This window comes from Chenopodium quinoa, unplaced genomic scaffold, assembly GCF_001683475.1.
Source record: "Chenopodium quinoa cultivar QQ74 unplaced genomic scaffold, ASM168347v1, whole genome shotgun sequence".
NCBI lineage: Eukaryota > Viridiplantae > Streptophyta > Magnoliopsida > Caryophyllales > Amaranthaceae > Chenopodium > Chenopodium quinoa.
The window spans coordinates 4,195,203-4,314,348 of NW_018745523.1; the positions used below are offsets into that span (position 1 = coordinate 4,195,203).

The 119,146-nt window shown below is 34.9% G+C and overlaps 7 protein-coding genes across 9 annotated transcripts; 1 reads left to right on the forward strand and 6 right to left on the reverse strand.

Annotated features, from left to right (window-relative positions):
• Positions 1 to 5,436: 5,436 nt before the first annotated feature.
• On the reverse strand, positions 5,437 to 6,636 carry LOC110715650 (serine/threonine-protein kinase BRI1-like 2). Its single transcript, XM_021894235.1, has 2 exons — positions 6,411 to 6,636; positions 5,437 to 6,314 (listed from the first exon to the last, which is right to left on the reverse strand). Exons 1-2 carry the CDS (start codon positions 6,634 to 6,636, stop codon positions 5,437 to 5,439), a joined length of 1,104 nt encoding a protein of 367 aa, XP_021749927.1.
• A 6,766-nt stretch (positions 6,637 to 13,402) lies between these two features.
• On the reverse strand, positions 13,403 to 15,195 carry LOC110715651. Its single transcript, XM_021894236.1, has 2 exons — positions 13,602 to 15,195; positions 13,403 to 13,514 (listed from the first exon to the last, which is right to left on the reverse strand). Exons 1-2 carry the CDS (start codon positions 14,111 to 14,113, stop codon positions 13,403 to 13,405), a joined length of 624 nt encoding a protein of 207 aa, XP_021749928.1. The 5' UTR covers positions 14,114 to 15,195.
• A 28,562-nt stretch (positions 15,196 to 43,757) lies between these two features.
• On the reverse strand, positions 43,758 to 53,464 carry LOC110715379. 2 transcript variants are annotated; one of them, XM_021893954.1, is made up of 4 exons: positions 52,831 to 53,464; positions 47,313 to 48,567; positions 46,970 to 47,167; positions 43,758 to 44,358 (listed from the first exon to the last, which is right to left on the reverse strand). In XM_021893954.1, exons 2-4 carry the CDS (start codon positions 47,469 to 47,471, stop codon positions 44,167 to 44,169), a joined length of 549 nt encoding a protein of 182 aa, XP_021749646.1. In that variant the 5' UTR covers positions 47,472 to 48,567; positions 52,831 to 53,464; the 3' UTR covers positions 43,758 to 44,166. The 2 variants fall into 2 exon arrangements, with proteins under 2 accessions (XP_021749646.1, XP_021749645.1); XM_021893953.1 differs by lacking the exon at positions 52,831 to 53,464 and having other exon boundaries at positions 47,313 to 50,666.
• An 8,155-nt stretch (positions 53,465 to 61,619) lies between these two features.
• On the reverse strand, positions 61,620 to 70,346 carry LOC110715495 (F-box/FBD/LRR-repeat protein At1g78750-like). 2 transcript variants are annotated; one of them, XM_021894076.1, is made up of 4 exons: positions 70,211 to 70,346; positions 64,343 to 65,599; positions 64,022 to 64,219; positions 61,620 to 62,199 (listed from the first exon to the last, which is right to left on the reverse strand). In XM_021894076.1, the coding sequence occupies exons 2-4, from the start codon at positions 65,585 to 65,587 to the stop codon at positions 62,008 to 62,010; spliced, it is 1,635 nt and encodes a 544-aa protein (XP_021749768.1). In that variant the 5' UTR covers positions 65,588 to 65,599; positions 70,211 to 70,346; the 3' UTR covers positions 61,620 to 62,007. The 2 variants fall into 2 exon arrangements, with proteins under 2 accessions (XP_021749768.1, XP_021749769.1); XM_021894077.1 differs by lacking the exon at positions 70,211 to 70,346 and adding an exon at positions 65,751 to 66,636.
• Positions 70,347 to 72,370: 2,024 nt separating this feature from the next.
• Positions 72,371 to 80,304, reverse strand: LOC110715494 (uncharacterized RNA methyltransferase CT0009-like). The gene is made up of 11 exons (XM_021894075.1): positions 79,605 to 80,304; positions 77,799 to 78,041; positions 77,091 to 77,252; positions 76,631 to 76,740; positions 75,821 to 75,929; positions 74,239 to 74,394; positions 73,959 to 74,074; positions 73,694 to 73,860; positions 73,005 to 73,135; positions 72,776 to 72,919; positions 72,371 to 72,640 (listed from the first exon to the last, which is right to left on the reverse strand). The coding sequence occupies exons 1-10, from the start codon at positions 79,995 to 79,997 to the stop codon at positions 72,809 to 72,811; spliced, it is 1,698 nt and encodes a 565-aa protein (XP_021749767.1). The 5' UTR covers positions 79,998 to 80,304; the 3' UTR covers positions 72,371 to 72,640; positions 72,776 to 72,808.
• A 1,437-nt stretch (positions 80,305 to 81,741) lies between these two features.
• LOC110715340 lies at positions 81,742 to 84,892 on the forward strand. Its single transcript, XM_021893904.1, has 2 exons — positions 81,742 to 82,960; positions 84,220 to 84,892. The coding sequence occupies exons 1-2, from the start codon at positions 82,442 to 82,444 to the stop codon at positions 84,856 to 84,858; spliced, it is 1,158 nt and encodes a 385-aa protein (XP_021749596.1). The 5' UTR covers positions 81,742 to 82,441; the 3' UTR covers positions 84,859 to 84,892.
• A 79-nt stretch (positions 84,893 to 84,971) lies between these two features.
• On the reverse strand, positions 84,972 to 90,821 carry LOC110715339 (IAA-amino acid hydrolase ILR1-like 4). Its single transcript, XM_021893903.1, is given in 6 exon segments — positions 84,972 to 85,673; positions 86,368 to 86,496; positions 87,129 to 87,211; positions 87,214 to 87,442; positions 88,283 to 88,408; positions 88,810 to 90,821. Coding segments are annotated over 6 exon segments (1,332 nt in total). The 5' UTR covers positions 89,170 to 90,821; the 3' UTR covers positions 84,972 to 85,268.
• Positions 90,822 to 119,146: the final 28,325 nt, after the last annotated feature.

Here is a 119,146-nt window from a genome sequence, read left to right on the forward strand (position 1 = left end):
CCAACCACTAGTAGACCCGTATAGCTGCTGCTCGGGCTAAAGCGGTGCAGAACGAGATGTCTGTCTCCTAACAGACGCATTCAAACGTCGTGATATTGCATGTCGAGCACCAGAACCCTCGATCTACATAAAATAAGAAAATAATCCGATTTTAGTAATAAATAATAATATTATTATTAATAATAATATTATTAATAATAATAATAATAATAATAATAATCATAATAACAACAATAACAACAACAACAACAACAATAACAACAACAACAACAACAACAACAACAACAACAACAACAAATACAAATTAACAACAACAAATAAACTTAACAACAACAACAATAACCATAATAACAATAATAACAACAACAACAACAAATACAAATTAACAACAACAACAATAACCATAATAACAATACTAATAACACTAATATCAACAATTATAATACTAATCATAATTAAAAATATTAATAATAGTACTACTAATAACAATAATAATAATAATAATAATAATAATAATAATAATAATAATACTAACCATAACGTACACTTCAAAATAACAACAAAAATAACAACAAAAATAACAAAATCCAAAAAATAAATAAATAAACAACAACAACAATAACCTTAATAACAATAATAATAAAAACCTAATATCAACAAAATAATAAAAGTTATCATATTTTTAAAAATAATAACATTACAAAATATACTAACCATAATAATAGCAACAACAACAATAATAATATCAACAATAATAATAACAACAATAATAATAATAACCATAACACTTCAAAATAACAAAAAAAATAACAAAATCCGAAAAAAAAAATTAAAATTAACAATTAAAAATAACAAAACCATATTCTTAACGGGCAAAAAAAAACAATAAAATTGGAATATCCGCCCAGAAAATCCGGATGTTCCATGGAGGATCCAGAAATTCCAGGCGGATCCTCCATGAAACTTCCGGATTTTTTGGGCGGAAGTTCCTGGATCCGTAATTAAAAAAAAAATTACCTCGTCGCCTATGTCGCCGCCACCTCCGCCGCTGCCACCACCGCCGCCGAAGCTCCTCCCTCCGAAGTTTAGCCTAATCCGCCTCGAATCACCCATTTTTTTGTGTTTTTGATGATTGTTGTTTTTTTTTTTTAAAAATGAAGACAAATTTTTGAAATATTTTTTTTTAAAATTTTTAGAGTGTTTTAGAGAGTTAGAGAGTAAGGGAGTTAGAGAGAGAAGTAAGAAAGTGAGAAATTTTGGTCGGGAAGGAAAAAACCGTATTTATATATTAGGGGTAAAATTGGAATTTCAAGACAAAAAGGGAGCGTTACCCGGTAAAATGGGAGCGACGAATAACACCACCCTAAAAATACCTTACATCCTCCAACAACATTCAAACAAAGCCATGATTCACATAATTCAACTCTTTTTTTTCAAGGAAAACACAATTTCATGATAAATATTGCCTTTCACTACTACAAAAAAAACCCTAATAAGTCGGACTTTTAGAGTCACATGTACATAAGGTGCGACTTATAAAACTATCGAGTCACCTCATATTTATTAGGCGACTTGTTAAGTTGGGGTTAAAATCAACAAAGCACCTAACGAGTCGCCTAATATATATGAAGTGACTTGATAAGTTAACAAGTCGCCCCATACATGCATAGGATTTTATAATCCGGCTTATTTGGTGGTTTAAATTAGATTTTCAAAGTCACCTGTACATAAGGTGCGACTCAAAAGCCTGTCGAGTCGCCTTATACATATTAGGCGACTCAATAGGTGAGTTTTCTTATCTATGACTCTCACCTAATGAGTCGCATGATATTCATAAGGCGACTCGCGATAGGTTAAAAAGTCGCACCTTATATACAGGTTACTTTAAAAATCTAATTTAAGCCACCTAATAAATCGGGTTATAGAGTCACATGCATATATGGTGCGACTTGTAAACCTATAAAGTCACCTCATGTATATTAGGCGACTCATTAGGTGCTTTGTTCTCAACATAAAAAGTCGCCTAATAAGTATGAGGCGACTCAATATGTTTACAGGTCGCACCCTATATATAGGTGACTCTAAAAGTCCGACTTGTTAGGTGCGTTATTATATAAACGAAACACTACCTAATAAGTCGCCTAATACGTAAGACGCGACTCGATAGGTTAATCCTGAAATTGTATATAAAATAGTTACAATATCATATATATATATATATATATATATATATATATATATATATATATATATATATATATATATATATATATATATATATATATATATATATATATATATATATATATATATATATATATAGGGGAAGGCTCTCGTGAGAAATTTTCTTATGTGAGAATTTTTCTTATGTGAGAACACTCTTTATGTTCTAAATTTTTACTCGCATGTTTCTAAATTTTAAATCAGATGTTCTAAACTTTTCCTTAGGTATTCTAAATTAAATCAAATGTTCTAATTTAGTACTCACATGTTCTAAACCATAAATTATTTAAGTTCAATGTCATAAATTTTAAATAACTTGTTCCAAAATTTTAACTTGTATGTTCTAAATTTTAAAACGTGTGTTTTAAGATTTTTAATTATATATTCCAGATTTTAAATTGTATGTTCTATTTTTTCACTCGTATGTTCTAAATTATTTACTCACACTTTCTATATTCTATATCAGTTTGTTCTAAATTTTTATTCACATGTTCATAATCTTAAATCATATGTCTAAATTTTACTCATATGTTTAAAATTTCATAAAGCAAATTTTATAAATTTTTAATCACTTGTTCTAATTCTTAAATCAGATGTTCTAAACATATTACTCACACAAATGTTCTAAATTATTACTCATATGTTCAAAATTTTAATTTGAGTCACATGTTCTAAGTTTTAACTCGCATGTTCTAAATTTTGAATTCACATGTTCTAAATTTTTACTCACATGTTCTAAATTTTAAATCAGTTCTCATATAAGTATGAATTCTCACATATGGACCTATTCTCACTGGATCCCTCCCCTATATATATATATATATATATATATATATATATATATATATATATATGAAAAGTAACTTTGGCATAATGGCAAGAAATTCAACCTTGCAAATTAAAGAACCAAAGATCAAGCATGCTCAGTGTCATAAACACTGACATTATATGAGCTAATAAAAATAGTTGGAAAAAATGTTGATTTTTTACGTGTCGCCTCTTTCAACACAAGCAACACAATAGATTTACCTAGGGAGTCGCCTCTTTCAACACAAGCGACACAATACCTTAACAAATAGAGTCGCCTAACAACTAATAGGCGACTTATATAAAAGCTATCAAGTCGCCTATGAGGCAACTCCTAAAATAGGGAGCTATTGTGTCGGTGGCTGTGGAGTGGCCTTTAAAGCGGCTCGTTAGGTCATTTACAGGTGACTCGATAGGGGTTTTTTGTAGTAGTGTTTCTTTTTTCATCACTTTTCTTACTCAAATTTCATGATTTTTCAATTTTTTTGAGGGGGACTTTTTGAAGAACTACCTTTTACAAGTCAATTTTTGTGAAAAACTACCTTATAAGAAAATGTTGTAAGAACCTATCTTTTAAACAATAGATGTTGTAAGAAACTACCTTATAAAACAATTAATGTTGTAAAAAGCTACCTCTTGGATCTTGCCAAATTATTGCATTAAATAAGTGAAAATTTTAAGGTGCAGGCGGCTGTACCTTGCTTGGTACAACCAAAAAATGCAAAAAGAACATGTAACTATTTTGTAAAGAGCATACAGTTATTTTGTAAAGAACATATAGTTGTTTTGTAACGAACATTCAATTTTATATATTTTTTTCATATCTAAAGAACATCTGCAATATTAATAAAGAACATGATAATATTATGTAATAAACTTTATCTATATATAACCACCCTAATTTGAAGACAAAATTTAATAAACATTTCACATTAAGCAATGATCTTTATGTTGCAAATAAAGTACATTACACTGACTGATCAATGAACATAAACATATGTTCTTTTTATGTATTTTTTTGGTGCAAATATGTTCTTTTCACTCTAGGTATATGTTCATTACATTTTAATAGTATGTTATTTTTACTTTAGGTATATGTTCATTACATTTTAATAGTATGTTCTTTTCACTATAACTATATATTCATAACTTTTATATATCATGTTCTTTCCTACAAAACGACTGTACGTTGCAACGTACAGGCGCCTGTAGGAACCAGTTATTGTTAAATAAGTGTTGAAGCTTAGAGTTTTGATGATGATGAACACTAAATAGAAAACTTCAACTAATGAGCCTTTTCCCGTGAATATTGACTTTGGAAGTGGAAGATTAGCCTGCCTATGAAGACTCAAGGAGGCTCCAAGTAAAGTTAAAGTAATAGAAGTATCTGAGTTCCCTAACAAGAACATGAAGGTTCCATGTGCATTTTTTATATAAATGGGGGTGTTTAATGGCTGATGCAGCCAGTGCATCTAAGAATTTTCCAACTATTTGACACCACTCTGACTTTTTTATGGTCCATTTTTGCAAAGTTTGATCCCTACAGTGATCACTACTTACTACCCCATACTAGAAACCAAATGTAATCTTAAATATCTACCTTACGATTTCTTAAGCTATAATTATGCTACTAGTGTGGCTGTGGCTGTTTTTTTTTTTTTTTTTTTTTTTGGGGGTGGGTTTATCTCCTACCCCAAAATACAGTCTTCAAACAAACATTATTAGGTTAGATAAGTTTTAATTTATAGAATGAAAATGGTGGGATTACTAGGCAATAAAAGATTTTGTACTCGCGATTATATACTTGCTTGTTACTGTTATACAATTACAAGAAATAGATAAACAAAGATTTAATACAAAAGGCGCCATGAGATTTGTAACCACCAAAGAAGATACCAATCGACAAAATCAAAGCAAGCTTGACGCCACTGAGGGTTGATATAAAGGATTGCAACCGTCGCTATAAAAATAGTTGCACACGACATTCCAAAGCTCCATAAGAAGTCTACCACAAAAGTTCTGTCGTCATCTCCATCTTTGATAAGATCAGTAGTACTAGGCAACAATGCTTGCGTTTGATTGTACAAGTCACTTCCCGGGAACCCAAATAATCCGGGATTACCAAGATAGTTTCTCTCATCAAAGCTACCAAACTGTCCAGTCACGGGTACTTTTCCACTCAAATTATTGTACGACACATTGAAGATCTCCAATGCGTTGAGCTCAACAAGTTAAGAAGGAATCCCGCCACTCAAATTATTGAAGGAAAGGTCTAGGCTTTCGACTTGCTGCAGGTTGGAAAAATGACAGGGGATGGAACCCGATAAGATGTTGTGTGACAGATTCAAGGAATGGATGTGTTGTAATTCACCAAGTTGTGGTGGTATGTCAACACTGAGCTCGTTGCTAGATAAATCCAAACCCGACATAAGAAAGGTATTGGTTCTTTGCTAGAAACTCTACTTCTTCAAGTACATTATACCTTTCAAGATAGTAACCATCATTACCATGATATACATAATAAGCATATTCAAAATCCATTAATGTCTTCATCCCAAAAGATATATTGTTGAAGCATTTGGGTATTTCTCCATAGAGGTTGTTACGCGACAGATCTAATATGTTTATAGACCTCAACTTGCACAATTGTTTGGGGATTGTACCGTGTATATTATTTCCACCCAACAAAAGCACTATAAGGCTCGAAAGCTTACCAATCCACAATGGAATACTACCCGAAATGTGATTGTCCCTCAAATCAAGTGTTTGTAACCTCGAGCAATTTGATAGAGAATCCGGTATCTCTCCTATGAGATTGTTGTGCAATTGCATGTAGAAGAATTGACAAGAGTTGGAGCATGAAGGTATAGTTCCACTGAAGTTATTACGCGAGAGGTCTAAATAATAATGACCTACTGCGCATATTTCCTTTGGAATTTGGCCATTCAATTTATTTTGTGACACAGACAAAGTATCCAAATAAAAGAAGTTGCCTATCCACCAAGGAAGTTGGCCAGTTACATTATTATTGGAAATATCCAAGTAAAATAATCTAAAGCTTTTTCGAAGGGCTTCGTTGATTGTCCCCCCAAAACGATTGTTGTTTAGCTTCATCCATCTCAACCTTGGAAGGTTCATATCCTCGGGTATTATATCCCCTTCTAAATTGTTGTTAGATAACACGAGTTTATCCAAGGACTTACAATCACTAATCAATTTTCTTGGCAATTCCCCGGAGAAGTTATTATTTGACAAATCAATATAGCCTAAATCTTTAATTTGACCTATTGAGTTTGGAATAAGTCCTTCAAAATGATTGCATGACATGTTTAAATGTGTGAGTCGAGGAAACACTAAACCAAAATTTTTAGGTAACTTACCATGGAAATTGTTGTTTGAAACATCCAAATTTTCTAATGATAGATTAGTAAAATGAGGAAATTGAAGGCTCCCTGAAAGAGAGTTGTTTAACAAGTACAAAAGCTTAAGCTTAGAATTGTTAATAAAAAGCCAAGTAGGGAAAACTCCAAATAAGTTATTACTAGAGAGGTCAAGGTTTGTCAAATTGGTTTGGTGTGACAAAAATTCACGAAAAGCACCACCCATTGCTTCGCCGCCTCTCCGACGACGTTCGTCGCGTCTCCGACGACCTTCGCCGCGTCTCCCCCTCCCCGTAAAACATTCCTCTCCTCACGCAAACACTAACTCAGCCCCTAGAAATCCCTCCCTCTCCCCGCAAAACTGCCGTCCAACCCTCCCCCACCCTCGAAACCCTAGCGCGGCTAGGGTTTCGAGGGTGGGGTAGGGTCGGACGGCGGTTTTGCGGGGAGAGGGAGGGATTTCTAGGGGCTAGGTTAGTTTCTAGGGTTTTTGGGGTTGATTCTCAGGGAAGAGAGTGCTGCGTGTGCGCGGCGAATGTGCGGCGGATGGCGGCGAAGGTGCGGCTGGTGGTTTGGTGGACGGATGGTGGCTACAAAAGGTGGAAAGTGAATGAATTAGGTGGTTGTGTGGTGGTTGTGGGGTGGTTGTGTGGTGGTGGGTTGATGGGATTATTTCCCTTTGTTTCTAAAACAAACAACATGAGAATATTGGGGTTTTCATTCCATTCACTTCCATTCCCTTTGTTCATTCCATTCCCTTTACCCCGGGTGAACCAAACGGCCCCTTATTTTATTCGTTTTAATGAATTGTTTATTAATATTTAACTATTATATTTACACTAATGACCCACTAACAATATTTATTTATAGTCAAAATTTTACATTGACAAACGTGCACAGTCAAAATGGAAAAAACATTTGGGGACTAAGAGAGTATTATTTACCTTTTTTGGGGTTTTTTGTTGAAAACTACCTAATACAACCTAAAATTTGTGAAAAGCTACCTAATAAAAATAATGTTGTAAGAAACTACCTTATAAAAGGTAAAATGTTGTAAGGTACTACCTTTGGCTGAATTTCCACCGTTGATCTATTTTTAAGGCGTTGAGCTACCTCAAAACACCCCCGAAACCACCACAGAGGTTGTTTTCAAGGTGGTAAGGTTATTTTTGGGATGGTAAGAAGATATTCCGACTTGGTGAGGGTAGTTTAATTTCGTGATTCGAGATGTTGATTTTTGGGGTTAGAGGTGGTGGTTTTGGGATTGGAGGGTACTTTCGGCTTGGTGAAGGCAATTTCAAATAGGTTGTGTTGGTTTTTAAGTGAAAGCGGTGATTTTGGGGGTGTTTTGGGTAGTATTTTACAACAAATAATATTTTATTAGGTAGTTTCTTACAACATTTTACCTTTTATTAGGTAGTTTTTTACAACATTTTTTATTAGGTAGTTTCTCACAAAATCTGGGCTTTGTATATATATTTTTCACTTACTCAATACCTAGATTAGTACTTGTGCGATGCACGATTTAATAATTTAACAGATATTATTATTATTATTATTATTATTATTATTATTATATTATTATTATTATTAATTAATTAATGATTTCGCAACCAATCATATGAAAGAGGTTATTAATGCGTTTTTAGTAATTAATACTCAGACTTTTATTTATTTTTTAAAAAAAAACTTCCTAATAATTAAATTTATTTGTTGGAAAGATAAAAAATTGAAAAAATATATGATTGAAAAAAAAAAGTGATGTCATAATCATCTTTAGGGGGAAATTTTTTAATTGAAAAATGACATGTATACAAAGATGATGTCAACATTTTAAATTTAGTAATAGTTATAGACATAATTGTTCAACATTAACCCTTTTTATTAATTTTGATAAAATTTATAGAGGCGATGCCAATAACTAGTCTATATTAGTTTCTCAACATGCCCTTAAATATTTAAAATACTGAGTTATACATTTATATGTATAACCATTGTTATATCTATTATACAACACATCATGAGGTTATAGAAAAGGAGAGCTTTTTGTCAAAAACTACCTGATAAAATCCATATTTTGCGAGAAACTACCTAATAAAAAAAATATGTTGCAATTTAATAAGCTACTTAATAAAGATAAAATGTTGTATTAAACTACTTAAGAAAAGGTAAATGTTGTAAAATATTACCTACCTATACCAGATTTCTACCGTTGATTGACCTCAAAACAATCCCAAAACCACCTTTCATTCCCAAAACTAACACAACTTGCTTGAAATCGTCTCCACCATCTATACCACCTTTCAACCCTAAAACCACCACCTCTAACCCTAAAAACCACCATCCCGAAGCACTAATCTACCCTCACCAACTCAGAATATCCTCTAACCACCCCGAAATAACCTTATCCCTTTGAAAACCAACCCTAACAGTGGTTTTGGGGGTGTTCTAAGGTGGATCAGCATCCTAAAATTATGTCAACGGTGGAATTTCGGTCAAAAATAGTATATTACATAGGGGACGTGGACAAAGGTTAGCAGACATGTATTCTGCCAAAAGACAAGTTCTGTCTAACTCTTTCAATGCAACTAGAACACACAATGATGTTTTGAAGTCTCTTCAAGGTCAAAAGAATCACTCTAGAGGTATTCCTGATAAGGATAAATCTAATGTAAATGATAGAACTTCCTTCAATCCATTATCTTCTCCCCCACATCAATTATCAAGAAATGATGTGGAAGATTATAATTCATCATCTGAGTCAATGCAAGAGGACAATGATGATAATGAAATCTATTCCTCCCCTGAAGACGAGGATATGCATATTCCACATGATAATGAGGATTTAAGTGATCATGATTTTGAGGAAAATGAAAATATGATTGATCATCATAATGACAATGACAATGAGAGGGAGATATGTACTGATATTCAAGAAATTGCAAATGGTAATATTTTTAGCAATTAACAATATATTTGATTTATCATGTATCTATTTTTTTTGTTGCATATGTATCTATTAATTTGATACTTCTAACTATTTTTTTTTTTAATAGATGGGGCTGCATCTTCTACCACTAAGAAAGCTATGATTGGAAAAAAGAGGGGAAGAAACAAATGTAAAGAAATAGCTAAGCTTAAGCCTAATGAGAAATTAGAGATTGAATTCTATAATAATAGAGCTGTGGGAAAAAATCACAAGGTATTTGCAAGGCATCTTGGGATAATAGTTCGAGACTCAAATATCTGCCCAGTTAGAGTCCGCAAATGGAGTGATATTGGAGATAGAGAAAAAGAACACATGTGGACTGCTGTTACAGTAAGTATTTAGTCTAGTTGCTAACCTATTGATTCATATACTATTATTTATAAAAATAAGTGGAGTATATCAAATATACTACTTCAAACCCATTTCATAAATGTAGAATTTAAGATGTATTATGAAACTTTTGCGTATTCTCTCATTACTTTGTCAATTGTCCTAATCCTAAAGTCATGAAATTGTTAGCTCAAATTGTAATGCATATGATAGAGCTGCACTTCATACTAGTCTTTTACAGGTAAGCAGACATGTATTCTGCCAAAAGACAAAGGTTAGCAGACATGTATTCTGCCAAAATTCTTATTAGTGGTCTGAAATCTCTTTACTAGTCTTTTCATTAGTTGAAGGACAATTCCTAATTTGATTAGGAACTGAAAACTTACTACTGTCTTATTGAGCTGGTTGTGATCTTAAAGGGACATTTCCTAATTATGTTTTAATTTTTTTGTATTGATTAAATTGATAAATCATATCTAGTAGTGCTAGAATTAATTATATCTTATGTTCCAACATTAATTGATAATCTATTTTATGTTAGGATGTCTTTACTAATGAAAGCATTGACGCTTACAAGGAGCATGTTCTTAACCATATGAGAGCTATGGACAAATTGGAGGTCTAATTTATTAAGGTATAATGTCACCAAGAAGAAAATTACCTTAGCAGCTGCATACAAAGGTAAGCCACCAAACGGAGTTGAAGAGAATGATTGGAAGTGGCCAATCAAGGAGGTTTATTTAGATGATGATTTTCAGGTAAATCCACAAAACAAGAATTTTTTGCTATTATTTTTATATGATATAATGATACATATTGTTAATAATCTACAGAAAAGAAGCACTAGGAACTCTGAGAATAGAGCTCATTATCCTAAAGAGCTATTGCATCGAACAGGAAGCAAGCCTACTAGACAAGTCATTTGGGATGAATTGGTATGTTGATAATAATAAAATTTTGCTTTCATGTCTTAAAGTATTGTATGTGATTTACAATAATTTGACTATAAGTGAATAATTATTGTGTTATGGAAGGGAGCAAATAAGGGAAATAAACCAAGTTTAGTTGATGTGTTCCATGCGACTCGTAAGAAAGGCACCAACTTTCCAAATGCAGAGACGAAACAAAAATATGTATGTTCATTGAATGCTTGATTTAGTTCGAACTTTAATTTTTTTATTTATGAATATTTATTTTAATTTGGACATCATGATTATATTATTTATGTTGTAGGATGAAATTCGAAAAATAATAGAAAATGAACCATCACTTTCTCATGCACAGGTATATATATATTATTTTTTGTCATATATTCCATAATTTGTTATATGTAATGTTAAGATGTGCAAAAATTAATGTATATGAAAAACATGTAGGTTGCACAAAAGGTTTTTAAGTCAAAGTCTCGTGATCGGGTTGTGTGTTTTGGAGGAGGTATAACACTTACAGAAATAACAGGACCACAACCTAGTAGAGTGGAACTTCAAACTGAGTTGACAACGGCAAAAAAACAAAATCAAGATCTAATTAATCGCGTTGACACGGTACAAGAAGAGAATGATGAGCTCAAGGGACAAATGGGTGCATTTGAAGCTGAATTAAAAGCATTCAAGGATTTTATGATGCAACAGCAACAATAAGTGGCTGCTACTTATTGTTGAAATAAGACATTTCTTATGTTTTTAGGCTTAAGGACAACATTTTATAATTAGTAAACCTATTGTGTTTCAATATCTAAGTAAAAGGCTTAACTCTCACGACTAAGTGTATGTGATTATTGGTTTCATCAATTTTTAAGGTCAAACCTTTTGTGATAAATAAATTTGTCATTGGCTATGTTTTTTTTTAATGTCATTAATTTGATTTGATTTTTTTTTTGTGCCAATTAATTTGATTTGATAATGTATGTAGTTACCTTTTCAAATTACGACAGATTAGAAATGCCTCTTGTTATTTGCATTTGTAGTTAACAACGAAAAATTTGGTCGTTATAGATTCAAATTCAAATTTTATATAACCATTAAACAACGGAGATAATTGGTCGTTATTGTATAAAAGTTTGTTGTTGAAAGATTAGATATTAACGACAGTTACTTTGTTTATCGTTAATGTTTAACGACGAAGTAATAAGTTATCGTTAACAAGTAACGATGAACATCGTCGTTAAAACCAATAACGACGGAGCCTGTTACAACGAACAAACGACGAAAATATTTCGTCGTTAAATGTTTTAACAACGGTTCAAAGGCCATATAACGACGAAAATACGTTAAAGACCCTTTTTAAGCAATTGGGGTGGTACATAATTTCTCTTCGATCCTACCAAAGAAGGTTTATGTGCAACTTCATTTGAATGAGCCACTTTTGCACTTGGTCGAATACTTTTCTCATTTAGACGAACTCCTTTCTCGCTTGGCCGAACCATTTAACCTGCAATAAATTAAGAAAATTTGTAACTCGTTATAAATATTTATATGAGATAAAGGTATGCTATTCAAAAAAAATAATATGAGATAAAGGTATAACAACATATTCCAAACAAATTAAAAATTAAGTGAGAAATACCTGTACAAAATATTCAACTCTTGAATCATTTGTGTACAAAGAGCAGGAATATATGCCTCTAATTCTGAATAATACTGGACTATATAATATTGATTAGTGTACCAGCCCCATATTTTTACTACACCCTTTTAGATTTTCATTTGCATATTTATAGAGCTCTGAAGATCCTGCATACATATTTTCTGTTTCAAATAATCTATTTGTAGCAATAACAATCATCCCATGAAACAAAAGCACAAGGGCAAGTAAAAAAACAATATGTAGAAAGTCATAAACAAGATCCAACGTAAAAATTAATCAAATAAGATGATTCAAGTCAATTCATGAAAAAATAAAATAAAAAACAGAATTAAAAATAAGATTATTTATTCTTCTCTTCGCCTCTTTAAAGGTCCTTGTTCTCCACTTTTGGTGCTCTTCTCTGTCACAAAGATTGGATCAATGCCATCCCTGCTCTTACAAATTTCAGAACATGCCATTGTTGAAGAGGATGTCGCATATGTAGGTTTGAATAATTCACCATGTTGATATGCATCACCTTCTTCGTTATCATCACTTTCATCATAGTTGCGCGGTTGAGTCTTTGACACAAGCTTCCAACTTATATTTAGATTGTCGATGGCGTAAAAAGCTTGTCTAGCTTGACTAGCTAATATATATGGTTCATTAGTTTTTAATTGCCTATTGCAATTAACACTAACAACTCCATATTCATCGGTTTTGACTCCTCTAACATTATCATATACGTCCCACCAATTACAACGAAATAGTACTACTCGATTTTGCCCAAGATATTGGATCTCTATTATATCAGTCACTATTCCATAATAATCAATGTTCTCCTCTTCATTCCCTGTGTTTCCAATCACAACCACCCCACTATTTTGTGTTCTCAAGGTTTTATCACGACTTTCTACGCGAAACCTATATCCATTAACAATATAAACAGTGAACAATGTAACATATTGTGTTGGCCCTCGTGAAAGTGAAAGCAAATTTTCCATTTTTGTGCTCTTATCAGTCTCATATAATTGGGCAACCTACCATGAAAACAAATAAAACATAACTTTTATAATTTAACAGAATGTCAAATCATATACCTCAAAACTTAATCAAAAGAATATTTTCTTACTTTATTCTTGAACCAAATTTTAAAATTTTCACACCATTCCTCTTTTGTGATTCTATGATCCGTTGATTCATGAACTTCAGCATACTCTCTGTAAAATAATCATACAAATACACTTCTTAATATTGATAAGTTAATATAGAAAAAGAATGAAGTTAGATAGGTCTTAGGTTCTTACTGAAGAAAAGGTTGGACCTCATCACAATTCTTCAAAATATAAATGTGAGCTTCATCAAGCTCACTCTTCTCTAGATCTCTAACAGTAGCAGCTCCTAAAGCTCGACCAGGATGACTAAAAATAGGCAGAGCATCAACATGACCTTCGACATTTTCATAATTTTGATCAAGACGATTAAATCTTGTCTCTACATTATGCATATACCTTGAACAAAGATTCATACACTCCTTTGCTAAATATCCTTCTGCGATAGAAGCCTCTGGATGGGCCCTATTCCGTATATAAGAATTCAGCTTATACATATATTGCTCAATAGGATACATCCATCTAAACTGAACCGGCCCTCCAATCTTTGCTTCATTGGCTAAATGTATAGGTAAATGCATCATCACATCAAAGAAGGAGGGAGGAAAAACCTTCTCTAATTTACAGAGAGTGATAGGAATTTGAGACTCTAGTTGCTCTAATTCATCAACTTGAAGTGTTTTAGCACATAATAATGTAAAATACATGGACAACTCAATTAGTGCTTCACGTACCAGTGGTGTGAGAAGACCACGTATTGCTACAGGAAGCAAATGCTCGAGTATTACATGACAGTCATGACTCTTTAATCCCGAAATTTTTTATTCCTTTGAATTCACACAATAAGAAATATTTGATGAAAAACCATCAGGAACTTTTAGCTCTATCAAAAAATTGCAAAAATGTTTATTTCAGATGGGGAAAAAGTATATGGAGCAGGAGGAATTTTCCATTTGTCCCCTTCTTTTATTGGGTGCAACGTAGACCTCAACCCCATATCTTCCAAGTCAAGACGTGATTTCAAATTGTCTTTGGTCTTCCCTTTGATATTCATAATTGTCCCAAGAATACTATCACATATGTTCTTCTCGATATGCATCACATCTAAATTGTGTCGTAATAGATGTGTCCTCCAATATGGAAGCTCAAAGAAAATACTTTTCTTATTCCAATTGTCCCCCCTAAGGTCATGAGATATTTTTGTCTTCACGCTTGGATCATTAGACAAAATAATTTTCTCCAAGTCCTCAAGTTGATAAAGAATATCATTAATTGAATATGGCTCTGGAGGTAGACTATGATCAACTTTTCCATCGAATGAATCTTTATCCTTTCGCCATTTATGATTCTTTGGCAAATAGCATCGATGGCCCATATAACATTCTTTACCCCCGTAAGATAGCCTCTCTGATCGAGTACCTTTTAAACAACAAGGACAAGCCAAATACCCTTTAGTACTCCATCCTGAAAGCATTGCATATGCTGGAAAATCATTAATAGTCCACATCAAACATGCACAGAGCTGGAAATGATGTTGTGATGCTGCATCATAAGTCTCAACACCAATTTCCCATAGCTCCTTCAGCTCCTCAATAAGAGGCTGCAAATACACGTCAATTGCATCACCGGGACCTTTTGGACCTAGAATTAGCATTGAAAGAATCATATTATGCTGCTTCATACAAAGCTCAGGCGGCAAATTATAAGGAATTAGGATCACTGGCCATATACTATAAGGTTTTTTCGCATTTTGTAGGCGTCGTTCGAAGTGCGCCTACGTTAAAGCATGTGTGAATATGCTTGGCACTCATAGGAAGTGGGAAGTGACATTACTATTAGGGACAACGATTAGGGACAAATAAAGTAGGGAGCCGCCAACAGGTTTTTAAGGAACTTGTAAACCGTTCACGGATCATAAAAGGCAACCACGAGTAAGGGAGAACGATAGGAAACAACGATGGACCCGTGTAGGTTACACCCCATTCATAATCCATGAGATTACTAACTCCATATGGTTCGGAACCAGGAAAGGAATATCGGGGATGATGGTACGAAGTGAGTCATGGAGTCACATTCGCCCGTATTGGCCTCTACTCGATTCTTATATTGAAAAGCATTCCCGTGATCTCAAAGGCATACAAACAAAATATTCAATTCGCTCCAAACTATTATTTAACTAAATTGGTTGAATATTAATGCACACATTATTCTAAAATATTGGTGATCACTTCAATTAATAACAAGATTAAAAAGGATCCTAAACCGGTTGTCCAAATTATCTTATTAGGCGTGATTTTCAATTACATATTTCCTTTAAACATGCAATATGGTGATCATAAAAAATATAATAGAATAAACATTAATATTGGAAACAATTTAATCACAATTCCAACAACATAAAATCGTTAGAAAAATAATAGAAATAAAAGGAACATGATTCTTACTTTGATTCTGTTTGTTTGCAACTACAAAATAATAAACGAGTTAGTAACTTCAAGGAAATAATAAAACAATAATTAAATTAAATCAAATAAAGTAGAGTTGATTTGGGGCCAAACCCTCAAACAGTTCTACCTTTCACGCCTTGGCTTAAGGATGGAACCACGAGTAAAGTATGGACTCCTTTGAGCACTTGAAGAAGGAATTTTGAAATAAGAAGGGTAGGTTAGTGTTTTAGGCTAAAGCATAGAAGAGAAAAATAAATCAGTGAGTTAATTCGTTCCTCCCTCGTACATCAGAAATGAGGGGGTATTTATAGGGAAAATGTGCTGAGGGAGCACACGGAACCCTAAAATGATAAAAACCCTAAAAAAGTATCATGTGACACGACAAACTGTACTGTGACACGAGACGTCCCACCTCAAAGGGCACACTTTCCCGTGTCACGGTACATTTTTAGTGTGACGCGGGAAATTTTCGGAAAACGGGATAGAAAACGCGTTAAGGGTTTACGCGGAAAAGACACGGAATATCCCGTGTCACGGCAGACTTCTCGTGTTACGGTAAATCCCACCGTCAGACGAGAAGGATTCCCGTGACACGGTGGGTACTTGCCGTGGCGCGGGAATTTCAAGCCTGTTTTTCCGTCTAAATACATTTTTAACCCTAATTTCATTCGGCATTTTAAGTGCCGATTGATAATTTCGGGCCTATTCTGACTTATTATTATTTGGGATAAAATAAGAAAATAATTAAATATAAATAAATAACAGGTTTGGGCCAAAAATAAATAATAAAACAATAAAATAAAAAAGGTTTGGGCTAAAATTAAATAATAAGTTTGGGCTGAAATTAAAACTATGCTTTTACCAAACATCAAGACTAATCCATGGACTGTTCAAATACGATTTTTTAAGCACTCTCGGGATTAAATACTGAACCCGACCAATAGTGGCCGTGAAAGGTTGTTCATCATCGGGTTTGGTTTTGGGGAGACATTTTTAGGTGTCTACAGAAGCCCCCACTTTGACTGAGTTTGTAGAAACGTCAGTTTCGAAAACGATAGTCAAAGTAGCCGATAGGGACGGAGAATGATTTAAGACGTTCTGCGATCCTAAATCACTCTATATACGCCGATACCTGCAGAAAAATTTTAGTTCTACAGATAAAAGGGATAGAATGCGTATCTGGCACCAGTGTATCGGTGACAAACGAATTTGGCAGCTTCCTAAGCTCGAAGGAATCCACCGAGTGACATTGGTTGAAACGCTTTCCATGCTTGAGGAAAGCCGACTGAAGAGTTTGGTAGTTTTCTAATCCTGAAGAAACCTACCGGATGACACTTTCCATGCTTGAGGAAAGTCGACGTATGAATTTGGTGTCATTCTATGCTTGAAGAATTCCACCGATAATGCCTTCCATGCTTGAGGAATGCCGACAAAGGAATTTGGCGGTTTTCTATACTTGAAGAAAAATCCACCGATAACGCTTTCCATTCTTGAGGAAAGCCGACTTGGCGGTTTTCTATACTTGAAGAAAAATCCACCGATAACGCTTTCTAAGCCTGAGGAAATCCGACTTGGCGGTTTTCTATACTTGAAGAAAAATCCTCCGATAACGCTTTCCAAGCCTAAGGAAAGCCGCCTGATGAATATGGTGTCATTCTATGCTTGAAGAATTTCACCGATAATGCCTTCCATGCTTGAGGAAAGCCGATTTGGCGGTTTTCTATACTTGAAGAAAAATCCACCGGATAATACTTTCCATGCTTGAGGAAAGCCGACGATTGCTTAAATTTGCAAGTGTGTGATGGTTCGATTATCCCCGAACGTGGGCCGCAGATGATTCACACCTTTAAGTCGATTATCCGACCATATTAGGTGCTTAAAATGCCGAAAAATAGACTTTGATGCTTGCTAGGGGTAAAATGGTAATTTTAGTCCCCTTTAAGTATCAATTACAATTTTCCGCGTAATTCCAGCGAAAAATAACTGCCCGATTTATGCAAAAAATCGTGCAACCTTAGTCAAAATGTCAGGAATATTCGCAAATAACTGTACAAAGCCACCGTGTCACAAAAAAATATTCCCATGACACGATACGGATCCCCGTCACGCGGAGCTGCTTCCCGTGACGCGGCAAGGGGGTCCCGCGGTGCGGGAATCTAGTTGCTGAAAAAAAACGGTCAAATGGCATCTTTGACCAGTCAAAGCTTGTGCACCACACAAAATCTGACCGTTACATGGGAACGGGGTCCGTTGCACGGGATTTTTTGGTTTTAAATATCACACATTTTCCTCATTTTGCTCATCTTTCTCGTCCGATTTTCACCCAAAAGCTCGAAATTTTTTTTTGTTTGCTCGGTTTGCCGTGTCTTGGCTGCTTCTCATCGACGCTCGGTGTTTTTTTCCTTCGGCCGGCGTCCATCACCGTGTCACGGTGGTCTTGCTTCCTCTCTCTCCTTCTTATTTTTGTTTTGGTTTTTGCTGAAACTTGTTGTTGCTGTCGTTCGTTGCTGCTTACTGCTGTTGATGTCGCCTTAAGTTGTCGTCGGTGCCGCCGGAGCTCCGTCGGTTCTGAGGCTTACCGTGACACGGGAAACACTCACCGTGTCACGGCATTAGCCGACCGTGTCGCGGCAGTCTGCTGGATTGCCGGAGCTTTTTCGAGCTTTTGTTGTTCGATTTTTCACCAAATTCACTCCAAATTTTTTCCATACTCCTCATATTCGAACCTCTACAAGGATCTATGTAAGTTCCTCTTAATTTTTGTCTCAAATTTTCTTCAAATGAGTAATTTCATGAAAAACCCTTAAAAATCAATTTGGGGATTTTTGATTTTGAGGTTTTATGTTGAAATTCTTGCCATGATTTTACTTGTATATGTATGTATGTGTGTTTGTGTGAAATTTGAGACAAAAATTGCATGATTTGATGGAGAATTGAGCAAATCACCGTTTTTGGGTACTACTTTTGTGAAATGATGTTCACGTTACTTCTTTGCACTTGAAACGGTGAAAAAATGGTGGTAGACCTTGTGAAATATTTCATGATGTGTTGATTCATTGTTTTTGTGCAACTTCGAAACATATTTTGCGTATGCACTATATTGTCATGGAGAACATAGTATCATGCGGCTAGGAGAACTGTAGTATTAGTTTTTCATGGAGAAGTTAAATACCATAATTTTGCCAATTTTTAGCCTGGAGGTAAAAATTTAGCGTATAATTCGATAAATAGCTAAATAACTTAGGAAATGATGCTAAGTATTTAGATCTTTATTTTTATAAAAATGCAACTTGAATTAAATGTTTTAGGAAATGATGCTAAGCATTTAGATCTTTATAATAGCATGCCTAGGCGACGGGATCACGATCTTTCTACTAGGGTCGACGTCAGGCTTTTCGGGAGGACACTCCCACTATTCCTGAGGGTATGGACGACGATGCCTTAGAGTCCGAGCCTCAGGCTTCTACGAGTAGAGGTAGGTGGGTTCCACCTCTGTGGACTCCAGATCAGTTGGTTTTCTGCCGTGAAAACCATGTTTCTCATCGCCCACTTTCCGGCATAGTCGACGGCACGCTTCGCCACCATGGTTCTGGAGCCGGCGATTTGATTCCTCGACTTCACCAGATCATTACGAGGGATCCTGCTACGAACGCCCTATGGGAATCGACTGGTTTAGTAGATTTCTATACGGCGGTTGTAGGGTTTCGCAGCCCCCGGGGTTGCGGTGCGACGGTCGTTCGCGCATTGTTGGAGTATTTCTGGGATACTACCAACACTTTTCATTTTTCTTGGGGGGAGATAACAGTGATCCCTCTGGACTTCAGTATGATTAGCGGGCTGCGCTTTACCGACCGGCCCGTAGCTCAGGTGTCTGATCTGTCTTGGGGATCGGCTGAGGCAACTGATTTGTTAGGTCCGATAGCATATTAGGACCCGACCAGTGTCTCGAGGTGGTCCTAAGAGCGGGCGATCGGAGCTGGCTTCAGTTTTAGCTCGTGGCTTTGACATGGAGGATACATCGGCTGAGCAGCGAGTGTGGATTTTCATCCTGATTTTGATCTCCATGACCCTTTCTCCTGATAGGAGTTCACGCATACTCCTTTGTTACCTCCCCTCTTTGGTCAGGATCCATGAGATAGGATCCTATAGCTGGGCCAGCCTCGGATACGCCGACCTTCTCTTATCGCTACGTCATGGGTGTCGGCAGCTGAACGACGAGTCTCCCATCACTGTCTATGGTCTGTGGAGAGTCGTAGAGGTGATGATCTTTTCCTCTTTTGTTTCACTTTAACTTGATTGACTCATGTGCTAAAGATTACTTTTCATTGCAGCTATGGTTCTACGAGTATTTCCCAGGCTTGGCTCCTTGCCGGCGTCGTGGAGCGGTCCATGATTTCCCTGTCGGGGCCAGCTGGCGTGATCGAGGAGAGCCGCGGATGGAGTCTGTCCCTACGCTGCGTGGGCTGCTACGCCGAGGCACCTCTTTTGTTGGCGTAAGAATTAGTTTTGTTGCATGTTATTTTCCCTCTGACGTTGTTTCCGTTGTTTCACTCCAACTTTTTTATGGTTTTCAGGTTTCCATTGATGTCCAGTATCGTCCAGTATTGTCTGGTATTTGGGGGAGCGTGTCGTTCGTCAGCATAGCGGCGATCGCTTTGTGGTGCCCTCATCTCCACCAGAGTCTATGCTGGACTCTTACTTGATTAGGGAGTTGATAAACAGAGGAGAGCGCTATACTTTTCCATGGCAGGAGCTTGTGCACACGGAGAGTGATTATGCGCAGGACTTGCTTTCCTCTCTAGCTCCTCCACCCCGTCTTCCTGAGGTATGATTTCTTTTGAGGATCTTGGTTCCTAGTCTCTGTTTTAAATAGTCGAATAACTTGATTATTCGATAATTTTTTTTAGACGACTATTCGCCCTGTGGGGAGGATCGAGATTCCGCCTCATTCTGTCCGCTATCCAGGGCCGATTGGTATCACCGAGGACCATATTGCTGACGCGCCAGAGGGTTACAGACAGGCGCTGGAGTCTTTGCCCGAGGTCTTTGAGCCGGTAAGTTTTTTGATGCATTATTCATCCTTTTAACACTGCTTGTTAGTGACTTTTCTTTTTTTTATCCTCAGCCTAACTGCCCGGAGATGATGGGACTCATGAAGCTGGTTGACGCCCTAAAGTATTGCATCATCAAGCTTCGGCGTGGTGCGAGTTGTCGGAGCTCTAGCGACGTTCTTGAGGTATCATTCATTTTTTTTTATTTCTACCATTTGTTTTATTTTGCATTGTTGACACCTTTTGATTTTGTATCCTTCAGGAGCAACGGAGGTCCCGCTCGCGCTCGAGGCATAGAGGCTCGGACGAGGAGGAGCTTGGTCGTGGTAGACGATCTTCTGAGATTCACCGGCGTTCTCATTCTCAGCGAGAGCCTCAGACTACTCAGCCGTTTCAGGAGGCTCAGTGGCAGTAGCCTCAGTCTTCCCAGCGCTTTTCGGGCCAGAGTCAGGGGCAGCGGCAATCGTTTTCACAGCCTTCACAGCCTGAGCTTGGGTCTGTTTTGACTCCCTTGGATCTTGGTTCATTTTCAGCTCCATTGTCCGGGATTCCTCCACCGGTGTCGGGCTTGTTCTCAGTTCCGATGTATGGGACGATGCCTTCACCGACGATTCCCGCGTCTTTGAGTCAGTCTACACTGTTTGCTGGTTGGACGGGTCCTGCCTTGAGTTTGACTACTGCTGGGGTCACAGGGACTAGTAGGGACACTACTCCCCATACTCGGATGATGGGGGGACTCTTTGGCTCACCGTTCCCATATTCACAGGGTAGAGATGATACTGATTCTGGCTCTAGAGTCTTTTGACCGAGGGTTTTTATTTGTACATGCTATGATGACACTTGACATGTTTATTTATTATGACTCTTTTGTACATTATTCACAGTTTATGTATTTATTATTGTGTGTTAGTGTGTGCTTGAGACTCATTGTGTGTGATCGTGTATTTATTAATGACGCGACAAAAATGTAAGTGGAGTAATGGAGGGTACCGACCTTCCCCAAAAGAAAAGAAATAAAAAGACAAGTAAAAATAAATAGAATAAGTAAATAAAATGATAAAAAAAAAATTAAAGTGATGAATAAATAAATAAAATAAAGATAATAAAAAAAAAATAAAAAAAAGTTGAGAATTTTATTAGAAATAAAACTCTCAGAAAATTGAAAAAATAAACGGTGAAGATAAAATACTAAAAAAATCCGGATAGATACGGGAAAAGATGAAAAAAGAAAGCGCCTGAGGTGCCGTGACACGGCACTATACACCGTGTCACGGAAAAAATTGCCGTGTCGCGGCAAAAGTTCCCGTGACACGGTGGGACTTCCCGTGTCACGGTACGCGTATTCCTCAGCGGTGTGTTTTACGCGTATGAAAAGATAATTTCTGGGCAGTTTCGAGCGCTTTTGCTATAAAATAAGACCACTATATTCATGATATTCATAATTACGAAACACAAAATAATTTAGGATTTCATATTTCAATAATCATGTCTCAGAATTTTGATAATACATTGCGCGACTAGTCTTATTCTTTGACCAATGCTGAAAAAAGAGAGTTAGAATTATTTCATGTCAGGAGTTTTCTAGCCCTGCGACATGTAGCTATTGAACATGATTTTCTTAGGGCAGCATTAGATTATTGGAGTCCAGAAACACACTGTTTTAAATTTGATTATGATGAAATCTGACCCCTGCCGGAGGAATTCGGTGCAATCTTTGGATTTCCTGCTAGAAATCTTATTGTCATGCCTACCCTACGTGAATATTATTACCAAGATTTTGAACGCCATCTGAATCTAACAAATCCAGATTTAAATAGAATTGTGTGTGGTAATGAGGTAGACTTAGAAAAACTTGCAAATTTATATTTTAATCGCCCTATCTCTAAGTCTTATCATGTATATCGTAGAAGGGCATATATTTTTTACATGTTTAGCAAGCTTTTATTTGCAAACGGTAGGATAGGACATTCTTGTCTAGCGTCTGTGCTTGAACATGTCGAATCTGGAAGATCTCCTATGCCGACGTGCCTTGGAGAAACATTTTGTGGCCTTGACGAAGCAAAAGCTGACCGAAAAGCCATCAGGAAGGGCTCTCTAGTACTGATGTAGGTAAAAATACGCTCTGAGTAGCCCCCGTGACACAAAACAGGCACCGTGTCACAGTGGATGTCTGCCGTGACACGGTGAAACCTGCCGTGTCACGAGAATCTGCAATATTTTTTTTTCGACTGATTTTTTTCATTTTTGCAGATTTGGTTGATGGAGCGTTTAGAATTATTTGAAACCCCCGACGATGTTGAAAAATATGGCCCTAACGACCTAGTTCGCAGGAAAAAGAATTACTCTGCGAACATGTCGTATGAAGATTGGAAAAATTTCTTTGCAAAGAGGGAATTTTCCATTCGTTGGGTGGTGCCTTGGTGGAGGCTTACTAGGATGGTTGGCACGAATGATACTCCATATTTTCGTGTTCCTAGTATCTCAAAACTGACCTTTTATTGCCCTTCTCGACTGATGCGGCAGTATGGACTTGAACAAGTAGTTCCACGCTATAACGATAGTCCTCGTGAAGTATCGTTGCATGAAAGTAATGTTCATAAGTACGAGACTTATTGGGTTGGAAGACCTTCGTGGACCATTTCTGCAAGTGACCAAGCACCTCCTCCTTTATCTAGTGCATACAAGGCATGGTTGAACCCTAGAAGTAGGAGGGAACGATTCGGATCACGCAAGTCTGACGTGAAGAGTCGTCTTGGAAATAAGAAAGTCCCTCCTAAAGATCGTCTAGGTCCGAGAACACAAGGGATTGAGTTTAAGACTCCTATAATGCCAAGAAAGAAGAATTATGTGAAAGGGAAGGGTAAAGAAAAGATGGTGTATAGGGAGAAACAACCGAAAAAAATCAAGAAAGGTGAAAGGGGTGAAAGTTCGACTAGGGGTGTGACGGTTCGGGCTACGAAAGACACATTAATGGTGAAGGCCGACCTAATTGACCAAGAGAAGGATGTTCCTAAAGTGAAGAGAGATTATATCAATAGTGCTTTGCTTTTTATGATTTATAATTTTTATTTAAAATAAGGCATATGATGCCAATAATTGTAGTCGCATTTATTTCAATAATAACAGCATATTTATTTCAGCCTTAAAAATAAAAAATTACAATGACTTTTATTTATTATTTATTTATCCGAGTCAAGGAGTCGGACGCAATGGAAGGACGAAAATAAAAAAAACCTCGAACGAACAATGAATTCGCAGTTGCACAAAAAACGGAAAAACCTGAAATTCCACCGTGTCACGGTGAAAAATCCCGTGACACGTTACAAATTCCCGCGTCACGGCAATTCCATTTTATTTATTTTTTTGCACTCAAGTCCACTGCGACACGGTGAACTATACCTTGACACGGTGGAATGTCCCGTGTCACGGCAAAACCCCCTTTTTTTTGTCGTGACGCAATGCTGAACTGACGGCATATTTGATCAACAGAGGGAGGATTTTTTATTTTTTTAAAGTAGTCGGGCCCCCTTGAGGGGTTGCCTACGTATCCTAAAAAGGAATCAGGCCAAATGTAGCTCTATTGGGTCATGAACCCATGCGACTAGGCATAGAATTTCTTGAGTTGATCCAAGTTGATTAAATTGTGGAAACCGTTACCATCCATGTCTACCAATTGTGCCGCTCCGCCAGACAAGATGGCTTTAACAATGTAAGGGCCTGACCAATTCGGTCTGAATTTTCCTCTTGGATCTAACACATTTTTACGAAGTGCCTTAAGCACTAGATCACCCTCTTTGATGTTCCTGGTCTTGACTTTTTTATTAAAATGTCGCGCCATACACTGTTGGTAGGTTTGGACATGATGCAAAGCTGCCAAGCGTTTTTCATCAAGTAAGACCAGTTCATCGTATCTTGCTCTAATCCAGTCGACTTCATCTAGTTGGCTTTCCAATGCGATTCGAAGAGAAGGGATTTCGAGTTCGATTGGTTGTACAGCTTCAACTCCATTGACCAAAGAGAAAGGGGTAGCCCCCGTTGATGTACGAACAGAGGTTTGATGACCCTAAAGGGCGAAATGTAGCTTATTTGGCCAATCCTTGTAATTTTCTGTCATCTTTTCGATGATAGTTTTCACATTTTTGTTGGCTGATTCGACTGCACCATTTGTTTGTGGTCTGTAAGGTGATGATCTGTGATGCTTGATATGATATTTTTGTAATAATTCCGCGCATTCGGCTTGGAAATGTGTTCCATTATCACTAATCATCTCATGTGGTACCCCATAGCGGCATATGATATTTTTCTCAATGAATTGAGCTACATGTTTCGCCGTCAGCTTAGCATATGAGGCAGCTTCGACCCATTTGGTGAAATAGTCGATTGCTACGAGAATGAATTCATGCCCCCCTTGTCCTGGTGGTGTTATTTTTCCAATGATGTCGATGCCCCAAGTGGAGAAAGGCCATGGAGAAGTATATGTGTAGAGAAGCGAAGGTGGAACATGCTGTAAATTTGCGTAGACTTGGCACTTCATACATTTCTTGACGTATTCGTGACAATCTCTCTCCATAGTAGTCCAATAGTAACCTTGTCGTTGAATCTTTTGGACTAACATCTTTGCATTCATGTGTGTTCCACATATACCGGCATGCAGGTTTTCCATGGTTTTATGTGCTTCTTTCTTGGCTATGCATAAGAGATTTCATCCTATTGCAGTTCTCTTGTGGAGTTCTCCCCTGATGAGCACGTACTGTGAGGCCAGGAACCTCAAAGCACGGCGTGCCCTTTTATCAGTATTAGGAGGGTATTCTCCTCTTGTCACATAATTAAGGATATCTGTATACCATGGCTCTTCATCTTTTTCTTGTGGTTCTTCTTCATCGTCAAGTGCATGAACATAAGCCGGCTCATATCTTCTTTCTATGGTCAATGGCATTCTGATTGTATCAGTTGGAATTCGCACCATTGATGCTAATTTAGCTAGTGCGTCGGCGAATTGGTTTTCTTCTCTTGGCAAATACGTATATTCCACTTCATCTAGTTGCTCCGTGAGAGTTTCTAAATGAGCTTGATACGTAGCGAGACTTTCACTTCTCACTTTCCATCTTTTGGAGATTTGGTTAATGATTAGTGAAGAATCACCGTAGATTCTGAGTTTCTTAATTCCCAAGGCGACAGCTGTTTCTAACCCCAAAATGCATGCTTCATATTCAGCGGCATTGTTGGTGACATCAAAGTCGAGCTTCATGGAAATTGGGATGTGCTCTTCATTGGATGATAGAAGCAAGACTCCTACACCACATCCTTTTTGGTTTGAAGCTCCATCGAAATAGAGTGTCCAGCTATCATCTTTAGTCATGAGTAAATCTTCGTCAGGGAAATCGTACTCATCTTCTTCTTTTTCAGCTTCTTCTAGCGGAAAATCCGCTAAGAAGTCAAAAACCGCAGAACCTTTGATGGCTTTTTGTGGCACAAATATCAAGTCAAACTAAGCAAGATTGACTATCCACCTTGATAATCTGTCATTGAGTGTTGCTTTTTCGAACAAGTATTTGAGAGGATCTATCTTGGACACGACATGCACTGTATGAGTGAGCATGTAATGTCTTAGTTTCTGTGCGGCCCATACAAGTGCGAGACACAACTTCTCAAATGGTGTGTATCGCGTCTCATATCCTTGAAGTTTCTTACTCAAGTAATAGATTGCATTCTCTTTACTTTCGATCTCTTGCGCTAACATTGCCCCCATCGTTTCTCTTGTGACCGTAAGGTAGAGTCGAAGAGGAAAGTCAGGTATTGCTGGCGCTAGCACGGGTGGGTTTGCCAAGTACTCTTTGATTTTGTCGAAAGCTTTTTGGCAATCGTCATCCCATGAGACTGGGACATTTTTCTTGAGCTTCTTGAATATAGGTTCACATATCGCTGTGAGCTTTGATATGAACCTACTTATATACTGCAACCTTTCAATGAAACCTCGAATCTCCTTCTCATTTTTGGGTGGTGGCATGGCCATGATCGCCTTTACTTTTGTAGGATCTATTTCAATCCCTCGAGAACTGATCACGTATCCAAGTAATTTGCTTGACGTGACTCCGAATGCACATTTTGCTGGATTTAATCTCATGTTGTACTTGCAGAGTCTTTCAAAGAACTTGCGAAGTGCAATAATATGGCCTGGGCGATCTTTAGACTTAACGATCATATCATCGACATAGACCTCCACCTCTTTGTGCATCATGTCATGTAACAATGCTGTAGCTGCTCTTTGGTAGGTGGCACCCGCGTTTTTCAACCCGAATGGCATTACCGTATAGCAATATGTACCCTATTGCGTGATGAATGTGGTTTTCTCCATGTCTTCTTCGGCCATCAATACTTGATTATATCCGGCGTAACCATCCATGAATGACAAGAGTGCATGGTTTGTTGTATTATCGACCAGAATGTCAATGTGAGGTAGAGGGAACCCATCTTTTGGGCTTGCTTTATTGAGATCCCTGTAATCAACACACATTCTGACCCTTTCATCCTTCTTTGGAACTGGAACCACATTTTCTATCCATTCTGGATATTTGGATACTCTGATGAAACATGCGGCCAACTGCTTCCTGATTTCTTCCTTGATTTTGAGAGCCACATCGGGTTTCATACGGCGCAGCTTTTGTTTGACAGGCTTCATACTTGGAATGAGTGGTATCGTATGATGAGCTATATCCCTGTCAATTCCTGGAAGATCTTGGTATGACCAAGCAAATACATCAACAAATTCACTAAGCAAGTTAATTAGCTCTTTGCGTTCATCTTGACTTAGTGTTAATCCAATTTTTACTTATTTAACAGTCGTATCATTGGAAATGTTAACTGTTTCTGTATCTTCGATAACTGTTGTTTTATTTTCGTGTTCTTCCATTGCTTTTATTATTACTTTGTCATTTTTATCATTAGCAAAGCAATATTGATCAGGGTTAGGGGAATGACACGCATCGTAAGCAAAGGTACTCATTTTATTGAATTCATTGGCTAATACATCAAGAGGAGCAAGGTCGGCTGCGACCTCACCGGAATTATTAGGACTAGAAAGAGGGGACTCAACAAGAGACTCAGGATTGAACTCTATAGCAGAAAGAGGGTCGACCTCAAACTCTAAGGACTCGTCTACAGACTTAGACTCAGACTCATCAAACATAGGACCTTCGCCAGCGGTTATTTCCAACTTCTCTCCACTTGGCGTAGTGATCCTCAATGTCTTGCGCCATCCCCTTGAAATGTTGTCAGCTTGGACGATTAACTCGGAGGGGTCAAAATCCTTGTTTGCTATGACAGCTTGAACGAGCTCGGAGTTATCATTGCGGACCGGCTTAGACTCATTCTTCTCCATTCCAAAAAGCGAGTTGATTCCTAGATTATCAGAGTTCGGGCTAGTTGGCTTCTCGGTTGTGAAGAGCTCTTCGTCTTCATCAACAAAGTCACAATCGAGGAACATCTCGAATCCTAATTCACGGATCCCATCATGGATGAATGGTTCAGGGAATTCATAGCATGGGAAGTCTTCCCCTTCTTTGATGTACTGGCCATTGAGGGTGAACAGATATGGATCCATGGCCATTTCCGTCTTTGTGATTCGAGCATTATTGCGAGCCTTCATCTTCAATAAAGCTTGTTTCACATCTTCTTTTGTTGGCTTGAATCCCAAGCCAAAAGTATCCTTCTTGAGTGCACTAGGATGGCCCCAAGATTCAGCCATTTTCTTCTTGAGTCCAAGGGTCATTCTAGGGAAATGACCTTGCTTCTTCAGAATGGCATTGATATTGGTGTTTGAATAGGGATCGAAGTCGAGATGGCACTTTTCCTCCTCTTCAATCACGAGAACATCATCAAGTGAAAACCCCCAAAGATCTTCATCTTCTTCGTCATGTTCAACATGGACGATAGGAGTATCAATAACTTGAATGCGCATAGGAGAAGCATCAATAGTAATCGGAACCCCTCCAACTATGGCTTTCACTTTCTGGTGCAGCGATGATGGAATCGCCTTTAGCTCATGAAGCCAAGGGCGTCCTAACAACAGATTGAAAGAGGCTTTAATGTCCACCACCTGAAATTTGGTGCGACGTTCAATGGCCCCAGTAGTTATATTCAGTATGATAGTACCCACGGCTTGACGACGAGTATTATCATAAGTGCAAATCCCTTGAGTGGAGGGAGTCAGTTCTTCATTCTTTATGCCCAACTTCTTTGCAGTACGGAGTGGGCACACATTGATTGCAGAGCCATTATCAACCAGGCTCATAGGAACATTCATCTGCCTACACACCACAATGAGGTGTAAGGCCTTATTATGTTGGTCCCCTTCCGGGGGCAGATCCTTGTCAGAAGACGAAATCAGATTGCTAGTACTTGGCAATTCAGTAGTGAGAAAATTGACCAGTCCTTGAGGAGTCATGTCATCATCAACTCCTATTTTCACCAGAGCATTCATCACAACCTTTCGATGCTCGTGGGAAGTGGCCAAAAGTTTCCATACATTCATCTCCACCTTGGTCTTTTGCAATTGTTTGACCATATCGTTGTTCACAGGGTCGATGGGATCCACTATCGGATGTGATTGTGGTGGAGGTGGAGGTGGATTAGGTTGTTGCAACCGTCCACTTCTGGTGAGAACCTTGACCTCAAAGTCCCCCCAAACATCTTCACTTGTGCCAAGAGATGAACAGGCTATATCCTTGAGATAGATGTCTTCATCGTCGCTATCCCAAATTCCATTCACTTCTTCAGAACTCGAGACAAATACAACTTCTGGCAGAGGTTCATTCACAGGTTGAATGAGTATTGACGGATCAAAGGAGACTTCATCTCCCGTGATAGCCAAAGCATCAGAAAGAGGACCTGTTTGAATGTTAGGCTTCTTGCCCCTGGAGGGACAGGAAGTTGATTAGCATCGATCATATCTTGGATTGCATCCTTCAGCCTCCAACACTTCTCAGTGTTATGACCATCCCTTGATGAAACTTGCAATAAGAATTAGGGTCATAGCTAGCGGTCCTATTCTCTGGCCGAGGTTCTAGAAATGGTCCGATTGGCATAATCAGTCCTTGACCATGCAAACGGTCATAAGCAGCATCATAAGTCATTCCCAAAGGCGTGTAAACCCTCCTTTTCCTTTGGAATTTTTGAGGAGGAGCATTAAGGGCCAGCACATCATTGATATTGATATTGTTGGTAGCATTATTGGGCTTAGAAGACGAAGAAGAAGGAGTGTCGTTCTTCTTGTTTTTCCAAGTGTTGTTATTATTGTTGCTACCAACAGACTTCATTAGTTCGTCCTCGATATTGATTCCAATATCGTATACAGCTTCGAAGGTACTCAGAGGCAGAAACTTCAAGTGTTTCTTGTACTTATGAGTCAGATTGGCAATGAACAAGCGAACCATTTCTTTCTCCTTGGGGGGATCCACCAGGAGCGCAGCTGTTTCCCTCCACCTGCTTAAGTAAGTGGTGAAGCCTTCATTCTCTTTCTGTTTGAGAATGGAGAGTTCACGTTCAGAAGTCTTGGCCTGAATGTTACATTTGTAACGATTCATAAAGCTTTCAGCAACATCCTCCCAGGTCGCGACATGTTTGGATTCCAAAGAATAGAACCACTGTTGACAGGCATGCTCTAAGGAAAGAGGAAACACCGTAGGGAAGAGTGTCACATCTACTCCCTTAAGAGCCATGGTTGCAGAAAAAGCCTTCAAATGGAAAAGCGGATTATCAATAGGCTTGAATTTGGGAATGTCAGTAGTGGAAAATTTCTCAAGAAGCTTGTCTCTTTGGTACAAGAGGTTGTTGAGGTATGGACTAGAACCGTAACAATCTACCCCTGCTTTTTGACCAAGTGTTGTGACACCGAAACAAACACACCTTAAATGACCAAACTTAACCTTAACCCATCCGGAATAAAAAAAAATAAAAAAAAGAATTTTTTTTATTAAAAATCTGAAATTCTACATGTTTAAAAAAAATGGGAGGATACCATCCGACTTACTCCGAAAAAAAACGACACAAAAACAAGACTACTCTAAAAATACGGTAAAAAAATAGTGTACGACTCAAAGAAAAAAAAGTGTATGAACACGATATGTGAGTGATTAAGTGAAGTATGGACGCGGTTCTGACCGTACAGCTAGACATGACACCAAACTGGACACAACAACCACATACGTACGAACAAAATCGAAAAAAGGACTGACAGGACACTTTTCCTGGGCACCGCGTCACGGTGAAGATTGTCGTGACACGGTGCATTCTACCGTCATACGGTAGAGAGCCCCGTGTCACGGCACTGTTCACCATGGCGCGGCAGAACATGCCGTGACACGGTGCGCAGTTACAGGTCAGTTTTGTGATTTTTCCAGATTTTAACCGATTTTAAGTCCGTACTAATTACTATGTGAGAATAAAAACCCTCGGTCATGGTTTAAACAAAAGAGTAAACACATGAAGGTTAGCATCAAACAACCACATAGCATTTAGGCACGATGATGTAAAAAAAGTTCGCAACCTAGAGTCAAGATCTATGTTCAACTATTGGTCAAGCTTTGGGTGTCAAAAGGGTACCATGGTTAAGAGTTTGGACGCGTTAGCAAGGCAGCCTCCCTTGAGGGTGTATGCCAACGGGCGGCTCCGCGAGTTCGTGATGAAATCGAACTCAACTCCATGGTTTGGGTGGATTTAATAACTCGGATGAATCCTTATTGCCATGAGCGTTTTTGGGTCGATAGAGCTTAAATCCCCCGGGGCTAAGATGCATGTAGAACACATACGTTTTTTCAAAAAAATCGAAGGAAGTTGACTGCGAGAAGAGAAAATAAGCCACTGGACTGATTTTAGGACTGCCGTGACACGGCAGATTTTGCCGTGGCACGGCAGTTAGAAGATCTGATTGGTGCCCTGTTTTCCTTCGTGCGCAACAAAGTTATCCAATTTTTCCTACGGGACAGACCTGAATACGATGTTAAAACATTTATGCAGATGCAAAAATGCCAAATTAATCACAGGAATATTTTTTCAAGAATCTTTCAAGTCTCATCCACTCATCTTAATTAAATATAGATCACTCAAATCGATAAATAATCAAGAATCCTCCCCAGTGGAGTCGCCAAATTGTAGGCGTCGTTCGAAGTGCGCCTACGTTAAAGCATGTGTGAATATGCTTGGCACTCATAGGAAGTGGGAATTGACATTACGATTAGGGACAACGACTAGGGACAAATAAAGTAGGGAGCCGCCAACAGGTTTTTAAGGAACTTGTAAACCGTTCACGTATCATAAAAGGCAACCACGAGTAAGGGAGAACGATAGGAAACAACGATTAACCCGTGTAGGTTACACCCCATTCATAATCCATGAGATTACTAACTCCATATGGTTCGGAACCACGAAAGAAGGATCGGGGATAATAGTACGAAGTGAGTCATGGAGTCACATTCGCCCATATTGGCCTCTACTCGATTCTTATATTGAAAAGCATTCATGTGATCTCAAAGGCATACAAACAAAATATTCAATTCGCTCCAAACTATTATTTAACTAAATTGGTTGAATATTAATGCACACATTATTCTAAAATATTGGTGATCACTTCAATTAATAACAAGATTAAAAAGGATCCTAAACTGGTTGTCCAAATTATCTTATTAGGCGTGATTTTTAATTACATATTTCCTTTAAACAGGCAATATGGTGCTCATAAAAAATATAATAGAATAAACATTAATATTGGAAACAATTTAATCACAATTCCAACAACATAAAATCGTTAGAAAAATAATAGAAATAAAAGGAACGTGATTCTTACTTTGATTCTGTTTGTTTGCAACTACAAAATAATAAACGAGTTAGTAACTTCAAGGAAATAATAAAACAATAATTAAATTAAATCAAATAAAGTAGAGTTGATTTGGGGCCAAACCCTCAAACGGTTCTACCTTTCACGCCTTGGCTTAAGGATGGAACCACGAGTAAAGTATGGACTCCTTTGAGCACTTGAAGAAGGAATTTTGAAATAAGAAGGGTAGGCTAGTGTTTTAGGCTAAAGCATAGAAGAGAAAAATAAATCAGAGAGTTAATTCGTTCCTCCCTCGTACATCAGAAATGAGGGGATATTTATAGGGGAAATGTGCTGAGGGAGCACACGGAACCCTAAAATGATAAAAACCCTAAAAAAGTATCCCGTGACACGGCAAACTGTACCGTGACACAGGACGTCCCACCGTCAGATGGCACACTTTCCCGTGTCACGGTACATTTTTAGTGTGACGCGGGAAATTTTCAGAAAACGGGATAGAAAACGCGTTAAGGGTTTACGCGGAAAAGACACGGAATATCCCGTGTCACGGAAAACTTCTCGTGTCACGGGAAATCCCACCGTCAGACGGGAAGGATTCCCGTGACACGGTGGGTACCTGCCGTGGCGCGGGAATTTCCTGCCTGTTTTTCCGTCTAAATACATTTTTAACCCTAATTTCATTCGGCATTTTAAGTGCCGATTGATAATTTCAGGCCTATTCTGACTTATTATTATTTGGGCTAAAATAAGAAAATAATTAAATAAAAATAAATACGAAGTTTGGGCCAAAAATAAATAATAAAACAATAAAATAAAAAAGGTTTGGGCTAAAATTAAATAATAAGTTTGGGCTGAAATTAAAACTATGCTTTTACCAAACATCAAGACTAATCCATGGACTGTTCAAATACGATTTTTTAAGCACTCTCGGGATTAAATACTGAACCCGACCAATAGTGGCGGTGAAAGGTTGTTCATCATCGAGTTTGGTTTTGGGGAGACATTTTTAGGTGTCTACACATTTGTGAAGGGTTGAAAACCATCACTAGCAAGCCCAAGTCTAACATTACGAGGGTCAGATGCAAAAGTAGGGTACTCTTTGTCGAATGATTCCCAACCAGATCCGTTAACAGGGTGTCTCATTGTACCATCAGTTTTCTTCTTACCATGATGCCACCTCATAAGCGATGCGGTCTTTGAGCACATAAATAATCGTTGTAGCCGTGGTTTTAGTGGGAAGTATCTTAGTGTCTTTTGAGGTATTCTTTTACCATTTTCTTTACAATTATCTTCCCCACTATGCTTATTGATTTTCCATCTTGATGCACCGCATATATTGCACATTTCTAGCATCTCATTTTCCTTCCAATATAAAATGCAATCATTAACACATGCATCAATCTTCTGATATGATAGGCCAAGGTCTTTCATTACCTTCTTAGACTCATAATAAGAATCCGGCAAATTTGATCCCTTGGGAAGAAGTTCATTTTTCAAGAATTCTAGAAGCATAGTAAAGGACTCATTACTCCAACGACCAAGAGTTTTTATATGAAGAAGTTTTAAGAGGGCAGACATTCTAGAAGTCTTGCAACCTTCATATACCGGATCTTGGGAATCTTTCATTAATTTATAAAAACTTTTAGTATCAGCGTTTGGCTCCTCAACGTCATTGACATCGACATTGTTGTACTCGGGAAATAAATCCCTTAAAATATCATGCACTTCATGAGGGTTTTCATTTTCTACTACATCATCCCCAGTTGACACGAGCTTTAACCCCTCACCATGATGGTACCAAAAGGTGTACCTTTTTACTATTCCATAAACTGGTAGGTGTTCTCTAACTTTCTCACGATCACCGGATTCTCCATTAATACATTTATAACAAGGACAACGAATTGTATGGGTTTTCACATTTTGAAAAGCATAGTCTAAGAAATTGTCAACTCCCTCCTCATATGATGGGTCATTAACATAATCCTCAATTGCCATCCAATCCTTACTAGGAGCCATTTTCACGAAGTAAAATAAAATTATAGAATAAAAACCAAAAAAATCTGCAAAGGAAACCGCAAACAATCCAAAAGGCATGAATTTAGTATACATTATCAAATCCTTGTCTTACATTTTCAGATTATGGGTTTCAGTTGTTGTTATCCTTTTACGCAATCAAAATATCATAGTGTAATTGAAACAACATATATATCCAATTTTTCAAGAAATCAAGAAAGAAATATTATTACTTTAATGGAAGTGCATTGAGCAGCCTTTAAATAATCAAATCTAAAGTAAGTGCCCAGCAATTATCTTGTTTAATAAAAGTTTAAGGTTCACTTTTCCCTTTAATTATTCCTAATTTATATATTATTGTAGTCTCCCAATATACTCTAGCACACATGATGTAATTAACATCATCTTACATACACACCAAAAATAGCCTGACAAAACTAATATCAGACCAATAACCCACGAAAATATAATGATGAAACAAAATTTATATGCTATTTATATCATTAGAACAACTATGGATGTCATAATTTCAGATCAGATGTGTATGTCGTGATTGATATATATATATATATATAACATCATAAATTTTCTCAAATTAATTCACATAAACCACCGATTATCTATAGCAACATATATATGCTAATTTACACAGCTAATATTCCAGCCAACAAATTATATAATTAAAAGTATTGAAAAAAATTAACATCCTGTATGCGTAGATAACAGAGTATAAGAGACAAATTAAAGGAAATAATTTAGAGATACATGCAAATAGTTAAACAAATTAGAAAAAAGAATCAGATTTTTAACTCAAGGTATCAATAAAACATCAACCTTGAGTAATTTGACTAAAAATCAAATGAAACTACAATAGAAAAGGGGGAAAATTGATGAACCAGATTGATGTATCAGGCATAAAATTAAAATTAAACAAAGGAAAAACTTCAGATTTTAACAAATTAACAAGTCCTTCAATATATTAAATTGAAGCTAAAACTTAAACTACAATTTTGTAATTCAAAAGAGATATAATAACATACCGAATATTGAATATATCCTTCGTTGGTTTCTAAGTTTGAGAAAGAATAGACCTTGATCAACAAGATTTAGGAATACAGCTTCCGATTATCGTCGAATTGGGAATTTTAGAGTGAATAGGTTTTGATTGGGAAAACAAGGGTTTCTTTTTAGAGTTCAATGCAGCGGGAGGTAAGAGTGAAAAATAGAAATTTAGCGGTTCTAAATTTTAATCCCGCCGCGTCATATATTATTAACGACGATTTGGTTTTTTTTTTTCACTAGAACAAAATAAAGCAAAGGTAACAATAGAAAACCATTGCTTAATATAAAAAAAGTGTTGCCTTGTAGCTAAGGCAACACATATGAGGCGTAATTTATGCCCCCGTTGTCTATTTATAAGGCAACACATTTTTATTCAAAGGCAACAATTTTGAAAGCCAAGGTAAAATGATACATAAGGCAACACTTTTACAAAGACAACAAATAAAAAATGTTGCCATCTAAGGAGATAATTAAAAAATGTTTCTAAATGTTGTCACTCCCAAACATTTAGTAGTTGGTAGGGCTCGAACTTGTGACCTCAAATATATACGTAGAACTTGTGACCTCAAATATATATATATATATATATGGCAACATAGATATTAATGTTACATTTTCAAACAGTAGTTTTGTTATTATATCTTTTCATGTAATAATTATTATATTTGTTGTCTTAGACAAGAAAAATGTAACACTTTAAGCAACTGTTGCCTTATATAGTCTAGAGTACCACTTTTTTTTCCGTTACTTTAGTTCAAGGTAACAAATAAATATTGTTGCGTTAGATTATTAAGAGTAACAGTTCTGTAAGTGTTGCAATCTTAAGTGTTGCCTATTCTCATTTTTTTGTAGTGTTTTATATTATTTTTTTCTATTTCTAGATTATTAACGACAGACATTTAACATTATTTTGTCATTGTGCAGACAACAGTCTAAAACTCACGAGAAACATTTTTAGTCCTCGTTATAAGTATGCTTTTAACAATGAAATTTTTATGTCGTCGTTATTGAGTCGTTGTTAATTACTTAAATTCTAGTAGTGTTCTATTACAACATTTTATCTTTTGTTAAGTAGTTTCTTACAACATTTTTTTATTAGGTAGTTTCTAACAAAATTTAGACTTTATTAACTAGTTTCTCACAAAATATCCTAGAAAGAATTGCTCTAATTGCAAATACAGACGAGGGCAGTATTGGTGCATTAGTGCTGTCAAAACTTTTGCTGACTTTCCTGTCACCTCTTAAGGTATGCATTCCATGAACGATAATTTCTTCAATTCTTTATTATTACTTGTTGTCTTGTTGATTTTAGTATGGAAAATTTAATTTTTATTAAATTCGAAAGTGAACTGAACTCTCCTTATAGGGTTGGTTATCTTGGCCCATTTTATATTTTCGAAAATTTTTAAAAATGCCAATTTATGGAGACAAGTTTGTTCTTAAGGTAAAGGTGTCAAACTACTCGGCTGCTAGAATAAATTGACAAATTATGAGGTTTAATTTCTACTTGGCCTTTAAGAATACGTGTTTTAAAATTTAAATTCCTTAATTAGTGTGTGGCCCGGGCTTTGCCCCAGGTGGTACTTTGAATAATTTCGTTTTTTATATTAGACGCTTTAAAAGTCGTATTTCATAATTTTTTTACGTGGTAAATTTGAAAACAATGACAACAATAACTCATTTTGGATATTTTTTTTGTTTTATATTACATTATAATACTTGTACTATATGTATTTATACATAAATGCGGAAACATAGATTATAATTTAATTCTAGCTAAGATGGTAATGCATGTGGTTTTTATATTATAGGTTGTTGAATGATGATGTGACGTAACACGGGCGTAAGAAGGGCTACACGTGGCACATACATAATTTTATAAACGCTTTTTAATATGTAGTATAGATAGTTGTTATTGTTATTTTAGGTTGCTACTTAATTAACAACTTCCACAATCAGTTTATGTATAATAGTCGATCCTTAAAGCGAAATCAGTTGGTTTTTTTTAACTAAGTTTACCGTCCGGTTCGTTTGCGAGTTAATACTACAACCGAGTACGTACTAAACTTTGCAAAAGTTTCAAAGAGAGTACTCAACTTTCATTTGTAGCAAATAAAGTAATGAGCCGATGATCAGAGGTAATATTTCCAGCCATTACCTATTATAACCGGTTATTTGTAATTTTCAATAAAAACTTTTTGGGAAATTATTTATGGTAACACCAAAGTTTTTAATTTTCTCAGTGATGAATTACAAAAAAAAACTTAATATCATTGGTAAACTCGTATTATTGTCTACCAAACATAATTACAATTTTGATTAAAATCTTTAACCATAATCGTTAGTTTATGTATTTTTAACAATTAAATATATTATTTTAGAAAGAATTTTCATAAAAAAAAAAAAAAAAAACCCAACCCCTTCCCCACCAAGCCTTCCACCACCGGCCTCCCCTCCCCCTCCCTGACCAGCGCCCAACCCCTTTGGCCGGCACACTACCCCCTCCCCTGCCGCCGACTCCATCCCATTCCCCTTTTCCCTACCGGACACCCCCAGCCCCCACCCACTCCTTTCCCGAAATGATGAACCCCGACCCAAACCCTAAATCCCCAAACGTCAAATTAATTCCAATAACCTGTAATTCACATAATCATTGATTCAATTATGAGGAATTAGGGTTATAATTACCTGAAATTCGCAAATTTAGTTCGATTTTTTTTTTTTTTTTTGTGATTTTCGATGGTGGTGAGGTGCGAAAAAGGAGTCTAAGGAGAGACAGCGGGGAAGGGTTTTCGCAGGATGCTGGGAGACTGAATGTTCGACGGGGAAGGGGTTGGGCGTCGGCTAGGGATGGGTGGCTGTTAATTGGTAGGGAGGAAATGAGTGGAAGATAGAGGATAGGAGTCGGTGGGAGCGTCGCCGGCTGGGGGTGGGGGTGCTTAGTGCCGCAGGGGGAGGAGTGGGGCTGGTGGTTGGGCTGGGAGGGAGAAGTCAGAAGGTTTGGTTTTTTTTTTTTAAATAATATTTTTTAAAATTATTTAATTATTAAAAAACTAACTCAACACCTCTAACTATAGTTAAAATTTAATCATTAGGGTCTGTTCTGTTCACCTTATTTTCACTTATTTCAGGTTTAATAAGTTCAGATAAGGGTTAATAAGTTCATATAAGTTCAGGGTTAATAAGTTCTAAATTAACGTTCTCCTCACCTTATTTCCACTTATTATATTTATATAGAGTTATTACTAATCAAGATTGTTTTTCACTATTTTTTTTTGTAAAATTTTATGTGTTTTATTATCATGATTTCATATAAGAATAAAGTCACATTTGAATAAAAAATAAAATTAAAGTAACGTTATACTCATAAGTTATGGTAAGACTAGATAAAGTTTGCTTATATAAAAGTTAAGCAAATCAACAAGTTTATTATTTTAGTGAAAAAAACAAAGGGAAATTAATGAGAATGAAAGTCAGATCAACAACAAAACCAAAGGAGAATTTTTACTATTTCTAAACTATAAAATAGTAGTGTTGTTAACCGTTAAGTTTTTACTATTCCTAAGCTATAGAATAGTAATTAATTGCATGTTGTTAAAACTCAAGTACACATTATTTTTAAGTTATAAAATAGTGGTTTTAGTTCTTCATGCATGCGTTTAATTACCATTAATATATATATATATATATATATATATATATATATATATATATATATATATATATATATATATATATATATATATATATATATATATATAGCATGCACATGCTTTTTCTTATTCAACAACTAATTAGGTGTATCTTCACAAAACACCAAAAAGGTACGAGAGCTTGTTTATGAGTATTTTAGATAACTTCATTATTTTGATACTAATACACTATTTTCTACTATATTTTTCAGGTTTTGTGGAGGTAGTTTCAATAAAAAGTATACTTGATCGACAACCAAGCTACATACGTAAGTCTATATTAACTACTAAGTTTGAAATATGTTATACTATCTTACATTATGTTGACAATATTTTATTTCATATACAAGGACATGATTTGCTAACTTATATGAATTTCGGAATTGAGTAGTACGTGTACCTTGGTTTTTAAACTATAGCTTTAGAGTGTTTGTTGTTTTGTGTATTTTTTATCTTAGCACCTATATTTGTAAGTCCTAACATCACCCATATTAGTATCTTATTGACTTCATATAGTTAATAATGCTTTGAAAATTTTATTTATTAGCAAAACTACAATGGCTTTTAAGGAAAGGACATCATGGAACAATGAGGATATTGAGATATTTTTTGATTTAATAAAATAAAACAAAAAGTCAAGAGGTGGCAGGTATAATTGGGACACAATTGTATTACGTTTGAATGCACAAACAAGGAAAGAATTCGAAAAGAAACAATTGGAAAACTTTTATAGTGACATTAGAGGAAAATTTAAAGCTTGGAACGAACTTAAAAGTTGGACAGGAATTGGTTGGAATGAGGAAACGGGTTGCCCTGTGATTAATCCAAAAGATGAGAAATGGAAGGCATTTATAAAGGTATTTAGGTTATGAATTTTTCTTTTTGTACTTATATTTTTGTTATTATTACTTGGAATAATATCAATATTTTTTTTTTCTATTGTATTGCCTTATAGAAACATAAGAACTCTTCAAGCTTTCTAAAGAAACCCTTGATGTTTGAGGATAAGTTGTATGATATATTTGTTGGGACGTATGCAACAAGTAACAAATCTTGGTCTCCCGCCGTTGGAGGACCGACCATACAAACCAAACACAAACAACCCATGATTCTTGTTCAAGATGATTCTAAGGAAGGAGCTGGGGATTCTGATGAAGAACTTAGAACCAAAGATGATGATATGGAAGATACTGAAAGGTCAGCTTATGAAAGCAGGTCCCCTCCCAAGAGCATATCTTCTAGCAAACGTAAGAGTTCAGATTGCGGTGCTACCTCTAGAAAGAGTGTGAAGGATGACATTGAAACTTGCATGGATTATTTAAGAAGAAACATGCAACTAGGTTCCTCTAAGACACAACCTAGACCATCTCCATCAAAATATGAAAAAATGATTTCAATATTGGAAGGGATGTCGGCAGTTAGCAATTACGGAAAGTCTTTCATTCTTCAAGTGTTGGAGTTCTTACGTGATTTTTTTTGTCTCTTCCGGATAATGAGTTTAGAATCTTGTATTTGAAGACAAAAATCCCATTCCCAGATGATTTCTATAGGCCTAGCTTCGATGATAACTTGGATGATGATTATTAAACTATCATAAGTCGTCTAAGATGCTTAGCACTTGTTATTTTAAATTTTGGGTGTGTAAGTTTCATTTTTCCAATATGAAACAAGTTAAATTTTGGTAACTAATGTGTTTTTATTGTGATATGTGAAACTTTATTTTATTACGTTTCAATGACAAGTAAGAAAAGTCACATATTATTAATTACGTATTTGTTGATTTTTTTTTTTTTGAGAAATTAAATTTTATTTTGATTTGTAGAATGGACGAAACATTGCACCAAAATTGTATGATGTATATTGTCTTGCACGAATTGAAGAGATTACTTACTCAAATAGAACGAATGCCTCTTCATGTAGGGGGTGAACCTGGAAGTGAGTGGATACATAGGTTATTGACTGGACATCCTAATTTGTGCAAAGAGCAACTAAGGGTTGATAAAGATATCTTCATAAAGTTTGTTGATGTATTAAGAGGGAAAGAACTATTATCTGATGGTCGATTTATACACGTGGAAGAGCAAGCCGGCATATGTCTATTCATGATGGCTAAAGCTGATTCATATCGTGATGCTGCGGAGAGACTTCAACATTCGATATCAACCATTTCTATCTACTTCAGAGCAGTGTTGAAAGCTTTGGCTTCATTATCTTGTGATATTATTCGACCATATAAGAGTTTCAATGAATCACCACCAGAAATTAAAAACAATTCATTAAATTGGCCATTTTTCAAGGTTACAATTCTAATGTATTTAGTTAGTAAAAAATTTTATCCTAACATGCTACATTTTTTCATTCTAATATTATTTTTAAAAAAATCATTCTTAGAATTGTGTCGGAGCTTTAGATGGTACCCATATAGAAGCAGTTGTTGATGATGTTGGTGGTAAGCCATATAGAGGACGTAAAGGAAACAAAACATGGAATGTCATGGTTGCGTGTTCGTTTAACATGTTATTTACTTTTCTTAATGTGGGCTTCGAAGGAAGTGCACATGACACGACAGTTTGGACACATTGTTTAGGTGATATAACCAAGAAATTCCCCCATCCACCTTCAGGTAATATTTAAAGTTTAAATTTGTTGTTACTTAGATAAATATGCTACCTTATTTTTAGTGTATACTAATATTTTCTTCTGAATGAATAGGAAAATACTTTTTAGTTGACTCAGCATATCCAAATACTCTTGGATATCTAAGCCCGCAAATGGGCAAAGACTTGAGGTATCATTTGCCAGATTTTGAAGAAAGGGGTCCACCTATTGGAAACTTAGAGCATTATAATTATCGACATTCCTCTTTACGTTCAACAATTGAAAGATGTTTCGGCGTATTAAAGAAAAAATGGAAAATCTTAAAGATGATGCCACCGATGGATGAAGCATTTCAATTGTCTATCATTGTTGCAACATTTACGCTTCACAATTTTATCCGTCTATACGAATTAGGGATACCAATATTTCAAGAGGTTGAAGAAATGGAGACTAGAGCAGATTATAATTTGTATGATATACAAAGGAAAAAAGCTATGAACCGTATTCGGGATAAAATAACAAAAGATATATGGAAGTCGGTTGGAGGTGTCGTAGAGGATGATACAGAAGAAGGAGATGATGAGAATGATGATGATGAAGCATTAGAAGATTAAAATTTTATTTGGTGTTATTGCAACATACACTTTTGCTTGTTATAGTGTTTGTTTTTTTGATATTTGAAATTATCAAAATGCTAATATTTTCATATTTTATTTCTTTTATTTTAATATATTGTTATATATATACTCATATTACCAATATGTTACACAATATGTTTCAAGAATGACAAATAATGTCTAATAAAGTCTTATAAGTGTTAGTAAGGTTTAATAAAGTCAAATAAGTGAAAATAAGTGTTAATAAGGTGTAATAAGTTCAGATAAGGGTTGATAAGTTCAGATAAGTTCAATTAAGTTCAAATAAGTAAAAATCAGATGAATAGAACACACCCTAATAATTTTTTATTTTTTATTTTTATTTTTTTTTTTTTTTTTTTTTTTTTTTGCAATTCAGGTGTTACTAAAGAGAATTTCCTTTAATCTTTCTCTTTCCTTCTTTTTCTTTCTATGGTTGGAAGACCTTTTTCAACACTTCCATGACCTCTAAGTTATTAATTCAACCACAATGAAAATGATGAAGCTAACTAACGTGTGAATACTACTTAGTCAAAGATATTAAGATATTTTGTAACATCCTGTATTTTCAAACCACTTTTTTTTTTTTTTTTTTTTTTTTTTTTTGTGCATTTCAACCAATTAACTCTGAGTTTAATCATTTCAACTACGTTGACTATTTTTGACGAAATATAAAACTTTTTAAATAAATGTTTCATGTACTCACTAAATGGGACATGGAATATATCATTGAAAGATCCAAATGTCTCACAGACCTTGTTAAAGGAATGTATGAATTGTTTTTAATGCAAATGTACTCACAATACATTGTTGCTCTTCAGCAACTGAACCTTAACAAATAACTGACAAGTTCAATCGAGAGATGCTAAAACTGAGTCAAAATCATCTTGTGAATGTGACTGAGTCAAAAATCAGTGAGACATTGCACCCCTGATGTTCCTGCAAATTATTAGCATCTTGTTTAAGGGAAGGGTCGTTGGGTTGCTTGCAACACATCTGCATATCATTTCAGACCAAAAAGTGAATAGTTTGAAACTTTCTCAGCTTCTCTGCATGATTCTAAATATGATACAGTTTCAACAACATTTAAGAATTCGGACAGTTGGCTGTAAGTTCATGAGCCTTAAACAACAAATCCTTCATAAGCCCTACATCAAATAAAAAGATGGAATCGTCTAATGTCTACCCAACGTTCCAAAACAACAACAACAACAAAGCCTTAGTCGTTCCAAAAAAAAGGAAAAAATAAAAGAAATACTTGTTTAAGGAAACCTCATAAAGCCAAGGAAATACAAACACACCAATAGAAGTGAAGCTCATAATACATGATCTGAAACTTTGGTCCAAAATGCTTCCCATCTGATCCAACTATATCCAAGCATCTTCCCCATTTATATATTCAGGAAAATACGGGGGAAACCTAAGCCCAGCATTATCTTCGATACCATCCAGGCCTCACATTCTTGACAAAACATACCGTTTTCCCATCAACCCTCACCTTAGAAAAGAAAGTTGCTAGTTTTGTATCGTCTTCGTCTCCACTCCGATTCTCAAGGGATACTTCAGTAAGGGCATGCTTCCAGCAACCACAGTTCTTGCCTTCCACTGGTTTCTCGTATGTGAACTAAAAAATAAAAAGAGAAACAAGACCAAAATTATCATCTCATTCAAACCGTGCTCCACAACCCAATTCCCTATGTTTTTCTTACCAGCAAAACATGTTTAATCATTATAAGAATGAAAAGCATACAAATTACACAATAGATTTACACATTTGTTTGAATAAGATTAGATTCTATATATTTTATATATATGAGCCTTTGTGACACACTGACACATGAAAGGAGCAAGGGACATATATTAATTTAATAAGAAAAATCTCCTCCAGAAAGCCTTAAGCTTAAGTTGCTCACATAATTTTTAACATCACATTACAAAATCCTAGGGGTAAGGAGGCAAGAAGTCTAGCAACAAGATCAATGATATCATACGTCATACCTCACATTGAGGTACACAAACATATCCCAGAAAGCACATAGGGACATCATAAGCCAAAGAAAAAATTAGTAATAATAAGGGAATACTGAGACTAAAGTTTGCTATTTGTAACTCTGTATGTAAAGTAGGTTCCAGACTGGTCATCCAACCACAACTGTTGAAAAAAAATTATCATCCATCTTAAACTTACAATGGATGGTTACGATGCCATCCAGGTTTTCAAGCTGTCTTTAAACACAGCCTTAATTAAAAAGTGACCACAACAATCTGCATAAATAAGTACATACTAGATGTACTCGCCAAAGACATAACAATGTGAGAAGGTGTGGTGAAACAGTAGAATTCAATTTAACGACTAACACTAAATGAGTACCATGCAACTAAGGCCGAGGGCAATGTACCAACGAATTAGTGGAGCCCTAAGCAACTTAACTCCCACAGCCAAAGGCATGTAGCTTTCTTTCGTTATCCCCACTGTTTCTAGTTTTATATGCACACAAGAAAGCTTCATTTTCTCAGTCCTTGTCCTATGTACCGTCACAACTTAATCATAAAGCACATAGCTAAATATGTGATGACTGCTCTAGGTTAATGTACAACTAGAAAAATATCTATTTTTGAAGGAAAAATGATGGCTTGAGTTATTAAACAAAAATGTTTGAAATGTCCTGTACAGCCACATCTGAGATCCATAGGGGACTTCCATCTCGACTCTTAGACTCCCTAAAACATAGCAAAGAATAAACAATATGCTCAAATAAGCCTTAAACTATAAGTTTAATCACTGAACATCCTTCTTAAGGGCATGAAGCATGAACAAAGTAAAGAAATGTATGCATGAAGTTTATTATTTTATAGGAATATTTGTAAATTACCACCCAAACAGTAAACCTGTTTTGAAACTACCACCCGTTAATTTTTTATTTTATTTTTTTAAATTTTACCACCCCTTAAATTATAAAGTTACAAAATCCGGCGGGTTTTTCTTCTGTGGGCCCACCTCCATTTACGTTTTTCGCCGCATCACCACAAAACCTCTCTTCTCCATTTTCCTGCTACATTTTCTCTCTCCTCCTTCTTACCTGAAACCACCATGGGAGGCAGAGGAAGGATCCGCACTCAACGGAAATACTTCGAGCAAAGGGGAAAGAGGAAGGAACCCTTATTTCATAACAACCTCACATTTAATTGAAGTAGGAACCCTAATTTCAAAAAAAAAACCCCAATTCAATTAAAATTAGAACCCTAATTTAAGAAAACCCCCAATTCAACTGAAGCATGAACCCTAATTTCATAAAACCCCCAATTCTACCTATATATCCCAATTATAGTGGAATTTGATGAAGGAAATGTGAATTGAAGTTAGGAGTGCTGTTTTAAAGAGAAAAATTAGGGGGGGAATCAGTCAAAAGGGTCAAAATAGTGGTTAGTAGCCATTAGGTGAGGCCCACAGACGGAAAACCCACCAGAATTTTGAAAAGGTGAAAATATAAGTAATTTTTTAATTTAAGGGGTGGTAAAATAAAATTAAAAAAATTAACGGGTGGTAATTTCAAAACAGGTATACTATTTGGGTGGTAATTTACAAATTTTTTTGTTTTATATCCAGTAAAGGCAGTAAATTTAAATAAATTTCTTAAAACATATATGTGGGGCTCTAAGTAATTTAACCTACAGCAAGGAGACATATAGAAGAACAAATGTGAGCACAGCTCTGTGCAGTTCAATTAGATGAACAAATGCAAGTTAATTTTCTGTCATTATCTACTTTATCTTCTTAGCTAAATCATGAGTCTTGATATAGGCAGCAGGACATATGAATGATATTGCAGGTTTATTACAAGTAAAGAGTCATTAGTTAACCTCAAGTAACTGAAAAAACTTCAAATAAATAAGGTCATCTAGTTATATATTCTTATCAGAGTCACCACAACTTGTTTTCTGACTCGAAATGCCTAGGCAACAACAATAGCAATGCTGGACAGTCTCTGATTTTTACCAACTCTAATGTATATCTTAAACTGGATAATTGTTTGTGGTGGTCAGTTCCTTTTTACACTTCGAATTATTTAGCAATGTTACTGGAATACTACTACAGAAACATCTTTAAACATGAATTTTTACACAAAAATTCCAAGTTATGATGTAATAAATATAGGAATACAAGTCTATCAGGACAAACCACCTAAAATAAACAGAAATATGAGCAAATCTAAAATTTGGCAAGATACAAATACCTTAAGAAACTTGCAGTACGGATTAGAGTCGTTATTGATAGATAGAGACTCTAGGCATGGTGCAAGCCAAAGAAGAGCCTGAACAAGTTCGACTTGAGCATACTTAAGTAATGATGAATGAAGCTGCACCACCAAATTTTTGACTCCATGCAGGGGAGGGCAGGATTCCATCTTCACTGATCCAGGGATCAGAAATCCCTTGTTTTTAAAATATCATGGCAAACAAAACACCAAAAAAAAGGTAGAATTAGCTAATAGATAGCATGATAGAATTAAATTATAAACTTATCATGCAACAAAAAAAGAAATATAACATGAAAGGGAAGGAAAAACATTATTATACCTCTCCAGAACCAACAATAAGTTGTAACTTTTCACAGTGACGAAGCTTTGCAAGAAACTTGATGAAACGAACATACCAGTTGTCAACTCTGATGTTTGGTTGTACGTAAATGCTTGCTTCGGTTAACTTGAGAGCACAACCCTTGGATTTAATAGTCATAAGCTAACCATTCGAATAATGAAAGGAATTTAGATTAGGAGCATCAATTTCAACCATTTTAACGCGTCTACAGAAGGAAAACTCGACATGGACAAGATTTTGATTTGAAACAGAAACATGTTCTAACCCATTGCAGCGATATAATACCAATTTTTCAAGGACAAAGAGATTTTCAAGATCTGTTTAAAAACAGCATCACCCAATTGAGCACCATGTAATCTCAGTCGTCTCATCTTTGGACAGGCTAGCACCTTGATTGCACATGTCTGAGCATCAAAATCGCGATCATTCACATAGAAGAACTCCAACAGATTAGGAGCCTCAATCTCAATCAAATCAATTACATCAGCAGATGTCTCAAATTCCATAGTTACGAGCTTATTGAGACCAGAGACTACAAATCTTGTCAACCCACGACAACTTATGACATCCAAAACCTCGAGATTAGGACAAACAGCAGCTAGGCTTCCAATAACTCCATCATCCATATAAACATATTCAAGGTCTATCTCTCGTAAGGAAGGTAATTGAGCATCCACAAAACGAGACGAATTCAACTCACATTTTTGCAAGTGCAATTTTGTGATGAATTAGCACCAAATACAATCTTAGGCAAACAATATCTGGGTTTTTTCCGGGAACTAAAGTGCAATTTCAATACTTTAATACGACGCCTAACAACACATTCTAGCCAATGATCCAAGTGAGACTCCAACTCCAACCCGTAGTAAAAAACATAAAGATCAAGCTTCTTGAAATCCGAACTCGACTCAAGAGCCCGATCAAGAAACCCATAAAACGCCTCCCTCTCCCTAAGAATTGCCTCTCTCTTCACTCTAGCACCGTCATTCATACCTTTAGGCAATTTTTTAACCATAAGTGTCCTATGAAATTGAAATTTTAGTTGATATTCACTCAATTTTAATTTTGGAAGTTCAGTCCACAACCCCTGCCAACTGCTCGATAAAATGCTAGATCTAATAGCAGCATCAGCTGGCAAAAATGAAAGTATATGCCTTCTAATTGGTTTTGGCAAATCAGAAATTCTATCTAAATTCTTCTCCAAATCAACTCTCCTCTCCATGTTAATGTTCACCTAATGCAGAAATTAATACAAAAACATCAATGAAATTGCAAAATTAAAACTTTTTTGGATTCTCTAGTCAAAAGTTACCTAATAAAATACAGATTTTGTGAGAAAGTACCCAGTAAAAAAATTTAAAATAAAAAATAAAAAATGGTAAGAAATTACCAGAGATAAATATTGTAAAATACTACATATGGCCGGATTTCCACGTTGAACAAATTTTCATGCATTAACGGATTAACCCACCTCAAAACATCTCCTGAAACCACCTCTTTCATCCCATGAAATTGCCTCCATCACGCCGAAACCACCCTCCAACATCAAAATCACCCTCTCTTACCTCAAAAACCATCATCTCGAATCCCAATACCAACTAACTCAAAATATCCCCCAACAATCCCAAAAAAAGTCTTACTACAACCCTCATGGTGGTTTTAGGGGTGTTTTGAGGTGGGTTAATATAAGAAAATTAGATCAATGGTGGAAATCAAACCTGAGTTATTCCGTCTTTTACAACCTTTTATTACGTAACTTCTCACAAGATCATGATTTTATTAGGTAGTTTCTAACAAAAAAAATCCAATTTTTTAATCAAATTATATAGGGGAATCAAAATATTAACTCACTGATTGCAACTTTAACTCGGGAAATGAAGAAATTAGGATTTTTATTACCTGAAAAATGAGAATTTGAGGAAGATGGATGTAGAAGCCAAACCCTAAGCAAATAGGATTGCTAGATGTGTCTTTAAAAGTTGTAAATAAAATTGTTAATTGTACTTATAGTGATTTTATCATACTCATTTTATAGAAGATTTATTAAACACTACCTTAGCCAAAAAGATTCAAATTAGTGGCTTTATAAAACTGTTGATTGTATTAATTGAGGGCTTGTTTTATATCGTTTTTAGGTTTCTATTTTTTAGAAGAAAAAAAATCCAAAAACGGTAAACAAGAAAAAAAGTGTTTCCTCAAATAATACAATCTTCTATAAAATGAGCATGATAAAATCACTACTAATACAATTAGCAGTTTCATTTACAACTTTTAAAGACACATCTAGCAAGATCCATTAAATAAGATACAAGTATAATTGAGGAATTTTAATACTTTCTCAGTATTTTTCTAATGATTTTCATGAAAATTGTTTATTATTTACACAAACACATAACTTTAGGTTGTTTACCCCCTTTATGAATTTTTACAATAAATCTTGTATTAGCTGAACTTACGTTAATTTTATTGAAAAACGACAAGATTTATTCAACGATGATCGTAAGTTTGATAGAAAGATTCTTTTTTGATTTATTTTAGAAAAATTTACAAAAACCCATTTGTTGAAATTACCTCCCTAAGAAAAATTATTTTATAATACCAACAAAAAAAAATTTCACCATTTGACAAGAAATACGTTAAACCTAACATTTAAAAATAATTCTTCAAATTTCGTGCAAAAAAAATGCTCTTTAGAATTTCAGGGATCATTTTTGTCCAAAAGAACCGATTTAATGTCAAATTTACAAGAAATAATTGAAATTGCATCATTTTGCGTGCGGAAAAATAACTCAGTTTGCGTGAAACATGTAATATAAAGCATTCTCGATAATAATAGCATGTTTTGGGCATAAAAGTCGAATAAATTTATTCAAAACGTTACATTTAACGGTCTTTTTAACATAAAATGTCAAATAGTGAAGAAATCTATTTTTTCTAATACTCCCTCCGTCCCGTTATTAGAGTCCCCTTTCTAACATTGATTACTCACATAATAAATAATAAAAAAGAAAAGGGATTTAATAAAGAGACGGATGGAGTATTATATTTTTCTCATCTCATGGTCTCATGCACCCATACCACTATTACTTATTTTTCTATAAATTATTAAACTATATTTCTTTACAATTTTTTAATGCTCTCATCACCCTACTTACCTCTTATTTTATTTAAATCAATTAAATTGTAAAGTACTTCCTCCATTTTTTAATAATTGCAACAGGTTTGACTTTTACATTATGCATGTATTTCATTTTGACAGTTTATATTTTATAAATATAGTCATGTGTTGACTTGTTAGATTCGTCTCGACTTATACAATTTTAATATCAAATGTTTATAATTTTTACATGTCGGGAATTAAAGATATTAACGATTGAAAACATGCATTGGCAAGCGTGAAAAGAGAAGTGTTATAACTAGAGCTATCAAAAATTGACCCGACCCGAGAACCCGACCTGAAAATGATCTGAACCTGACTTATACCCGAACAATGGGGTGAAACTAGTGACCCGTAACCCGGCCTGAACCAACCTGATGTTAACCGACAACTGATTTGATCCAATACTTTATGACCTGAATCCGAACCCACACCCGACCCGATAGTAACCGTAATCCGACCTGACAACAATCCGAACTCGAACTAGTATCTGACCCTATTAGAACTTGAAAACGTTTATAACCCAACACAACCTGTTATTGAAGCGAGTCATGAAAAATTTAATAAAATTTTATATACCTTTTGTTCTTTATTATTTCGTTTATAGGTGTAATAAAATCTTGATATTGCTTGAACAAATTATGCAGAGCGTAATTAAATAAATTAACTTGACGACATCGAATTTATTCGAATTGATCTAACTTGAACCAAAATATCCAACTTTAAGATTATCCGACCAAACAATTATCTGAACCAATCTTAACCCGAACCCGAATGTACCATCTATTAACCCGACCAAACCCGACACTCAATACAACCCGAACCGGAAATTGAACCTGTTATGAATTTGACTCGAATCGAACCCGACCTATACTCGAAAGAATGAACGATCCGGAATAACCTGAATCGAAATTGACCTGACCGGAACCTGAACCTGATCTGAGGCTAGATTGACTCAACACAACCTGATCCTGATTTAATCCGAGACCTGATTCTACCTGACCCAAACCCGACTTGAATATCTGGATTGACAGCTCTAGTTATAACTATAAAGAAATATATGACAGTAAAAGTGTAACCCTTATTAAAATACAAAGGTGGTATCAATTTATACTTTCATAACACATTGTATTAGAGTTTTCAAACATTTACTAATTGATAATTAATTATATTAGTGTTTCAACTAATGCATTACTTATAAAAATTTTAATGAATAAAAATTATTTTAGTGAAATTATTTGCTTATTAAAACTTATTTTTACTAATTCTCAAATTTTTTTTTACTGAATATTATTATTGGAAAAATTGTCAAAAACTACATGCTAAATAGGGGTATTTGGAAACAACTATTCACTAAAAAAATTTATCAAAAAAAACTACCCCTAAATTTAAAAAGTTAAAGTAGCACTACCCATTTGCATTTTCTGAAGAGAAAGTCCGGCGTATGAGGCTCACTTTTTCAATTTTTCTTCTGAAAATTCCTAATTAAAGAAGTAAAAACAAGTAGGGTATGAAATTCACAGGTAATTCTTATCTTGTAATCCATTAATTATGAATTTTGATGTTAGGGTGTAACGATTTGAAAAATTAGGGTTCTTAGAAATTGGGGATAATTTGAAATTTGTTGAATTTATTGTTTTTAATTCAAATTGGTTATCTTAGGGTTACGAATTAAGGTCCAATTTGTCATTGCATCGTGTCTTTTCAGAGAATAAATGAAAAAGTGGGCTCATGCGCCGGAAATTATCGTCGGAAAATACAAATGGATAGTGCTACTCTAACTTTTTAAATTTAGTGTAGTTTTTTTATAAAATTTTTTAGTGGGTAGTTGTTTCCAAATACACCTATTAAGCGTGTAGTTCATGACAAATTTTCCATTATTGTTTAAAGGTGAAATGGGTGTAGCTTAAAGAAAACTAAATTATTTTTTGAACTTCAATCATCTATGTTTGAATAAAGAAATTGGAAAGAAAAGAAGGGGAGAGAGGTGAAGGAGAAGGGAGAGAAAGGTAGGGGGAGGGAACAAAGAGGAGTTTTCCTTATAAATCTCTCCATTATTAGAGGAATTAATTTCTTTTAAATTAATCCCTTTATTTCTCTTCCCTTCAATTTCCATCCTTTCATATTTGTTATCCAAATAAAAGATATCTTATCCCAAAGAAAAAATTAAGTTTAACAAATAATCTAATATTTATATAAAAATAATCTAATTCTAATAAAATAATATTAAATTTAACAAAGAAAAAATATACTAGGAGGAAAAATGGAAGAGACTATCTTACCATTTTTCCGACCTTTTAAAACCAAATTGACCTTTAACTTATTCCAAACCAATCTCACCTTTTATCATCACTTTTCTTTTAACGAACCTTGACCGGTTGGTGTTGCTGATTGCCCATGTCAAACAGCCAACTACTTCCCCGCCCCCACCCCAACGCCTCTCCTACTGCTTCCGGTGAGCCCTACCCCACCAACACCCATGTCTTCCACTTTCACCAAAACATCTATCACCGACGATCCACCATACATGCATCCACCGTCGCAACCCCATCACATTTACCATAATCCACCACCCCTCTTTCTCTAATTTTTTTTTTCTGCCTTGAATATATAATTTGATCTATGGCTATGTTCACCAAATTCAACCCCAAAAAAATTGTTGCGGCTTTGAATCTCTGATGTTTTTGGCTCTTTTTCTTTTCAATTGAGATTTGTAGGATATTGTTGCCGTTAATGGCGCGTTTGATTATGGTTAGATAGAGTAGTTTAACAGCCTGGCAACCTGCCATGGAAGAGGAAGGAGAAAAGGAAGGTCGGTGGTGTTGATGGCGGCAATTTTGGGTGTTAGCCATGAAATTGGGTGGGGAGGTGGGAGGATTGGGACTTGAGAATAAAGTAGGTTGCAAGTCATATTGCTAAACTCAAAAGAAGACGGTTTCAAAGGTTAAATTGTTTTACAGTAGAATAAACTAGTTTTTGGGCTTCTTTTTAAAAAAATAAAAATAAAAAAGCTTTTGGGCTTGTTCTAAACAGAAGCATAAGTTATTATTCTATATTAATTTATTCATAAAAATTTACAAATTTTTTAGGTTTTAATGTTATATTATTGTAATTAACCTACTTTGTTTTTAAGAATTTTTTATTTAACCAACCTTTTTAGAATTTTGTATTTTTGGGTTTTGATAAATAAAAGTACCAATGGATTAATTTGGACGAATCTCATGAAATCGGGAAAGAGCTCTAACCACTTGAGCTATTCCTCAGTCTCATTGGTTTGTGTTTTTAATACTACGGAGTAATAAAGTATAAATTAAAGGTAAAATGTTACAAAATATTAATGTATGCCCATTATAGCTTGTAATTATCTCTTTTATGACCACCTTAAGTATGGTCTTAATAGCATCCTTGTAACCCTCCTTTATCATTAGTTCACATTAACCCTCTCATGAATGGACTCTTCATTGTCCATATAGGTTACAATGTTCTATCATGTATATATATAGGTGACTCATGAAATGGATGAATATAGAGAATACAATTATCATCTACATCTCTCTCTAATCTTCTCCCTTTTCCCCTTATTTTATAATACGTTATCAGCACCATACTCTAAACGAAACTGTTACATTGATCACTCCGTAAGTATACTAGCCAAGAAAAAAGTCCAAAGGTATTATATGTTGCTAGGAACTGTTTCATATCTTGATCTGATGTCGTTGTTACATACCTTCTAAAGATTTCATCAATATTGGCTTCTAAATATACGTGTCTATATATGTCATTCATATCCTTCACCTTATACGCCTTCGGTTTTGTTTTTTTACAAGGTTGTATGTCAGGTTACAATATGCTTTTATGATTATTAGTTTATGATTATTAGATTTCTTGTGTATTAATTTTGCTTCTGACTTGTTCCTCACTATCAAATTATGTTATAATATACTACTCTAATTGTGGTTGTAATGTGCTTTTGTGCTTGTACGAATGAGCTTAGCCATGTTATTTTATTTGCATACATTTTTCCATTATGTTATGATATGTATATGTTTGATATTTTATGAGATCTAATTTTGCTTATTATTTTATATAGTGAAAAATGTCGAATTTTGCCAAACTTGAATTTGTGGCCCTTGATATTACTGGAAAGAACTATTTATCATGGGTGTTAGATGCTGAAATACACCTAGATGCTAAAGGCCTTGGTGAAACCATTAAAGAGGCTAATGAGGCAACACCTCAAGATAAAGCTAAAGCCATGATATTCCTTCGCAATCACCTCCATGAAGGACTCAAAAATGAATATTTAACTGTGAAATATCCACAAATCCTTTGGAGTAATTTAAAGGAAAGGTATGACCACCAAAAAACAGTGATACTCCATTCCGACCTCAGGAAAATGATGAAGAAATTCTTGGTCCTGAAGTACCATTTCTTAGTGCAATTGGAACACTAATGTATCTTGCAAGTCATACACGACCCGACATATCATTTTTAGTTAATCTATTAGCAAGGTTTAGTTCATGTCCAACTCGGAGGCATTGGAATGGGATCAAACATTTACTTCGTTATCTTCAAGGTACGAAGGATATGGGTTTATTTTTCCCAAAGTTGTCCAAAGAAAATTTGATTGGTTTTGCAGATGCAGGTTATTTATCTGATCCTCATAATGGTCGATCACAAACTGGATATGTGTTCACGTATGGTGGTACTGCCATTTCTTGGCGTTCCATGAAACAAACCATTGCAGCTACTTCTTCCAATCATTTTGAGATTTTAGCAATTCACGAGGCTAGTCGTGAATGTGTATGGTTAAGGTCGGTAATTCAACACATAAAAAAAGTTTGTGGTTTATCATCTGGGAAAGAGGCACCGACAACTCTATATGAGGATAATGCAGCTTGTATTGCTCAACTTAAGGAAGGATATATCAAAGGTGACAGAACAAAGCACATCTTACCCAAATTTTTCTTCACTCATGATCTTCAGAAGAATGGAGATATAAAAGTATTGCAGATTCGTTCGAGTGAAAATTTAGCAGACTTATTCACTAAGGCTCTTCCGACCGCAACATTTAAAAAGTTATTGCGCAGTCTCAAAGATGTTCAGTGATATAATAATGAGGGGGAGTAATTGCGCGCTGCACTCTTTTTCCCTTATCCATGGTTTTTTCCCACTGGGTTTTTCCTGGAAAAGTTTTTAATGAGGCAGCATATAAGCGCATTAAATCTCTCTTAGATAATGGGCATCCAAGGGGGAGTGTTACAAAATATTAATGTATGCCCATTATAGCTTGTAATTATCTCTTTTATGACCACCTTAAGTATGGTCTTAATAGCATCCTTGTAACCCTCCTTTGTCATTAGTTCACATTAACTCTCTCATGAATGGACTCTTCATTGTCCATATAGGTTACAATGTTCTATCATGTATATATATAGGTGACTCATGAAATGGATTAAAATAGACAATACAATTACCATCTACATCTCTCTCTAATCTTCTCCATTTTCCCCTTATTTTATAATATAAAATTGCTTTTAAAAGAATGAGCAAATGTGGAAATATTTACTTACATTCCCTCAAAAGCGTACTAAATTACAAGTAAAATACTATTATAAAAATTACAAGTAAAACAATTTCCATTTAAAAAAAATAATATCTATACTATTTATATATTCTTTTGTTTATATATTCTTCTTGAATCTAATTAATGTATGGCATGATATTTTTGATTTATATAAATTATTTTCTTTATCTAATCTATAATAAAAGTATTTAAGATTATTATAATACAAGAAAAATATAATTCAAAGTAAAAAAATATTTAACGTATAGATCTGGGGTATCGCCCGGGCTAAACACTAGTTAGTTCATTAAATATAAAGTAAGAGAGTATAGGACCTTAATCAATACTCCCTTCATCCTTAATATTGTAGTTTTCTATGTTACTTAAATGTTTTAAGTTTTAATTGATTCGAATAGAAGGAAAAAAGTGATGGAATCTAAATTAATGTTGTGAGAGTAAAGTTGTAATCCCATAGACAATTTATTGTAAAATGCATCATAATTCAGGAATTGAAGTTATTTTCAATGATTTTACATGGAAATTGCTCTACAAAACTGGTCTTATCTTCAAAGATTGATATACATATTCTACTAGTATACATCAGATTACTCTTGCCTGCTGAAATTATCAAAAAAAAAATATTGTAAGTCCTGCATTTCAAAGTATAAGCATGAAGCAAGATAATTATTTCAGGACAGCATGAAGCAAAGAATAGTTTCTATCCAGATCATCAATTTACATGAAGTAGTTGATTTCAGTGCTGAAGCCGCTGGAGCACCATATATGGCTATAAAGTTTGCAGCAAAAAAAATTAATCGACTGCTGAATCAGTGGAAACATCAGCAATTGACTCCTCTATGGCTTAGAGTGAAATAATTTCGGCTGCGTGAGGGCAATTGTTTTCCAGTAGTTGCACACACTGGACCTCCACAGTGTTGCCAAGTTCTTAAAATTGCAACAGATGAAATGCAAAATGAGCCTAAAAAAAAAAAGTATTTTCCTAACTTAACGAATATAAAAGAACAAAGGTCTCAAAAGAAAATTAAAATGAAGAATCTGAAGAAAGTTTTGGGATCTAAAAGATAGTTACTGATTTAGAACCTTTGTTCTGATTTATGCAATCAGTATCAACAATTATTCATTGAGATCCAACAAGCAAACACACTCGATATGTGCGGTGTGAGGGAACATGTCTACAGGTTGGATGCTCCTTAATTTGTAGCATCCTTTTATTTTCTGCTCCACCTGCAAAGCCACCATATATGTGATTCAGACAGCACGAAATCAACCCCTGGAAAACAGATTCCAACGATAGAAGATTAATCAAATACCGAGCCATGACACAGGTAATCAAGGTCGCGAGTGCATGTGGCAGGATTGCAGGAAACATAGACGATTCGAGAGGCTTTTAACTTTAACAGAAACTTGATCAGCTTCATGTGCATTCCAGGATGATTTGGATCTGGAACATTGGAACATCATTTTATAATTAGAAACTAGCTAGCTCATACAAAGATTACCATCCTACTGATTACTTATAAACGTGAAACAAATGGCCAGCAATTGACATCAGGCAAATGACAATATATGCATATATCCCCATAGACTCTCTCCATTCCAGATTATTGTCAAAGTTGACAAAACACATACACTAAGGTAATAGAACCTATAATTTCATTTTAGTGGAAGAGTGCCATAAATGCACAGGGTGACGGTAAATATCTTAGAAACATCCTAAAACTGGAATAGTGCCATAAATACACAGGGTGATGATGAAGAACTAGGTGAGTCTACTGAAACATCCTAAAACCGGAAGCATCATAATCAACTTCAACAAGTTGAAATACATTTTCCAAGCCTCATAAATAAAGGTAAAAAAATCATAGTCAGGATACAATAACATGGAATAAGTAATAAAGAAATAAAAGAACATAATTAGGAGAAACAGCGCACTGGTGGGAGCAAACTATGACATTGGATACTTAACCTGATATCACTACATCAGGTCTAGGAAAATTCTTTCCAAAGTTTTCATCAATTTTATTAACGTCTCCTTGGACAAATGTTGCATTGCAGATTCCATTCAGGTCAGCATTTCGGCGAGCATCTGCAATGGCTCGACCGCTTGAGGAACTACTTCATAACCATATACATGTTTGGCCCTGAAATTATAAGACAAATAATGAGTATTATTGCATGGTGTATATTACCGTCTAGAGCGTCTACAATAAAGTCAATGCTATGATGCCAAGATTGCGAACCTTCTGGCAAGTGTGAGACCAATGGTGCATGTTCCGTAAAAAGATTGCGAATCTTAATATGAATCTACAAAAAAGGCTATCATTCTTGATGTCTTTTCAGGCCCTGTGTTCTTGACAAAGTCACCATTTTTCCATCAAACCTTGTCTTAGAGAAGAAATTAGCTAGTCCTGTATCATCTTCATCTCCTCCTTGGTTCTCGAGACATACTTTCTCAAGGGCGTGCTGCCAACAAAATACAAGGGGAGACTTCCAGCGGCCACATTTTTTCTTGCCTTTCAATGGTTTCTCATACACGAACTGGAAAACGAAAGATATAGAAGTGTATCAGTCTCTCTTAATCTTTTTACGCCTCAACATCTCCCCCCCCCCCAAAAAAAAAAAAACACCTACTTATTAACAAACATGTTCCAAGATCATGAGTTTCATGACAAAGGAAATACATACAAAATGCATCTCATGAACCAATCAAACACTATCCAGTTGCACTAAGAGCAAGACAAATTTAATCAAACAACAAATCACGAATTCTCTGTACCTTCCCAATTCATTCATTATATAACTTGCAATACATATTGATAATCGTTCCATGGTGGTTAATATCAAGAAATCACGAATTAACATATTTCTACGTACCTCAATGGCTCAATGTATGTCTAATATTTGGACTTTACAGACAATAAACTTCTCATGCAGCAATAAATATAATACAATAATTGATGTAACAATCTCTGTTCAACTCATTTGTCTTGCATCAAATTCATCACGGTAGTCAACCAAAAATAAAAAAATATCCATGGTAGTCTTCTTCAGCATTGTCTCTACTATTTTTGTTCCTTTTAAGGATGACTTCAGTTTCTCAAGATATTACTCAATTTTGGTGACAAAATTGAAAAGATATGAGAGGAAAATTATCAAGAACGAGATGGAAACCAAGGAAATTTTAACAAGATAAAAGTACCTTGAGTGATTTGCAAATTGGAATAAAGCCATTTTATACGGTTATAGATTCTGGATAAGGTGGAAGCCATAAAAGAGCCTCGATAAATTTGACAGGAGTATGCTTCAGAAATGATGCACGGAGTTTCACGATCAAATGCTTGACCCCACGGAGGGAAGGCCGGGACTTCATCCTCACTTTTTTCTGGTCCTATAAGATCCTTCATAGCACCATACAGACACACCAATTACCATAAAATAACCATTGATAGTTTATCTAATAATATTCGTGAATGCAATATTTAGGAAGACAAACTGACAACTTGATCATGCAAAAAGAAAACTGGAGAGCTAGAGAGAAGCTTATTTGGGGTTATCTCTTCAGAACCAACACAAATCGTCATTTGTTCACAGTTGCATAGCTTTAAAAAAAACGTAATTAATCCAACATACCACCTGTCAACTTTGATGTCAGGCTTAAGGTAAATGCTAGCTTGTGTCAGCTTGAGAATAGGGCCCTTAGATATAAAAGATATAGGATCATTTTCCGCGTAGTGAAAGATTTTCAAGTTGGGTGTATTAAGTTCAGCTGTTAACATATCTCTGCAATGTTCTCACGGATAATACTCATAATAGTAAAGATCCAAGTCCTCACATTCATTCACATAAGTGAACTCCAACAGGTTGGGTGCATCAATCTCAACTGCTTCACACCCTTTAGCAAAGTGCTCAACTTCGACCTTCAAAGGCTTAGTAAGACCAGATATCACAATTCTTGTCAGCCTATGACAATGTTTGAAGGTAAAAACCTCGAGGTTAGGAAAAGTAGCTCCTAGACTCTCCATAACCCCCTCATCTAAGTGCACATACTGAAGGCTAAGATTTTGCAAGGAAGGCAATTGGGTATTCACCAAAGAAGCCAAATTCAGCTCACATCCTTCAAAATTCAATTTCATGATCGATTTGACACCAAGTACACTCTTAGGAAAATTATACTCAAGAACTCCATTCCCACCAATCTGCAACTCTAATTCTTTGACACGACAACCAACAACACAATCAAGCCGAAGAATTCAACTCTAACCCATTATAAGGCACATAAAGACTAAGCTTTTCCAATTTTGAAATCGATCTAAGAGTTCGCTCAAGAAAGTCATAATAATCTTCCCGCTTCTTAACAATAGAATCCCTCCTCAATTTAGCACCAGCATTATCATTACTAGGTAAAATTCTCACCCTTAATAAACTACTAAGTTGAAATTGACCAAAATTTAAAATGGGCAGTTCAATCCATAATGCCCGCCAACTGCTCGATAAAATGCTTGATCGAATTGCATCCCTAGTTGGCAAAAATGAGAGAATATGTATTCTGATGGGTTCTGGTAAATCAGAAATTCTATCTGAATTTGTCTCTAAATGCAGCTTCTTTTCCATGTTCATGATCATCTAATAATGCATATTTTAATAGCATGTGTAAGTAAATACAGAATAAACTACAGAACACTTATACTATGATAAATTCATACAATTATTTGATCACATAGTATTAGAGTAATATAGAAATGGGAAAATTAAATTAATTGGACTAAAGATCAAATTTTCTAAATTTTACATGAGAAATTGAAGTAGTTGAATGAGAAATAAACCCTAGAAAGTATGAAGATCCTTGGATTAGGCGGCAAAATGGGGAGGAATTTCAGACTTGTATGAAAAGTTATAAGAATGCCGAATGGGTGAATGAGGGATAGTTTTTTTTTTTTTTTTTTGAATAGGAATGAGGGATAGTTTAAGTAATCAACTAGTTAAAGTTTTCCTCTCCGTAGAAGATTCTCGAATCAATTCTCATCACCTGTCTCTATTGCTTTAAAAAAAACGTCTCATTTGTATCTAATTAAAAACTTAAAAAACATAAAACTGTCTATGCACAAAATTTTACCAAAAAAAATAATATTCTTGCAACTTCATGGAAGTATGGAATGTATAATTGAAAGATCCAAATGCCTCATATACCTTGTGAAAGAAATGTATCAATTTTTTTATAGCACGAGTGTAACCTATAAGTTTTTAAGGTATGTACTCTTCAGCAAGGGACAGCAACCGAACCTTAACAAATAACTGTACAAGTCCAGCCGAGATATGCCAAAAAGGATATATCTAAGTCCACATATCTTGTGAATGTGGCCGACATATCTTATGAATGTGGCCGAGTCAAAAATAAGTGAAATATTGCAGCCCTGACGTTAAGAATTTTTATAACTTCTTAAAAATTTTGCAAGTTATTAGCTCGCTCAAGGGCAGGGTCGTGGGTTGCTTCACTTGCTTGTAACACATCTGCATATCATTTCAGTCATTTCAGACTAAAAAGTTAATAGTTTGAAACTTTCTCAGCTTCTCTGCATGATTCTAAATATGATGACAGTTTCAACAACATTTAAGAATTCGGACAGTTGGCTGTAAGTTCATGAGCCTTAAACAACAAATCCTTCATAATCCCTACATCAAATAAAAAGATGGAACTGTCTACCCAAAGTTTTAAAACAACAACAACAAAGCCTTAGTCGTTCCAACAACAAAGGATAAAAAAAAAAAGCTTGTTTAAGGAAACCTCAGAAACCCAAGGAAATACAAAGACACCAATAGAAGTGAAGCTCACAATACATGATCTGCAACTTTGGTCCCATCTGATCCAAGTATATCTAAGCATCTTCCGCATTTATATACTCAGGAAAATACGGGGCTATCCAGGCCCAGCATTATCTTAGATACCATCCAGGCCTCACGTTCTTGACAAAACATACCGTTTTCCCATCAACCCTCGCCTTAGAAAAGAAAGTTGCTAGTTTTGTATCGTCTTCATCTCCACTTCGATTCTCAAGGGATACTTCAGTAAGGGCATGCTTCCAGCAGCCACAGTTCTTGCCTTCCACTGGTTTCTCATATGTGAACTAAAGAGTAAAAAGAAAAACAAGACAAAATTATCATCTCATTCAAACCATGCTCCCCAACCCCATTCCCTATCTTTTTCTTACCAACAAAACATGTTGAATCATTATAAGAATGAAAAGCATACAAATTACACAACAGATTTACACATTTGTTTGAACAAGACTAGATTCTACAAATTTTATATATATGAGCCTTTGTGACACATGCAAGGTGCAACCGTGCAAGGGACTTATACTAATATAATACGGAGTAAGAAAAATCTCCTCCATAAAGCCTTAAGCTTAATTTGCCCACATACTTTTCAACACCACAAAACAAAAACCCAGGGGTAAGGGGGCAAGAAGCCCAGCAACAAGAGCAATGATATCATACGTCATACCTCATATCGAAGTACACAAAATACCCCAGAAAGCACATAGGAACATCAAAAGCCAAAGAAAAAATTATTAATTATAAAGGGAATACTGAAACTAAATTTTGCTATTTGTAATTCTGTATGTACAAGTACGTTCCAGACTGGTCATCCAACCACAACTGTAGAAAAAGAAATTATCATCCGTTTTAAACTTACAATGGATGGCTACGATGCCATCCAGGTTTTCAAGCTGTCTTTATACAAAGCCTTAATTAAAAAGTGACAAACATCTGCATAAATAAGTACATACTAGATGTACTCGCCAAAGACATAACAATGTGAGAAGGTGTGGTGAAACAGTAGAATTCAATTTAACGACTAACACTAAATGAGACAACGAATTTGTTGAGCTCTAAGCAACTTAAAACTCCCACAGCCTGAGACATGTAGCTTTCTTCCCTGTTATCCCCAGTGCTTCCAGTTTTATATGCACAAAAGAAAGCTTCATTTTCTCAGTCCTTGTCCTATGTACCACCATAACTCAATCATAAAGCACATAGCTAAATAAGTGGTGACTGTTCTAGGTTGATGTATAACTAAAACAAATATCTATTTTTGAAGGATAAAAGTTGGCTTATGTTATTAAACATAAATGTTTGAAATGTCCTGAACAGCTACATCTGAGATCCATAGGGGACTTCCATCTCGACTCTTAGACTCCCCAAAACATAGCTAAGAATAAACAACATGCTCAAATAAGCCTTAAACTATAAGTATAATCACAAAACATCTTTCCTAAGAGAGTGAACAAAGTAAAGAAATGTATGCATGAAGTATATTATTTTATATCCAGTAAAAGCATTGAATTTGAATAATATTCTTAAAATATATAAACAATGAAAGTAGTTAAAATTCTACTAAGGCTCTAAGTAATTTAACCTACAGCTCGGAGACATGTAGAAGAACAAATGTGAGCACAGCTCTGTGCAGTTCAATGAGATGAACAAATGCAAGTTAATTTTCTGTCATTATCTACTTTATCTTCTTAGCTAAATCATGAGTCTTGATATAGGCAGCAGGACATATGAATGATATTGCCAGGTTTATTACAAGTAAAGAGTCATTAATTAACCTCAAGTAACTGAAAAGAATTCAAATAAATAAAGCCATCTAGTTATATATTCTTATCAGATCGAGTCACCACAATTTGTTTTCTGATTCGAAATGCCTATGCAACAACAGTAACAATGCAGGACAGTCTCTGATGTTTTACCAACTCTAGTGTATAACTTAATCTGGACAATTGTTTGTGGTGGTCAGTTCCATTTTATTCTTCATATTATTTACACAAAAATTCCAAGTTATGTAAAAAAAAAAACAGCAAAATCAGCCTATCAGGACAAACCACCTAAGAGAAACAGAAATATGAGCAAATCAAGATCAAGTATTTGCCAAGATAGAAATACCTTAAGAAACTTGCAGACCGGAATAGAGTCATTATTGATAGTTAGAGACTCTAGGCATGGTGCAAGCCAAAGAAGAGCCTGAACAAGTTCGACTTGAGTATACTTTAGCAATGATGAACGAAGCTGCACCACCAAATTTTTAACTCCATGTAGGGGAGGGCAGGATTCCATCCTCACTGATTCAGGGATCAGAAATTCCTTGTTTTCAAAATATCATGGCAAACAAAACACCAAAAAAAAAAAGGTAGAATTAGCTAATAGATAGCATGATGGAATTAAATTATAAACTTATCATGCAACCAAAAAAGAACATTATTATACCTCTCCAGTTTCAACACGAAGTTGTAAGTTTTCACAGTGACGAAGCTCTGCAAGAAACTTGATGAAACAAGCATACCAATTGTCACCTCGGATGTTTGGTTTTATGAAAATGCTTGCTTTGGTTAACTTGAGAGCACAACCCTTGGGTTTAATAGTCATAAGCTCACCATTTGAATAATGAAAGGATTTTAAATTAGGAGCATCAATTTCAACCATTTTAATGCATCCACAGCAGGAAAATTGGACCTGGATAAGATTTTGATTTGAAACAGAAACATGCTCTAACAAATTGCAGCAATATAGTACCAATTTTTCAAGGACAAAAAGATTTTCAAGTATCTGTTTAAAAACAACATCACCCAATTGAGCACCATGTAATCTCAGACGTCTCATCTTTGGACAGGCTAGCACCTTGATTGCACACGCCTGAGCATCAATATCGCGATCATTAATATAGAAGAACTCCAACAGATTAGGAGCCTCAATCTCAATCAACTCAATTACATCAGCAGATGTCTCAAATTCAATAGTTAAGAGCTTATTGAGACCAGAGACTACAAATCTTGTCAACCCACGACAACTTATGACATCCAAAACCTCGAGATTAGGACAAACAGCAGCTAGGCTTCCAATAACTCCATCATCCATATAAACATATTCAAGGTCTATCTCTCGTAAGGAAGGTAATTGAGCATCCACAAAACGAGACGAATTCAACTCACATTTTTGCAAGTGCAATTTTGTGAGTGAATCAGCACCTAATACAATCTTAGGCAAACAATATCTAGGTTTTTTCCGTGAACTAAAGTGCAATTTCAATACTTTAATCCGACGCCTAACAACACATTCTAGCCAATGATCCAAGCGAGACTCCAACTCCAACCTGTAACCAAAAACATAAAGATCAAGCTTCTTGAAATCCGAACTCGACTCAAGAGCCCGATCAAGAAACCCATAAAACGCCTCCCTCTCCCTAAGAATTGCCTCTCTCTTCACTCTAGCACCATCATTCATACCTTTAGGCAATTTTTTAACCATAAGTGACCTACGAAATTGAAATTTAAGTTGATATTCACTCAATTTCAATTTTGGAAGTTCAGTCCACAACCCCTGCCAACTTCTCGACAAAATGCTAGATCTAACAGCAGCATCAGCTGGCAAAAATGAAAGTATATGCCTTCTAATTGGTTCTGGCAAATCAGAAATTCTATCTAAATTCTTCTCCAAATTAACTCTCTTCTCCATGTTAATGTTCACCTAATGCAGAAATTAATACAAAAACATCAATGAAATTGCAAAATTATAACTTTTTTGGATTCTCTTGTCAAAAGTTACCTAATAAAATTCAGATTTTGTGAGAAAGTAATCAATAAAAAAATTAAAAAAATAAAAAATGGTAAGAAATTACCAGAGATAAGATATTGTAAAAATACTACATATGCCGGATTTCCACTGTTGAACAAATTTTCATGCATTAACCCAACTCAAAACATCTCTTGAAACCACTGTCATCCCGATAACCAACACTCAACTCACTTGAAATTGCCTCCATCACGGTGAAACCACCCTCCAACATCAAAACCTCCCTCTCTTACCCCAAAAACCATCATCTCGAATCCCGATGCCAACTAACTCGAAATACCCCCCAACAATCCCAAAAAAAGCCTTACCACCTTGAAATCCAACCCTCGCGATGGTTTCAAGGGTGTTTGAGGTGGGTTAATATAAGAAAATTAGGTCAATGGTGGAAATCAAACCTGAGTTATTCCGTCTTTCACTACCTCCTATTACGCAAATTCTCAATAAATCTAGATTTATTAGGTAGTTTCAGACAAAAAAAATCCAATTTTTAATTAAATTATATAGGGAAATCAAAATCTTAATTCACTGATTGTATAGATCAACTTTAACTGGGAGATAAAGAAATTAGGATTTTGATTACCTGAAAAATGAGAATTTGGGGAAGATGGATGCAGAAGCCAAACCCTAAGCAAATAGTATTGCTAGATGTGTCTTTAAAAGTTGTAAATAAAACTACTAATTGTATTTATAGAGATTTTATCAAGCTAATTTTATAGAAGATTTATTAAACACCGACTTAGGCAATAGGATCCAAATTAGTGGCTTTATAAAACCGTTGATTGTATTAGCTGTATTTCTTAGCTAACCGATAATTGAGGGCTTGTTTCGTATTACTATAGATTTCTGTTTTTCAGATTTTTTTTTTTTTTAAAAAAAAAAAGTTGTATGATATATGTCATGTAATGAATCAAAAATTAGTCAAACTTATTAAAATCATGATAATTTTGAAAACTGACAAAAGAAAAGAAAAAACACCATTTCGTTTTTTCTTTTTTTTTTTAGGAAAGAAAACACCTTTTTCTTGTTTACTGTTTTTGGTTTTTATTTTCATAAAAACAGAAAACTAAAAACGATGGCAAACAAGCCCTCAATTAATACAATCAATAGTTTTATAAAGCCACTAATTTGAACCTTCTTGGCTAAGTTGGTGTTTAATAAATCTTCTATAAAATGAGCATGATAAAATCACTACTAATACAATTAACAATTTTATTTAAAACTTTAAAAACACATCTAACAAGATCCATTAAATAAGATACAAGTATAATTGAGGAATTTTAATACTTTCTTAGTATTTTTCCAACAATTTTCGTGAAATTGTTTGCACAAACTTTAGGTTACTTACTCCCTTTATATTTTTTACAAAAAATCTTGTATTAGCCGAACTTACGTTAATTTTATTGAAACACGGTTAATTTAAGTTGTATATAACATCAATATATTCCACTCAAGTTTGAAAGTTTGATGGAAAGAACCATTTTTATTTTATTTTAGAAAAATTTACAAAAACCCATTTATTGAAATTACCACCTAAGAAAAATTATTTTATAATACCAACAAAAAAAAAGGAAAAAAAAAATTCATCACTATTTGACAAGAAAATTGTTAAACCTTAACGTTTAAAAAACAATTTACCATGCTCTTTAGAGGTGTAGGGGTCATTTTTGTCCAAAGGAACGGATTTAATGTCAAAATTTACGAGAAATAATTGAAATTGCCTCATTTTGCGTACTGAGAATAACTTAGTTTGCGTGACGTATGTAATATGAAGCATTCTCAATAATAATATCATGTTTTTGGCATAAAAGTCGAAGAAATTTATTTAAAATGTTATATATAACGGTATTCTTAACAAAAAATGTCAAATGGTGAAGAAATCTATTTTTTTTAATATTATATCTTTTTGGGTCTCATGGTCCTCACACCCCAAACCCACTATTATTTTTTTCCTCTTACAATCATTATTTTTCAAGAGAGTGAGAGATAGCTTAAGTGGTTAGAGCTCTCCTCCCGACTCCATGTGATCTTAAAATCAATTCTCATCACTCACCTTTGTGGCTCTCTAAAAACCAAAAAAATAAAAAAAAAAAAATCAATAAATTATTAAACTATATTTCTTTACAATTTTTTAATACTCTCACAGTCGTAAACCCTACTAACCTATTATCTTATTTAAATCAATTAAATTGTAAAGTATATGACGGTTAAAGCGTAACACTTGTTAAAATACAAAAGTGGTATCAATTTAAATCTTCATAATACTTCGTATTAGATTTTCCAAACATTTACTAATTGATAAATAAATATATTAGTATTTTAACTAATGTATTATTAAACTTAAAAAAAAATTAATGAATAAAAATGATTTTTACTAAACTTAATTTATTTGCTAATTAAACTTATTTTTACTAATTCAGTGTTCATTTTATTGTTTAAAATTACAATTTTTTACTAATTTAACCTTATTTTTACATAACTTAACTTATTATAACTTAAATTATTTTTACTGAATATTATTACTAATTTAAACATATTTCTACAGATTACAAGTTAAATTATTTTTATTGAATATTATTGTTTTAAGGTGAATATTATTAAACTAAAAATAAGTTATTTTTTGAACTTCAATCATTTAAAGGCTAGAACATTTTGGCCTTGTTCGGTAAAGAGCTTATTGGAGAGCTTTTAGCTTATTGTGCCCAATTAGAAGTTTGACCATTCCAAAAAGCTAATTAGGGTGTTTGGTAAATAGCTTATTTCAAAAGTTTTTTAAGCTCTTTTACAAAATGCTAATGGAAAAATACACTTAATTAATCCCAACTATTGCCGATTTACTTCTAACAACCCCAACTAAGGTATATTTTTTTAACAATCCTAACTATGCTCTTAGTTTTCCTCCAACAGTCCCAACCGGTCAACAAAAAGTCAACAACCTATTATAACAGGTACCATGACACGTGTCAACACGTGATTGGTCCAATTTTAAAAAAATTAAAAAAAAAATACCCCAAAAATTCCCAACCACCTTCTCCACCGCAAAACCCTAGCTGACTGCCTAACATCGCCGGCGGAAACTCAAAGGCCACCACCCTTACCCACCGGACATCGCCGGCCTAACCTCAACAACCCAAGCTGGCCCAATCCCGACCCCCAAAACCAACTACCCAACCACCCTATTGGACTTTCGTTGGACTTGTTGGTGGTTTTGGGAATCGGGGTGACTGGGAAGGTGGTTTTGAGGGTCGAGGATAGGTCACCTAGGGTCGTAAAGGTGAAATCGACTGGTTTCGGTGGTTAGTGGGGACGTGTGGCTATTTTCCGGCGAGTTTATGTGGGTTTCGCGGTGTGGGGTTGTTGCGGTGGTTAGTGGAGAAGGTGGCTGGGTGGTTTTGGGGGTTGGGAGAACCTGTCGGCCAGTTTCGGGGTGGGGGAAGGTGGCTGGGTGGTTTTGGGGTTGGCCGGCCGATTTCCCGGTTGGCTGGCATTTGGTTGGCGGTTTTCGGTGGGCTGGGGGTGGCTGAAATGGGTTTTGTTTTTTTTTTTCTTTTTTTTTCCTTTTTTTTTTAACATTAGGCCAATCATGTGCTAACATGTGGCATTTAAAAAAAAAAATACCCTTTTAGCAGGTAACCGGTTTTTGGGACTGTTGTAAGAAAACTAAGGGCATAGTTAGGATTGTTAAAAAATAAACCTTAGTTGGGATTGTTAGAAGTAAATCGGCAATAGTTAGGATTAATAAAGTGTATTTTTTATAAGAGCTTTTTGACATTGGCTGTGTTTGGTAAATAGCTTATTTAAGCAAAATTATCTTATTTGACCAATATTAGCTTATTGACTATTAAATAAGCTGATTCAAGGTGTTTAGTGGGAAGCTTATTTAAAGAGCTTATTCCACTAAATAAGCTCTTTTTGAAAAAACTCCTTTTATGAGCTTTTTCAATTGGCTTATTCATTAATTTGTGGTGAAATGTCACTTATACCCCCATTTAACTTAAAAACTTACCTAAACTATCTACCCACAATTAGCTTATTGGTCATTTCACATACTGAATCAACTTTAAAATATCATCTATTTACCAAACACTTTTATACAATCAACTATTTACCAAACACTTTTATATAATCACTGAATACAATAAATTAGTCAAATCAGTTAATAAAATCAGCTAGTTAAAATCAGCTAACTCAATCAGCTTTCAGCTTTCTCCCAAACAGGGCCTTAGTCAAATCACTTAACACAATCAACTAGTCAAAATCAGCTAATATAATTAGCTTCAGACTTTTGCTTTCAGCTTTAAGCTATTCACCAAACACGGCCATCAGCTTATTGAACGATTAGCTTTTTTGCTATTAAATACACTAAAACAGCTAATGATTAACACCTACTACGTATTTATCAAACACTTTTACACAATCAGCTACTCAAACTAGCTAATATAATCGGCTAATACAATCAGCTTTATCAATACTTATATAATATAGGGAAAATGGAAAAGATTATCTTACCTTTACCCTATCGAAAACAATTTCACCTTCAATTTTTATTCCAAAACAATCTCACCTTTGATATCATTTTCTTTTACCGACCCATGACCGGTTGGTGTTGCTTGCCCATATCCAACCGCCAACTCCTTCCCCGCCCCCGCCCCCGCCCCCGCCCCAGCGCCCCCCATTGAACCCCACCCCACTAACACCCATGTCTTCCGCTTCCTGGTAGCCACACCCCCGTCTTCCATTTCCATGGCAGCCCCACCAAAACACCTAAACATGCATCCACCGTCGCAACCCCATTACCACCACCAATAACAATCACTAACTCGCCATAATTACCACCCCGCGGCCCCAACATTTGATCTATGGCTTTGTTCACCATATTCAACCCACAAAAAAAAAAAAATTGTTGCTGCTTTGAATCTCTGATATTTTTTGGCTCTTTTTATTTTCAATTGAGATTTGTGGGATATTGTTGCCGTTGTTGGGGTGTAAGATGAAGGAGATGGGGTGGTGGCGGAGGGTGATGGTGTTGTTGGCTGCAATTTCGGGGTGTGGTTATGGTGTTGGCCATGGAAGTGGGTGGGGAGGTGGGAGGATGGGGACTCGAGAATAAAGAAAGAAAAATTTTACCTACTCGTATTTAACAGGTTCTGAGTTTTTTTTTTTTTTTTTTTTTTTTTTTTTTTTTAATCACAGGTTCTGAGTTATTATATTGCTAATAAAAGAAGATGGGTCAAAGGTTAAATTGTTTTACAATAGACTAGATTAGGTTTTGGGCTCGTTCTAAGTACGGGTTGTGCATAAGTTGTTACTCTATATTTATTTATTCATTGTAAAAATTAGAAGTAATACTCTCAACTTTCATCGTTAGAATAATCTCAACTTTATATTATAAAGAATAATTTGAACTTTTAGGGATTTTTTTTTTTCTTCAATCCCAAATACCGGCTACCGATTGAATGAGTTAATTTTTTTTTTTTTTTTGTTACAGTAACACGTGTCACAAATTAGTTGATTAAAAAAAAAAAGCAAATCACCCAACCTCACCCCTACTCACCGGAACCTCCAACAAGCCAAACCCTTGACACCAACCACCAAATTCGCCCAGCCACGAAACCTCATTTACCGTCAGCAACCACAACCGTTACCATGCTCCAACCACCACCACCACTCGAAACTCCCATTCAAACCACACCCCCAACTCTCAAAAACCTTTAAAACCACCTCCCTCACTCTCAAATACCCCTAGAAACTCCTCCCCACAATTGAAAACCCTAGCCGCTAGGGTTTCGTGGTGGGGGAGGAATGTTTGGGGTTTCAGGGATGCGATTTTGGGGTTTGTGGCTACGATTTTTAAGATAATGGTGGTTGGTAATATTGGTGGTTGCATGGGGTTTCGAGGAGAGGGGAAAACAGTTACTCAAGGGGTGGGGGAGACACGGCGGGTTGGGCTGTGGTGGTGGTGGAGGTTAGGGCGGATCGGTGAAGGAAGGGAAGCTGGGAGGTTTTTTTTTTTTTTTGGACAATTCAGGACTTGACACGTGCCAAGTAACCTGATATAGTCCGGACTTTTGTTGACCGGTTAGGGATTGAAGAAAAAGAGGAACCCCCAAAATTCATCAAAGTTGGAATTATTATTTCTATTTTTTCCTTATTCATAAAAATTTACAAATTACTTGAATAACTTAATTTCATTGACTTTTCACATTTTATAATATATTACAAATTGTTTAGGTTTTAATGTTATATTATTGAAATTTAGTTTTTTTTGTTTTTAAGATTTTTTTTATTCAACCAAACTTTTTGTATATTTTTTTTAGGTAAAAAAAAAAAAAAAAAAAAAAAAAGTTACCAATGGATTAATTTGGACGAATCTCATGAAATCGAGAGGGGAGCTCCAACCACTTGAGTTATCCCTCACTCTCATTGATTTGTGTTTTTAAATACTAATAAAGTGTAAATTATAAGGAAAAATTGCTTTTCGAAGATCGAGCAAAGGTGGAATTATTTATTTTCATTCCCTCAAAAGTGTATTAAATTACAAGTAAAACAGATTCCATTCAACAAAAATAATTTAAGTTCATTAAATATAAGGTAAGAGAGTATGGGACCTTAATCAATAGTAGTTTTTTATATGTTACTTTAATGTTTTAAGTTTTAATTGATTTGAATACAAGAGAAAAGAAAAGGTGATGGAATCTAAATTAATGTTGTGAGTAAACTTGTAATCCCATAGACAATTTATTGTATGGAGAAATTTTTGTAAAATGCATCATAATTCAGGAATTGAAGTTATTTTCAATGATTTTACATGGAAATTGCTCTAAAAAACAGGTCTTATCTTGAATTATTGATATACATATTCTAGTATTCTACTAGTATGCAGCAGACTACTCTTGCCTGCTGAAATTGTCCAAAAAAAAATTAAAAAAATTGTAACTCCTGCATCAAGGTAAAAAAGTATTTTACTAAATTATGAATACTGTATAAAAGAACAAAGGTCTCAAGAAAATTGAAATAAAAAAATTATATCTGAAGAAAGTTTTGGGAGTTTAAAGATAGTTACTGATTTAGAACCTTTTATCTGATTGATGCAAATAGTATCAACAATTATTCATTGAGATCCAGCAAGCAAACACACTCGATATGTGGGGTGTGAGGGAACATGTCTACAGGTTGGATGCTACTTAATTTGTAGCATCCTTTTATTTTCTGCTCCACCTGCAAAGACAGCAAATATGTGAATCAGACGGCAGGAAATCAACCCCAGAAAACAGATTCCAATGATAGAAGATTAATCAAATACCGAGCCATGACACAGGTAATCAAGGTCACGAGCACATGTGGCAGGATTGCAGGAAACATAGACTATTCGAGGGGCTTTCAACTTTAACAGAAACTTGATCAGCTTCATGTGCATTCCAGGACGGTTTGGATCTGAAACATTGAAATATCATTTGAAAAATTAGAAACTAGCTACCTCATACAAAGATTACCTCCAACTGTTTACTTATAAACGTGAAACAAATGGCCAGTAATTGACATCAGGCAAAGACGATATATGCATATATATATCATTATATCCCAATAGTAACTTTTGTCAAAAAAAAAAAAATATCCCAATAGTAACTCCCTCCATCCCAGTTTATTGTCAAAGTTGACAAAACACATACACTGAGGTAATAGAACCAATAATTTTCATTTTAGTGGAAGAGTGCCATAAATGCACAGGGTGACGGTAAATATCTTAGAAACATTCTAAAACAGGAATAGTGCCATAAATACACAGGGTGATGATGAAGAACTGGGACAGTCTACTGAAACATCCTAAAACCAGAAGCATCATAATCAACTTGAACAAGTTGAAATACATTTTCTTAGCCTCATAAATTAAGGGAAAAGACTAAAATGGAATAATTAATAAAGAAATGCAAAAACATAATTAGGAGAATTCAGCGCACTGGTGGGAGCAAACTATGACATTGGATACTTTACCTGATATCACTACATCAGGTCTAGGAAAATTCTTTCCAAAGTTTTCATCAATTTTATTAAGGTCTCCTTGGACAAATGTAGCATTGCAGATTCCATTCAGGTCAGCATTTCGGCGAGCATCTGCGATGGCTTGAGGAACTACTTCATAACCATATACATGTTTGACCCTGAAATTATAAGACAAATAATGAGTATGGCTGCATAGTGTATAGTACCAACGTACCGTCTACAATAAAGTCAATGTTACGATGCCAAGATTACAAACCTTCTGGCAAGTGTGAGACCAATGGTGCCTGTTCCGCAAAACAGATCCAGCACAATTTCGGAGCCATCACCTCTGAGACCAGCAACATCCTCAATCAGTCCATAAAGAACCTCTGCCTGAAAAAGTATGAAAAGTTGGCATTTAGACCAGGAAATAATTAATAATATTACCAGCAAAATCAGAACTCAGAGGGACTCTACTTGTTAAAATCCAGTCATACAGAGACTATTTATGTCATTGTATAAAAAACTAAAGAAAGACTGTTAAGATGAACACATACCTGCTGTGTATTTGTCTGGAAGAATGAGTTGGCAGAAATCTGAAACGTCAGCCCTCTCAAAACTTCAGCAATAGTAGCTTTCCCATACAACACATGCTCCTTCTCCCCAACTGAAGTGCTCCCCACAGAGGTATTTATGTTGTTCACAATGCTGGCCTATTGATCATTAAAAGGGAACTTAATTATCACTATGATTACAAGCAAGTAAAACAGTGTGAAAGAATAGAAAGCTAGTACTTTCTCCTTCAAAGACAAAAGTGAACCTCAAATTATCACAAATATTCAATATAAGAAGTGAAAGAAGGGAATGCAAGAAATAAGAAGAGGAAATTTAATACCACACAAAAGAAAGAAGAATAATCAACTTTCAGAAATGAAGCCCTTGGCAATTGAAATTGCCATTCTTTGTCAAGAAACAACCTACCCCAAAAGCAATCCTAATTTTATTAGCTAACTTCTGCCTTCCCCAAAATATAAAGCCATGCTTACCACTCGTTCGTCTCTCAACCAAAAGGTTCATCTTTCACCAACAAAAGTTCTCTAAGTCTCATCAAATGATTGCACAACAAACTACCATTAAAAAAATTAATACATGTGCAGAGAACAGCATATCAACATTACTATTGTTAGGATAAATATTTGTGTATTTGACTTCCTTGAATAGGAACTATGGCCATAGTGCTACACAAATCTCCTCCAGGAAGTGCAGCATAGCTTGATCAACCTTAAAACTGTCAATACCACACAGACACAAATAAAATTTGTATTCCAGCATTTATATCTCCATTACTTCCTTCTGCAAAATGCCTTCACAGATACCACAACTCGACCTACAAGTAACTCAGTTTATGCAAATTTACCATATCAAGAGTCACAAAAAAAAAAATTGTATTCCAGCATTTGTATCTCCATACTTCCTTTTGCAAAATGCCTTTACAGATACCACAACTCAATCTACAAGTAACTCAGTTTATGCAAATCTACCATATCAAGAGTCAAAAAGTCTCTCCCTCCCTCCCTCCCTCCTCCCCCCCCCCCTCTCTCTCTCTCTCTCTCTCTCTCTCTCTCTCTCTCCCCCTCCCTCTCTCTCTCTCTCTCTCTCTCTCTCTCTCTCTCTCTCTCTCTCTCTCTCTCTCCCTCCCTCTCTCTCTCTCTCTCCCACACATACATATTTCACACAACTATTTTTTTGTATATACAAATGAGAATTTTAAGTCAAAGGTTTATAAGTTTGACAATAAAAGTGAAAATGGGCGCTATTTTATGGGTCACGGAGTATTAAATACAGATATGAACATATAATTCTACTTCCTAGCAGAATTTTGGAAGGATACAAAGGTAAAAACAAATGATCTTTCATCATCAACACAATAAACATGAGACTATGAGAGGTTTTATAGTCCCACATCTTCCTACAAGCATATACAATTTTTTTTAGGAGACATAAATGTTTTTACGAAGTGAGACCTAAAATATGGCTCACCACTCACATTACAAGAAAAGAGTTATGATTAAATTTCATAACATAATAATAATGTTTTGAACAATAACTATTACGGAGTAATATATAAATGTGACTAACCACTTCAGTGATGGCCGAAACTTTCTCAACTAGAAGCTCTAATAGCTCTGGCTTGTACGCAGAAGTCACAAAATTGACCATAATTTCAGGCTTACCACTTTGGACATCCCTGCAAAATGAAAGACCATCCATAGTAAGATTTAAAAATCAATTATCTAACGAACTCCAGCAAATTTGAGTCCTAGCAGAAGGATAACATTGATTGCTTTTCAATTGAAAGGCACATGTTAGAATGTCACTGACCTCCTAATTCCTATCTATGAAAGCAGCAATGACACAACTGAAAACATACATTTGACACTGCACCCATAAGCCTAGACTCAATTTTCTCACATAGTAGGCTAACTTTACAATCAACAATATTGACAGCAACTTTCCAGATTAAATTTTATCCAATACCTGCAAAAATCAGGACAGCCTTTGTCATCTCTGATATCCAGGTTCGTTTAAGTTCCAGAAAAGGTCAACATTCACGTAAGAATGACTTGTCTAAGACTTAGCAATTAAATTTTTGAGACTTAATAAATGCAATTTACATATGTATATTTATCATTTGGAAGCAAGAGAAATTGACTAAGTTGAAAGTATTCAAGGTCATTCGGATTTCAGATTCCAGAAATGGATGGAAATAGAAAGAAAATCAGACACAAAAAGTCATGGATCACCAAAGATCCCTTTATCCTCTTAAATTGACATGTCTCCATGGAAAATGTTTAGGTAAAGATCACAGCCTAAAGCAAATCAAGCTTCAACATCACTTTAAGCACTCACAGGCCAGAATTCATATTAGAAATAAGAAAATCCAGTTACCTGCCAGTTCTAATCACTAGATGCTTGAGAAACCCAGCATGGGTATGAACATTATAAGGAGAGAGGCCTAAGCTCTGATCTCTCCAGCAATCTTGAACTGCCAAGAGAACCTATTATCAGAAATTCAAATTAACTCTGAAATAGATCACAAACCAAACAACTCAATATCTAACATGATCATGGCATGAAAAGATGACATACAACCCTCAGCATAACATGAAAAGATGACATACAACCCTCAGCATAACATGAAAAGATGACATACAACCCTCAGCATAACATGAAAAGGATGTAAACAAGAATTGATCTTTGCATTAAGGGACTCCAGAAAGTAATGCTTGATATAAGTAGTAGTAGTAGATGTAAATATATAATTCTAATCCAGAAACAAAACTGCATGAAGAAAACTAGAAAAGAGCCAAGTGTTCATTATCTAGAGACCAAAAAAAATTTAACTTACTGCATCGGCAGGCTTGCTTTGTAACAGGCACTTGTTGATATTGAGTATCTTGTCAAAAAAGCCGGGGGCATGAAGTCCAAGAGCATAATCATTCCCACTACCTTGTTCTTCTTCCCAAAGTTCTTGAGGTATCCATCTTTGATTGCTAAATGAGAACTCCATCTGTCAAAGAGTAACAATATGCCAATATCCCATTAAGTTTGATATTAAGTACTGTAGACATTAAATTTCAGCATAATTAGATTACTAGAAACAATATAGAAGTGTCAAAGGAATAACTTCGACAAAAAAAAAAAAAAAAAAAAAAAAAAAAAAAAAAAAAAAGCAGAGGATTATAACTAGAATTCTAATGTATTAGAAGATATAAGCATGTAGCCAAACATATGATGTACATCAATACATATGACATGACCATCTAGCAAACTATTATCATCTGACATTGACTTCTCATCATTACCCAGTAAAAGTACTAAATGTACTATAATTACATCTAACTTTTTAGACATAAGTAAATTGCTGGTGATCTCTGACATAGATTCCACACATGCAGAAACAAAGGGACCGGCATTTATTTATTTATTTGTTTAATTAATGTCATACATTCTACTTGCATCTGTTTTCACCTTGTTTTTTCCTTGGGTGTTGGGTGGGTGGGGTGAGTTGAGCTGCCTCAACATATATCACAGTAAAGAGTTGAGGTTTTCTAACCTTGTTTCTGTAATAAAACTGGTTTGCACAAGGAATAATGGGCTTTGTGATGCTGAGAAAATCAGGTTGTGCATCAGAAAACTTCCCAACATGTAGCATTAATTCCCAAACTTGTTGCTCTTTATATTTTAGTTGGGCTTCATATGACAGACTCTGTGTCTTACAGCCTCCACAATATGAAGCATATTCACAAGGAGCATCCACAGCATCGTGGTGAGGAGATAATGTCTTCACCTTTGCCACCTAGAAACAATTCAAATAAACAAAAGAACTAAAAATAAGTCAATAAATGTCATCACAAAAGTACAAGGAATTTAATAGACTCAGACAAACTTCTTAAGTTCTCAACAATCAAACAGTACAGCATAGCAGCCCCAACACAAGAGGCAGTGGATAGAACCAACTCAATTATCCTTTCCTAGGAAATTGGTAAACTCACACAAAATGTTGGAACTCAGAACAAATGCATACAAATTAAGGGCTGTCAACAGAATCTAAAATAACTAGGATGAAATCGCCTTAAAACCGGGTATTCTTAGCTAGTTCCTCTGATTAGCTAGAGAGAAAATAAAATATAAAAATTCAGATTAATTTGGGGATTTAGGAACAACATGATTGAATTAATTAATTGGTTATCACCTAATATAAATTACCAGATTTTGGGAGGTTGCTCTCTCCCAAGGAGTGATTACAGATTACTTTTCTCAAAGAGTATTACAATCAGCATCCTCCGCTATCTATTGCAGCAGCCTTCCCTACTATTGCTCACCACTTCAACGTCCTAACGAACTCAATACTCAATACTGATTTCACTTGCCACCTTTAGTACTATTTCAGTAACAAACTGCTAAAATAATGAAATGGAAACACAATTAAGCATTTCTAATCAGATTTCCTTTATACTAATATTTCTTGTCAAGCAAATGTTGACAGCCCTAAACAGGATATCAAAGCCAAGCAGACATGTTGATAGTCCAAGAACAAATTTAGATAAATGGACATAAACGATCTTCAGAACATAGCACAATAGCACATTATTGCATACAGGGTAACACCCCAATATCCATTATCCAACTCTTGTACAGTAAACTTTGATCAACCTTTCTTCATTATTAATGAAAAGAAAGAAAGGTTCCCTCAAAAAAAATGTAAAGAAAGAAAGGAAAACTGTATCACATAGATAACATCACTCGAATGCCCAACACGAAAATCCCACCTAAGCTACTTCACAATTGCAGGAGACATTTCCAATGATCGCCTTGATTGAAGAGGGGACAGAAACTCACATCCATCTAACCTACTTCAAATTCAAACCTGGCTAAAAGTTAAAAACTCTAAAAACAACTCACCTATTTCACCAAATATATTCCAAATTCATTTGCACAAACACAAAGTTGAGGCTGATATAAAATGTAAGAAGACATAAAACCCAACTTCATAAGAGTTCACACTTATGTTCCTATCATAGTAAGTTGAAAGGAACCCATTAGACCGTCTATACAAGAATTTATCGACAACTTGTCTTTCATCCATTGCTTCAAATAATTATAACAAATAAAACACAATATTTCATACCAATTCCAATCAAATAAACCAATTGTTCCAACATTGTAACATAATCAAATTCCTACCAAAAATATAAATATAAAGTAGCATTATAATTGCATAAACCTCAGCATAATTATAACAAGTAAAACACAAAATTCCATATCAATTCCAATCAAATAAACCAATTGTTCCAACATTATAACACAATTTAATTCCAACCAAAAAAAAATGAAAAAGTAGCATTAGAATTCCATATACCTCAGCATAACTACCCTTTTTACGGGTAACCCGACCCAGAAAGCGTTCACCAGGAAGAGCTCGATCACACATAAGAACAAACCCAGTTTCAGGAACTTTACAAACCCCTTTTGCTTTAAACGCCAATGTCTCACAAACTAACTCAAGGGTTTGCCCTCTTTTGGGGTAAAACGATGCGTTTTTGTTGCTGGGTTTTGGAGGGGAGTTTGATGGGGTTGAAGGGTGTTGCTCGGAATTTTCTTCTTCTTCGGCAGTAGAGAGTGAAGCGGCGGAAATGGCGGAGGAGAGAGAAAATGGAGTTGGGGAGAAATGGCGGAGAGTGAGCAGCCATGGACGTGTTCGCGGGTTTATGGTTCGGACAGTATGAGTTGTGGGTATGGTTATGGCTGCCATTGTTGAGCTTGGAAGTGTGTTGAGCTTTGTGCTTCAATTTTGGAACAAGATATGCTTCGTATTTTTGAGTTTGTAGTTTAGTTTGAAAGGGGCAGTACTACGTCGTTTTAAAGGTGAAATTCAATTTCTTTTTGACAAAACAGTCTTTAACTACTCTCTCAATTTTTGAACGGGATAATTTGTCAATTACGGAGTACTACCTAGGCTAATACGGCTTTTGATTGCCCATCAGCCTAGGTCATGGTGGTTTTGACCACCGAATAGTTTGGCCGTTGTTGTTCTTTAACAATTCTTTAGAAATTTAACAAGTCGATGATCCACCTCGTTTAATGTTGACACCCCACTTCAGGTTCTTCATTATCCGTCATTTGGCAAAGTTGATGGTGGTTGTCGTTATTGGTGGTGGTGGCCGACAATAGTGGAACTAGTGATTGGTGTGGAGGGGGTAGGGTAAAGTGGGAGAGAAAACATGAGTAAGGTAAAAGTGTCCATTCTAGACTTGATCAAGTTGAGCTCGGCCCGCTGGCTTGACCCGACCCAACTCGTTTTTGGCGCAAATTTTAAGATGCACCATGGTGCACCTAGAGTCTATACTTTTGAACATTTAGTAAAAAAACTGAACAATTGCAAATTTTGAACATGTAGTAAAAACATCTGAACATCGCAAATTTTGAACATGTAGTTAAAAAATCTGAACTATCGCAATGCATTACACTTGTACTTTTGAACATTTAGTATAAAAAAATCTGAACAATCGTGAATTTTGAACATTTAGTAAAAAAAAATTTGAACATTGAAAATTTTGAACATTTAATTAAAAAAACTTGAACAATCGCAATGCACCACGCAAATACTTTTGAATATTTAGTAAAAAAAATATTAACAATAACAAATTTTGAACATTTAGTAAAAAAAAATTCGGACAATCGCAAATTTTGAATTATTACGAGTCAGACAAATTTTGAAAGAAGTTTGTCTGACTCGTAATAATTCAATAGTTTTATAATATAAACTGAACATTTATTTGTATACAAAATGAACATTTCTTTATAAAATATGAATATAAAAATTGCATGTTTATGTTCAGTTTTTGTGACGTGCTCATATTTTTTTACTAAATGTTCATATTTTTTGTAAAATGATCAATTTTTTTTACTAAATGTTCAAAAGTATAGATGTGGTGCACTTATTTCTAGGCGCACAATGATGCACATAACTCTAATTGCGCTTTTGGGCGGGCTTTGTGCAGTTTTTTCGGTCCAAAATCGGGTTGGGCCCAACCCAGCGCGATTTTTTAAAAATTTTGGGCGGGCTTGTGAAATCGATTTTATTCAATTTTAGTTGACTTTTTGGGCCGGCCCAAAAAGCCTATAAGGCCCGGCTAATTGGGCGGGTTTGAGCACATATTTTCCGACCCAAAATTTGGCCCGGCCCTTTAAATGGACAGACTTTTAGACTTTGGCACGGCCTGGCCCTGCCTGCCGTTTGATCATCTCTAGTCCATTCATACAATATGTCCATTTTTTTTTTATTAAATACGATCAATTTTGATTTTTTTTTTAGACAAATACGATCGATTTTGATAAACACAAGTACTATCACTATGTACTAATTTTCTTATAAAATAATTGAGAAAAATCGTGTCACCCAACTCTTAAAATTCAAATTTAACAAAAAAGTAACCAAACAAAAAGCACTTTAATTGTTTTTTTTTTATTTTAATTTCAAAAATGTACTTACAAATGTAAAGATAACACTTGGCAAAGTATAATTCTACCAAAGTGCCATACACATGCTGTCAAGTGTCAACATTCTCCTATCTCTTCCCAATCTTCCGGACAATTCTCTTCTCTTCACTATTCTCAAACCCCTTTTGTCTTCAATTCAATAATTTTTTCAGTTTCAAATAAACGTACAATTTACTTTCAAAACTGATGTAATTTGTGTGATTTATAACAATAATAATCATATTTAATTACCAAAACTGTTTTTCAAACGTTTTGTTAATCTCTTTGTTGTTTTCCTTGTCATACTATACCTCTCTTATTTACCTTACCAACTTATAATCACACATGGTATGATCACAACAATATCCTTCTTTTTCTCATCTTGTTATACATTCAATTTTGTCGATTTCGAACTCGTAATTTGATTTGATTGGATTATACTATTAGGAAGATTGTTCCTTTTGGTGGTGGGTTTGTTATGTTAGTGTCATTCATATTGTTGTACAATTATAGTTGAGGATCACCCATTTTTAGGTGATCCTATTTCGTGTCGTGTTCGTGTTTTGTTGAGGCTCTTATAGATCAAAGGACGGTTTTGATCAATCTGATTGCACCAACTAGTCTATATTCATAAACCCGGATGCCAAAATCCCAAATTTTTTCCCATTTGTTTTGAGGTGAAGATCCAATTATAGGAAAGAGCTTGTTCTGATTAAAATGCAGCTAAGGATAATGAACGGCGAAAATGGGAAAGATGCCGTAAGCTCTGCTAGAACAGCCCCAAACAAATCTTGGTCATTTAAGATCTTGTACTTTATCTTGATATTCTTTGTTCTTGGTCTTGGAGTTTGCATATTGAGTATGAATATGATCAGGTATCTTGGGTTGCGAAACATGGTGTTGAGTGAATCGTCGAGGTTAGAACCTTGCGACGATGTTACAAATACTCTAGAATGCTGGACTAAACCGCCTTCTAATCTTATGCATAACATGAATGATATTGAGTTATTTTGGAGAGCTACATTTGCACCGCGAATTCAAGAGTATCCTTACAAGAGGGTTCCGAAGGTAGCATTCATGTTTCTGACAAGGGGACCTTTGCCGCTTTCACCTCTTTGGGAGAGGTTTTTTAGAGGCAATGAGGGACTTTATTCCATCTATATTCATTCACTGCCTGGCTATAGAGCAAATTACTCCCGTTCTTCGGTTTTTTATGGCAGACAGATTCCTAGCCTGGTATGAATTCCTGCCTACAATACTTTCTCTGAGTTTGTTAGTCCTGTACTCCTGTTTATTAATGTGGCATCAATGTTGATTGTTTTAGATGCTTTTGATATCGTGTTATAGTATCGTTGTTCTGATTATCTGAAGGCAACAGCTTAGTTTGTTCTGTTTATCTGAAGGCATTAATTTACTTGATTCAGCTCACAGGCTGAGATTAATGTTAGTTGATTGTCTGTCATACTTGTAAAGCTAACTTGTAATTTACATTTTGATTACATTAGACAATGACTTTAAAGAGGGGACAAAAACAGCTTAAATAGCTTTTTGAATCAAAGATGCTTGTAATGTTCAGGATAATCTATTTCTATGCTAGGCTACTTTCATTGAAGGGTCATGTGTTTCGTTATATCATGATTCTGCCTGTACCTGAGAACCTCTCAAAAAGTCGAAAGCAGAAATTCTGCAGTCAATATAGCTAATGTGAAAGATTGTTCCTAGACAAGAAGAATGATTTGTCTAACAGAAACTTAGTATTAAGTTGGAATGTGATAGTTTCCAGCTTTGGCACTTCAGATTTGGGAATGGCTTCAGAATCTGTAGGACAGTCAGTTTCAATGGAGGTTAAGTTCAGTACTTTTTAGGATCTACCGAACTAGTCCTCTGTCCAAATTGATGTACGACCTTATTTAGGATGTCCGGAAAAAAGCTGTCGTTTTTACTAGAATAGCAAAAGGTTTATGATTGAATATCCTAATGTTACTACTTTAACTTAAAGCATAAAAAAAAACACTTCATGATACATTCTTAGTTATCAGAGGTTGAGATAATGCGACAACTATTTCATACAAAGAGAGTATACTGTTAAAAGTGCTCTGACACTGAGCAATAACTACCAGCACCAGGCAAACTTGATTGGAGTGAACAAATATATGGGATGTTTTAGGCAAGGAGTAGTATGTTCACTTTGTTGTAGCTTACATTTACCCCAGACTAATCACTGTCCTCAACTCGTCAACCAAATTTTATGGCACTGAACTCATCAAGATCAATTCGACACTTAGTAATGCAGAATTCGTACAGGGAAAAAAAATTAGAGCTGCATCTTTGAAATAATAGAAATCAAACCCCTGTTCTGTTATTACTTTCAGCTCATTTAGGACAGTGATACAGATTGACGGATGTTACTAGAAGTGCATGCTGTGAAAAGAAATTCATGAACATGTTTTTCAAGCATTTTTCTCATAGAAGTGTTCTGATTATTGTTTTTTCAGGTAACAGAATGGGGGAAGATGAGCATGTGTGATGCTGAGAGGAGACTTTTGGCAAATGCGTTGCTTGATCTGTCCAACGAATACTTTGTTCTGCTTTCAGAGGCGTGCATTGCTACCCGTAACTTCACCATTGTGTATCGTTACATTTTAAAATCTCGTTACAGCTTTATAGGCTCCTATGATGAACATGGACCCTATGGAAGGGGGCGATATGACAAGCGCATGGAACCTGAGGTCACCCTCGAGCAATGGAGAAAAGGTTCCCAATGGTTTGAGGTTAACCGTGAACTTGCTCTCCGGATTGTAGAGGACAAAGTTTACTATCCGAAGTTCAAGGAATTCTGCAAGCCGGCTTGTTATGTGGATGAGCACTACTTCCCCACCATGCTAACGATCCTAGTTCCTCATTTGCTAGCAAACCGAAGCCTTACATACACAGATTGGTCGAGAGGCGGGCCCCACCCAGCTACATACGGCAAGAAGGATGTTTCAAAGGAGTTCTTTGACAAGATATTAGGAAGGCGAATGTGCTTCTACAACCATCGCCTGGTCTTTCTATGCCAGCTTTTTGCACGAAAGTTTGCACCCAGTGCTTTAGAACCCCTCTTGAGTTTGTCATCTGAAGTTTTTGGATACTGAATTAGGGAATAGACTGCTGGTACCTAGATAATGTTACAGTAACATACTTCTGGACCAATTGTGTTTTGTTACTCCTGTGGATACAAGCTTACCCTTTTTCGGGGAAAAGTGAATATGTAGCAAAACTCTAGATTACACTCTTCAACTGGATGGTTACATACTTACATGTAAGTTTAAACATTTGATGCCTATATATAGAAAAGCCTACATACACTACATCATGAAGGTTTTATTTGTTCTAAAGCTTAATGTGACTGTTAGGGTACAAGTCATAACTTGCCAATTGTTCTTTTCCTGAACTGGATGTATAACAATTAGATAAATGCTGAGCTAAATTTTATTTAAAAGCTGAATTTACTGCAGAATAAGCACCCGCATTGGACCACATTTCATGTGCGTCTCAAAATGGATTACAATTCATCATGACGAGTTCTATCATGTTCGAGGTTTTTTGTCCCCTTTTCGAGAAGGTATCTCACAGCCAGTGAGGCGTGAAGAGATGCACCATAAGGAAGCACATTTTCATTAAGAACAAACAATGGGTTATGCTCTGAGCCTGTTCTGCCTAGCGTCTCATTTTGCAGACCAACAAAGAACAAAAGTCCCGGGATTACTTCTTGATAATGTGCAAAATCCTCGGATCCAGTTAGGGGCTTGGCTTCTTTCACATTATTTGAGCCAATCATATCTGTTGCAACGCTGCTGAAGAGCTTATGCAGGTTTTCATCATTAATGGTCGGCGGGTATGTGACTCCAGCATCAAAGAAATCAATAGCTGCAGTGCACCTTTTTACAGCAGCTTGGCTTGTTATAACCTGTAATGTAACGCAAATATTAAATGGGGATGATAGCGGATATTAATTACCATGCATCGGACAATCAGAAAAGCACCGTGCTTAAATAGTGCAATCTACAAATAGATCTTCAATCCTTTCGCGGACTTAAAGAAATACTTGGAATGGTGCCCAACAGCTGATGGCATTAACACAAAAGTCCCAAAATAAAAACAAAACAAAACAAAACACAGCCAGACACAGGATTTAAAGACCGTTTGTATAGTCAACACTAGAAAAGTTTCCAGAGATGACAAAAAGTATTATTATTATCTACGCAGAAATCAGCATTCACTAACTAAAATTGTATTTCATGAAAGCAAGAATATCAGTACCTGGATACAGTATGTATTAATTAATGTAATAGAATATCATCTAGAGAAGTTCAAGAATTAGGACAGTGTCATGTTATGTTTATAATATTAACTATGAAGTATTACTTACTATTACCCTCAAGGTCTGTCTTAGCCATATGAGCACACAAAAACAATATTGAAATAAATAAATAAAAAGCTTGTAATGTTATTGTTTAGTTCACTATTATCTTCTGAACACCTTATATGAACATAAAGGTGCTCGTTCTCAATGATGAAAATGTAGGTCAAAACAGAAAGATGATCCCAAAGAAGTTATTATTATCACCATTCACCACAGAAAGGCCAATAGAGAATTATACCTCTCCAATTCTTTGTTTAAGACGTGTAAGGCTTTCCCTTAACAAGGCTCTGATTGTACCACCAATAGTGACAGAATCCGGTATTACATTGAATGCAGCGCCTCCTTGGAACTTCCCTACTGTAACAACCTGCACAAGAAAACCTAATCTTCAAAAATATATGGGAAGAATATTACAGTAGAAGATGATATGCCTCCATAGTGAGTATGAGAGCAGAAGAAACAGACAGAATAACTTTCAGTTAGAATATCAAAGGAAGACCTCATTTCAATAGCTGATTAACTTTAGACACTAAAATAATCCTATAATATATTTTTAATAAAATAGAAAAGGGAAGAATATTTGATATTCTGGTGCTCCTAGTTGAGGACTAGAGGACAGTAAATTATTATTGTCTGAACCACTATCAATATATATGCTAACAAATTATGCCTTCTAATCTCAATATTCACACACAAGTTGGTTAGACTGAAAAAGATATAAAAATTTGGCAAATGAGTATATTCTCAAATGCTATCTGAAATTCATAGATCACTATCCTAATGGGAAAAGTTATAATTTAAGAAGCAAATACAGGCGGTTACCCTGACAACAAAGCCCAATCAAACAATCAAAACTAAGTGGTAGTTAAGAAACCAGATTAAATCGAGGGGATCAGTTTCACGAGAAACATCATTGACGAAGCAAATACAGGCGGTTACCCTGATAACAAAGCCTAATTTAACAATTGAAACTAAGTGCTAGTTAAGAAAACAAATTACTTGAGAATCGAGGGGATCAGCTTCACGAGAAACAATATGCTGTAAGCTGACAATGACATTCGAAGCTGCCAATATGGGATCACTGTGTGATGAGGAATAGCAGCATGACCACCTTTTCCAGTAATTACAGCTTGAAAGAATCCACTTCCGGCCAAGAGTGGACCAGGCCTGGAGGAAACTTGACCAACAGGTAAGCCAGAATTAACATGCAAAGCAAATATGGCTTCAACATTCTCCACTGCTCCAGCCTCGATCATTCTCTGGGCGCCGCCATATCCTTCCTCACCTGGTTGGAAAACCAAAACAACTGTTCCCTACAGTTTTATGAAAGGGAGCAAAAGGCATAAGACTTCAGGGAACTAATAAGTATTAAGATTTAAGAAGACTGCTCTTATTCTTATATTGAAAATGTCATCTTGAAAACATGTAATTGCACACCAGTAATAAAATATCATTTAATTACAGTGCTATGTCATTTGATTGCACTGGTCAAAGTAGGTTTGCCAATTTTCTGCCCCAACTTTATACAGCATACTCAAGAAAGCCTACAAGCAGTACATTCAACGCTTTTACAGTCAATTTCGAACAGATGATAGCGAAAGCACCTTTTCACAAGAAGATTCTCAAAAGTTAACTGTCCAAACAACCGGAAATGATACCAAACTATAGTCAAGTAAAGTCAACTCCTCATGCCTATCTAACTGCTTATAGTCAACTTAACAACATGATAGTTTGGTCAACTTGGATTTTATAATTGGTTAATATGTCATCCATTCCTAACAATGATTTAACTAAAGGACAGAACAGCTATATGTTCACAAATGTTACATGCTATTTTCGGTGGAAGTGCTTTTAGAGCTTAGAAGGAATCCTTCACTGCAAAGAAAAAAGAAAGATTCTACTATAAATGCTTCAGTTTACTTTGGGAGCTCTGCATTGCACTGCCCCTGAAGAGCCATTGAAACGCTTCAACTTGGCCACACAATTAGGCCACATAATAGAGAAAAATATATCTCAGATTGAGCATCAACACATTTATAGCTACATAATTCCACTATTTACAGCATCAAGTCGATAAATCCGCATAAAATGAAGCTACTCAATGAGGACGGACAAAACCTCGAATCACGAAAGCAAATTCAGCAGAAGCAAACCTGTAACTTGTGTCGATTCTCTTGGAGGATCCTTGCAGCACCAAGCAACATGGCAACATGTGCATCATGCCCACATGCATGCATTTTTCCAGGAACTTGACTCTTGTGTTCCCATTCCACCATTTCCTGCAATAAGCATGAGCATAGTAAATTCAACAATTGATGAGTATGATGACTACTTTCAATCTCATCTCCCCAAAAATCATCAAACCACATACAAGTATATATTATAAACTAAAATGCAAATCACATTTTATTATTCAACCATTAAAAACACCACTTTCGTTGTTTCAAGAGCCACAAGAGCAATGATGTGGACCGGATTAGATCTCGGGTAGAGGTCACCCACTCACGACTTTACCAACTAAGCTAGCCGACATTCATCAATAAAACATTTTAAATAAAATTCATTAATAATTTATTATTCAACACCCATTTCCTATAACCATTACTAATAAACAATGAGCATTATAAAATATAAATTAATTTCACAAAATTTCAATCAAAAATAAACAATCAAACAGTACCTCAATAGGAAGAGCATCCATATCAGCCCTCAAAGCCACAAATGGAGGTTCCCCAGTTCCAATAAACCCAAGAACACCAGTAACAGCAACTGGGTACTTATAATTTATCCCTAATTTATCCAATTCCTCTCTAATAACCCGACTAGTCTCAAATTCCTCAAACCCCAATTCAGGATTTTCATGCAATTTCCTCCTAATACCCACCATCCAATCAAAAACCTCAGATTTCTGGGTTTGATTAAGGAAAAATTTTGGGATCTCTTCAAGCTCATTTGAGGATAAAATTGACTCAGATTGTATGAAATTTACAAGAAAACAGTGAAGAATGAAGATTGCAAAAACCCATTTGGAAAAACCCATGATTTTGGTTTGGGTTTTTTTTTTTCTGCAATATGTTTAATGTTTGATCAAATAAATTTCTGTACTGTATATAACAAAAGAAAGATTAAATTTTGTTTCTTAAGGTGGAATAGGGGACCAGATTCTATGGAGTTGGCGCACTTTAAACAGTATTAAGAGAAGAATTATAGGCTGAAATTAATAATGGTAGAAAAGTTGATGAGGGATATTTGCTGGAGTTGATTAAATTATGTAGAAGTGGGTCACAGGAGTGGTTTTTTTGTGAGTTGTGACTCAAATTTCTAATAGAATCTTCACTATAATTTGAGTTGAATTGTGGCATTATTATCATGTGCTTGAATTATTTAATGTAAGTTGTTGAGATATTTTCAAAAACTCCTTTCGTTTAAAATAATTGAAAAAAAAAACACCCTTTTAAAAGCATCATTTTACAAAAGAAAATCTTTTATAAGTTTTGTTGTAAAAGAAAACCCAAACTTAAAATTTTTTTTTTCTTTAAAACAACCTAGTCCCACTAATTCACTTAATTAACCACTAACTCACTTAATTAACCACTAATTTCTTCTAATCAACTTCTAATTCTCATTTTACTACATAATAATTAAATTAATTTATAGATTAAAACAATAAAAAATAAAAAAAATAGATACACCACCCCCACCACCAGCCAGCCAACCCTCCCTCTCCCTTTCCCCTTCCCTCGGCAGCAGCCCCCTCCCCCAACCGAGCCGCCGCCTTGCACCCCTACCGCCGGCAACCCACCTCCCTTTCCCCCTCACACCCTCATTTCTTCTTAATCAATTTCCTCCAAAAATTTCTAATTTCATCTTTCTCTCTCCTAGCTCAATCGTGATTAGCTATGACTTCTCCCTCTCAATTTCCCTAAATTATCTCACAAAAACCCTAATTTATCAATTGAAGACTTTAATTTCACCTCGAATTTCTCTCTCCTCCTTCCACTCCCATGCCCGCCATGATTATTGTACTCGACCTGCAATTGTGCAAACTTTGATTATTGTTCTCGACCTTCTTTGGAACACAATGTTGTATTTTGAGAATTCGTGGTCGGATCGAGTTAATATGATGTTTCTGGGGTGTGGGTGTTTTCATGGTGGGCTGGCAATGGGAGTAAGAAGGTTTTCTTGATGGTGGTTGACGACGGGATTAGGCTAGCTGGTGGTAGGTTGTGGCTAGGGTGGTTTTTGTGGTTGGCTTATTGGATGGGGGCAACGATTCTGGTGGCTTAATCGGTGGTGGAGGCTACTGGCAGGGGAGGGGGAAAGAGAGTGGGTGGCTGGCTTGGTGGTGGGGATGGTGGTTTTTGGTTTTTTTGATCTTTTTTATTTATAAACTAATGTTATTATTAAATAGAGTTAAAGGATAATTAGAAGTAATTAGTAGTTAATTAGGTGAATTAGAGGCACCAGGTTGTCTTCAACAAAAATTAGGTGTGTTGGGGTTTTCTTTAACAACAAAGCTTTTAAAATGTTTTCTTTTGCAAAATGGTGCTTTTAAAAGGTTTTTTTTTTTTTTTTTTTTTTTTTTTACAAATTTGCCTTTTTTTTTACTACTCCCTGTGTAAAATAAATGACATAATTAACATTGCACATACATATACTCATGCACTAGTTTGACTTTATTTTAGTTAAATATTAATGAAAATTATTTTTTAAATTATATTATGAAATTTTATGTTGATACCTATCTAACATATTTTATGATAAACTATATGTTTTTATTATGTTAGTAAAAAAAATATGGTCAAAGCTAATGTATGAATAGTGGAAAAAAAAATCCAACGTCTCATGTATTTTGGGACAAAGAGAGTAATACCTTCATTTCATAATAATCGCAACATATTTCTTAAAAGTCTATTTCATAATAATTACAACATTTTTTTATTTGATAATGACTCACTTTTATTTCATTATTCTCTATCCAACTAATCCACCAGCCCTACTACTTGGGCCCTGTACTTTAGAGCTGCTCTGCTGAAATCTGTTATGCTATGCTCTACTTAGTGTGTGTGTGTGTGTGTGTGTGTGTGTGTATATATATAACACTCGTGCTTTAGATGGGCCAAAAGTCTCGTTATTATGAGAGAGAGAGAGAGAGAGAGAGAGAGAGAACCAAGGCTAAAATAAGAACTAGGAATTAATCTAGACCCTTAGATCATGTTAATCGAATGGCTCACATGCTTCCCGTATCATTAATGGCATTTTGTAATATTTTAACTTGATAAAGTAGTTTCCAGTTTCATCTCTCAAAAGTAAATGAAAATTTAGTAAAAGTAAGTGAAATCAGTCTTAAAGTAAATGAAATTGCCTAAAAAGTTAAAAAAAAAAAACTGGAAAAAAGTTTGAAAACAGTGAAATTACGAGAATGTCATTAATGAGAGCGAGTGCAATGTGAGCCATTAGATGAAGTGCGATCAATGGCTGAGAGTAGTTCCTAATTCCTATTATTCATCTTGGTTTTCACATGATCTCAATCATATATATATATATATATATATATATATATATATATATATATATATAGTTGAAAATTAGTAAAATAAAGGAATTCACAAATTGTGAGTTAAGAAATTTTTAATAGCTAAAATATATGTCAAATCTTTTTTATTTTAAGTAATTATATCGTATAAAATTAGAGTATTGTTTTTGTAAATAAATTTTGTTTCTTTAGTTAAATTTTATTCAAAAAAAAAAAACTAAGGACACACCAGAAAATGACACGTGTCATTGCTGGTGTGTCTTTTAGTATATAGTTATTAAATATAGTTATTAATAATTTTGAATAATAACAACACGTCAACACTAATCAAAAATCCTAATTAACAAATCAGAAATATCATTTTTTCATCATCATCACCAAATTTTGGCAACAATTTGAAGTCATACTGTATTCAATAAGAACGTAATAAGAGTAATAAAAAATCAATAATAATGAAATAAAAATCGATGAATACTACCATATTGAATTGGACTGAAATTCTAAAGTGGAAGAGTGATTTGATTTTCAATATCTTAATCAATGGCTATAGTTAAGGCTAATAAAAAAAGCAAAATAACTATTAAGGCCTATTAATTAAAGTACGGAACACAAATCGAATTTAATAAAATAACAAAATTGCCAGGAAATTAGTTTAAATACCCTCATCAATGGCCTTAATCATTCTTCAAATTTCAATTATTCGATTACACAATATTCGATTGTATCAAATGAATAAGGACATCGATGAGAGTATTGAAGATAAGGCAATTCAAAATTCAAAATTGATGAACCCTAATTAGGGATTTGAGGTTTTAGAGATTGGTGAATCATAATGAAATGGGCACTGTAGACACTCACTTGTGTCTCCCCAAAACCAAACCCAGTGATGAGTACCTTTCACGTCGAATCATAATCGAATGAAACGAAAGTGTGGAAAATTCTAGTGTTGCGGAAAGTTTTAATTTCTTTTCTCTTATCTCTGTTTTTGAAAACTTTATTTTAAGAAAACAGCTAATCCTGTTTGATTGGTCCATGATATGGGTCCAATAGTAGTGTAGTTGGATGGGTCTTGCAAAGACCTTTCCAACGATATATTATAAGCCCAATTCCGATGAATATTGAGGAAGTTATGGTCAATTTACTAAACTGGACCCGGTTTGAGCTTTATGTGCAGCCCAATGATCTAGGGGAGGGCCTAATATGATTTGTCATTCCTAATGCAATTAGCATTGATAAATTGACTTTTGTTGACTTTTCAGAGTTTTGATCAAAATCAAATAGCATTTTCGAAGAAATTATATTATTTTATCCTCCAGTACAGTAAATTTATCGGATTTTCGAAAACACGTTAAAATCAAGTTTGGCGTCCAACCCCAGGCCTTGGCGCCTGGAACCAGGGCTGGCGCCTGGCGCTAGTGCTGGTGCCCGGCGCCAGCCAGGGTTGGCGCCAGCTTTGTTTCCTGAGCGTCAGACTCTATTTTGTTTAATTTATCTTTTTGGCTGATTTTCTCTATAAATATCGTATTAAAAACTCCGTTTTCATTCACCTACAATTAGTTTTCATTCGCAATCATTAATTCTCTAATTCTCTCTTAATTCATTCATCTTTCTCTTTTTCTAAATTTGTTTTCACATACAAAATTCCGCATTCGCAAGATCTAGAAACACCTAGCCATATTCGAAGTTGCCTTCGCCCTAGACGTGAAAAGTTTTAATTTCTGAGGGTTTGGTCCCAAATCTCTCTTTCAATTATTTAATTTAATTGTTTTGATTATTATTTTCCTTGAAGTTACTAACGTGTGTATTTTGTTATTAGAAAGAGGTACGAGGCATCAAAGTAAGTACTTTAATTGATTAATTGATATTATGATGTAGAAATCATGTTTATATTGTTATTATGATATTCCTAGTATCATGTCTAGGGTAATTTTAATATTAAATATGATTGTTACGATGCGTCCTATGTTCTTCCTAATATTTATGATTGTTAGTATCATGTTAGGGTTAAAGATTTGATTTTTATTGCTTAGTGACATGCTAGGGTTTATTATTAATCTTGTTAGTATCATGCCTAGGATCTTGTTATGTTTATTATGCTTTAATATTAACATGAACATGATTATTATTGTAATTGTTATAATTTATGATGATTATGATTATTATTATTTTGATGATGATTATTTTATTTATGATGATATTATTATTATAATTATTATTCATGATTATTGATTATTATTATGTTGCTTGATGATATTTATTATTTATTGCTTGATCACACCTTTATGCATGTTTAAAGGGAATTTGTACTTGTAATCATGCTTAATAAGATAATTAATAATCTTGTTAGGGTTAATTTGATTATAATTTCAAGTGATCTCCAATAATAACTTATTTGTGCATTAATATTCAACCAACATAGATTAAACAGGTTTAGGGTAATCCTATTGATTGCATGTTAATTAGAAAGCGCACATGAATACGATCAGAATAAAGTAGAGGCCTATTATTAGGGCAGGTTCAATCTCTTTTAGGTTGGATTTGTACATTCATCCCCGAACCCTTATTTGGTTCATGACCTTATGGAGTTGACGATCTCTTGGATCGTTAAGGGGTGTAACGTTCACCTCGTGAACGGTTTACAAGTTCCTTAAAAAACTTGTTGGCGACTCTTTTGCTCTATCTTTTTTCCTTTTGGACGCCACCGTACTTTAGTGTATGATCACAGTGGGGTTCAAGCTAGTGGGATTTTAAAGCTTGAAATTATTCCCTACATGCACTTATTTAGTAAGAACCTCTTGAAGGTGATCTTCTTATCATCTACACCAAGATTTGGAAATTCTATAGCTAGAGAAGAGCATAAATTGGCATACATTTCACAGAACGTCGGTTTAGTTAGAGCCTTGTCAAAAATCAGAGATATAACTCCAGTTGGAATCACTGCATTGTCGATATTAACTTCTTTAACTTACTCAAACTGTTTCTCAAAATTTTGTGGGGTAAGCTTATTAGCCTTTAACCTCCTTTGTTTTGCTTACTCTTCATCACTAACTTTACCCCCTTCATACTTATTATTAGCTATGTGCATCAACTGTGAAGGATACTGAGAAGCCAACATTATACCTCTATCAAAACTTGTAGCTAGTTGCCAACGTTCTGCATCAGGTGTATATCGTTGAACTCCCTGAAAACTCATTTGACAACGCATGGGAAGATCATTACACTGCTTTGATAATGTGAGGAGAAAATTCCTTGAATACTTTTTCACTAATTCTTTTTCTTCATCATTGTAAGAGTCTCAATGTTCTGCTTGAGCTTAAGCATCCAATTTCGATGCAGACACATCAGCAATATCTTCTCAATCTTCAAACTCTAATTTACTTTTCTCTCCCTTATCCTTTCTTAGCTTTCACTATTTTCACAATTAGAATGAATCTTCAAAATACTAGAAACATCTTTTCCAGAATCAACATTTTCTTTCTTTTCTTCAACAATTTTAAATATATAGATCACCGTTCATAGAATCCGAATTTTGGAACATTTCTTTCCATTTCTTCCCCTTATTATTCTTTGTCTTACCCAAAAAAGAACTTGATCTTGTTTTTCTGTAATTTCTACTTCTTGCTTTAAAGTAGCTTCAAAAACATTTACAAAAAATAGAAAACAACTTATTACCTAATGTAAGTTTGGACACATTATTGGGATAAAACATTTGTAAGGATGTCAGTTCCAAAAGTGGCATACTTAAACTCACTCTAAAATGTTTCAAAACCAACTGCCTCTCATTAAAGCTTTTTAAATTTATCACATTGTAAAAGCATTATCTGGTTGCAGCCTCTTAACTTTTTCCCCCTTTATGCTCAATAACTTGCAAAACATGGTCATTTTTTCTATTGTGTTGATCATTTTCATGGAGATGCAACATGGTTTACACCTGGCCACCATGGTGTATCACAACATATTGTATCTATGTATTATGTGATTTGTCAATTGATTAATAATTTTAATATAATTTGTTTCATGTTGTTTGAAGCCATTTATAGAAAATGTAGACTAGTCATTGTTTAACAATCTAAGTATTAGTTTATTTCTTTTAAAACTTTGTGTCTCGGGGAAATTGAGCAAGTGATAAAAACTATATCATGAAATATGTCGTTGAATACTTGAATAGGTATTTATTATCCTAAAATATGTAGCTATAAAAAAATTGTTAAAATTTTCATAATGTTCACTTTTTTTACTCCTTACGTTTCATAATAATTGCAATACTTTACTTTTACATTTATTTTATAATTATTATAACACATTTATAGCATGACCAACACTAGTTAAAAAACTATTCAATACAACAAAGCATTAGCTAAATATTTAATGATTTAAATATGTCAATAATTATAAACGTCCATTTCCTTATTACTGTATTTACCTTATTCTGAAAATGTTTAATTTCTGAAAATGTTACTTCTGAGCAGTGTATTTACCTTATTCTGAAAATGTTGTAATTTCTTCCTCATGCTACCTTTTGATTGTGATCTCAACATTTTGTTGGTATGCAGGGATGTTCCTTGTTAGCCACAAGACTGAACAAGAAAAGGTTGGTCAGAGCACATAACTCAAAACTGCCTCTTCAGTTAGAGTCAACTGTTGGGAAAGATCTTATGGATATTTTGATGCAAGACAAGGTGTTTTAATTACTTCACCTCTATGGTTTTTCAGGAGCTTGTGAAGTTGAGTAATGAAAGAGACTCACACAAATAACTTACTTTGGTATCCTTTGATTTCTAAGTATAAAGACTAAACTGGTATTATGTGTTTCATGACAATTGATCAAGTACAGGAGATGAAGAGAAAGCTTGTTGTACAGGAGATTCTGTATTGTATCATTGTGCATAAATTCAAACAAAGGGCCATCAGAATGTTTACAAATGTAACTCCGACTAATGAAATTAAATTCTCAAAACAAGATGAAGAGAAGCTTAAGTTGCTTCATTCTCCCGCAGCAACGGACATAATTGAAATGCGGTTGAGGCACTTAATGTCATTTGTGTTGTTCATGGATCCTTCAATTGCTGAGGATTACCTAACGTTAAGGTTTAAAGAAGTGCATACATTGGTTAAGAGACATATCAATGCTTTGTTTGAGCAACCAAGCGTATTTCTTTCTGCCAATGGTGGACATGCTGGTGTTGTTCGCTTTTCCTTTTGGTGTTTAGAGAGCCACAAGGGCGGGTGATGAGAATCGATCCTAGGATCACCTAGAACCGGGGGGGAAGCTCTAACCACTTGAGCTATCCCTCACTCTCACTTGTTCGCTTTTCCTTAGTTGGTATGAGATTGCTTATGTGGGAAGTCGTTTCGTTGGGCGCGCTGTTGTGGGTTGCCGAAGTTTAAGTCAATGCGATCTACAAAATGTATTGACTCACAGCTGAGAAAAGGTTATTTGTTGTAAATCCTCACATAATCTCTGCCCCGGAGTAGGTGACACTGAAACTCTATCTTGATTTTCTTTGCTCTAAAACTCAAATCAAAATGGTTTGTTTAATTAGATTTTGTTTGTTCTAAAACTCAATTTTGATATCCTGAAATACTCTTTATCAAAATGGTTTGGTTTGTTTATATGGTTCTTGTTCAGCTTACTCTTTTGATCTTCTCCTCAAGCATGCCCTTTTGACGGCTATGAAAAGTAACACTACTCCGATCCATGGCTGAATGACTTTTGTACTGTTTCCAACCCTTGTAATGTTTTACTGTGTTTGGAAAACGGTATCACCTATAAGTAGCAAAACAATGTAATTAAGTACACCTTATGCATGGTGTGAGTACTTGGTCTGTATTTAGGTGATTCATATATAAGCAGCATTAGCCGTTTTTAAGTAAACAATCATTGAAAATTTATTTTGTTACTAACATTTCTACTCAAATTTCATGATTTTGCAAGGTTTTAATTCAAAGTGATCTGATGATATATTTTTTTCATTTCTTTAATTGCAAATTGCAATGACTAAAAGCCTGTTCTCTTACGTTGAAATTCAGTTCAGTTCAGTTCAGTTTAGTTCAGCTCAGTTTAGTTCAGTTCAGTTCAGTTCAACTTAGTTCAGTTCAGCTTAGTTCAGTTCAGTTCAGCTCCTAATTGCCTTCTCTTATAAATTATTCATTTCAGTTTAGTTCAGTTTAGTTCAACTCATTTCAGTTCAGTTCAGCTGAGTTCAGTCAATGAGAACAGACCCTAAATGTCTTGAATTTGCACACTTCTTTGCCTTCAATCATTATTTATACATTTATAGTGTTTGGTTTCAAAAATCATTTTAGCTCTTATGCAATTAATCATTTTTTTTCCTTGTTTCCTTTTTTTCCATTTTTTGGGCAAAATTGTCATAATTTTTTTAGCCAACTACTTTCTTCCGCTATTTGATTATCTAATTAGTTGGATAAAGACAATTTCAACATCTTTATTTTCTGTATACTATTATAAAGTTCTTATATAGTTGGCTAGAATAAACATAACATTATCTTGTATAGCCGTATTATAGGTAACGGTTAGTTTAAGATGTTATATATAATAAATTTTTCAATGACATGCTAATTAAAATCAAAGGGAGCACAATTTTTATTGACTTATAACTATTTTACATAAAAAAAAAAATATGAAGTATATTATATATTTATATGAAGTATATTGTAATATCTTACGTGTTTAAGAAGAAATTGCACTTTTAAATTTTTTTAATTATTATGAGATAACTTAGAAATAGCACTAATTCAAGCTGATATTGTTAACTTACATTATTACTAAACGGTAGATATATATAGAGCTGTCAAAAGCTGACCCGACCCAAAATACCGACCCTAACCCGACCCTAACTCTAACCCGTCTGAACCCGAAAAAAATGGTGACCCGAACCCGACCTAACCCGACCTGAAACCAACCCTAGACCCGAGTTGACCCGAGTATTTGAGACCCGACCTAGAGAGGATCCGACCCGAATGTGACCCGTAAATTATTGACCTGAACCGAACCCGACTCGAACCCGAGAATGACCCAAACCCGATTTAACCCGTCTGAACCCGAATTCAACCCGACCTGTTACTAACCCGACACGTTCTTAACCCGACTCGAATTTAAATCCGACCTGTTACAAACCCGACCCGAAATCAACCCGGCCCAAATTCAACCCGACCCGAAATCAACCCGGCCCAAATTCAACCCGACTTCTTATTGACCTGACCCGAAGTTAAACTCGACCTATTACTAACCCGAATTTTAGGATTTAGGAGTTTTTAGGATAAAAAGAGTACTCCGTATTGACTATTGAGTTTAAGGCTTTTTTTTCAATTTATTAACATGGATTCCAATTATGAAACAAAAGTGGCCTTTCTCATCTTACTTGACTTATCTCTTACATAATCCTTGTCAAAGAAAAACTGAACTGGACAACAGCAAAAAAAAAAAGACTGAATCTTAGTATATTAAGGAAGGTTGCACTCTAATGGCAAGATTGACGAAATTTTCCACCATGAAATCTCTATTGTGATTGATTTTATTTTTCCTAGTTATCTTCTACTTCCTATATGAGCAATGAACTATATGAGGACATGAGGTGATAGAGTTTTAGAGTAGAGTTGTGACTCTCTGAGCTGTCAATGTTTTTTAAACGTATTTGAGGCAATATGAGGTGAGTGAGGTGAATCGGTGATAGTGATTTTGTCTAATTTTTTTTTTTTGAAAGATAGTGATTTTGTCTAATTAAATCAGCCAAATATATTTTTTTTTTCTAAATTTATCTTATAAATAAACTTTTTTTTTAATAGCAAAAACATTTCATTAATTAAAAGTCATATGACATCTACAATAGAGATTCGACGTTAACAAATACATAAGATTATAATCCGTAATAAACTTCCATATAACTACTTATATTTTTTTTTTCAAATTTTAGTATTCACTTGTTTATTTTAATATATTTTTTAAATGTTTTAAATTATGCAATTTGATTTGGAGCTTTAAAAAAAAATTTAAAAATTTTATTGACTTGAACCGAACTCGACTCGAACCCGAGAATGACCCGACTTGAAAATGACCCGACTTGATTATAACCCGCAAATTGTTGACTTGAACCGAACCCGACTCGAACCCGATAATGATCTGACCTGATTATAACCCGTAAATAATTGACTTGAACCGAACCCGACTCGAACCCGAACAGGACCCTAACTCGTTTAAACCCGTAAAAACCCGAATGTAACCCGACCTGTTTTTCACCCGACCCGAATGTAACCCGACCTTTTATTGACCCGACCCAAACCCGATAAGATGTATGACCCGACGTGACCCGACTCAAGCATGACCCAACCCAAACCCGACCCGCATAGGTCCCGACATTAACCCGTACTGACCCGACTCGAGATGACCCGACCCACACTAACCCGACTCAAACCCGACCCATTTACCCGAATTGACAGCACTAGATATATATTTTTTTTCATGCAATGCTGATTTTACGTAGACAATATCCCAATCAGAGAAATAGTCCAAAATGAAGCAATGGGATCAAACTACCCATCTAAGCCTATGTCCCTCTATGCCACCATTTGCAACGCCTCGAGTTGGGCCACCGCGGGTGGCAGATACAAGGTCAAGTATGAGTCCGAGTTCATGGTCTTCGTGCTAGACCGGTGTGCTGTGGACCCCATCGAGCAATTTGCGGGGTCCACAAACTCCCTAGAGTGTAACGCAAAGAAGGAAGAAATTGAAAACAAAGGAGTATTAATAAATAACTCCTAGAGGACAAAAGGCTATGAAGTGGTTTAGAGAGAAGTACATGTACTACTCTTATTGTTACGCCACGATCCAGTACCCGGTCCCACCACCGGAGTGTGTGATCGTTGCATCCGAGCAAGGGAGACCGGAAGGCTCAAGTTGGGTCTATTCCTAAGAGGCAAAGGAGGAGGAGAGGTCGTGGAAGGAAGCAAGTTAACAATGTTGAGTCCAAGGAATTACAAGATAATATGTGAGTTTATGATGTAATATAATTATTGGGTTTATATTATTGATGTCAATTAAGAAATTAGGAGAAAGGCGAGGGAGATTGTGAGTGAATATATATAATGTGATTTATTCTTTTAGGGTTGTTTTGGGTTATATATAAATGATTAAAGAGAGTTTTTTTTTTTTAACATAACGCGACGAAATTATATTACTGGCTTAAAGCCTTAGAGATTATATTACAACAAAAGCTGAAATCCCTACATACATGGCTAGTAAGGGGATTCAGAAAATACTTCCTACAGCAAGTACTACCCGTTACACCAACAGAAAGAACAGTGTTGGCAGTCCTAATTACAACAATATAATACAAACACCAGCTACAGAGGATTAAAACAAAGTTAGTCATACTAATATAACTACCAGTAGATCTGTTCAAACAGGAGATACCAAAAGGGGACATCCAAACAGACGAGAACCACTTCAAATTGCCATTATCCAGAAGATGAAGAACAAACACCCAGATCTGCATCATAGATGTGCTTTGAAAATGGAGGAACAAGGAAGTGATCCTTGTGACCTATATTCATGTTCAGACCATAAGCAGCAAGACTATGAGCCAAAGTATTTTTCTCTCTAGGGACATGCCTGATAAGGATATTGCCATTAGCTTCAAGGATCCCTGCAAAATCATTAATAACAACATACAACTCGTGGTTAGGAACATGATCAACAGAGTTGGAGAGCTTCCCAAGATACTCCGAATCTATTTCAATCTCTATCTTCTTCACTTTAAATCCAAGAGCAACATTAAGACCTTCACGCATTGCATATAATTCAGCAGCTAGGGGAGTGACAGCGTTATATTTACTTGAAAAAACATAGAACCAAGTTCCGTTACTACGCCTGATAACACCACCACCTGCAGCCATCTCAGAGTTTCTCCAGGACCCATCCGTGTTCAGTTTCATAAAACCTTCTCTTGGAGGATTCCAATTTGACATAGACGAAGAACCAGCATCAACCTTGCCTTTCCCCTGCAGAATGTGAGAGTTGGATTGATAATACACATAAAACTTGCTGTAAGTATGCATCGATCTGTACATTTTCATCTCAAAAACTGCCGAGTTACGATCCCGCCAAATATGCCAAAGACAAGTACAAAAAATCACCTTCCATTTATCCGATTGAGATAAATTCAAATTAATCCAATTATCCCAATTCGAATTTTTAAATGAAGAGAAGTCAAAATTCTTGGGAACAAGGAGTCTTTGGAAAATGTAATTCCATAAGATGGAGGAAGAAAAGCAATCTCTAAAGAGATGTAGATGAATTTCATCCTCATGGTTGCATCGACTACAAATGGGAGAGATATAAGGAATGAAAGAGGAAATAGAGGAAGCAACAAAAAGAATGGAGTGAGCACAATGCCAAAGAAGCATATTATACTTGTGAGGGGTTTTTATTTTCCAAATTTTTTTCCAGAAAGTATTAAGATGAGAATTGGAGGAATCAAGAAGAAGAGAGGGATTGCACTGAAGGTGATAGGCAGATTTGATGTTGAAGTTCCCATCCTTAGAAGGAGCCCATCTAATAAAATCTTCCAAGTTCGAATTTGTAGAAATAGGAACTGAGAGGATCATATTAAGAATATTATCAGGCAAAAGGTGCTTGATATTGTCAAGAAACCAAACTTTGTTTTTGATGATGTGAGACATTGCCCAATGAGCTTTAGAAGGGGGAACATCACCATTAAGGTAATGATAGAGAGGCTTGGAACCTACCCAATGATGATACCATAAGGAGGTTGATTCACCATTTCCTATACCAACAATCATACCCGAAGCTAATAAATCTCTACCCTTTAAAAGATCTCTCCAAATAGGAGAATGATAAGGTTTTGGATCACAATCTAAAAGAGCAGATCGGTGAAGATATTTGTCATTAAAAATTCGAACCCAAAGCTTCGAATGATCATTAAGCATAATCCATCCCAACTTGGCCATAAAAGCCAAATTCCACTCCCTTAACCTTCTTATTCCCAAACCCCCAAGAAGAATTGGTTTTGTGACAGTAGACCAATTAGTACGGGGCATGTATCGAGCTCTATCAACTTTATTCCACAAGAATTTCCTACAATTTTTCTCTAGAGATTGAACCAAGGAGATAGGAAGCAAGTTGGTTTGCATAGCATAAACAGGGAAAGAATTTAGGACAGACTTGATCAATGTTTTCTTCCCAGCTATATTAAGGAGCTTGGCTTGCCAACCCTTAATTCTATCAAGGGTTTTCTCAAGGAGGTCATAGAAGTGTGAGACTTTAAGTTTATTAGGGCTTATTTCCACACCCAAATACCTCCCAAAGGAAGAAGAAATTTTGATAGGGTAAGAAAGGGCAATACTTTGTCTTAGAGAAAAAGACATGGAAGGAGGAAAAATGATAGAATATTTGAGCATGTTGACCTTTAAACCTGACATCCTACCAAATTCATTAATAACATTCATGATGTTGTCAAGATTAGAAGAAGAAGCTTGACCAAAGAGGAAAACATCATCAGCATAAAACAGGTGAGAAAGAGAGATATTCCTAGAAATTTTGAGGGGTTTCCAATTCTTTGAAATAACAGCATGATCAATCATTAAGGATAATCTCTCCCAACAAAGAACAAAGATATAAGATGAAATTGGATCCCCTTGCCTAATTCCTCGAGATGGAGAAAATTCATTAGTTATTTGCCCATTCCATAAGACTGAAATTCTAGGAGTGGTAATACAAGCCATAATGAGATCAACCAAATCAGTAGGAAAACCAAAATCTCTGAAAGTGATATCAATGAAACTCCATTCAAGGCTATCATAAGCTTTGGCTAGGTCAAGTTTTAAAGCCATGATTTGTTTTCCTTTCTTAGCCTTTTTGAAAAGATGAGACACCTCTTTAATCACAATGATATTGTCCTCAATTCCCCTCCCTGGAATAAAACTCGATTGTAAAGGGTTAATGAGAGATGAAAGGAGAGGTCAAATTTTAGCTGAAATGATCTTTGTAATTAATTTGTAAATTGAATTACAAAGACCAATTGGCCTAAAATCAGTGATGTAATCAGGTTGGGCCTTTTTTGGGATGAGAGAAATGTAGGAAGAGGTTATTTGTGGTGGAAGGGTTTTAGAAGAGAAGCACTCAGCACATAATTTATGTAAAATATCACCCAAATCATCCCAAAAAAATTGAAAGAACCTTGGTTGAATACCATCTGGCCCAGGACAATTCATTGGTTGCATACTAAAACGGCATTTTTTTACTTTATCGAAGGAGGGGAAGGCAAAAAGCAAACTAGCATCAAGATCAGAAACTTTGCAATGAGGAGTAAAGTGAGGTTGGATAAAAGAGTTTGGAATTGAAGAAGAGAACAAATCACAAAAGTGATTAGTAGCCATATCCATTAAAACAGATTGATTCAAAATCCAATTTTCATTTTTATCTTTTAAACACATAATTTTTCCACGAGATTTTTTGACAGAAGCAATGACATGGAAATACTTAGTATTTAAATCACCAAACTTTCTCCAATTAATTCCGGCCTTTTGAGCCCAAATTATTTTTCCTCTCTTGAAAATATCTTGAAGATCCTTTAAAAGATTTTTCTCTAAATTAACTAAAAAGGAAGAATAGTGATGAGCTAAAGAGATTTGGATACCATCTATTCTAGCCATCAAATTCTTTTTTTTTTAGCTAAATTACCAAAAATATTCGAGTTCCAATTTTTTATATTATTCAAAAAAAATTTCTGACCTACCATAAAATTATCACTCGGTTTTTCCCAATTAGAAATAAAAAAATCTTTAAAATTAGGGTGTTCTAGCCACACCTTTTTGCATCTAAAAGGGAAATTACCATGCACAAAATCATTATATAAACAAACCATAATCGGAGAGTGATCAGAATGAACTCTAGGAAGATGGATTACCTTAGTATTAGGGAAAGACTCTAGCCATTTTGCATTGCCAAGAGCACGATCAAGGCGCTCACGAATGTTATCAATACTATCCCTTGCATTATTCCATGTGAAAGGATTGCCGTTAAAGCCAAGATCCACCATACTCGCCTTATCCATGAAATTGTTTAGGTCACGACATTGAGACGGACGAAAACTACGACCTCCTGATTTTTCCGATTGAGAAGTCACCACATTTAAATCACCCAACATTAGCCAAGGGGTCGAAGAAGGAGGAACATCATCAGCCATCTCCCTCCAATATTTGTGCCTTTCCGAAGGATTACTAGGGGCATGCATTCCTGTAATAAGAGCTTCCGGAGCACCATTCTTGAAGTGAAACAAAGTATGAAATCGGTGAGGATCATAAGAGTATGAGGGAAGATCAACCGTATTTTCCAAAATAACCAAATCCCTCCTCTTCTAGCAGTAGGTTGAATAGCTTTGAAGTCATGGAACCCTAATTGAAGCATGACTTGTCTAGCACGAATATCATCACTTTTTGTTTCCATAAAAATGAAAATAGTCGGATTATGAGAAGAGACGATTTGAGCAGCAGCAGGAAGAAAATCATTCTTGTTAGCACCCCGTACATTCCAAAGGATTAATTTCATTTTTAGATTAGGAAGGGGTCGTTGTAACAAAATCGTAGGAACATCAGTTGGTTTCGGATTGAGGGGGAGATAGTACTCGTCCCAATCCATCCATGCATCCGATAAGTCCAATTGATACACGTCCTCCATTCGAATTGGAGTTGTCACACTCTGTATTTCCCGAAACCCCCTCGGAGTTTCCCAATATGTCGCATTCACTTGGATTCCCACCACCTCATCTTGAGTAATGTAAAGTACCATTGGTCGATGTGGATTTGAAATTTCTTGGCCGTGACTTGCGAATACCAATGGAATTATTGGAAAGCCTCGTGGGATTACCAATGGATGAGGAACATCCTGCTGCACTATTCTCGGAATTACTTGAGCCTCTTCTTTCCTTTTGAGTGAGTCCAGAAGTAAGAGAGCTCCGTGGAGTTCCGTTTGTGGAGATGGTCGGTGTTTGTTGATCTGGAATTCCGGCACCTCCGGGAAGAGGTTGAGATTTGTTGATGGTGATGGGGATGGAATGTGAGTTCGAAAACTCGACTTGCATGTCATCGGAGTTCGAAGAGGCAATAAGAGTTGATTCATCTCCGACACTCTCAGAGGTTGCGGCTTGATGATCGGAGTTTGAGATGAGTTCAACTGTGTTGGTGATTTTTTGTCCATTTGCGAACTCAGTCGAGGAATTTTTTGGGTCTGATCCATTAGAAGCAGGGGAAATAGAGGAGCAAGCAATATTTAGAGAAGAGAGAGTAGATAAAGAAGGGTTAGGGTTATTTGAAAGTGACAGAGAAGGAGATGAAGGGTTTACAGAGGGGTTTATAGAAGGCAGTATTGGGAGAGACAAAGCAGGGGAATTAATTGACAAGTGTTGGGAACTGTCTTTTGCATGAGAAACTGACAAAGGCTTGGCAATTAATTTTTTGCTTCCAAGATCTTCTAAAATATTATCCTTGTGTGTTATATTCTCCAAGTTGCTTCCAATAGGAATGTTCTGCTGAGTATTATTAGGAGCAATTGTATCACATATCTTCTTCTTTTTCCAAGATTGAGCAAGGGTGAGTTTTCTAGTAGTAGTGGGAGTGAATTTTTTATTATTGACAGAAGACTTAATTTTATCTCCCTTCCCAATACTACTTGTATAGTTGACTTTATTTGGTGTTTCTTTTTTGTTTAATTCTTGAGAAGCATTAACTGGCTTCTTTTTTGATCTTCTATTAGTAACAAGGGTCCAAGGCCCATAATCTGAACAACTCAAATTGTGATCCAAGAAGGAACTAGCAGCAACCGAATTTTTGTCACAGTTCTCAGGTTTGGTTTGTGGGTGTAGGGAATTTTTGGTTTGGTTTGGTTTGTCAAGCCTTTAAAAATCCCACTAGCTTGAACCCCACTGTGATCGTACACTAAAGTACGGTGGCGTCCAAAAGGGAAGAAGATAGAGCAAAAGAGTCGCCAACAAGTTTTTAAGGAACTTGTAAACCGTTCACGAGGTGAAGGTTACACCCCTTAACGATCCAAGAGATCGTCAACTCCATAAGGTCATGAACCAAATAAGGATTCGGGGATGAAGGTACAAATCCAACCTAAAAGAGATTGAACCTGCCCTAATAATAGTCCTCTACTTTATTCTGCTCGTATTCATGTGCGCTTTCTGACTAACATGCAATAAATAGGTTTAACCCTAAACCTGTTTAATCTATGTTGGTTGAATATTAATGCACAAACAAACTATTATTGGCGATCACTAGAATTTATAATCACAATTAACCCTAACAAGATTATTAATTATCTTATTAAGCGTGATTGCAAATACCAATTCCCTTTAACATGCAATAAAGGTGATCAAGCAATAACAATAAAAAATATAATACATATCAAGCAACATAACAAAAAATCAATATCATGAATAATAATTATATCAATCATAATAATAATAATAAAATAATCACAATCACCATAAAAATAATGATAATCATAAATTATAATTATAATCATGTTAAAGCATAGCAAGATCCTAGGCATGATACTAACAAGATTAATAACAAACCCTAGCATGTCACTAAGCGATAAAAATCAAATCTTTAGCCCTAACATGATACTAACATGAATTAATATTAGGAAGAACATAGGAAGCATCATAACAATCATATTTAATATATTTGTTACCCTAGACATGATACTAGGAATATCATAATAACAATATAAACATGATCATAATATCAATTAATCAATTAAAGTACTTACTTTGATGCCTCGTGCCTCTTTCTAATAACAAAATACACACGTTAGTAACTTCAAGGAAAATAATAAAACAAAACAATTAAATTAAATAATTGAAAGAGAAATTTGGGACCAAACCCTCAGAAATTAAAACCTTTCACGTCTAGGGCGAAGGCAACTTCGAATATGGCTAAGTGTTTCTAGATCTTGTGAATGCGGAATTTTGTATTTGAGAAAAGGCTAGTTTAGAAAAAGAGAGAGAGAGAGAGAATAATCAAGAAAATCTTGATGAGAGTTGATTAAAACTTAAGAATAAAGAAAATTGGTGAATGAAAACGGAGTTTTTGATACGATATTTATAGAGAAAATCATCCAAAAAAGATAATTTAACAAAACAGAGTCTGAAGATCGAAAAAACAACCTTGGCGCCAGGACCAGTGGCTAGCGCCAGGCGCCAATGGCTAGCGCCTGGCGCCAATCCTGGTTCCAGGCGCTGGGGTTGGATGCCAAACTGATTTTCTACGCGTTTTCAAAAATCTGATAAATTTCCTGTACTCGAAGATAAAATAATATAATTCCAATCGAAAATGCTATTTGATCTTGATTAAAACTCTGAAGAGTCCTAATTGAATTAGGAATGAAAAGAACCTTCTAGAATGTTCTAGAAGACTAAAACCATTCCTAATTGCATTAGGAATGATAAACTATATTAGGCCCTCCCCTAGATCATTAGGCCGTACTTAAAGCTCAAACCGGGCCCAGTTTAGTAAATTGGTCATAACTTCCTCAATATTCGTCGGAATTGGGCTTATAATATATCGTTGGAAAGGTCTTTGCAAGCCCTATCCAACTACACCACTATTGGACCCTTATCATGGACCAAACTAAACTGGAATGGACGTTTTTATAAAATAGAGTGGGTTTTTGAAAACAGAAAGAAAGAATTTTAACAAAAACTAACCGCAACACTAGACTTTTCACACTTTCACCTCATTCGATTATGGTTCGACGTGAAAGGTATTCATCACTGGGTTTGATTTTGGGAAGACACAAATGGGTTTCTACAGTGGGCCAACTTTGATTTCTGAAAAGGAGTTAGGCGGAGGAATATCAGTAGGAGTAGCAACATCTTTATCAGGGATAGCACAGGTGTTAGAAGAGGGAGATGTACACTGCTCCTTAGAGTGCCCTACTCTACCACAATTGAAACAGAGAGAAGTGATGTTCTCAAACACAACAGCTTGCCACGCACCTCCTATCCAGAGTTTAGTCACTAATGGATTTTTGAGGTTAACTTCAATACAGACACGTGCATATCTCCCTCTAGTGATTTTGTCTGTAGCATAATCGACACGAATTGGTTTACCAACCAATTTAGCAATGTCAAATAGAGCAATTTTGTCGTAGTATTCAACTGGTAACTCGAGAAATCTAATCCAAACCGCCATTTGATCAAAATAATTTGATTCAGGTCTGTAATTCGGCTTCCATTTAGAAATCATGAGGTAATGATCTAAAATAAACCAAGGACCTCCAAATAACGCACGCTCATAATCATCTTGCATTGAGAAACGAAAGAGAGAGACATTACGGCCAAGATCAATGGTCTCAAGATTACCTTTGATCTTCCACATAATTCTTGCACGAGTGTCCATGAACTCAGGACGAATTGACACTCCTAGACATTTTCCCATTAAAGTGAGATTCCATGGTTATCTTAAGCGAGATAGAGTTTCCTTTGAAAATTGAACGGATAAAGCATGATCTGGAACCATATCTTCATGATCATCCCAATCATTTGATGAAGTAATAATTTTTCTAGATTCATCAAACCACTGAGAGGAAGTAGCAACTACTTCACGAAAACTTAGGGGACTTTGAGATGAAGGTAAGGATTGAGAAGAAGGAGGTGGAGTGTCCTCCTCCATCAAATGAGAAAATGCAAAAAACGAAAAACTTTAGAAAGAAGTCAGAGAGAAATTTTAGAGAGAGAAAGCAATTTTATGTGAAGACATTGATTAAAGAGAGTTGATTATGTTGAAGCAAACATTTACACGTATATAAACATGATTCTTTCTATTCTTTTATTTATTGAATTTTGGAGGGAAAAAAACTTTCAATTTTTATTATGTAACGCAATTTTAATGAGTCAATTTTCATTACCTTAAACATTGGCGGACCTACATAGAGGCAAGGGGTAGCACGTGCTATCCCTCAAAAAAAAAATGGCAAAGTGTTCAATACACAACAGCAGTTATTCAGTATATATATTATTCCTTGTAAGATGCTATATAGTATTGTGCGATGGTTCGGTGGTGCGGAAGGTTGGATAAAAAGTCTGAATGCATGTACACTGGTCAGAGGTTCGAGATCTCTTGGATTTATTTATTTTTTTTTATTTTTTTTAACCTAAACTTCCCATATTCATATGAGTTACTAGCTTTCTAATCTACCATACGTCCATACTCTCTCCATTCATATTAATTCTTCCCATTTTCATACATATCTTTTTTTTTTAAAGCTCGTATTTAAGCATTAAATTATTTAGTATTAAAAAACGATAATCTAAATAGTATTCCATCCGCTTTTATATATTTGTTTTATTTTTCTACTCGCGGAGATTTAGGAGATATTAAAGATAGTCAAAAAGTAATAAAATATAGAGGTAGTTGGGTTAGTAGAAGGTAAATTAGAAAAGAGAGAATCAAAGTTAATTAAAAAAAAATCATTTTATTAGATCCCACTAGTTAAGAGAAGTGAATTAAATATTGTAAAAGCTTTCGAGATAAGGAAATGGAGCAAGACAACAAGTATTTAAAACAACCGGAAATGAAAAGTGGAGCAAGCATTATAAAACGGAGGAAGTATATTATATTATATAACGACTAATTTATGAGTTCTAGTTATCCACTGTTTTTTAATACGTTATCTATTGCGTAGTGCTACCCCTAGCTAGAAATCCTGGATCCGCCACTGACCTTAAATATACAAAATTATCATCTCACGGACATTACAGAGTATTATAGTTTGGACGTTACTTATGACTCAGGGTGAACACAAATTGAATTGATTCTTAACTTTATAAATAAAGAGAGATGTTTTGCAATTTCAATAAATATGGTATTATACATTTTATACAGTATGGTATATAGTGCATGGTTTACATTCTCAGGAGAGAATAGATATAACTAATGACACAATCAAATACTCCCTCCGTTTTTAAATATTTGCTTCATTTCTCCATGTGCGGAGTTTGAGGAGAAATTGGAGAAAATAATAATATATGGAGGCAGTGGGATAAGTTGAAGAATAAAAAATTGTAAAAAGCAAAAGTAGTGGAGAGGATTGGAGGAGAGAAATATATGATGGGTCCACTAGGTGAGAGAAATTAGATAAATATTGTAAAAACTTTCCAAATAAGGAAATAGAGCAAGTATTTAAAAACGGCCGAAAAAGGAAAGTGGAGCAAGTATTTAAAAACGGAGAGAGTAATTTTATTCGGAATACACCTAAACTAATCACTACTCAGAGTTGTTAAATCATTTCCAATGGTGAGACTCTAGTAGTATTTTTTAAGAGAGATGTTTTTGCAAAGAATACCAATAAGTTGGTATCTAAACTTAACAATTCTAAAAGAAAGTTGCTAAGTTAGATACTTAACTTAAGTCTCAACTGACAAACAATGTAGGCCATAATTAATATTATAATAATTTTATATTTATTTAACTTGTTTTTAAATACAAGCCAACAATCCCTCAAATAAAAAAGATGGAAACAAAATAATTGCATATGGTGGGTCCAATGGAAAGTGACATAAGTATACTTAAATGTTAAAAACGACTCAACTTGTATTTTAATACTCAGGGGTTGTTTGGTTGCCAAAGAAAAACATGGGAATTTAGAAATCCTGGGAATTGAAATTTTTTGAAATTGTTTGGTTAACAAATTCATCGAAAGTAGAAATTTTCATGAATTTCCATTTTTCACAAAATGGGGGAAGTTAATTACCCAGGGGGATCTAGGTAAGTGGAACCTCCCATGTGAATTTCCACTTTACTTAGTTAACCAAACAATTTTTATAATTTCCTAGGAAGTTCAATTTCATGGGAAATCAATTTTTCAAGAAATTTTAAATAAAAAAATTCAACCAAACAAGCCCTTAGAAAGGATTCTCACCATTGAAGATTGTCTCATTGAACATTCAGTGGTACTATATATTCATTCAATGATACTAACTACGTGTAGAAATAGACAGTGGCGATTCCAATATGCGTGCAGTGGGTTCACTGAACCCATACTGGACTTCTGAAATTTCTGCAAAATCTGAACAATAGAAAGCATATAAAATCAATTTATGTGCCTAGAATAATTGTTAATGTGGAGATGGATCAGTGGTGAATGCCCACGTGCATTTTGAAATTGCTACTTAAACAATGACGGGAGATCAATCTTTTTCCCTGAACGTAATTCACTATATAACCCCATTTCAAACAAGTATATTTTAAAACCAAGCCTATTTTTAATCATTCATAATTTCAAACAAGTATATTTTAAAACCAAGCCTATTTAATGCTATTGTTATTCCCTTGTTTTACTTTTTTTTAGGGATTCTCTTATTTTATTTAGGATCTGTTCTCATACGTTTATTTTTAGTTCAGTTGAGCTTAACTGCTAATTTGAATGAATAGCATCACTCTTAGTCTATCTCCTCTCCTTAATAACTATTATATCCGTTTCTTTTTAGTTGACACGTATTCCTTTTTAGAAAGTTTTTTTAGTTAACATGTTTCCTTTTGAGGTATTTTTTTTACCTGTATTTACAAGATACCCCACTTATAGAAACAGGGGAAGTATATAGTTGCAAATTTGAATGAATAGCATCATTCTCAGTCTATCACCTCCAAATTATGGTTGTGACTTGTATAATTGGTAATTCTTTGTTTTTTTTATTTAATCTGCTACATTATCACATTTGTCATTGTCATGTTTGTCATTGTATAAATATGATAATCACTATATTTAATTCCTAATAATTAAGTAAAAATTATAATCAATAGATATAGTGATAAGATTTATTAAGACGATTTTAACAAAAACCGATATGGCTATGTTTTAACTTAAATATAAACCACAAAAGACGATCAAAATGAGTATGAATAATGCAAAAGTCAAATTAGGTTTATATTATTTTAAGTTCGAAAACTCCGAACCCATAACAAAAAATTCTTAGAATCACCACAGAAAATAGTATCACTACATAGTCAAAAAAATTTCTTCTACTTTGTAGAGAGAATGTAAGAAGCGAATGCACACTAGGGGTGTTCAAAAAAACCCGACCCGATTGTCCCGACCCGATTTCCCGATGACCCGATAGATACCCGATGGGAATTTTTTTTTAAAAAAACTATTTTTTCGGGTCGGGTACCCGACCCGGGAAAATTACTTGTAATCCGGGTCAGGACATGGGACGCATATTTTAATACTCGGGTACCCGAATTTCCCGAAAATAAAATAAATAAAAAAAAACCTCAAAGTTTAGCCCAACCCATTCAGTATTTCAGTTTAGTGCAAATTAGGGTTCTCTCTTTTCCCCTCTCTCTCCTCTCTCGCCGTTCTCTCTCTCTTCCCCTCTCTCTCCTCCTTTCTTCATTCCTCATCTGCCGCTTTCTCTCTCTCTTCCTCTCTCTCTCTATCTCTCATCCTTTCTTCCTCTTCTTCTCTCTCTCTTCCTCGATCTGCTGACTGCCGCTCTCGTGCCACTCTCTTCCTCTCTGCTTCGAAATAATTAGGGTTCCTCTCTACTTCGAAAGACTGCAAATTAGGGTTCACGCGAGTTCAACCCTTCACGGATTAGCCTTCACGAGTTCACACAAGTTCAAGGTTCCAGCGACTCAATCCTGAGTTCACACGATTTCAAGCGACTCAAGCCTTCAATCTATGGTATTTTTAAGGGTATTTTAAATTTCTTTGTAATTTGTGGTAGATTTGAATTTATGTAATCCAATTGATAGTATTTTGTGGTAATTGGACTAAATCCGTAGTGTATTTCGTTGAATTCGTGGTATTGCGTTTGTCTATGGCTATATTCTTCATTGTTCATGGAATTCAAGGTATCCGTAGTGTATTTGTTTCCCTAGTTTTTTTTTTCTCCATTAGATTATAGTAGGATAAATACATTTTTTTTTAGAATTTTTTTTTTTAAACCATAAATACGTAAAATTACTTAAACAATTGTTTTTAAAAAAAATATTAAAAAAATCCGGGTACCCTATGTCCCGACCCGAAACCCGGGTCCCCGAGATATTCGGGTTGGGACATGGGACAAATGAACAACTACCCGAAAACCAGGGTACCCGGATTTGAACACCCCTAATGCACACAATATGATGAAATCAAAATCTTATCGGTGTTTTTAAATTGAAGGAAATGATGGGAAAGAAAGAGTAGGGAAAGATGAAATATCTTTCATTTGGATAACAAATGAAGAAGAAAGGGAATTGAAGAGGAGAATAATGAAGGGATTTAATTGCAAGAAATTTATCCCTTCAACAAAGAAGAGATTTGAAAGGAAAACTCACCATTCTTCCTTTCCCTCCTTATCCCTCCCATCCTCTTCTCCTCCCTCCCCTTCTTTTCCTTTCCTATGAGTGAATATGTATGATAATCAAATGAATCAACAGATTGAAAAAACGCAAACTACTACCGAATTTCCAATTTACAACTATTGCTTGGAGCCCAATTATTGTTTGGCATTGTTTTATGTTATTTTAAAACAAAAAACCAAAAAACAAAACAAGAAAAAAGTATTTTCATTTTTCTATTGTCAGTTTTCAATATTATCGTGATTTTAATGAGTTTGTCTAATTTTTGTTTTATTATATGACATATACGGTATACCATATGAGTTTGAAAATCAAAAAACCACAACGATGCTAAACGAAACAAATTTTGCAGCCAAAGTCACACAACATATAATTGAACACTAATTCAAACCCTACAGTTAACAACTACGGAGTACTAACTAGTGAATATGAGCCCATTTTTAAAAAGCACAAAATAATCATTAAATTATATCAAGTCATCAAAACAGAATTTCAAACACTTGATCAACTAAGAATGAAACTTTAAATTTAATTTCAAATTTCTTACAAAACTAGCAACAAATCATTCATTTCACTTGAATCCACAATTTAAATGTAATTTAACCTTTTTATTATTTTATTATAATTATTATTATTATTTTATAATTAGTAACAAAAAAATTAGGAAAATTAAAACTAAAACACAGAAAGAATTGAAATTTAGCTGCCTCAGTATCCTCCAAAGCTAATGGTAAATAAGCAAAAAGGAGAAACATACATAAAGCAACACATACAGATATAGCTTCAAGGGAACGAGTCAAATGTGATTGAAATTCCACATAAACCAGTAAATGAAGCTTCTTTACAATTCCTATAAATTAATTTTAATTTTGAATAATAATAATAACACCCCAATCAAAAACCTTAATTAACAGATCTGTAATCATCAATTTTTCGCAACAATCTGAAATTGTACAGTTATCAATAAGAACGCAATAAGATTAAAAAAAATGATAACAATGAAATAAAAATCGACAAATAATTACATACTACCATGTCGAATTCGGTTGAAATTCTGATGATGAAGATGATAAAATTAAGCGATTTAATCTTCAATACCTTAATCAATGGTCATAATTAAAGCTAATTAAAAAGCAAGATAACTAAGGCCTATTGATTAAAGTACGGAAAACAAATCGAATTCTTCAAAACAACAAAATTGCCAGGAAATTAGCTTAAATACCCTCATCAATGGCCTTAATCATTCTTTAAAATTCGATTATTAGATAATATAATGATCGATTAGATCAAATGAATAAGGACATCGATGAGAGTATTGAAGATAAGGCAATACAAAATTCGGAATTGATGAACCCTAATTAGGGATTTGGGAATTTAAAGATTGGTGAATCATAATGAGAAGGGTGGTTGAATGATTTGGGGGTAAAGAAGTGAGTTTTAAAAGATGAGGTTTTGATTTTAGGGTTTTTGGAGCAGATGTTTATATGCCGTCACGAGTCACGATGGCCTCGTGAGCCATGGGCTTAAACTGAACTTCCGGAAGTTGCATGTTTTTTCCGCATTCAATGACCAAAATGATGCGAATCGTTAAACGTTGCTCGTGTTTTACAAAACAATGAAAATATTTTACATCCGACCAAACAGAGACATAGCAGATAACACATTAAGCGTAATGTACCATAAACAGAAGTATTTATACTCGAAGTGAGTCAAATGACCTAACCAAAATTACTTGGAAACATTGTATGGAGTAGTATTTATTTTTCACTTTGGTGAATTGTACGAGTATAAAAATCCAATATGTCTCATAATATCGAATTATAAACTACGGAGTAATAACTATTGTTTAGCATTGTTTTTTGTTTTCAGTTTTCAGTTTTTTTTTAAAACAAAAAACCAAAAAAAGGAAACAAGAAAAAGGTGTTTTCACTATTCTGTTATCAGTTTTCAAAATTATTATGATTTTAATAAGTTTGACTAATTTTTTATTCATTATATAACATATATCATACACTTTTAAAATACAAAAAATTGAAAACCACAACAATGCCAAACGAGCCCTAGTTTTTTAAGTTTTGTAATAATTAAAAAAATTTAGAAATAATTCAAAAAAAACCTACCCCTCCCCACCGACCCAAGCCACCTCTCCTCCTTTCACACCGCTGCCAGTCCGGTAGTCCCTTTTCTCACCAATGTCCAGTATACCTTCTCGTTGGCGCTAGGTCCACCCCCTTTGACGTCCCTCACCCCAAAACACACCACCCAAATCCACCCAAAACGAGGCCCCCCTTCCCCGGCCACCTCAATCTGCAACCCTAAGGTCCTAAACCCAAAACCCATACCCGAATGGTCGAATCCATCTTAAATTCGTTTGAATCCTCTTCTTTTTCACTTTGAGATTTTTGTATTCATTAATTTATACCAAATAGAGTAACACAAGTATGTAAAATCAAATAATTTATAGCCCCAACGTGTAAACCCTAACATTCAGGAATGTTTATTTCCCCCAAATTATAAACCTTAAATTATCGATACCATGAAACGAACAAGGATTAGGGGTTAACTACTTGAATATTAGCTAAAATTTTTTAAACCCCATGTTATTGTACTTCCAATTTTGGCTGTTTAGTATTGGTTATGAGAGTAATATTATAGTAAAAATTTGATATAGATTTATTACAAAATTGATCCATGGAAAGGGGGAGGGGGTGGTGGAGTTGGGGGGTGTCAAGATGGATTTCGCCAGCAAGGAAGGAGTTGGCAATCGATGGGGGAGCATGGGGCTGTTGACATGGGGGGGGGGGGGGGGCTAATCGATGGCAGGAGAGGGGAAGGGGGTAGGTTTAATTTTTTTTATTTATTTTTTTACAAAAATCATTATTTATATATTTTTTTTGAGTCAATCAATACTTTATACTAAAGTAATCACCAGAATTATCCCTAAAGTATACGTGTCGAGTTCTCATTAAAAATTTCCCCGCCAAATTTTTTTTTCCTTGAAAATAATAAGTTAATTTTTTTATATATACAAATTAAACACCCCAAAAATAAAGAACAACTTTAAATATATATATTTTTTTGATAAATAAGAAAAGTGAGATAAATGATTAGAAAAGATTAAAAATATTGAACAATGTAAAGTCATAGTAAATTAGTGACTTTTTACCATTCTTATTTCTAAATTCCATTCAACTAAAATTTATTATTACAAATAGAAAATTATCAAACTAGAAAGGTTTTAATTATACATTAATATTAGAAAACCTTCTATAATCCCTTAAATCTTGCTACATTAATTTATAACCTGAATTGTTCATTTCCTATTAAAAAAGGATTATAACTCAATTTTAAATTCATAAGTTTTTTGCGAACTAATAAAATAGAGATACTATGTATTAACGTGTCTCATCTATCTTTAATAATTTGATTACGTAAACAATGTATACAAAACTTATAAACAAATACGGAGTACAAACTTAGAGTACGTAATTTATAAAAAAAATAGTAAAAAAAACCGTGAATTTTCGAGCGTTGCTCGGGCAAAGAACTAGTAGATTTATAATTTAATTTAACTATTAGCAAAAAAAAACCTAATTAGAGTCAAAATTTAACAAAAAATTAATAATTAATGTTGTGAGGAAATTGCTAGAATGAGAATTGAGAAAATGAAAAAGCCACTAATATCATAACCAAATCATCTTGAATTGGTTTAAAATTCAAAGTAGTATTTGGGCCCGACCCTGGTTCATTATATAGGGCTTGATCATTAATATACGTTTAATTTATGATTCAATTTTTGTTGCAATTAAATTTGTTATTCATATTGTTGTTCGCTAGATATAAATATTTTGTGTAAAAAAAAAATAACATAAAATATCACATAGCTTGGTGGTAAGAATGTAAGATACTCAATTTTAGAATTAGAGTTTGCGTTTTTATTACAAGTGTATGACATGCAATGAAAAGCAAATGGATGGGAGAGCCACGTGTTGTAATAAGTAACCGAGTGGATAATGTGGATTAGTGAGGAATCTACGTGGATGTTTTTCGAAACGTCTTTTAATATACGATATTAGAAACTTCCTCATTTCTTATTTCTCATCCTAGCAATTCCCTAGTTTATGGTTATCAAAGATTTTTTTTTTTTTTTTTTAAAACTATTTATCAAAGAGAAAATTGAGTAATATAGTATTATCAAAGCGAATTTCCCATTATTAGTAAGTGTAAAAATTGCTTGAATAATATTTTCTTTCTTAAAATGCACTTACAAAAAGATCCTGAAAATGCAAATACAATATAATGGATACATACATTAAAAGTGTTTTTTAAAAGTAAATTTTATGTTAGGAAAATTGTAACTTTAAATGTTTTTTCTGTCTTTCAATAACTTAATAAAAGTCCGCCTTAATCAGAAATTTGTGATCTACCTTTGTTAAAAGAGATATATTGACTGATGAAGATTTCTTTTTTGCGTAAAATACTAATGAATATTTAAGTATCAAAGTTTACAATTACCCTATAAGACCATCATCACTCATGGTATAAAAATTTATACCATCCCTCTCTCTCTCCAACTTTCTCACTCCTCCACATTATTTATACCACAATACAATATACTTTCTTCAAAAATCACCCCACACATGGTATAAAAAATTTTACCACCACACTTTCTTTCTCTCCTATATGTATTAATTATACAATTAATTTAATTATAATTATATTTTATTTTATTATTGGAAATAATAAATTAATTTTTAAAGTTAATTAAATAAAATAATCAATATAAGTAGTAAAAAGCGAATTCGAAAAAATATATAAAACTATTGATCATGAACAACGGTAATTTTTTCATAATTATTTACTTTATAATAATCAGGCCATTGTACTAAAAATTATCATATACTAGATGAAGCCCATGCGATGCACGGGTCGATCTATTTTTTTCTAAAAAATATTTTTTATATTTATGTGATTACATTTGTTATTTTATTAGTTGTACGTAATATATTATAAAAAACCTAATCTCAAAAGATAATATTTCGTATTTAATTAATGTAACCATTAAAATCTCATTGGTCAATTATGCTTATGT

Bases quoted from the DNA above. Each gene is read 5' to 3' on its own strand.
- LOC110715651 (XM_021894236.1), bottom strand. From the start codon at position 14,113: ATGTATTTTACATTATTATGTGCTAAAACACTTCAAGTTGATGAATTA. The intron at 13,515-13,601 runs GTAAGAACCTAA...ATTATTTTACAG, and splicing joins GAGGTCCAACCTTTTCTTCA to AGAGTATGCTGAAGTTCATG.
- LOC110715494 (XM_021894075.1), bottom strand. From the start codon at position 79,997: ATGGCAGCCATAACCATACCCACAACTCATACTGTCCGAACCATAAAC. The intron at 78,042-79,604 runs GTATATGGAATT...AATTGTTTCTAG, and splicing joins AAAAGGGTAGTTATGCTGAG to GTGGCAAAGGTGAAGACATT. The intron at 76,741-77,090 runs GTAAGTTAAATT...TTCTGATAATAG, and splicing joins AAAGCAAGCCTGCCGATGCA to GTTCTCTTGGCAGTTCAAGA.
- LOC110715495 (XM_021894076.1), bottom strand. From the start codon at position 65,587: ATGGAGAAGAGAGTTAATTTGGAGAAGAATTTAGATAGAATTTCTGAT. The intron at 64,220-64,342 runs GTATAATAATGT...TTTGAAAACAAG, and splicing joins TTCGTGTTGAAACTGGAGAG to GAATTTCTGATCCCTGAATC. The intron at 62,200-64,021 runs GTATTTCTATCT...TTTACTCTTTAG, and splicing joins CGGTCTGCAAGTTTCTTAAG to TTCACATATGAGAAACCAGT.
- LOC110715379 (XM_021893954.1), bottom strand. From the start codon at position 47,471: ATGACTATTAAATCCAAGGGTTGTGCTCTCAAGTTAACCGAAGCAAGC. The intron at 47,168-47,312 runs GTATAATAATGT...TTTAAAAACAAG, and splicing joins TTATTGTTGGTTCTGGAGAG to GGATTTCTGATCCCTGGATC. The intron at 44,359-46,969 runs GTATTTGTATCT...TTTATTTTTTAG, and splicing joins CGTACTGCAAGTTTCTTAAG to TTCACATACGAGAAACCAGT.
- LOC110715340 (XM_021893904.1), top strand. From the start codon at position 82,442: ATGCAGCTAAGGATAATGAACGGCGAAAATGGGAAAGATGCCGTAAGC. The intron at 82,961-84,219 runs GTATGAATTCCT...TTGTTTTTTCAG, and splicing joins GCAGACAGATTCCTAGCCTG to GTAACAGAATGGGGGAAGAT.
- LOC110715650 (XM_021894235.1), bottom strand. From the start codon at position 6,636: ATGGGTGGTGCTTTTCGTGAATTTTTGTCACACCAAACCAATTTGACA. The intron at 6,315-6,410 runs GTAAGTTACCTA...CAAACTCAATAG, and splicing joins TTCAAACAACAATTTCCATG to GTCAAATTAAAGATTTAGGC.